The 118,945-nt window shown below is 38.1% G+C and overlaps 1 protein-coding gene, 1 long non-coding RNA gene and 1 pseudogene across 2 annotated transcripts; all 3 read left to right on the top strand.

The window, feature by feature from the left end:
• Nucleotides 1-24,958: 24,958 nt before the first annotated feature.
• On the top strand, nucleotides 24,959-80,362 carry LOC121972922 (phospholipase A1 EG1, chloroplastic/mitochondrial-like). Its single transcript, XM_042524535.1, has 4 exons — nucleotides 24,959-26,265; nucleotides 79,128-79,819; nucleotides 80,174-80,255; nucleotides 80,356-80,362. Exons 1-4 carry the CDS (start codon nucleotides 24,959-24,961, stop codon nucleotides 80,360-80,362), a joined length of 2,088 nt encoding a protein of 695 aa, XP_042380469.1.
• An 8,493-nt stretch (nucleotides 80,363-88,855) lies between these two features.
• LOC121973779 lies at nucleotides 88,856-89,718 on the top strand. Its single transcript, XR_006109759.1, has 3 exons — nucleotides 88,856-89,192; nucleotides 89,401-89,494; nucleotides 89,662-89,718. It is a non-coding gene; the product is annotated as an uncharacterized LOC121973779 (long non-coding RNA).
• A 7,342-nt stretch (nucleotides 89,719-97,060) lies between these two features.
• On the top strand, nucleotides 97,061-100,412 carry LOC121972921 (annotated as a pseudogene).
• Nucleotides 100,413-118,945: the final 18,533 nt, after the last annotated feature.

Below are 118,945 nucleotides of genomic sequence, written 5' to 3'. Positions count from 1 at the left end.
ATATTCAGGCTGTATAGTGAAGATAAATAGAATGATTGATAAGATAATTTGTAAAATAATTATTATTGTAAAAAAAATTGCAATGGAAAATGTGATAATTTTATAAATCATCACAAATTGTGTTGGCATTACGAGGATTATGTCATCATTGAGTAGTAAATATTTTTTTAAATACTAATGTAATAATCATTGGGATCGATGGCGTCGCTAGAGGAGATAAATAGCACTGTGCGTGTGAGTTAATGGTTAACTAAATGCACAAAACAAATACAAACTAGAAACAAACACAAACGGATTCCTTAACTTAGATTTCTACTCCACAATTTACCATGCTAGTAAAATCATCACTAGCTCACTTCTTGCCAGATACTTTACATGGTGGAAAATCTTCTTACAACACTTATTATTATATAGAACAACAGAAATAGAACAAAGATACAATACAAATGAATATAACAAAAATAACAAGTTTACCTAATGGAACTTAAACTCTTTTGGATGCTTTAGTTTGCCTCATAAGGACTAGAAAACAATTGCAATTTCCTCTAAAACACCCAATAATTGACTCTGAAAATCTTCTCAAAAATTTTCTTTTATAACCTTTACGTTGGAGCAGTCGACTGTTCATCACCATTAGTTTATTGTTCCACTGAATTTGACCGCTACAACTATATAACTGCTCTTACCAACTTTGGTTTGACCATAAACAATCAACTGTTACTCATCACCAATAAATTAATGCCCAAACAATTGAATGTCACAACCAACTCAAAAACCTCTACTGCAACAGTGACATCAAGCGATTGTTACTATATCAATCGACTGATGCCAATCAATTGAGTTGTTTTGCTGAGCTTCAAATATTCTATTTGCTACTACAGTGTCATCAGTCAATTGCTTAAACTTATCAATTGACTGGTGTACCAATTAATCCATTGATCAATCTCATCAATTGATTGATCATGCAACAACCCCTCTAAACCCTCTCAAACTCCAAATTTAGGGTTTATGATTTCATTAGTCGATTGTTACACCCTAGCAGTCGATTGATATTTCTATTTGAAATTTACCAAGGTTAAAGTTGCAACAATGACATCAATCAATTGTTACTATACCAATCGACTGACACCAATCAATTGAGTTGTTTAGCCGAGCTTTAAATATTCCATTTGCTACTACAGTATCATCAGTCAATTGCTTAAACTTATCAATCGACTAGTGTACCCATTAATTCATTGATCAACCTCATCAATTGTTTGATCATGCAACAACCCCTCTAAACCCTCTCAAACTCCAAATTTGGGGTTTATGACTTCATTAGTCGATTGCTACACCCTAGCAGTCGATTATATTGATATTTCTATTTGAACTTTACCAAGGTTGAATTCTCACATTGTCTAGTATTTGATTTACCTCAACCTATCATGACTTTCTTCACCCAACATTCGATCAATCTTGACTTGCAAAGACTTTTTGTTGCCTAACATTCAATCAACCTTAACAAGACTTCACCATTACCTAGGTCAACCTTGACCTATCAAGACTTCTTTTCTTAACATATTGTCAATCTTGACCTATCAATAATTCACCACTACCAAACATTAGTTCTCTTTAACTTGTTTAGATTTCCCTCTATTGAGATCGGTGCAAGCTAGAGGAGTGGTGGTGAATAACTTTGATCACTTTGATGATATTACGTAGAAAAAAACTTGAAGCGAAGCTAACAAAACAAAACACAACGCTAACACATTTAGTTTTACTTGGTTCACTGCCTCCCATGGCGACTACGTCTAAAGTCTAGTCCTAACGACTACCACTACTAACTTTCTCCTTCTCAAATACTTTCTAGAGGCGGAGAAGTCTCTCACAACCTTTTCACAACAATATAACAAGAAACAAGGATGCAAATAAAAATGAAAGTGAAAATAACTTTATAATGAAAATTTAGCTTTGGATGCTTTCTTGTTACTTAGAATTGTCTCTTGATGGAAGGACATACAACAACACTTCATCTCCAAACCCTTAGAATTGTCTCTTGATGGAAGGACATACAACAACACTTCATCTCCAAACCCTTAGAATTGTCTCTTGATGGAAGGACATACAACAACACTTCATCTCCAAACCCTCAAGAAATGACTCCTCAAATTCTCCTTGAAGCCCTCTTTTATATGGTTGCTTTGGGGCTATTTTTTTAACTATTAGTCGGTTGTTCATCACCATCAGTTAGTCGATTGATCAACACTTGCAAAATGTCTCTTACAACTCTATTTACCATTAATAGTCTACTATTATTGAGCATCAATTGATTGATGCCCAAACAGTCAAGTTTCGTAGCCAACTCAAAAATCTTCTATTACTACTATATTATTATCAGTCGACTAATCAAACTCATTAATTGATTATCGCTATAGCAAAATCATTGTTCACCATTAAAGTTGTTGGTGCAGCGGGCCCAACAAGGGGGTGGGAGAGGGGGGGGGGGGAGATGAATTGCCTACAAAATAAAAATAACCTTTCTTGTCCTTTTGATTTAGTTAGTAGCACAATTAAAATAACAATAATAAAACTGAACTAAATAACTTAAAAGAAATCAAGAAGCCAAAGTTTTACTTGGTTACAACCTAGGTGATTGTTGATCCAAGACAGTGAAAGGCAGTAGAAGATCTCCTTCGTTGCAGGCGGAGAAGTCTCTTACAATCGTTGAAAAAACTCAAGAAAATGCTAAGAAAGTATTACAAGAGTTGTCGTTCTAGTTGTTGTTAATTTTCTACGTCCAGGGGTCTTTTTATAGCCCTTGGAAAATGTTATCCGCATCTTGAAGACGCCTTTAAAGTGGTCCAAGGCGTCTTCCATCAGATAAACTTTATCCCTTCAAGGATAAAATATTATCCTCGGGTAACGTCAAGGATGGCATCTTCTATGGGCTGGAAGGCGCCTTCGCATCGAAGGTGCATTCCATGACTTGGAAGGTACCTTCCATAAGTTAGATCAGTTTCTTAGCTGATCTCTTTGCATGGGTGATGCTTCGGCCAAGTAGAGTTGAGCTCACTCGAACCCAACTCCGACCTTCTCCTCGAGCAGCCTTCCTCCCTAGCTTCTCGTCCCTCGAATGCCGCACACGTCCTATATCCACCGGTGTACTCTTCCGCAACATCTCGTCCCTCCGATGCATCGAGCCCGTCGACTCCTTTTCCATGTCATCCTTCTCGCTCGCTACGTCTTTCGCTTGACTTCTTGTGTTCCTAAGCTCCTGCACACTTAGACACAAAGATTAAATACACAGGACCTAACTTAACTTGATTAACTACATCAAAACTACCACGGGATATTTACAATCTCTCCCTTTTTGATGTGCATCAATCCAAATTAAAGTTAGGGTTAAAAAAGTAACCACATGAATATGTAAAGAAGTTGCACTTAGAATAATATATTGTAATACAATGAATTAAGCAAATAAAATTACAAAATTCGGACAAAGATAAAAATGTCCGTACTCCCCCTTAATTTGTATTTATTTCATCCCTTTTGATCATATCAGACAAAAATTAGGTAAAATAAAATAAACCATTAGACAAATTTAAAATATTTTTCTAAGGATACATGATAGAAATTATTAGTAAGCTAATATTTTTTAGAAATAATTTTTAAAAATATTCTATTTTTACTAATTAATCTTCTATTTAACATATATAATTTAAAATATTATTTTTGATTTTAAAAAATCTTGTAACTTTTTGTCAAATTTGAATAGAATAATTTATATGAGTAAAAAAAATTCACAGAAAAAAAATTAGTTTAACGAATAGAATTCGTTTATTTTATCATAACAATTGAATTTTCAAAGATAAATCTTAAAAATAATTTTTAACTAAAAATTCTTCTAAACTTTTCTAGATATGAAAAATAGATTGTTTAATACTAGAAAAATCAAAGTTCCTGAATTTATATTTTCCTGAATTTTCAATATTAAAAATTAAATTTTTAGAAAATAATTCAGATAAAATTCAAAAATATTAAAAAAATTTGTTCTGATATAAGACATCATGTTTTATCCTAAAAAATAAAATATTCAACAATAAGTATGAAAATTATTTAAATTTTTTAAAATACTATCTTTGTTAATAAATTCATATAAAATGATTTATCGATCAGAAAATTACAAAAATATTTTCTTTGACAAAGAATATTATTTTTTATCACAAAATAATAAAATTTAAAAAAAATAAATTTATGAAATAATTTTAAATTTCAAAATATAATTTTTTAAATAATTTTTATAGAAAATAAATCAACGGTCAAAAAAATTCCAAAAAAAGCTATTAATAGATCATATTTTTCACTTTTCATGAAAAAAAATTTTTGGCAAAAATTATGACTGGAAGATAAATGAAATAAATGATTTTATAAAAATGACTAAATTAAGTAAATTAATGTATAGATAAGATTATGAGTAAAGAAGATTACCTCAGAGAAAAATTACTCAAAAAGTTATTTTAACATAATTTTTTTTAAAAAATTAATCTAAAAAGGATTTTGAATCTAATATAGGTTCCTTCCTATTGAGTTTACTAAAAGTCTCGGTGGTATATAATTCCTAGGAATTTTCTTGATCTGTCCCTGATGATTTCTAATGTACCAATTAATTTTACCTTAATTTCTAAATTTTAATTTTTTAAAATTATTTGAATATGCATGGCCATTTTTCAATTTTTATATTTGTACTTTTAATTTTTCTTTTTTATTTTTAAATTATTAAATATATTTAATGGTCATGAATTTGCTAAGTTTAATTTTAACCTAGCATTATCTTTTTTTTAGTTGTACTATATTCTTAGATAATATTTTCATAAATTCAAAAGATTGCTTGAGAGATAGTGCATGTACCTCACTTATTTCGTGTTCTGATGCTTCCCCTTCATCGTAGCTTTCTTCTAATGATCTTCCCTCTTCATCGATGCTCATTTCTAAGCTATTTTCATCTTCTCCTTGGTGGTCTACCAATAAGGCTAGTCCGACATATTCTTTAATTTCTAACTTCAATGATGACTCATCCCATGTATATTTTAAATTGTTGTGCCTCGATTTGGTTAGCTCTTTCTTCTTCTCCTTCGTCTTTAACTTTGGGCAATCATCCTTGATGCCCTTCTTCGTTACAGTTGTAGCATCGGACCTTCCTTGTGCTCCGAAAGTATTTTTTCGTTTGCAACTTAAATTTATTAGATTTAATAAACTTATTAAATTTTCTTACCAATAATATCACTTCATCTTTGTCGTTGGATGCTTAGGAGTCTTGATTATCTATTCTTGCCTTAGGGGCAATGTTCTGACTGAGCTCCTTTTTCAATTTTGTACAACTAGATTCGTGAAGTTCTAAAGTACTTACCTCTAGATCTTTTGAAATATAATAAGTGTCTATATAGACGCCCAATCTTATGTCCTAGGGAAAACATTTAAGGCATACCTTAAATAATCTCTGTTTGTTGCATGCTCTTTGAGATTCGTAAGTTCGGTTATTAACTCCTTTAGCTTGGTGTACAGTTGTGCTAGTGACTCCTTTTACCGGAGGTTGGTCAGTTGGTTCTAAAGCAGATCCCGATTTGTGAGCTTGTCTTTGGACTTTCATTTGTGTAGCTCTAGGAACTTCTCCTAAAGTTCCTTTGTTGATTCGTAAGCATCAATTCTGCTGATTTCTTGCAAAAGTAGCACACTCAGCAGATGGAATTCAGCTCATACATTTGCTACGAAATCTATTTGTCCCTTCTTAGTCTATTGGTATTTCTCTTTTTCACCTCATTGTGGGTCCTTGGGAGATACAAAGTCATATTTAATTATTAAAAGTAATTCAAAGTCTGTTTTAAAAAATAAGTCCTTGTGTTTCTTCCATGTCATGAATTCTCCCTCGAATGGATAGATGCTTGGTCCAACCATCGTCTTGATACTTCAGTCGATGGTTAGTCCTTCTAAGGTGTTCTGGTTTTGATACTATTTGTTGGTGTAGCGAAGTCGACAAGAGGGAGATGAATTGCCTACAAAATAAAATTAAACTTTCTCGTTCTTTTGATTCGGTTAGTAGCGCAATTAAAATAACAATAATAAAACTGAACTAAACAACTTAAAAGAAATTAAGTGGTCAGAGTTTTACTTGGTTACAACCTAGGTGGTTGTTAATCCAAGGCAGTGAAAGGCACTAGAAGATCTTCTTCGTTGCAGGCAGAGAAGCCTCTTACAATCGTTGAAAAAGCTCAAGAAAATATTAGGAAAGTATTACAAGAGTTGTAGTTCTAGTTGTTGTTAATTTCCTAGGTTTAGGAGTCTTTTTATAGCCCCTGAAAAATATTATCCGCAGCTTAAAGGCGCCTTCAAAGTGGTTCAAGGCACCTTCCAATGGATAAACTTTATCTCCCCGAGGATAAAACATTATCCTTGGGTAACGGCTAGGGAATGCACTTTCTATGAGCTGGAAAGCACCTTCGCATTGAAGGTGCCTTCCATGGCTTGGAAGGCACCTTCCATAAGGCAAAACATCTTCTTAGCTGATTTCTTTATGTGGGTGATGCTCCGGCCAACCGTAATTGAGCTCACCGAACCCAACTCCAACCTTCTCCTCGAGCAGGTTTTCTCGTTAACTTCTCATCCCTCGAACGACATACACGCCCTTTTTATCCACCAGTGTACTCTTATGTAGCATCTTGTCCCTCAGATGTATCGAACCCATTAGCTCCTTTTTTTGTGTAATCCTTCTTGCTAGCTACGTCTTCCGCTCAACTTCTTGTATTCCTAAGCTCATGCATACTTAGACACAAGGATCAAATACACAGGATCTAACTTAACTTGGTTGACTACATCAAAACTATCATAAGGTATTTACAAAAGTCAATATTTACAGTCAACTAATACTATTCACAATCGACTGATGCACTGTTCACAGTGTTGAAACCCCCTAGAATCTTCATCAGTTGAGTGATACTCTTGATTTAGCCTTAACTAAGTTGAATTATAGCATTGTCTAGTATCCGATTGACCTCAACATACTAGGACTTCATTTGTCTGATATCTGGTCAACCTTGACCTGTTGATACTTCTCGTTGCCTAACATTCGATCAACCTTGACAAGTTAAGATTTTATGCCTCATGCTAATTACTTGTTGGACTTCTAATCACCTAACATTCGGTCAACCTTGACTTACGGACTTCACGCCTTATGTCAACTCCCTATTAGACTTTCGACTCCAAGTATCAGGTCAATCGTGATCCACTTAGAATTTTCTCTTGCCAATTCCATCGTCAAGTATTTGATCAATTTTGATCTTCTTGACTCTTACGTTCTAATCAACAAACATATTGATCAAATATTAAAACTCAACTCGAGTCAACTCAGGCTTGGTCAACCTTGATAGAGGTTAATTGCACCAACACCCTCATCTTTAAGTGTATAATCAACCTCAATCTATACCAATGGTTTACTTAGTTTCCAACCCCCAGGGTAATACGTCTAAAGCCTAAGTATAGGAGGTGTCCATCCACTAGATTTTCTCCTTTCTGAAACTTTATCGAAGGTGGAGAAACTACTTACAAATGATGTATACAATCACAAGTAGGACATCACAGGAGGTAGATGGTCAGCGCAAAGTGACGGACAATTATGGGTGTGAGAAGCCCGCATGAGTGGCAAATGAAAGTTGCAGCTTGGAACATAAGAGGATTGAAAAATAAACTGAGATCTCTTGATAAGAATCATTACCAACACATTTCAGAGCAAGTGGAAAAGGCGAAAGGAGAACTAGAAGAACCACAAAAATTTCTCTTGGCTGGCAATGGGGTTTCAAATGATTATGGGTCTTTGAGGAAGGTTACATTCCTTGTGAAGGGCAAAGAAGATGTTCTATCAACAAAGAGCCAAGAGTGAGTATTTAAAGAAAGTGACAAGTGTATCAAGCAAAGCCGACCATAGGGTGGTCAAGGTGGTTGCCGTCGCATAAGGCCCCACCTCTGGCCTAGCCCATTTTTTTAAAATATTTTTTAAAGTAAATGTTAGCAAAATATATTCATTCACCAAAAAAATAAATTAATTAAAAAGGTAGGACCCATTTTTTAATAATTATTTATATATTTTTAAGTAAATGCTCACAAAATAATGTTAGAAAAATATTAAAAATATATAATTATAAATTCTAAAATATTATGAATTTTTTTATAAAAATGTCAAAAAAAACATGCATGTAGTAGTCGAGCAAACATTTTCTTTCTCTTTAAAGCCTTTTCTTATTTCTATCTCTCTAAACCTTAAAATCCCTAAACATAAATTTAATTTCTGTGTTCTATTAATGAAATTATTTTTATAGTACCAATTTTATTACTTTTTATATGAATAAAAAGGGTTTTTTTTTTTTTTTTTACATCAGACCTTTTGAAATCTAGGATTGGCCCTAACGCAAGGAGACATCATACACCACACAACATAAACATATCATAACCAATGTAAATGCACGGCGTCTACAAATCGAAAAACAAAAATCTACTTGCTATATATAGGCTTGGTTCAAAAATCAAATCAATTTGGTTCATAATTAAACCAAACAAATTTTGATTCGTAACTAAATCATAGTGGATCCAACTCGCCTACAAGAGCAGTGACCCACTAACGCTTCTAGCTTAACAAATATTTTTCATATTTGTCCTTTGTCTGATCCTACTAGAGTTAATCTCTCTTAATCTAAGAATCCTATTTTTAAATTTATTTTATATCTTTTGGATATACTCGTAGTACGTGTAACTTAATATGTTTCCGATTATGTTGATCATTCATTCTTGACCATCAATTATGAACAAATCATGAGTGACATCTAACAGTACATCATGATCCTCAATTAACCAAAAAATTATAGTTGATCCTAGAATAAATTTTGAACATTTCAGTAGTTATAGTTATTAGTGTGTTTGTTCATTTCACGCATCTTATACTTACTTGATTCAAGACATGGTCTATGTGTTATTCCCCACTAGATTGACTACATTACACCTAGCTCAAGTAATAGTTCATTGTCCTATGGATTCTAGTTACTCAAAACATATGTCCAAAAATACCATTTTCTTACATTTACTTTGGTCAAAGATTTATGAGTAATAATTCTGATAAGAGATCATAGAGTATATGCCTCCTTATTATAAGGAGTGGTTAATCATTTGTAGGTTATTCAAATATTTTCAAACATATAACTTATACCCAATTATCCCAGACCTACACCTTTTAGGAGATATTTTGCTAAGATGTCAAAGTATAAGCCTTCATGATCAAGATGACTTGAATACCTCAAGTCTAAGGAAACTTGGACTTGAGCTGTAATGAGAATTTCATTAACATATAAAGAACCATAGGCAATCTCATAGCAAGTCATATCCGATGAACTAATTACCATAACTAGCATCCACATGTTAACTCTCAACATTCCAAAGTTTTCAGCCAGCGAGGATTGACTGCTTGGATAAACTAAAGAGTATAACATGTGCTAATCTCACATAATTAATAATATCCCGTCTCCTCAATTCATCGACTATAAAAGATTTTAATATGTACAAAATTATACACGATGAGATACCTACTAATTATGATTCAATCATAATTTTTCTCATATTATGCATTGTATTATAGACTTTACTAATTGAGTTTAAAACCAAATCACATACATATAAAATGTACACTCAAATAGTAAATTTTATTTATTAAATAAATAATACAATGTCTTAGGTAATTTCTTGTAAGATACCTCTCAAATATAACAGAAGACTAGTATAAAATGTTGGTGCAGGGAGCACCAGACGATCGAACCTGTATTTTGATAATGGCAAAGGGGTTCAAAGTTAAGCTGTCTTTTGATCTAACAAGTGTGACTAAGTGTGTAGGAAAGTCCTAAGTGATCTTAGGCAAAAGAAAGTCCTAGCTGCGGTTAGGTAGGTGGAAAGTCCTAACTGCGATTAGGCAAGTGGAAAGTCCTAGTTGTGGTTAAGCAACGAAGCCCTGGTCCGGGGGACTGGGCGAAGTCTTGACGGGTCAAGAATTTTTGGAGAAATCCTAGAGTCGAGAACTCTAGGTGAAAATCCTAGAGGTCAAGGACACTAGGTGGAAGATTGGACGGGTCATGGATCGGACGTTCAACATGAAGTGCTGAAGTCTCAGACTCTGAGCAAAAGTTCAGATGATCTGGAGGACCCATATAGCAAAAGGTAATTTCTCCTGAGCGAAGTAGGTGAGAATGTGTTCCCTGAAGAGGGAACAGTTGGTGTCGGCCCGACCTAGAGTTTCAATGAAACTTAAAGTTAGGACCGGACAGTCTGAAAGTTGTCAAAACTTGTCATTATTTAAATCTTATTTGCCTAGACTAACCTTGTTTTGTAGAAAATAAAAGTGCAGAAAATGGTGGTCTGGGCACCCAAAGTTGCACCAGGCGCCCAAACGACCAAAAATCAATATTCACAGCGAGTTGGAGCATGATGATTGGCGGGCCTACATCACGTTCTAGGCGCTCGGGGGTGGTCCAGGTGCCTGGAGGTGGATAACTTTTGCAGATCGAGTTTCAATGAGAGTACGCCACGTCAGCCCTTTGGGAGCGCTCGGGGAGGTTCCAAGTGCCTGAAGTGGGCTATAAAAGGAGAATTCGACCAATGATGTGCGTAGATTATATACACTTTTATGCATGCTTTGACGCACATCTACTTATATTTCATTAACATAATCTATATTTATTACACCCTATTTCATTGTAATGTCATACTTCCATTATATTTTGTTCGGAGATCTGCTCTTTGCTTGTTTTGATTTATAGGACGCTATTTGGAGGAAAAATGGAGCTAAAATGCACACGGGAGCAACTCCGGAAGAATTCATGCTTGGGTCGTGTATGCCACATGGCAGTGTGGCCATATCATGCCTTGGCCGTGCCAAATGGCACGGCTGTGCTCCAGCACCAGATGTAAAGAAGGCCACGGTCGTGTGTCCCACACGGACGTGCTAAGCTTCCCGTGGCCAAGCAACACACGGCCGTGCCAAATGGCACGACCGTGCCAAGTTTCCAGAGGAGATAAAGGTCACGGTTGTGTAAATCCACACGGCCGTGTGGCCTCTACATAGAAGAAAAGGGCCACGGCCGTGTGAGCCACACGGCCATGTGACTCAACTAGATAAGAAGCCGTGTGAGGCCGTGTGGATCCCACACGGCCGTGTGACGAAGAACACGAGCCGTGCCACGTCAAAACAGAGCTGTGCTGAATTCTGGGCAGACTGCAGACCGTTCGTAAAACAACCATAACTTTGCGATTGGTTGGAGTTTTTAGATGATCTTTACGCCTAAACGTAGCTGACTTCAAGATCTAAAACTTTGATTCAGGTCCAACAGATAGAGAGACTTGTCTTCCCGTGCTAAATGGCACGACCGTGCTAAATGGCACGGCCGTGCCTCCCAACCTTGGGTTCAACTGGACCTCCGCCCAAACTACAGACCAAACTTTGAACCGCCATAACTTTTGGCTCGGTTGGAGCCAGGGTTTGATCCAAGTATCAGATTGAAGATAATTTCAACAGCTACAACTTTAGTTCAGGGTGAATTATGAGAAAACATGGTCTAATGGGTGAAAAACCCAGTTTACCGGACCCCTTTATTCCTGATTTTCCTGGGCAGTTTGGAGGAGGTATAAAAGGGTCAAGATCCCCATTCTTTGGGGAGATCTGAGATCTTGGATCTGGGACTTCGTCCCTCTCCTTGGGGGAAGGGTTCTCCTCTTAGGGGGAAACCCTAGAGCTTCATTCTCCATCATCCATTGAAGATCCGTCCATCTCCGGAGCAAGGAGGCATCCCCAAGACATCGGAATCATCGACAAGCATCTATTCTCCCCCCTCTTCTTGAATCTAGGTTGTAAGTATGCTTTTCTTTATGTTTTGGGTCTGTTCTTCCTTTGCAATGGAGTAAATCTCTAGATCTAGGATGTAGGAGTATTTGTGATGTGATGAATGATGTAAAACTATGTAGATTTTTGCCATGATTCTATTCAATGACTTGTTGATGCATTGTTCTTGTTTGATGTAATATGATTGTATGCAAACTCTTGTGGATTTACCAATTTCCTATTTCTATGATTTTGTCCTTTTTGTATCTATTTGATCTAGTGTGGATTGTTGTGATTAGGACCTAATTACCATGCTTGATTGAATGTTTGGATATCTTGTGGATCTTGTAGAGGTAATTCCTCATCCGATTTTTCGAGGGATCTTCGTGACAGGAACATGCCCGTGTAAGGATGTTTGAGGGAGGATGTTGAAGGTGAAATAGGGTCATTCAAGGGGGTAGGATAGATTTATGCATTAATCTTTATACCTAGATGCGTTTGATGAGAGATGAATTCTTATGTTGATTATCCGAGGGACGCACATGACAGGCAAGCCCGTGTAAGGACAGCATAGGTTCATCCCTATTTGATCACATTTAGGTATAGATTTCAGTCCTAAGCCGGTTATCTATTGCAAGAGAGAACTGGCAACCTTCTACAAATGATGAACAATTGAGGAATAAAATTTGGTAGATCATTTACATTGAATAACATCAAAAAGAAACCGAAATCCTAGTATCTATTCCCCTCCATTCACTACGCTCATTCTCTCCCTCTTTACTCTCTTTCTTTTCTCTTCTATTTCTTATCCTAACATTTGTAAACCACTTTTCGATTGTCTAGATAATTCGTCGTGCGAAGTTAACTAATCAACAGTCCCTGTAGATACGATAATCTTTTATATTACTGACGACGTAACCGTATACTTGCGGTGACGTAACAACCAACACCTCAAAAATAACATTCTAAGCATCTTCCACTTTTGCGCACTACTCAGAAAATGCCTCCACAACACCATAACGCTACTTCGACAATCTAAGACTCACGACTTTAGATTTTTACAAGTTGTTGGTATAGTTTTGTTTACAATTTTATAATTGTAGTTCTTATACATAGTATTTGTAATCTTTCTTCAATCTACTAGTGGATTGTGTTGGATCGTGAAGTTTTGCTAGAGGGGGGGGGGGGTGAATAGCGATTATGAACGATTATAAAAATTTCGACAAGAGTAAGCGCAGCGGAAAAGACGAAATTAAAACAATGCTAACACAATAACTAATTTTACTTGGTTCGAAGCCTTTGGCGACTCCTACTCCAAGGTCCGCACATGAGGGTGCTTTCGTTGGGCAATTCACTAACAATTCGAATAATCATTTTACAATTGAAAGTACAGTTGCTAATGAAAAGTAAAGCAGTACCGATAGAGGAAGAAATCAAAAAGAAAAGAGCGCGTTGTCGGAGCTTTGCGGCGTCGTCGGAGCACAGAAGAGCAGATCGTCAATTCAGAGTTGTTGTTGAAGCTCTACCTCTGCCCCTTCTTTTAGATGAAGCTCAGGGTGCCCCAGATCCCTTCCGGGCGCCCTGGTGGGACGTGGCAGGTCCAACCAGTGAGCTCCACGTGGCGACGACGTGTTTGGATGAAATTTGCCTCCCGGGCGCCCGGACCTCCTTTCTCCAGAAGACTTCTTTTCCTGCAAGACAAGATTAGTCCGAGGCAAATATATAATTTATAACCTGCAAAACAGAGTGTTAGTTCAGTTTATAGTTTGACAGAAATAGTATGACTTAGATTCCGTCTTTCCTAGACCAGAATCTAGTCACGATCTCGACTTAGATATCTGAAATGGATCTAAGCCGGATGGACACCTAATGTTCCCTTCCCGGGAACGCGTCCTCACAGTCACTCCCTTCCAGTGACTTACCTTTACTCACCTGCCAGACGTCCAGTCAGCCCTTCGACCCATCTGGACTTCTCGCCAAGCGTCCGGTCAGCCCGTCGACCCGCTTGGACTTCTCGTCAGCTATCCTGTCAGTCCCTCGACCTAGCTGGACTTCTCGCCAAGCGTCCGGTCAGCCCGTCGACCCGCTTGGACTTCGTGCCAAACATCCGGTCAGTCCGTCAACCTGTCTGGGCTTATCCTGCACACTCGGTCAGAGTGTTAGATCACGACAAACCTAACTTAACTCGATTTGTCATTCATCAAAACATGAGTTAGACTGTTAGTGCTAACCGCACCAACAATCTCCTCCTTTTTGATGGAATGACAACCTGATTAAGTTAGTAAAAAATATGCAAGTAAAAAGTTTAAACATTTTGTTCTAGCATGAGGTTTAAGTTAGTTTTTAACTTTGACATTTTGTTTTTCTAACTTAACCACCTATCCCTCCCCCTTTGGCATTCATCAAACAAGGACATAATTTAAACATTTAAAAATATAGAATACATAAAAAATGTAAGGAATGATGTCTAGTTAACTTGGGGGAGTTTAAATTTTTGAAGACTTGTTTAAATTATTAGCTTTAGATTTTGGAAAATGGCTAAGTTTTATAAGAGTAGCCAATTTTTTAGGGATCATTTTTGCAAAATTAATTTAATTTTCGAAAATGACTTCTTTGCAAACTTAAAGAGAATTTTCTAATCAGAAATTTGAAAAGCTAATAAATGTATAAGTTTCAAATTTTAGGCTTAAGTTAAAATTTCAAAATATGTTTCAATTTTGAAGTATTTTTCAAACATAAATTTTGAAAATCAAAATTTTAAGGCTAAGTTTTCAAAACTAGATTTTTCAAACAACATTTTTCAAACTTGAAAAAGTTTTCAAAGCTGAGTTTTAAAAGATATTTACTTTGCAAAACTGATTGAAACTAAGTTTACAAAAAAATCTTAGTTTATAAAATCTAATTGAAGAATTTAGTTTTATAAAAGCTAGTTTTTTTTTTAAAATTATTTGAAACATACGATTTCAAAAACTAAGCTTGAAAACTTTTCTTTTCAAGACTGATTAAGTTTGTAAAATCTTTAAATTTGAAACCAAAATTCAATTTGAATAAAAAAAAATATTAGAAAAGATATTATGTTTAAGGTGGAGAAAATAATTTTGGTGTTAAGTGTTGATTTAATCCTCCCCCTACACTTGACATCTAAAATAGTTGTCTAACCAATTAGGTACTTACTGACTATCAGAAGATAACAGCTTTCACTTGGTTAGTCAAGTTAAGTTCATTGTAATCAGTTAGCGGTTGACTTAACTGAGTAACTTATAGCTTGATCAATGTATGTTTTGTATTTAACGCCCAGACTTATATCGATGCACTGACATAAGCATCTTAAGTCCAGGCAATTGGCCTATACATCTCACCCCTTTCTATATTTGTCAATCACAGGCAAGGTAATCCTAGGGTGTTGGTGAGATGCTCAAATACTAGTCCTGGGGGAACATGATTTCTAAAGGGATTTTTCTAGTCTAAGGCTAAAGTTGTTTTGAAATTCTAAAAGTAGGAAGGTTTTGAAAAAATAAAACAATTTTAACCTAGAATTTAAAACAGTTTTGAATTTTGAAAATCCTAGTCTATTAAATTAGAGTATAACCAATCAGATCTGAAAATGAAGATCAATAGAACAATATGTACTACAAAAGCTGTAATACTGTCATAACAGTGCTATGTAATAATCACGACTACTGAGACGACGACGGAGGTGGTCCGGAACCCAACGACCGAAGCAGTGCCAATATCTCAGTGTGATGAGTCCGGTCGTCCTCTCGTAGGTCTCGTCATAGGTCGGAGATCTCCTGCCGCACATCTCGCCATAAATCGGAGACCTCCTGCCGCACCTCTCGTCGGAGATCGGAGACCTCTCGTCGTATGTCTCGGTGAAACTCGGAGGACTCCTGCTGGAGGCTCTACATAGTGCTCTCTAGTCCGGATACTCGATCGGCTAGAGTGCGAGGAGCGGGACGTGGGGCTCGAGCTGGCGCTGGGGCAGGAGCGGCCTCATCAGGAAACAGTGCGAGAAAAAACTCATCTGCCTCCTCCTGCTGTGCATCCGAGTCAGGCTGGTGTTGTGCCCCCCTCTGCCAAGTCATGATACCCTCACCATCTATATGAATACTAGCTAGGGAAAAGTTCCTAGCTCCTATAATGTCAAACTCGGTCATATAGCGGATGTCACCTCTGGTGACATCAATGTCCAAATAGGACATATATGCTGTCAGAATGTGATAGTAGGGCATATGAACTCGCCCACTCGTCACGTATCCGGCCGAGTAAATAATGGTGGAAAAGATATGTAGGCTAATGTCAATATCTAGCCTATGACACAGGGCATAGAGGAGAAAAGAATGGAATGGGCGCATCATCGCGATGTTGCGAGTGCTCAGTGGTAGGATGCAAAAGACTAAGACCCTATAAAGGGAGTAGTCCTAGACTCGAAGGGTAACTGACCTAAACTGGGTCACTGTGGGTACTCGCTCGCCCCCAAAAAAATATGAATAAATCGTATCAAGAGTAATATGCGAGTAGGGATCTCCAAAGGGTAGCTCCCTGGGAGGATAGCACTGAAAGGGACAGGTAGACTCCCGTAACTCCAAAAAGTCACGGATGGTAGTAGGGGACAACGTGATATCAGTCCCAGCTGTCCTAATAGTATAGGTAAAGTCGTCTACTTTTACTAGGTTGTTATAAAATTCGGCACACAAACTTATGTTTATTGGGCTAGTACATTCAACAAGGTTCTGCAACCTATAGTGGTTTATAGCCTCTATAGTTGGAACGCAAGAGCGTAAAAAGAACGCTTTATCTATACATTTGGTCCTAATGGCCATGTAAATGGTCGGCTCAAACTTAATCCTAAGCTCATCAGTGGGAAACCTAGGGTCAACACTGGGGGTAGAGGGTCCAGCACCAGATTTAGAACGTTTCCTAAATTATAAAACAAAATTATACTAATTAAAGAAAACAAACATGCAACAAAAACTTTAGACAGAAGAAAAGAATTTTTACCGAGGAGTCATTGCTAAAATATTTTTAGAACTGACGACCTCGGTTGATTCGCGACAGCAACCATAGAACGAAAAAAAATTTACTTTTGAATGCTTTCGTAGTAAAGCTTGGAAGAAGCTTGAACGAAAGCTTGGAAGAGGAGGTGCAAGGGTAGGGGGCGCCCTTGCCCCCCTATATATAGGGGAGTTCGGGCGCCCGGACCTATCCCGGGCGCCCGGGGTCAAGTGGGGCGGGGCGCTCGGATCCCCTCCGGGCGCCCCGGGTCCGTATACCAAGGGCGCCCGCCCATGGTTTTTGACTCCGATATTGATTTTTTTTTAAATAGAAGTTTGAGAGTTAGAAAAAAAAAATGTAATTTTAATTTTTTAGGATAATTTTTAAGTAGAAAATTTAGTTTTAAAAAAAAACTTAAGTTTTAATTTTTCAAAATAATTTTTAAAGGAAAAGTTTTAAGATAAATTTTTAAGTTTCTTAAAAAAAATAAGTTTTAATAAATTTTTAAAATTAATTTTTTAAGTTAAAAAAAATACGTTTTATTTTTAAAATAATTTTTAAGAGAAAAAGTTTAAAATAAATTCTTAAGTTTTTTTTAAAATTTAAGTTTTAATAAATTTTAAAATGAATTTTTTAAGTTAGAAAAATTAAGTTTAATTTTCAAAATAATTTTTAAAGAAAAAGTTTTAAAATAAATTTTTAAGTTTTAAACAATTTAAGTTTTAATAAATTTTTAAGATGAATTTTTAAGTTAAAAAATTAAGTTTAATTTTTAAAATAATTTTTAAGAGAAAAAGTTTTAATAAATTTTTAAAATGAATTTTTAAGTTAAAAAATTAAGTTTAATTTTTAAAATAATTTTTAAGAGAAAAAGTTTTTTTAAATAAATTTTTAAGTTTTAATAAATTTTTAAAATGAATTTTTAAGTTAAAAAAATTAAGTTTAATTTTTAAAATAACCTTTTTTTTTAAAAAAAAATAAGTTTAAAAAAAATTAAAAAATTTATGATTAATTTTAATTTAAATTTAATTTAATATTAATTTTAATTTAACTTAATTTAATTTAATTTTAATTTTAATTTAATTTAATTTTAATTTTAGTTTAATTTAATTTTAATTTTAATTTTAATTTTAATGTCCTTAGTTATCTCACCCGATCTATATTTTCAATCAGGGAATCCTATAATTTTGTGAGATGACTTAGATTCAATGTTAGAATTTGTTTTTAACTTGTGTTAGATTCAGGTTTAGCTTTGGGTTCAACAAATAGGCGTTCTCTGGATAAACTTCTGGGCTATGGTAAGTCACTCGGACATCATTAAAGTAACCATGCCTTCGAGGTTTTCCAAGTAATCCTATCCACTGGACTTAGTACAAAACCTTGGTCTAACTGGTTAGGATCCATAAATGGTAGCTTCGGTCAGTTCCACTTAGCCAAATGCACTAGGTCGAAGACATATCTTCTTAGACATGCATAGACTAAGCTTCCCTAACGTACTATCATCCAAAATTTCACCAGTACCATTTTTCAAGTTAAACTTGAACCCTTTTTAACTAATCCTAATTACCCTGTCGGGTAGGTTGGTTAGGGTTACCCTGCCGGGTAGGTTAGTTTTGGAGATGCCAGCTATTCTGGAGCCTCCCCTGAATTAATGACCATTAATTTAATTTTTAGTTTTCGGTTTATGTCTATTTCTTTTATAATTATATTTTACTTGGTGATAGTTTACATTTTGTTAAGTTTTAATATGTTTAGATTTTAAATTTTTTTGTTCAAGTTTGTATTCTGGTTTTTTATTTGGTTTATTTAACTTTATGTAATATATTTTATCTTTAGGGATATAATATTGGTTGGGTCCTATTTGCGTGGTCAAACATGCTTTCGGAACCCAGGCCTTATTCGTTGATTTGTATTGTGTTATTAATGATTTAAATATTTTATTTGAGTTCGACTTATATCCGAGTCCGGTTTTATTATAACATGTTTTTTGATTGTTTAGTATTAAGTCTAAATTTTTTTATCTGGTAGTAAATTTTTCTAACATAATTTTTAAATTATTAGTTTCTAATTTTAACGATGAATTCTCCTCCTCAAGTGTTAGATTTTGAGTTGGTTTATTATTTACAACTTGTTCCTTGAGGATTTGATTTTTCTCGAGGAGCAATTTGTTTTCATTTTCTAATTTAACTAATTTATTATTTAAGCACGAAATAATTTTAAAAAAAATTCAATTTAAGTTTAGGAATACCTCTTCGGAACCTTCGGAAACGAGTACGGACTCGTGGCTCGATTCGGGTTCGGACCCGTCTTCCGATTCATCTTCTGACTCTGCTTCGCGGGCCATCATCGCGAGGTGGCTCTGGTGCTTCTGATCTTCTGCTTCCGATTCTTCTGAGGAGGAGTCGTCCCACGTCGCTTTGAGGGCCTTCTTCTTGGTCGGCTTCGGTTTGTCGATCTTCAATCTCGGGCACTCATTCTTGTAGTGACCCTTCTTGTTACATCCAAAGCACGTCACGCTCCTCGATTCGGTTGGAGAATTGATCTTTTGAAGGTCCTTCTTGCTGAAGCTTCTTTTCCTCCTGGTGAACATCTTCCTTACCAGGTTCACCAGGTGTTCTTCATCTTCAGAGTTCTGGTCAGAATCTTCTTCCGGTTCAGACTTGTTCTTCTTTTCTTTTGAGGAACCTGCAAATAAAGCTACACCTTTCTCGACCCCGGCGTTAGTTTGATCATACAGTTCTAATTCACAGAAAAGCTCATCTAATTTTAATTTAGATAAATTTTTTGAGATCTTGTAGGCATCTATGATAGATGCCCACAAGCTGTTGTGTGGAAAAGCGTTTAGGGCATACCTTATTAAGTCCCGGTTCTCCATTTGGTGCCCTATTGCGTGGAGTCCGTTGAGAATGTCTTTGATTCTTGCATGGAGTTGGCTGGCCGTTTCTCCTTCCTGCATTTTTATGTTAAAAATTCTATTTAAGAGCAAGTCTCGTTTTATTACCTTAGCGTTGCTCGTTCCTTCGTGCAGCTCAATCAGTTTGTCCCACAGCTCTTTAGCGTTCTTATATGGTCCGACCCGGTTCAGTTCTTCTCTAGTCAATCTGCACTGTAAGGTGTTGATTGTCTTGTTCTCTGTTGATGCCTTCTTCTTTAGATCTGTTGTCCAATCTTCTGGATCTAATAGGTTCCCGGAACTGTCTACTGGTATTTTGTAGGGTCTTGTGACGCTTAGCCACTGGTCGAAGTCTGTCTTGAGATACACTTCCATTCGCTTCTTCCAGTATGGGAAATCATCCCTGTTGAAGAGGGGAGGTCGCACTGTGCTGAAGCCCTTGATCTGCGTCATTTTTAATCTGCACACAAAAAAATTATAGAGAGGTTCCAAGACTTGGTCTTGGATTAGTAGTGCGGGAAGAATTAAATAAAAATAACTAAATTGGTGTTGCACCAATTTAGTTTTAATTATGACGGAAAAAAAAATTTCCAAAAGGGTGATACTACCATTTTGGATCTTTACGAAAAACTGAAATCCGAAAAAAATGAAAAGCAAATCGCCCCCTTGTCTGATTGGTGGTTGCACCAAATCAGAGCGGTACCTGCTCTGATACCACTTGTTGGATCGTGAAGTTTCGCTAGAGGGGGGTGAATAGCGATTATGAACGATTATAAAAATTTCGATAAGAGTAAGCGCAGCGGAAAAGACGAAATTAAAACAATGCTAACACAATAACCAATTTTACTTGGTTCGGAGCCTTTGGCGACTCCTACTCCAAGGCTCGCACACGAGGGTGCTTTCATTGGGCAATTCACTAGCAATTCGAATAATCATTTTACAATTGAAAGTACAGTCGCTAATGAAAAGTAAAGCAGTACCGACAGAGAAAGAAATCAAAAAGAAAAGAGTGCGTTGTCGGAGCTTTGCGGCTTCGTCGGAGCACAAAAGAGCAGATCGTCAATTCAGAGTTGTTGTTGAAGCTCTACCGCTGCTCCTTCTTTTATATGAAGCTCAGGGTGCCCCGGATCCCTTCCGGGCGCCCTGGTGGGACGTGGCAGGTCCAACTAGTGAGCTCCACGTGGCGACGACGTGTTTGGATGAAATTTGCCTCCCGGGCTCCCAGACCTCCTTTCTCCAGAAGACTTCTTCTCCTGCAAGACAAGATTAGTCCGAGGCAAATATATAATTTATAACCTGCAAAACAGAGTGTTAGTTCAGTTTATAGTTTGACAGAAATAGTATGACTTAGATTCTGTCTTTCCGAGACCGGAATCTAGTCACGATCTCGACTTAGATATCCGAAATGGATCTAAGCCGGATCGACGCCTAATGTTCCCTTCTCGGGAACGCGTTCTCACAGTCACTCCCTTCCAGTGACTTACCTTTACTCACCTGCCAGGCGTCCGGTCAGCCCTTCGACCCGTCTGGACTTCTCACCAAGCGTCCGGTCAGCCTGTCGACCCGCTTGGACTTCTTGCCAGCTATCCGATCAGCCCATCGACCTAGCTGGACTTCTCGCCAAGCGTCCGGTCAGCCCGTTGACCCGCTTGGACTTCGTGCCAAACATCCAGTCAGCCCGTCGACCTGTCTAGACTTATCCTGCACACTCGGTCAGAGTGTTAGATCACGACAAACCTAACTTAACCCAATTTATCATTCATCAAAACCTGAGTTATACCGTTAGTGTTAACCACACCAATAGATTGTCCATCGAAAGCATTCTCATGTGCGGGTCTTAGAGTAAGAGTCGTCACTGGCTTCAAACCAAGTATATCAAAGTGTTAGTGATTGCTTGTCTTTCTTTCTGTTTTTATTCCATTGCTTATCTCTTGAAAGTTTTTAAACGAACATGAAAGCCACGAGCGATATTCACTCCCCCCCCTGTCATAACGATCCTGCATAAAAGAATTGATTCTAAATGCTCTAGTCAAGGTTGCTCATAAAGACTTATTCTGGACACCTGGACTCAATCTCATCCGATCCAAATCAGTCATGGTTTATCCAAATCAATCATATTTTGGTCTAAGTGCTTGGAACCTTTCTAGGGCACTCGGACTTATCCGGGGTGCCCGAACCTATTTTGGGCACCCGAACTTGTCTAGGGCGCCTAACATTCGGGGCGCCTGGAACTGTCTAGGGCTTTAGGACCTTAGGGGTGCCCGGACCTCTGGGGCGTTTGGACCTATCTAGAGCACCTAGAGCAATCCAAGTTGCTTGGAATCAAGTCCAGTTCACTTTGGACTTGATATGGATGCATTAGGTTTGTGTTTGCATATCCCCTAGTTTTGCTTCCAACTCTAGGTTCCTATAAGATAAGCATACAAACAAGCAACATAGCATAATTATGTAAGTCTATCTAACCTAGTAGACTAACTTTTTGTTTGGAGTTCACTCCTTTAGGAATTTCCTTTGCCAAGTATCCGATCACCTGGATCTACTTAGACTTTTACCTAACATCTGGTTCTCACTAACCTTCTAGGTTTTTCCTTTGCTAATCATCTGGTCACCCTTGATTTGATTAGACTTTTGCATAACATCCTATTCTCACTAATCTACTAGGTCTTGCCCTTGTTAGTCATCCAATAACCCTTGACTTGATTAGACTTTTGTCTAACATTAGGTTCTTTTTAATCTACTAGGTCTTTCTTGCTAGTCATCCAATCAACCTTGACTTGACTAGACTTCTCTTTGCTAGTCACCTAATCAATCTTGCTGACTAGACTTCTTACTTTCAAACATCATGTCCTGTTTGGATAACCCTTGGTCAAATCTGACCAGACATTGGTATATTGTCAAATGTCAAAATCCTAGAGGCTAATTGTACGAACACAACCCACTTAGACTTCACGTTCCATGCTAAGTTTTCTGTTATGCATGATCCACTTGAACTTTTTTTTACCAAATATTTGATTTTTTATGACTCACTTGGACTTTGCTCTTGTTATTCTCTTTTGCTAAATGTCTAATCCTTCATCATCCACTTGGACTTTACTCTTGCCTATTCATTGTTGGACTTTGAACTATTAAGTATTCGATCAATCATGATCTATTTAAACTTCTTCACTGTCAAGTAGCAGGTCAACTTTAACCTGCTTGATTTTTCACTCAACCATCATTATCCAAGTCAATTAGTTAACTTGGTCACCTTGACCACCACCGATCTTCATTCTAACAAACTCTAATCAATAAATATATTAATCAAATATTAAAACTCAATTCCAGTCAACTTGAACTTGGTCAACCGAGCTTAGTCAACTTTGTTCAGAAGTTAATAGCACCAATAATAATTTTAACTAAAATTATTTGAATATGTATTAGTTATTTTTTAAGGTCAAATTATAAAATTTTAAATTTTATAGATAAAATGATAATTCAAATTCTCTTGGCACTAACTCCTTTTCATCACCACAAACTCTAAACCTTAAATTTCATTGCTTTCTACACCCAACATCTCTCAGGCAAGCGATTTCATTGTGATTGTCGTTTACCACCATCTTTATTGAATAGTCATTGTTTATTATAATTCATATATCTAGTTCTTCAAATCAATTAATTATGGAGGTACTTGACTTAGTCTTAAGAAAATTTTCCATTGATCATCAAAATAAATCAAAAAATACTTACAGAGACTCATCCAAGTGACTAACATTCTTAGAATTATTGTCCCACATTGTTGTTGCTCTATTATCATCTCCCATTAGCCATTAAAATCGATACTTGTGGTTATCATATATGCTCATCATTCAATAAAAATTCATACAATTTCTCATAAATAAATTTCAAGATTACCATTGTTGTCATGAGTTAGATGAAACACTAGCTCTCCAGTTCTTTTCGATAATATATAGACCATGAAACAAAAATTAGGAACACTTCAAAACTCATACTACCAAGACTAATTCATTGAAATTTAACTTAAAACTCAAACTCTCTTCTTCGACTAAACCACTTTGAGTTTACGAGGATATTAAAATGATTTATCCTATAAGATTATGTGGTAACAATAATATAATTTTTTTTTGGTGGAGTTTACAAGTTTTGGTTAAATTATATAAAAGTAATAAATCCAGTTAATTTAGTTGACTAGGACGTGACTAATCTGAGGCTATGGAAAAATAGACGGCTAAGAAATTTATCATTATGTGGTTAAATTATGTAAAAATGATAATCTCAGCACGATGAGCCCAGAAATTTAACATCTTTTAATTATGTCTTTCATTTAAGAGAAATTTTTTTACAAATATATAATAACAAGAATTTGATAGTAAATATTTAGGTGAAAATGTGAATGTCTTTTCGTGACACCGTGACCTTGAAGACGTGGTTAAATTATATAAGCACTATATGCTCATGGTGGTTAGATTATATTTTAAATGAAAAACTAATAAATAGAGAGAATACTTAATAAAAAGATTCGAAAGCACCGACTGACATGTGTCCTTTTCCACAATTCGAGAAATCAGCGAAAGCGACGCAAATGGCCGGAGAACTCGCTTACGACCGTCAAAATTCCACGTCCCACGTTTAACACCAAATCCTCCTTCCCTCCCTCCCTCCCTCCCTCCTTTCAAATAATTAATTAATCAATTAAATAATTAATTAAATCCAAGCCCTGCTCCGCGTTGAATTATCCACTCACAATTATAAACCAACCCAATATTCTCGTGTGGTGTAAAATAGGCCGAGCAGTCGTCGACCGTGAGCTAGTCCAATCCGTCTCGGTCTAGATCGTGCTCGCCACGATCCCCTAGCTATTTTGAAATTCAAATTGAGATGGTTCCCTAATTTAATTTGTAATATATATCTCAACTTAAACCTAGTGCTCGATGATCATCCGTAACAAATTTATATGAGTTTTGATCGTAAATATATATTACCATGACTCATGTGTCAACTAACTTGTATTCGCGTCGTTGTCATGGCTCATTTGCTGCCGCCGCAAATTAGACCACAACCTTCAAATGGGTCCATAACCGACCACTTAAATTAAGCACAGAATCCTAAACGATATTGCACTGCTGCCAAAACGTTCAAACTCTTTAGTTTTCAAGCCACGTGTCCGCTTCCCACACCGCCCATCGCTCTATATGTATTTCAAGCATTTTCTCCCCTCCACCCTCCACCTGGCCTCCCCTTCCCTCGCCGGCGACATGGCAGCCTCCCGCCTTGCGCCGCCCTCCTTCGCGCCGCCGCACCGCGCAGCCCTTCCTAGATCGTCAGTGACGTCGGCGACGGCGGTTAAGTCGAGGAGGACTCCGCTCATGGTGGCAGTTACCACGCCGCAGCCGCCGCACGTTGAGAAGCGCGGGGCAGGGGGGCTGGCGCTGTCGGACGTGTGGAGAGAGATCCAGGGGGAGAATGATTGGGCAGGGATGGTGGAGCCGTTGAGCCCGCTCCTCCGCGATGAGATCGTCCGGTACGGCGAGCTGGTGGCGGCGTGCTACAGAGGCTTCGACCTCGACCCGGCCTCCGGCCGCTACCTCAACTGCAAGTACGGAAAGCGGAGCCTGCTCCGCGAGGTGGGCCTGCCCGACTCCGGATATGTCGTCACCCGCTACGTGTACGCCACCCCGAACGCAACGGGCTGTAGCAGGTGGATTGGGTACGTGGCGGTCGCTTCGGACGAAACCGTCCGCAGGCTCGGCCGCCGCGACGTTCTCGTGTCCTTCCGTGGGACGGTTACTCAGGCGGAGTGGCTCGCCAACTTCATGAGCGCGCTGGAGCCGGCGCGGCTCGACCCGAGCGAACCCCGGGCGGAGGTGCGGGTCGAGTCGGGGTTCCTAAGCCTGTACACGTCGGATATGTCCTGCTGCCGGTTCAGCGAAGGGAGCTGCCGGGAGCAGTTGCTGGCCGAGGTGGCGCGGCTTCTGGGGGAGTACAAGGAGGAGGAGGAGGTGAGCGTGACGGTGGCGGGGCACAGCATGGGGAGCGCCTTGGCGATGCTTCTAGGCTATGACCTGGTGGAGCTGGGGCTGAACCGCGGCGGAGAGGTTCCGGTGACGGTCTATTCCTACGGCGGGCCGCGGGTAGGCAACGCCGGGTTCAGGCGGCGATGCGAGAAGCTGGGGCTGAAGGTGCTCCGGGTGGTCAACGTGAACGACCCGGTGACGAAGCTGCCGGGGATGTTCCTCAACGAGGCCTCTGCGCGTAGGCTGCCATGGGGCGCCGGCGCCGGAGCTTACTACACCCATTTCGGCGTGGAGGTAGCACTGGATTTCTTCGACGTGAGAAATTACCCGATGTGCGTGCATGACATAGAAGCCTACTTGTCGCTGCTCAAGTGCCCTCGAGTGAAGAAGAAGAATAAGCAGGTCGTAAGTAGTAATAACGATGCTGACGATGGAGTTGTGGAGGTGTGGATGAAAATGGCGAGGAGGTTTTTGGAAGAAGGAAGGTTGGATGTGATCTTGTGGAGATGGCTGGAAGCGGCAATGCAAGTCAGTAACGTGGTGCAATCTCTAAAAATATAATCAGGAATATATTTAATTTCCCTTATTTTAAAAGTTTACGTACATTAATATGTACCGTCGTAAACAAATTCACAAATTCTTACAAAAACATTAATTATAATTAATTAACATGAAGCAAATTCCCCAAATGCTTGATGATGTTGTCGTCTAGAATATGAGTCAGATGGAAATCAACAGGTGACTTTGACGGATTCTATGTATGTGCGTCGGAAAAACAAATCTTCACGTAGAATCCAAAGATTTGTAGTAGGGGAATTGGTAGTACTTAAACTTTGCACACACTCAGACAAATGCACAGAGCGTTAGACCAGAAACCAAAAAATCTCTAACGTAGATCTTCCGACGTTCAAGTCAGATCCTTTTTTCTCGAAAAAGTAATGTACGATGGAAGGAAAAAGAACCGTAAAAGAGGAGTACGGATGTGTGCGTATCTGGTCAAGGAAAAGGATCTCCTTTTTTATATGACGCTGCATACTTTTAGAGTCTACCGCTGTTAGAGAATGTCAGGTGTTAGAATCTGTCGGGTGAGAGAGGATGTATGACAGCCTCCTATTGGTAGACGGAAGGTTTCACTTTCAGAGAGTGGCAGACCACTGGAATATTTCCTGACATAGGACAACTATTCTCTGACAGAAAATTATGATTTTCTAATATTATTGTCGCATAATACTTTCCGTCCCGCCAAATTCAGCTACAGACAGCTCGTTGTTATCGCTTAATTAAGAGAACTTCATTGTTTTGCATATGAAGATAGCACTTCCCTCTTCTCGAGGACTAATGATTATCGACCTAACCTTCACTTTAATTTCCAAGATGTTAATTTGCAAGAAGAACAACTTGATTTGGGGTGAAGTGTGCTCATATGAATAATCAAGTATAATTCATCTTCTCTTAGTTGAGGTCCACGTAGCTTTAAGGAGGCATCATCAAGTTGAAGGGCATAACATGTTAGATCGAAGTCCACTTAGAGAACAAGTGTGGCTTCTTTAAATGAAAAAATTAGGGAACTAGACCTCGATCAAGGGGCCAGCAATGACCTAAAACCTAAAGTGAAAATGTAAACACCAGGAAAGCAAGGTCTCAAGAGGTGTCACATATATACAACCTCACACCTAAGAACTTAAACACTATGAAGTGTCTTGAAATGAAAAGGATATAATATCTCATGTTAGGGTCCCAAGAGGTGTCCTAAATGATCAAGTCATAAGACCTTAGATCTCACAGGAAAATTTAGACCCCAAAGGCAACCTAACATATATAAAAGGGTATAATAATTCGGGGCCTAATAAGTATTCTAAAATAATAATAATAATAATAATAATAATAATAATAATAAGTCGGGGTGGCAATTCGGTTCGGGTTCGGGTTGACAGGTTCGGGTTGGCAGGTTGGCGGGTTGGCAAATGACAACCTGAACCCGACCTGATTATTAATTCGGGTCAAAATATTCAACCTGAACCTGATCTGTTTATTTGCACTTGACCCGAACCCGACCCGTTTGACCCGTTTGACCCGTTTGACCCGTTTAACCCGTTTGACCCGTTTAACCCGTTTAACTCGTTCGACCCGTTTAACCTGTTTGACCCGTTTGACCCGAATATGACCTGAATTCATTAAATAAAATTTGTATATTTAATTAAAAATTAAAAATAACATTTATCTACACAAATTGAAAATTCATATCATAAATGATAAGTCATAGCAACATTGCAATCAATAGCATAACATATCTCTATGTTTAGGGTTTTTAACTTTTTTAAATTTGTAATTTTAGTTTAAATTTATAATTATTTATAAACAGGTTCGCGGGTTGTAATCGGGTCATTTCAGGTTGACCCGAACCTGACCTGTTTATTAATTGGGTCAAATGGGTCGACCCGATTTCGACCCGAACCCGAAACTACCCAACCCTAACCTGATTTTTTCGTGTTCGGTTCGGGTCGTGTTTTCGTGTCGGGTCAAAAATTGCCACCCCTAATAATAAGACCTCAAACTTGAGTTAAACATAAGCTAAATGAGATATTAATTATTAATTTTTTTAAATCAGTGGGTGTGCTTTTCTTCTAATGAGTGTCTTCATTTAGTTGTGATAGGTGTTTGTATTTTTCTAATAATAATAATAATAATAATAATAATAATAATAATAAATTATTATTATTTGAGCACATATGCATTTGTTTAGTTATATAAGTTTCTTCATTCAGTTGTAGTGGGAGATTTCGTTTTATTGAGCTATATTAGGTGATTTGCAATGGATTCATATCTAGTCAAAATTCATCAAATTTAAATTGACTCAAGTTGGTTTTGATATTTGATTAATATATTAGTTGGTTGTGACATAAAATAATTAAAAGTTAATCGGATATTTGATAGTCAGTCAATATGTTAGTTGTTTGAGAAAGAGTTAAGTAGGTCAATATTAATCAGATATTTGACCATGAAAAAGTTCAAGTGGATCATGGTTGACTAGATACTTGGCGGTCAGAAGTCTAACATAGAGTTGGCATGAGACGGCCGAAAGTCCAAGTGGATCATGGTTGACTGGACACTTGGCGATCGGAAGTCCAACATGAACTTGGCACGAGGCGAAAAGTCTAAGTTGTAGGAGCATTGTGTGTCAATAGAGGGGGTGAATATCAACCATCGATTTTTGTTGCATTTTTATCGTTAATTTTTTCTACAAAGTGTTAGTACACAGCGGAATAATAATAATAAAAAAGAAATAACATTCGCAGATTTACTTGACTCCCAACCCCCAGGGCGGCCAGTACATCCAAGACTTACACACTCAGCATGAGTCTACTAATGCTCTCCTTTCAAAAAAACTTTTCAAAGGTGGAGAAAATCGTCTTACAGCTTGATAATACAAGCATAAAATAAGATATGAAATGAAGTACAACTTATAATTAAAAACAAAGAAATAATAACGAGTCGATCCAGAAGTCCTGAGTGTAGTTCACCCCTCTTAGAGCTTCCTCAGTCGCAGAGTTTTGCAACGGATTTTCTTTGAGCACAGAGTAGAAGAGAAGTATGAAATTGTTGTTCTTGAACGTAGAGCTAGCCTTCAACTCCTTTTATAAAGTTGGATCATATCCTTATCTGGATCAACTCTTATCTGGATGAAGTCATATCTAGATCAAGCATTATCTTTATCCGCATCATTTGATTTATCTTTATTCTCATCCATATCATAAATTGAACCTGATATTTTTCCACATCAACTTCCATGTCAACTTCTTTGACAAGTCAACAATATGATCAACCTAACCCAGTTGGTCGACCGAATCGATTTTTTCAATCGACTGAACCAAGCCAAGTCACGTATCTCAGTCCAATCTTGAACCTGGTTAATCAAACCTGATCGTTCTATCGAATTGTTGGTTCAATTGAGCAAACTGGTTTGGGTCTGATAGAGCCGAGTCAAGTCCAGCTCACCCCAAACTTAGTCCAGTTGCATCCGATTGTATTTGTCTACTCTTTATTTTGTTTCCAACTGCAGGTTCTTGGAAAACAACTATACAAAATACAAGCAAGCAACCTAGCCTATGTTCGGACACTTTGGTAACTAGAGGGAGGGAGGATTAGCTTCAATCGCTTTGTTGATGATGATGTACAATGGATACTCGAACCAAAGACTCCATAATGCTAACACCTCCGATTTACTTAGTCTTCATCTTCTTGAGATGACTAATCCAAGGATCCATACGATCCACAATTCTCCACCATGAACACGCTCCTCAGAAATAATTCGGAGGCGGAGAAGTCTCGTACAAGCTCATAACAAGAAAATACAACAAGAAATACAAACTAGGTTACACAAGAAATCCAAAATGATTGCAACTATGAACCTTGTTTTACTTGCTCTTTTTTTGTTTTGATTTAGCATCTTGTAGACTCGGAAATGTTGGTGCAATATCCCTCAGGTCAAGGTTGACCTGGTTGACCAAGCTTGAGTCTTGATTTGAGTTTCGATGTTTGACAATACAAGACTTCGAGGATATGGACAAGTGCAGGTGCAGTTGTTCATTTGGGGAGATTGTTTGATGCAATTCCCCTCTGATCAGGGACTGATCAGGTTGGTTGAAGAAAAGTCAAGTAGGTCAAGGTTGACCAGATACTTGACTGGGAAGTCCTAAATGGGATGTTAGGCAGAAGGAAATCCTGGTGAGTGAAGCCAGGTGGAAGTCCTAGTGAGTGAAGCTAGGCAGAAGGAAGTCCTAGTGAGTGAAGGCAGGCAGATGAGAAGTCCTAGTGAGTGAAGCTAGGCAGAAGGAAATCCTGGTGAGTGAAGCCATGTGGAAGTCCTAGTGAGTGAAGCTAGGCAGAAGGAAGTCCTAGTGAGTGAAGCCAGGCAGATGAGAAGTCCCAGTGAGTGAAGCTAGGCAGAAGGAAATCCTGGTGAGTGAAGCCAGGTGGAAGTCTTAGTGAGTGAAGCTAGGCAGTTGGAAGTCTTGGTGAGTGAAGCCAGGCAGATGAGAAGTCCTGGTGAGTGAAGCCAGGCACGGGGAAAATCCAGATGGGTCAAGGTTGACCAGACATCTAGTGAAAGTCCAAGTAGGTCAAGGGATTGACCGGATACTTGGCACGAGGAGAAAAGTCCAAGTGGGTTAAATGGATTGACCAGACACTTGGTGAGGGAGTCCTAGCAGGTCAAGAGTGACCGGATGCTAGGTATGATGAACTAACGGGTCATGGATTGACCGGATGTTGGTTTGAGGGCTTGGGACTTGGTTTTGGTCAAAAACCAATGTTGAGATTGATCAGCCGATCGATTGGGAAGGTCCCCGCGACAAGCCTCGAGTGGGAAAGTCGCAGAGCGCACAGAACGTCTCTGGATCGATCGACCGATTGATCCAGAGACCCCAATCGATCAGTGGATCGATTTGGGTGGCGCGTTTTCACGCGATAAAGGCTGGATCGAACAACCGATCGATCCAGGCATTTCCTGTAAAGCACAGAGGTGCTCTGGATCGATCTACTGATCGATCCAAAGCCTCCTCGATCGATTGGGAGCAATCCAATCGATTGGGATCCGACCGTTGGCGTTGTACTTAGCTGCAGACGTTCGATTCCTACGGCATTGCTTCACCGATTCATCTCAGATCTTCACCAGCGATCACAGAGCTTCTCCACAGGGTTCTCACCGCTAGTTCTTGAAGCTCTTGGAGGTTTTTCCAAGTCAAGAGGCGGATCTACGGCAAGAGGAAGAAAGTTAGGGTTAGGGTTTTCTATATTCATTGCAAGCTTTTGCTTGTATTTGTATATCCTTTCCCTTTCTTCTTGTAGTGTGAACTTGTAGGGCTTCTCCGCCTTCGGTAGTTATCGAAAATGAGTGTTTATTAGTGGAGGTGTGTGTGATGTGTGAATCCTTGGACTAGTCACCTCCTTTGGAGGTGGATACCAAGTAAATCTACGTGTTAGCGTTGTGTGTGTTGTTTCTTGTATATTTCCGCTGCACATCTTTGAAGAAACAAGCAACGCCGACTACGAACACGCGACGAGCTATTCACCCCCTCTAGCTACATTTCAGTTCCAACAAGTGGTATCAGAGCGAGGCCGCTCTTCACCGGAATCATCGCCGGAAGGGGCAAAGCTAGAGGGTGAAGAAGTTGGAGCAAATTCATCAAAGTCAAAGAACTCAAGAAGCTCAACTTCAAGATGCAATTCCAAGATGGACTTGGATTTGACACAAGGGTGACTCCACCATACGCTTCAACAAGCTTCGATCTTTGGAAATCAAGGATCGAGAATTTCGTAATGGTGGAGATAGAGCAATGGTTTTCTCTCATAGAAGGTTTCGAAGCTCCAAAGAACTCCAAGGGAAAAGTCCTCAAGAAAAGCAAATGGAGCAAAGAGCAGATTCAAAGGAGCGAGACAAATGATAAAGTGACCAAACTTTTGGTCAACTTATTGCCTAGCCACATTTTGGCTCAAATTGGAAAATTCAAGGATGCCAAGGAGCTTTGGAGCAAGTTGGCAACTATTCATGAGATCCCCTCTACTGTACCAATCCAAGAAAAATCCAAAGAGGGTGACTCATTGGAGCAAGACCAAGAGGAGGAGAATTCCGAAGTTGAGAGATGCTCAACTTCCGTAGAAGAGGTCCAAAAATCCTCATCCTCAAAGGAGTGCAATCAAAAGAGCAAGAAAGGAGCATATTCCTTGTTTCATGCACAAGAGGATGAAGAAGAAGGTGAATCCTCCACCTCTAGGATTGAGGGGGAGCGACCTTCGGTGGCACCGGATCAAGAAGAAGGAGAAGCTTCTACATCCGGGTCAAATGGAGAAGAAGCTTTCACCTCCACAAGTCAAGCAAAATCAAATGGAGGAGTATCATCTTCGGATCAAGAGGAAGTCTCCACTTCCAAGTCAAATGGAGGAGCAAGTGCCACCCCTACACAAGAAGGTTTAAATAGTTTATTTAAAAATCAAAATCATATCATATGCTTTGAATGTAGGGAACATTGGCATTACAAGAGCAAATGCCCTAAATTGGCCAAGAAGAACGACCAAGTGACACAAAAGGACAAGGAGAAGCCCAAGGAGACCATCCCCAATACAAAGAAGAGCAAGGAGCACATTGTGTGTTTTTCTTGCAATCAAAAGGGGCATTACCGAAGTCAATGCCCTAAAGGGAAAAAGGCGGTCAAGGCTCAAGGAGGAAGCTCAACTCAAGGGGGAGCCTCCAAGGTAAAAAGGAAGGTATTGTTCATTGAGTCTATCCCCTTAAATAATGGTAAAAAGCATAATAGTACTAATTTATATCATTTCAATACTATTTACCATGAAAATAGGAGGCATGATAAAGTTAAGGAAAATCATATAACTTTTCATGCTAAAACCTCTCAACCTAGGTTTAGAAAGATAGATAGGAATTTAGGCAAGAACCCTAAGGATTCTAGGTATTTGCTTAAGAAAAAGAAAAATCATGATTTTAGTGAAAAATCTATGGTTGAGGGATTATGGAAGGAAAATCAAGTCTTAAGGTCAAGACTCGATAAATTAGAGAAGACCCTTAGAAAAATCAAAAATGAAACACAAGGGTCTAAGGGTAAAAATCTAGGGCTAGGAGTATCAAAGTCATCCAATGTCCATAGAGGTTTGGGATACAAACCAAAGGTCAAGAAGGATGTAATTTCCTATCATAGGGTTCCATATAGCTATGGAACTAACTCTAAGGCTAAGGGTCAAGTCAAGGATACAAGGAAAGTTATCCCTAGAAGTATCTTTGCAACAACAAATGTGACTAAGACTTCTAAGAAGTCTAACAAAGTCACTAGGAAGGTCACAAGGGAAGCAATCCCTAGAGTTGACCTAGAAAATGTGACCAAGGCTTCTAAGAAGCCAAACAAGGTCACTATGAAGGTATCTAGGGAAGTTATCCCTAGTGAATACCTAGAGCATCCAAGGAGCACCAATAGGTTTTGGGTTCCTAGGAGCATTTTCTCTACCCCATAGATGGGTTAGAGAGTGTCAACTCTAAGAAGAAGGGTAGTTAACCCAATTTTGAAGAAATTGACACTCAAGGAACATTTTCAAGGTTATTATTAACCTTTGAAAATGAAATAGATTTATGATTTACTCTTTAAAAGAGTAAAATGTGCCAAATTTGAGAAGTATTGATTTTATTTTAAAATGGCACATATTGGGAAAACATAAGGAAATACCAAGTTGGGATTTTGGTATTTTCTTAGTGTTACTCTTGTGGAAGAACGAAATATGCCAACATTTGAGGAATAAGCTTAATTTCAATTGGCATAAGTTAATCAAGAGAACTAGAAATGTCAATTTAGGTTTTGACATTTTCTTGGAGTGTTTAGAGGGCAATCTAGGTTTAATTTTTAACTTAGCTAAGGTTTAAGGATACTTAGATAGGTAATCTAGGTATTTTATTCATGCTAATTTACCATGCTTTGTTTGCCCATTATATGCCATGGCATCATGATTATTTTTGCATTCATACCTTATGATGAAAAACACAAAAATACCATATCATGGCATACATACATCATGTAGTTATAGGAAATTTTCTTTTAAAAATTATTTCTTTTTTATGTATGTCATAACATTATCATGCATTATGTTTATTTCCTTAAAATTAAGGACAAATGACATTTATCAATAAGTATCAACAAGTGACATCCTAGGTGGATGTTCAATATCCACAAAATACCTAGATAGATATGCATGATCCCTAGACTAGGGCAAAACCAAATTTTACATCTCACAAAGACTTATAAGATGACTTGTATGTGTTTTGTTCACAGTAGATACAAGTGAGATGTTAGGATGATGAACAAAACTCAACATGCTGATTTAGTGCATTTGCTTGAGTTTTAAGTTCATCAAAACACATAGTTATGTGTTTTCCAATCATTGGAAAAGCTAATGTACAAGTTATGTACATTGAGCCCAAGGAATATAGTTGGATATTAGTTTTGAAAATATTTTTAAAATGATTTTGAAAAACCTTGGTGAAGGCTATCTTTTGATAGTAATCACCATTGAATAGTTAGACACAAACTTGAAGAAAACACTAAAGCTTTTGCAAGTTTTCAAGTTTGTGTCAATCTTTGAAAATATGATGTATTTTCATATAAAACTATTTTTCCATGATAATATATGCCCTAAATAATGTCTAAAATGATTTTTGGAATTTTGTAGAATTTTCTAAGGGTTTCTGAAATTGGCTGAAATTGAATTTCAGCAATTTCAAGTCTCCAATCGATCACCCGATCGATTGGAGTGCCTCAATCGATCAGCCGATCAATTGAGAAGGCCATTCTCACGAGTAGAAGCTCGCTAGATCGATCAGTCGATCGATCCAGACTGGCTGAATCGATCAGTGGATCGATTCAAGGCAGTGCAATCGATTGGGACCCAACTCCAATCGATTGGGGAACCTGATTTCAGCTAGGAAAGCTGATTTTCAGTGGTTTGACCCTTGTTTAGTCTAGGAAACCATTCCTAACCCCTCAAAATACATTTGCATACATGAAAAGGTTGTTTTCAGGTTGAAAACGAGGATGGATTGGTTGAGGAAGACTAAATTGAAGTTTAGGTTGAGGTTTGATTTCAATATTGAATTTTTGAACCTCAAAACTTCTAAATTTAGGTTTCCTAAAGGTTTAGGGATTCCAAGTCATTATTGGTGCAATGACAGAAGGTACGACCATGTCTTTAAGGGGAGGTACTCTTTAAAGACATGAAAACTATTTTTCATGAACCTTGGAAGGTGGTTAACCTTCTTTTAAGAACATGCTCAAGGTTGAGCGTTTGAACTTTAATGGGGAGTGGATATACTCATTGTTCAAGTGATTCAAGTTGGTATATGCTCATGGATGAGCATTCGATACAAATGAAGGGTATGAGACCTTCATTTGGGTTATTAGACCTTGTTAATGCTCAAGGGCGAGCATTGATGATAATGAAGGGTATAGGACCTTCATTATCGTGTTGATCACAATGAGTGAAGTTGTGAACAACGAAGAGCAACTCTTCAGGAGGAGAGTCTCAAAGGGGAGAGTTTTCAACAAATGAATTTGTTGATGTGTGCCAATAGGGGGAGAATGTAGGGTTTAAGTTAGGCCTTCATTATCTAAGAGGGAGTTTGCCTTCTTAGTGGGAGAATATAGGGTTTAACTTACGCCTTCATTATCTAGTGGCATGAAGGAAGTTGAGGCTATGAGAATTAGCCTAACTTAAATGAGGTATTGTCAAACATCAAAAGGGGGAGATTGTTGGTGCAATATCCCTCAGGTCAAGGTTGACCTGGTTGACCAAGCTTAAGTCTTGGTTTGGGTTTCGATGTTTGACAATACAAGACTTTGAGGATATGGACAAGTGCAGGTGCAGTTGTTCATTTGGGGAGATTATTTGGTGTAATTCCCCTCTGATCAGGGACTAATCAGGTTGGTTGAAGAAGAGTCAAGTAGGTCAAGGTTGACCAGATACTTGACTGGGAAGTCCTAAATGGGATGTTAGGCAGAAGGAAATCCTGGTGAGTGAAGCCAGGTGGAAGTCCTAGTGAGTGAAGCTAGGCAGAAGGAAGTCCTGGTGAGTGAAGCCAGGCAGATGAGAAGTCCTAGTGAATGAAGCTAGGCAGAAGGAAATCCTGGTGAGTGAAGCCAGGTGGAAGTCCTAGTGAGTGAAGCTAGGCAGAAGGAAGTCCTGGTGAGTGAAGCCAGGCAGATGAGAAGTCCTAGTGAGTGAAGCTAGGCAGAAGGAAATCCTGGTGAGTGAAGCCAGGTGGAAGTCCTAGTGAGTGAAGCTAGGCAGTTGGAAGTCCTGGTGAGTGAAGCCAGGCAGATGAGAAGTCCTGGTGAGTGAAGCCAGGCACGGGGAAAATCCAGATGGGTCAAGGTTGACCAGACATCTGGTGAAAGTCCAAGTAGGTCAAGGGATTGACCGGATACTTGGCACGAGGAGAAAAGTCCAAGTGGGTCAAATGAATTGACCAGACACTTGGTGAGGGAGTCCTAGTAGGTCAAGGGTGACCGGATACTAGTATAATGAACCAACAGGTCATGGATTGACCGGATGTTGGTTTGGGGGCTTGAGACTTAGTTTTGGGCAAAAACCAATGTCTGGATCGATCAGCCGATCGATTGGCTGATGCCCAATCGATCGGCCGATCGATTGGGAAGGTCCCCGCGACAAGCCTCGAGTGGGCAAGTCGCAGAGTGCACAGAATGTCTCTGAATCGATCGACCGATCGATCCAGAGACCCCAATCGATCAGTGGATTGATTGGGGTGACGCATTTTCACACAATAAAGGCTGGATCGAACAGCCGATCGATCCAAGCATTTCCCGCAGAGCACAAAGGTGCTCTGGATCGATCGACTGATCGATCCAAAGCCTCCCCGATCAATTGGGAGCAATCCAATCGATCGGGATTCGACCGTTGGCGTCTTACTTAGCTGCAGGCGTTCGATTTCTGCGGCATTGCTTACCGATTCATCTCAGATCTTCACCAGTGATCACAGAGCTTCTCCACAGGGTTCTCACTGTTGGTGCAGCGGAGGCCGACAAGAGGGGGGTGAATTGCCTGCAAATAAAAGTTACCCTCCTCAAAGCTTTTCAACTAAAAAATAAAGCAATACTTAATAAAAGAAAGAGAAGTGAAGACAGAATTTTTAACCTGGTTATAACCAAGAGGGTTGTTAATCCAGGGCGATGGAAAGTGCAGTAAGAAACTCCTTCTTTGAAGGCGGAGAAGCCTTGAACACTTTGAGAGCACAGAAGTTGCTTAAACAGTAATTACAGAGTTGAATTTCGTATCTAATCGTTGTACCGAATAGCTACCCGAGACCCCCTTTATATAGGGGTTCTAGAGCTTACAAGTTAACCTGAACCTTCGGGATCAGGTTTGACTCGAGAGGGATCGGTCGACCGATCCCCAGGTTCGGTCGACTGAACCTGCTATACCTGCCCAGTCTTCCATCCAGGTGCAGTCTCTAAGGATGAGCTTTTGTTCGGTCGACCGATCCTTATGTTCGGTTGACCGATCGGCCAACGGTCTTCCAGCTGAGTTGGCCCGATCATCTTGCTCGACTAAGTCTCTGGATTAACTTCGATTCGGTCGACCGATCAGGAGGTTCGGTCGATCGATCAGGAGGTTCGGTCGACCGATCAGCTTCACCAACGGTCAGCTTCTGACGTGGCATTCGACGTGTCTGCTGCGGTTGGCTTCGGTTAAAGAAGGGTTTGGTTGACCGATCAATAGGTTCGGTCGACCGAACCGTTGACAAGTCAACTTTCAGTTGACTTGCTCCGATTCGGCTCCTTGGGTGATTGCGGCCATCCGGAATAGGGCTCACCCGAACCTAGTTCCCGGCCTTCTCCTCGAGCAGGCTTCCGTCCGGCTTCTCGTCCCTCGAACGCCGCGCACGTTCTTCTTGCTCCACCGGAGTACTCTTCCGTAGCTCTCTCGTCCTTCGGACGCACTGAGTCCGTCGGCTCTCTTCCCGTGCCGTCCTTCTTGCTAGCTGGGTCTTCCGCTCGACTTCCTGCGCTCCTAAGTTCCTGCACACTCAGACACAGGGTTCAGACAAAATGCAGGACCTAACTAACTTGGTTGATCACATCAAAACTACCACGGGGTCCAACAATCTCCCCCTTTTTGATGTGCATCAACCCAAGTTCAAGTTAGGGTAAAACAGACACAAAAAGTAAGTTTAAAGAAAAATTACTAAACTAGCATATTAAGCATAAGTTTTGCAAGAAATAAAATTGCAAAACTATTTAGAAAAATATTAAAAATTTAAACTTTTAATTTTCCTAACTCCCCCTAAACTTGTACTCTTCTCTCCCCCTTTGATCACAACAAAAACGGGGAAGCAAGTTCTTACGATAGGGAAAAAAAATTTTAAGCATTTTTTTTAAAAAAAATTAAGAACCATTATTTGATTAATTTTTCAAAGTATTATTCAAGTGTTATGAGAGTTTTAAAAAATATTTGTACTCTTTCAAAGCATTTTAATTCTACTTTTAATGATTTTTCAAAAAGTTAATTAAACATTTTTGTTTCAATATTTTAGCTTCCAGGTCGTGGCGAGGCACTAGGCCTTCTTAGTTATTGGAGCAACAACCACTTCCTTAGACAAAGCCTTCATAAAGAAAATGTTTAATTTTCTCTCTATAAAGCTTTTAATTTTAAGAGATTAGTTTAGCACAGATTTTGGAACCCAATAGAGGTTCCTTCCTACTGAATTAATCAAGAATTTAGGTGGTACATAGTTTCTTGGTATTTTCCTAATTTGACCCTGATGATGTTTAACATACCAGTTTAATTTTCCATATAACCTTATTTTTGATTTTGGAAAAATATTTACTTTTAAACATGCATCAGATTTCAGTTCTTGAATTTCATTTTTTAACTTTGCATTTTCTAATTTCAAATTTTCATTTTCCTTTTCAAATTTATCTAACTCTTTAGAAAGTGCTTTAATAAAACGAAAGGACTGAGTAGAGGTAAGATTGCGTACCTGACTTACCTAATTTGGAGAGACTTCCCCTTCACTGCAACTTTCCTCTTCTGATGTTCCTCCCCCTTCATCGATGCTCATCTCTGAGCTTGACTCTTCTTCTGGCTGATGGTTAGCTAGTAGAGCTAATCCTGCGAATTCTTCGACTTCTGACTCAGAGGATGAAGAGTCGTCCCATGTTGCCTTCAGATTTCTGTGCTTGGGTCAAGCTGGCTTCTTGCTTCTTTCCTTATCTTTCTGTTTGCTCTTCAACTTTGGGCAATCATCCTTGATGTGCCCTTCTTCGTTGCAATTGTAGCACCGGACTGTCCTTCCTTTTTGATGACGTTTACTTGACTGCGATCTAAACTTGTTAGATTTAAAAAACTTATTAAAACGTCTTACCATTAACGCAGCTTCGTTTTCGTCGATTGACGCTTCGGAGTCGGGATCGTCCTTTTCAGCTCGTAGGGCAATGTTGAGGTTGTTGATACAGTCTGACCTGACTGTTGTTTTGATATTGACACTGATTTAAGTTTGTATCAGATATTAATTAAACTCAGATTGATTACTGATCAAGGTTGATCAGATAGAAGGGAAAAGTCCAAGTATGGAAACTTGGCACGCGGAGTCGGAGAGGGCTCGGTAGCCCGTTCTCTGGACTAGGTCAGAGAGGGCTTGGTAGCTCGTTCTCTGGACCGGACGGAGTCAGAGAGGGCTCGGTAGCTCGTTCTCTGGACTAGGTCAGAGAGGGCTCGGTAGCTCGTTCTCTGGACCGGACGGAGTCGGAGAGGGCTCGGCAACTCGTTCTCCGGACTAGGTCAGAGAGGGCTTGGTAGCTCGTTCTTTGGACCGGATGGAGTAGGAGAGGGCTCGGTAGCTCGTTCTCTGGACCGGACGGAGTCGGAGAGGGCTCGACAGCTCGTTCTCTGGACTAGGTCAGAGAGGGCTCGGTAGCTCGTTCTCTGGACTGGACGTGGAAGTCGGAGAGAGCTCGGTAGTTCGTTCTCCGGACTAGGTCAGAGAGGGCTCGGTAGCTCGTTCTCTAGACCAGGAAGGCTTTAGGGTTTAGGGTTGGGAAGCTCTAAACCTACATAGGCATTGGATCGGTCTGTTGACCGATCCAGTGATACTATGGTTATCTGATCGGTCACCAGACCGATCAGTAACTAATCAGTAACTCTCTGTAAGAATTATTGATCGGTTTGGTGACCGATCAATAACCGATCAGTAACTCTCTGTGAGAATTACTGATCGATCTGGTGACCGATCAGGAGACAATGGATTTCGAGAGAAAGGATAGGGGATCGGTCTGTGAACCGATCCACCTATAGCCTGATCGGTCCACAGACCGATCAGAGCCTTCCTGGACCGATCATGCTATGGCCTGATTGGTCAGAAAGGTTGTGGATCGGTCTGCTGACCGATCCACGATAATGTCTGTAGTTTCTGCTGTTTCTCTGCAACTTCTGATTCGTCTGATTTAACCATCTGCTGTGAGCTTTTTAGTTTGCAGGTTGCAGGTATCATGCCAGTGCTTAAATTCAAATTAAACTCCATCAAGAGAATAAAACAAAGGTTTCTTTCTACTGTGTTTCCCAAAAATCGGTGCAATTGGAGCATCAACGTTCACTGGCTGCGATCTGGCTGCGATCAGTTGACAGTCAGCTTGACTCTTACTTATTGGTTCAAGCTCAGAGACACCTGTGAAGAACATGGGTTATATTGGTGTGAGTTCAGAGAATCAGATGAGGAGGAAGAGTGATTGGCGACGCCTTAGCTTGCAGCAGCGATTCGGTGCAGGTTGACAGTGATTCTGTACAGGTTGAACGCAGTGGAAAAACAGAGGCATAAGAAGAAGGAAGATAATAGAAGAATAGGAATTGATCAAGCAAAGTGAAAAGGGTTTTTCGAGCTCTTGGCTGAGAAGCTGTTGTTTTCCTTCTTGCGCTCTGTTGTCATCTTCGTGTGGCTGTGAGCGTATTCTTCATTCTTCCTAGCCACTGATTGCTGTAAGTCTTGTGCTTCATTTACATATCTCTGAAGACTTTGTGGAGAGGTTACTCCACCGAGAAGGAGGAAATCTTTAGCCGGAATCTATCCGGGGTGTGATCTACCGAAAGATCAAGGAATCGTCCACCTTACGGACAAGCCGAGGAGTAGGGGCAAGTTATCCCCGAACCTCGTACATACTGGTGTTAGTGGTGCTTGTCTTTCTTTTTCGTGTATTACATTTTTGTTTGCATATTTCCGCTGCGCTAACGATTTATAGGAAGAAATTCCTTAAGCGTTTAGAGGAGGCTATTCACACCCCCCCTCTCTAGCCATCCGAAGATCCTAACAAGTGGTATCAGAGCGAGGTTCTCTTCATCCGGATTAACACCCTAAAGAGCAAGAAGATGGCTATGAAGGAAGGGTTTAGCACCAATTGTCCACCCTATTTCGACGGAGCGGACTTTCAATATTGGAAGAGCTGCATGGAATATTATCTCAAGACCGACATCTCAATGTGGTTCTCCGTCAAGGAAGGGTTTACACCTCCGAAGGACGAAGAAGGTAAGGAACTAGACTCATCAAGGTGGTCCGCCGAGCAAACTAGCAAAGGACAAGCCGATGCCAAGGCAGTGGTCACTCTACAATGTGGGACAGCCAAGGACCAACTCGTCAAGGTAGGTCCATTCATGAGCGCAAAAGACTTGTGGAACAAGCTCATCGAACTCCAAGAAGGAACTCGAGACTCTCGGATCGCCAAGAGAGATTTGTTCTTAAATCAATTACAAAACCTCACCATGAAGGAGAACGAGACAGTAAGTGAACTACACGGAAGGTTCAAAGAAATTATCAATGGTCTTCATTCCGTAGATGAACGCGTAGAGAATCGCGATCTTGTAAGGTATATTCTCAAAGCCTTTCTGAGGAATACCTTGTGGTCATCTATGGTAGATGCCTACAAGGTCTCCAAGGACCTTTCAATTGTTAAATTAGATGAATTTTTTTGTGAAATGGAACTCCATGAATTTGCTAACAAGGGTCAAAAAGAGAAAGACATTGCCTTAGTTGCAGGAGAAAAGAGCAAAGATGGAAGAAGGAAGAAGGAAAAAGAGATTCCTTCATCCTCATCCTCCTCCGAGTCCGATGATGAAGGTGGATCATCATCAAGCGAGATGGCCAACTTTGTAAGGAGAATCATGAGGAGGAGCCGGAGATACAAAGGGAAAGGTAAATCTATTGATCAAAATGTTGATAAAACTAATGTCACTTGTTTTGAGTGTAGCAAGAAAGGATACTATCGGAGCGAGTGTCCAAAACTCAAGAAGAAGGAGGAAAAGGCCAAGAAGAAGAAAGCTCTCAAAGCTACTTGGGATGAATCCTCCTCAAGCTCATCGGAGGAAGAAAAGAAGGAGAAAAGCACACATCAATTAGCGTTCATGGCAAGGGAGGAACCGGATTCCGGGAGTGATGGTGACACGAGTGATACCTCAGCCGCGGGTTCATCATCTTCGGATGATGAAGAGGTAACTTCTCCTCATTTAGAAAAATGTTATAAAACCATTGCACATTTATCTACTTTGCTTAAGAAATCAAAAAATCAAATTAAATCATTAAAAGATGAAGTAGAGCTCTTGAGGGCCCTTAGGGAAGATGAGGTTGATGACCTACATCAAGAGGCCCTTGAGGATGAAAACAAAGCCTTAAAGGGTGAAGTTGAGAAACTCAAGAAAATGCTTGAAAAATTCTCAACTAGCTCTAAGACTTTAGATATGATTCTAAATTCCCAAAGGGCGGTCTACAACAAGGCTGGGTTAGGATATCAACCTAAGGAGTCTAGTTTCATTTCGCTTGTGTCTAGAACCCAATTTCATAGATCACATACTTCTAGGGTTCATGAGACTAGGAAGGTTGTGACCAAGGCATGAGTTCCTAGGTCTTTCATTGTAGATGCATTAGGTCCCAAGATTTGGGTACCTAAAACGTCTATCTTTCGTGTCTTGTAGGCATTGGTCAAGGGGGAGCATCTATCAACTTGGTTTGTTGATAGTGGATGCTCCAAGCACATGACCGGGGACAAGTCACTCTTTACTACCCTTCAAAACAAAAATAGAGGTAATGTGTCGTTTGGTAATAATGGTAGTCTTAAGGTTATAGGAGTTGGAGACATTCATATATCCGAATGTCTCCAAATCAAGAATGCCCTTCTAGTCAAGGGGATGACCTTTAATCTCCTAAGTGTCAGCCAATTGTGTGATACGGGTTACACAATTGAGTTTCATTCAAGTCAATGTCTGGTCAAACACATTGACACACTTGACACGGTACTAGTAGGCACAAGGGTAGATAACATTTATCAAGTATCTTTTAAAAGTGCTACTAATGCCTCTGCTAAGTGTTTCATGTCAAAAGAAGAAGAATCATGGCTTTGGCATAGGAGGTTGGCCCATGTGAACATGAAGAATATTCGAAAGCTAGCCAACAAAGGATTAGTGCGAGGCCTACCAAGCATCAAGTACCAAAAGACAAAATTATGTGATGCATGTCAAAAGGGTAAGCAAACAAAAGTGTCTCATAAAGGTAAAAGCGCTACTGCTTTAGATTTATTGCATATGGATTTATTTGATTGCAGCAATGTCATTTCATTGAATGGAAGTAGATACTGCTTAGTGATCATTGATGATTTTACTAGATATACATGGACTTTCTTTTTGAAAAATAAGGATCAAACCATAGATATTTTTGTTTCTTTTTGTAGAAGAACTAAAAATGAAAAATCAACAACAATTAAAATAATTAGAAGTGATCATGGTGGAGAATTTCAAAACCATAGATTTTTAGAATTTTGTCAAGAAAAAGGATATAGGCATGAGTTCTCTACTCCAAGGACCCCACAGTAAAATGGGGTTGTGGAGAGAAAGAACCGAGTCTTGCAAGAGGCTGCACGAAGCATGCTCAATGATTACTCACTAATGGGCTGAAGCTGTAAATACAGCTTGCTATGTGCAAAATCGAGTCTTGATACATAGGTTTTTAGGAAAGACTCCCTATGAACTTTGGTTTGGGAAACCCCCTACAATTAAACATCTTAAGGTGTTTGGTTGTAAGGTGTTTATCTTGAACACCAAGGATCATCTTGGAAAGTTCACGGCTAAGGCTGATGAAGGGATACTGGTCGGGTACTCTCTCACCAGCAAAGCCTATCGAGTCTACAACAATAGGACTAAATTGATTGAAGAGTCCTCGGATGTAGCATTTGAAGAAATCCCTAAATCAAATGATCAATCGAGGGATGTAGGAGAAATTCAATTTGAACTTAGAAGTCTAAGTTTGAATGATCAAAACATAGAAAGAGTCGAAGTTAACTCCGATGATGATGAACAAAGGCAACAAAGGGCTCAGGCTGATCCTTTGCCTGATACTGAGTCCTTGCCTGTGTCCAGTGAGACCACTCATGAGACACCGCCAACACCAAGGCAATCTAGGATAGCATCTAGTCATCCCCAAGACCAGATTGTTGGAGACATCCAACAAGGGGTTAGGACCAGATCATTCTTTAGAAATGAGTCTAATGAGGTCGCCTTGATCTCAGAAATCGAACCAAAATTAGTTGATGAGGCATTGCACGATCCTGACTAGATCATAGCTATGCAAGATGAGTTAGGTCAATTTGAAAGGAGCCAAGTGTGGGACTTAGTTCCTAGACCTAAGAAGACCACCATTATTGGAACCAAATGGGTCTTCAAAAATAAGTTAAACCAAAAGGGAGAAGTCGTAAGAAACAAGGCAAGACTTTTAGCCAAGGGCTATAGTCAAGTCGAAGGCCTCGATTATGATGAGACTTATGCTCCCGTGGCCCGATTAGAGTCCATTCGTTTAATGCTAGCTTTTGCTGCACATAGAGGCTTCAAGCTCTATCAAATGGACGTTAAATCGGCCTTCTTAAACGGTTTCATTAAAGAAGAGGTCTTTGTTGAACAACCACCGGGGTTTGTGAATACCGAAGCTCCAAACCACATGTACAAGCTCAAGAAAGCTCTTTATGGGTTTAAACATGCACCTCGAGCTTGGTACGAAAGGTTGTCAACTTACCTACTAGAGAAGGGCTTTGTAAGAGGTCAAATAGATCCACACTATTTCTGCGTAGAGATGGTGAAAATATATTTGTAGCCCAGGTGTATGTCGATGACATAATTTGTGGCTCAAATAACAAAGGCTATTTGAATGAATTTATCACTCACATGGAAAGTGAGTTTGAGATGAGTCTGGTGGGAGAATTGACATTCTTCCTTGGACTTGAAATCAAACAAACTCGAGATGGCATTTATGTCCATCAGACAAAATACACTCAAGAGATGCTCAAGAAATTCAAAATGAGTGACTCTAAGGAAGTATCCACTCCAATGGCGACAAACACTCGCCTTGACAATGATGAGAATGGAAAACCAGTTGATCTAACGTAATATAGAAGCATGATCGGTAGTCTTCTATATCTCACAGCTAGTCGACCGGACATACTTTTTGCTGTGGGCATGTGCGCTAGATATCAAGTCTGTGCCAAGGAATCTCATTTAATTGCAGTTAAGAGAACCTTGAGATACCTTAAGGGCACAATTAGAGTAGGTCTCTGGTACCCTCGTACTGAGTCTTTTGACTTGATAGGTTATACCGACTCCGATTATGCTGGGTGCAAATTGGATCGGAAAAGCACTAGTGGGGGTTGCCAATTTTTAGGTTCATCATTGGTTAGTTGGTCAAGTCGGAAGCAACATTGTGTTGCTCTCTCCACGACCGAGGCTGAATACATTGCCATGGGAGCGAGTGTATTACAATTGTTGTGGATGATCCACACCCTAGAAGATTATGGACTTTCGTATAAGGGAGTGCAAGTGTTGTGTGACAACATTAGCACAATAAACCTAACGAAAAATCCAGTCCATCATTCAAGGACCAAACACATTGAAGTGCGTTATCACTTCATTAGAGATCACGTAGCTAGGGGAGACATTGCGCTCACATATGTTGAGTCAAAGTCAAACCTAGTCGATATTTTCACCAAACCTCTTCCAGAAAATGAATTTAGTCATTTAAGAAGAGAATTGGGGATGTGTTTGGCTCAATAGGTCATTTGGACTTATCATGATCAATAAGGACAATTAGCACGACAAGAGAAATTGGGAAATTAATTTAGGCAACTTGGGGACATCTCACACAAACTATAAGGTTTAACAAATTATTTTTGTTTGCTAGAAATGGGGTGAGATGCTAGGATCAGTCAAATTATTCAAAATGTATCATGCATCCCTTGAATAATTAGGTTGAAGAGACATAAATTGAGTATGGGGAAGACCATTACATAATTCATGTGTAGTTGGTTCCTAGATCTTACTCATATATCCCAACCAAGCGAACTTGGTTGGACCTTTACCTAGAATTTATCTAACTTTGGTTAATGTGTTGATTGATATTTTTGATCGATACCTTTCATGATTTTGATTGAAAATAAGACAAGCTATTGAGGTAATGATAGCAATTTGGATATATTTTGACAAACTTGAAACTGATCATAGCAAGGATGTGTTTTGAACCAGGTAATAAAAAGCATGAGTTTTGATTAATACCTTGGTTCACTATAGATCATAGTTTCAGAAGTTTCTCTGGTTTTGAAACCTTAAGGTTCAAAACGTCTGAACTCTATGCGTTTGGAGTTGGTCTGAGTTTTTAAATGTTTGGAACTTTCCGGTTCTGAACAATTTCAGACCGTAAGAGCTCATCTTTCGGAAATATTTATGTTTGTAGATTTTTCAGGTTCTAGGTTCTGAATTTGGAAGTTTATGAACTTTTTCAGTTCTGAATCTTCAGAATTTTCGATAGAAAATTTCTACGAAATTCAGTTACTGAAATTTCAATTTGTCAGACACTGGTCGGTCCACAGCCCGATCAGGTTATTCTAGCACACAAGGAGGCTTCCTGATCGGTTCAGGGACCGATCAGGAGGTTCCCTGATCGATCCGCCGACCGATCAGGGTATTCCCTGACCGATTCCCTGATCGGTCAAGATCTCTTATGATCGGACGGCTGTCCGATCATGATCACCCATTCGTCTTAACTCTTCCCAATCCATTCTATTCCCATTACACGCCGAAGCCCTAGCCGACACCCTCCTACGACTCAACTCTTCTCTCCGTTCTTCGAAAGATACATAGATGGCACCAAGGTAACTTCATTCTCCCCAAGCTCTACTCATTTTGGCACTTCATTTTCATTTCTCACTAGATCTGTGTAATTTGGCTTGGTTCTCGGTTGTTGGTGGCTTCCGTGCTCACCTACTTGTTGGTTGCTACTCGGAAAACCTAGAGGCTCCACTGTACAAAAATTTTGTACAAAGGTCTGAACCTTTTCCTAGCTACCATGTGTTCTTTTAAATTAAATTTTGGATCGCCTGCGGAACTTAACACGTTTGATCCAAAACTTAATCTATTTGTTCTTTTAGGTTTTGACTTGGATCTCCTGCGGAACTTAACACGTTCGACCCAAATCACCTTAAGTTATTAATTTCATTAAATATTAATTTCCATAATTGGTTCCCAGTACTGACATGGCGAGGCACACGGCCTTCTTGGATATGGGAGCAACCACCACCGACTAGACAAAACCTTTTATAGAAAACTAATATTTAATTTCCTAAAATAACTTTAGGTTAACCGAAAAGAGCAATCAAATCATAAGGAAAAGAAAAAACAAAAGAACACAACATCGAAAAACATATTCGAAATTCTAGAATCGTAAGCCTCTTGTATTTGGTATTATTTCCATAAATAACTAGTATGATGCGGAAAGAAAAATTACTAGTTATACCTTGTAGAAAAACCTCTTGATCTTCTACCGTATTCCTCTTCTAACCTCGGACGTTGTGTGGGCAACGATCTTCCGAGATGAGAAACCACCAAGCACCTTCTTCTTCTCCTAGCTAGGTTCGGCCAACACAAAGAAGCTTCACCAAGGACGAAGAACAAAACACCAACCAAGCTCCAAGGGATACAAGCTTTCTCTCTTTCTTCTTCTTCTTCTCCAAGTAGTATCCGGCCACCACAAGAACTCCAAGCAAGAGATAAGTTTTGGCCACCACAAAAGAGGAAGAAAGGAAGAGGATGGCCGGCCACAATAATTTTCTTCAAGGATGAATAATTTCGGCCACCACCAATGCTCCAAGGGATGCTAGAGATGAGACTTGCTTTCTCTCCTTCTTCTCCTTCCTTGATCCGGCCACAAACAAAAGCTCCACCAAGAAGATAGGTTTCGGCCAACAAGAGGAGAAGAGAGAAAGGGAAGGGCCGGCCACCACACCAAAGAAAAGAGGGAGAAAAATAATAGAGGTTGTTCACCATGAAGGCACCCCTACCCCTTCTTTTATATTCCTTGGCTTTGGCAAATAAGGAAATTTATTTATAATAAAATTTTCTTAACTTTCCTTGACAATAATTAATTAAGAAAAAATTAAATAAATTTTCCTGATTAATTGTATGTGGCCGGCCACCTCATGTAGAGCAATTAGGATAATTTTAATCAACAATTAAAACTTCCTTTTTTGTCTTTGAAAATTTTAAAAAATAAAATTTCCTTTTTAAAATCCCTTCATGGTTGATAAAAAGAAATTTCTATAATTTTAATTTTCAACATGTGAATAATTTTTCAGAGAGAAAAAATAAAATATCTTTCCAATCTACAAATAAGGAAAGAGATCTAATCTCTTTCTTTTAATCTTTTTGTAGATCTTTTTAAAGAGAGATATTTTAATTTTAATTCTCTGTAATAAATTATATCTTCCACATAATAAAAATTAAAATTAAAATTTTTTTTAATTTAATGGGGGCCGGCCACCTAAGCTTGGGTTCAAGCTAGGGCCGGCCACCCATGAACCAAGGCTTGGCCGGCCCTAGCTTGAACCACAAGCTAGCTTGGCCGGCCCCTTTCTCATGGGTATGAAGGTGGGTATATGTGGGTATAGTACTCTATAAATAAGAGGCTACGATAGGGACCGAGAGGAGGAATTGGTTTTGGTCTCCCGATAAAATTAAGCATCCCGTGTTCGTCCCGAACACACAACTTAATTTTATCAATAATAATTCATTCTACTAGAGAACTATTATTGAACTACCGCACCAATCCCAAATTACATTTTTGGGCTCCTTCTTATTATGAGTGTGTTAGTCTCCCTATGTTTAAGATATCGAATGTCCACTAATTAAGTGAGTTACTGACAACTCATTTAATTAATATCTTAGTCCAAGAGTAGTACCACTCAACCTTATTATCATGTCGGACTAAGTCCACCTGCAGGGTTTAACATGATAATCCTTATGAGCTCCTCTTGAGGACATTATCAACCTAGTATCTCTAGGACACAGTTTCCTTTTATAATCAACAACACACACTATAAGTGATACCATTTCCCAACTTATCGGGCTTATTGATTTATCGAACTAAATCTCACCCATTGATAAATTAAAGAAATAAATATCAAATATATGTGCTTGTTATTATATTAGGATTAAGAGCACACACTTCCATAATAACCGAGGTCTTTGTTTCTTTATAAAGTCAGTATAAAAGAAACGACCTCAAATGGTCCTACTCAATACACTCTGAGTGTACTAGTGTAATTATACAGTCAAGATAAACTGATACCTAATTACACTACGACCTTCCAATGGTTTGTTCCTTTCCATTATGGTCGTGAGCTACTGTTTATAATTTATAAGATACTGATAACATGATCTTCTATGTGTGACACCACACACCATGTTATCTACAATATAAATTAATTGAACAACTACATTTATCATAAATGTAGACATTTGACCAATGTGATTCTTATTTCTAGATAAATGTTTATACCAAAAGCTAGTCTTTTAGTATACACTCTAACAATCTCCCACTTATACTAAAAGACTAAGCTGCTATATCTACTGCCATACATCTGATTCCTAACCCTTCAATATGTCCATCAAAAGCTCTTGCCTTAAGGACCTCGGTGGAAGGATCTATAGGTCATCACCTGATGCAATCTAGGCAGCAACAACTTCTCCTCGTTTATACGATTTCTCGTATTGGGTGGTACTTGCGCTCTATTGTGTTTACTTGCCTTTATAGACTTATGATTTCTTCGATTTTGCTACTGCACCAATATTATTACAATAATTTGTAATAATCTTTGAACAAACCAGAAATCATATCTAAGTCTATCTTGAGATTATTGAGTCATTCAGCTTTTATAGCTACCTCAGAAGCTTGCCATATACTAAGCTTCTATAGTGGAGTCTAGAAAAACATCTATGCTTATCACTCTTCCATAGTTATGACTTTACCTCCTAAAGTAAACACAAAACCCCGAGGTTGACTTATTATTGTCCCTATCCGATTGGAAGTCAAAATCCATGCAACCCACAAGTACCAAATTAACTGCCTTGTAAGCTAGCATATAATCTCTAGTGCCTCTGAGGTACTTCAATATATGCTTTACTGCAGTCCACTGTCCTTGTCCAGAGTTATTTTGATATCTGCCAACTATGCCCTTGGTAAAACAGATTTCTTATCTCGTGCATAGCATTCATTAGGCTTCCGACAGCCAAAGCATAAAGAACTGCCTTTATTTCCTTTATCTCCTTTGATGTCTACAGAGACATATCTTTAGATAAAGTTACTCCATCCTGAAAAGGTAAGAAACCTTTCTTGGAGTTTTGCATGCTTTAAAAAGAGCAAGGATTTTTCCGATGTATGAAGCTTGGGATAAGTAAAATATTCTTTTCTTGCGATCCCTTATTACTTTGATCTCAAGAATATATTCATTCTCCCAAGTCTTTTATATCGAATTGTTTGGACAACCATACCCTTACTTCTGACAACATTCTGATATTGTTTCCAACTATCAAAAATGTTATCTACGTATAGTACAAGAAATACCACCACGCTTCCATCACACCTTTTGTATACACAAGACTTACCCGGTTACTAAATCTATATGTCTGAATTACTTTGATAAACCGGATGTTCCAATACCTTGAAGCTTTGCCTCAATCCATAGACTGATTGAGCTTTACACAAGATGCTCTTAGCCCTTTGCAATGAACCCTTCTGGTTGCTTTATATGGATGCTTTCTTCAAGACTTCCATTAAGGAATGCTGTCTTGACATCCACTTGCTAAATAGATAAAAGAATCCGGATAGACTTAAGCATGACTACCAGTGAAAAAAGTTTCCTTTTTCATCAAACCTTGCTTTGAAGGTTTCTACCTCCCTGTCTATCCCTCTTTTTTCCTATTATAGACCTTTTACACCCAAAGGCTTTTACACCACTTGGTGGTTCTACAAGCTTCCAGATTTTATTAGAATACATATATTCTAATTCTATTATTTATTACTCTTTGCCAAGATGCTGCATATTTATCTTGGAGTGCTTCGTCATATGTCCGAAGATCAGGTTCATGTCCTTCAGGGATCGAGTTCAAAAACTCTCCCAAAACATGAATCTTTTAAGGTTGCTTAACAACCCTCCCACTACGACAAGACATTTTCTACAATTATGTATCATTTGTGATACGTGTTGCAGTTTTCTTGTGGTATCTCATCTTGTACAGTTGGTACTAGATTAGACATGTCTTTTATTATTTCCTTAAGAACAAATTTACTTATGAGCACGTGGTTCATTATATAGTCCTTATAAAATCAGTCATTGATGCTAACAATGACCTTCTGATTTTTAAGACTATAAACCTACTTTTGTTTATCTAGGATAACTTACAAACAAGTGAACTCCTATCCAACTTATTATTATCTCTCTTTAACATATGTGCTGGATTACCCGAATCCGAATATGCTTCAAAATAGGCTTACGGCTATTCAGCAATTCTATATGAGTAGAGAGTTCTAACTTGGAAGGTACTATGTTCACTTTCGTTTTCAGAGTTTTATCCTTAAAACAAATTTGGTAATTTTCTGAATAACTCATCATCTATCTAATTATTCCATAAGAGTCCTTTACCTTCTTTCTACTACACCATTCTGTTGGGGTGTACCAGATGCAGTTAGTTGGGATTGAAATCCAACTTCTGATAAGTGACTCCTAAAATCTCTCAAGAGGTACTTGCCACTACGATCTTCCATAGTGACTTTTTACTTTAACATTTCTCCGCATCAACCTTGTACTCTTTGAACTAATCAAAGTACTTAGTCTTGCGGTACATTAAGTAAATTTATTTGTATCTTGAATAGTTGTCTATAAAATAGACAAAATATTCAATACTACCTCTTGTCTGGATAGTCATAGGATCACACAAATCAGAATGAACCGATTTCAACATATCTTTGACTCCATACCCCTTGGACTTAAAAGCTTCTTGGTTATTTTCCTTCCAAGTAAGACTCACAGGTTGGAAATATTTCCACTACCAATGAACCCAAAAGTTCATTAGCTACCAATGAATCCTACTCAAGTATAACCTAGCTTTTAGATGCCAAAGATATAATTGGTTCAGTTGCTTTTTCTTAAAATTAGAAGATGTATTACTAATTTCCATTTGTTGCATCGTGGGAGTTATTGGATTATAAATTGTCAACCATCATACCAGAATAGATAACTTCCCTATTTTTCTTGATAACAACTTTGTTATCAAAATAGACACAATATCTATAATAGTTTAGAAACTGAAATCAGGTTCTTTCTAAACTTGGTACGTAAAGACAATTACTTAAAATCCATATTTTATTCTTATCAAATGATAAACATCTCCCACTGCAATAGCTACCACTTTTACAGTAGTGCCCATGTGGACGGTGATTTACCTTTCATTTAGTTGTCGGGTTTCCTGGAACCCTGCAATGAATTGCAGACATGATTAATGGCATCTTGTATCTACACTCCAGGTTCTGGTAGATAATACCACTAGACATGTTTCAACTAATGAATTAAATACACCTAAATTGTTCTTAGTTCTAAGAAGACAGTCTACCTTAATGTCCAAGTCCTATTTCCAATCATTACAATTGGGACTACTAAGTCTTTTTCTATAGTATGACTACTAGGGATTGACAAACATCCTAAGAATCACAAAAATATTTGGTCAAGATCAACTCCTTAAAATCTCCATAAATTTTGCGTATACAAAATCGAAGAGGAGATTTTAATCATTAATTTTATTATCTCGTCAACTTTACTTTATGACGAATAAAATTAATAGTTGATCTGTCTTTGATCAAATATTTGGTCAAAACTCTTTGAATTTAAAATAACATTGATTCCTCAAACAATATTATTTAAATTCACCAACACCTCAAACACCGTGAATTTTGCATGCCACGTTAGTGTGGACGTATACAAATTCATCATTTGTAAGAGGAGGGTTTTACCCATTGACTATCTTGTCAATATAACCTTTTGACAAATAAAATTACCACAAACACCATGAATCTTGTATGTCACGTTAGTGTGGACGTATACAAATTCAAATATTTGTAAGAGGGGTTTATTAATTTTATTATATTGCCAATCTAGTTTTATGGCAAATCAATAGTTGGTTTCCCTTTGGTCACACAAGTGATAGTAGTGACTCCGTTGGGGAGGATACTATTAAATGTGTCTAAGTGTATACCATTACTTGACACTAAGTCCATTAATAAGATTATGCCCCTTCCGTTGGGGAAGATCACACGCTCTTAATTAACTTCCTATAGTCATCCAAAAATGGAAGTCTGTTCTAGTGATCCACAAACAAGCTCATCCGTTATGGAGGAAGGCACTCAGAGCCAACGCGCAAGCTTGTTTGCATCACTTACAAACCAGTAATGGAGACCATGGGGTTTACTTAAAAATCCCTCTCCCACTTAGTTATTTATAAATGAGGAATTTTAACTATGCTAGCCTACTAAATATGTAGGCTAACATGCACACACAATATAAAAGCAATAAATAGAAAATCTAATTTTCAACTATTATGGCTTTTATCTCTAGTTATCCTCCGTGTGTTGTCATCCCAAGCTGCTGCCATATTTGGCCACCGCTAGCTGTTGCATCCATCTTGCTCCTAGTTCCGCTGCGCCTCTGGTCCTTAGAAGGTTCCACGCTTTGCAAGATTCGATCCGCGACATAAATAGAATTTTACATTTTTGATCCTATATTCCATAAAAGGAATGTACATGTATCTAGATCAAAAATAAAATCCTAATCAAACTAAATACAGCTCCTGCTGTATTTTATAATACAATGATGCACACACATATAAATGCCCTTGACATGTCCAAGGGTCCAATCACACACATAATAACTAAAAGCCATAATAGTTGGATCCTGCATCCACAAAGTTAGCACATCCTACTATTTATAACCTGCCTAAATTATGTATGACATGTGCATAATTAAACTAATATCAAATACACAGAGGCAAAACCCTAGCTCTGATACCAATTGTTGGTTGCTACTCGGAAAACCTAGAGGTTCCACTGTACAAAAATTTTGTACAAAGGTCTGAACCTTTTCCTAGTTACCATGTGTTCTTTTAAATTAAATTTTGGATCGCCTGCGGAACTTAACACGTTTGATCCAAAACTTAATCTATTTGTTCTTTTAGGTTTTGACTTGGATCTCCTGCGGAACTTAACACGTTCGACCCAAATCACCTTAAGTTATTAATTACATTAAATATTAATTTCCATAATTGGTTCCCAGTACTGATATGGCGAGACACACGGCCTTCTTGGATATGGGAGCAACCACCACCGACTAGACAAAACCTTTTATAGAAAGCTAATATTTAATTTCCTAAAATAACTTTAGGTTAACCGAAAAGAACAATCAAATCACAAGGAAAAGAAAAAATAAAAGAACACAACATCGAAAAACATATTCGAAATTCTAGAATCGTAAGCCTCTTGTATTTGGTATTATTTCCATAAATAACTAGTATGATGCGGAAAGAAAAATTACTAGTTATACCTTGTAGAAAAACCTCTTGATCTTCTTGTTGGTTGCTACTCGGAAAACCTAGAGGTTCCACTGTACAAAAATTTTGTACAAAGGTCTGAACCTTTTCCTAGCTACCATGTGTTCTTTTAAATTAAATTTTGGATCACCTGCGGAACTTAACACGTTTGATCCAAAACTTAATCTATTCGTTCTTTTTGGTTTTGACTTGGGTCTCCTGTGGAACTTAACACGTTCGACCCAAATCACCTTAAGTTATTAATTCCATTAAATATTAATTTCCATAATTGGTTCCCAGTACTGACGTGGTGAGGCACATGACCTTCTTAGATATGGGAGCAACCACCACCGACTAGACAAAACCTTTTATGGAAAGCTAATATTTAATTTCCTAAAATAACTTTAGGTTAACCGAAAAGAACAATCAAATCACAAGGGAAAGAAAAACAAAAGAACACTATATCGAAAACAAATTCGAAACTCTAGAATCGTATGCCTCTTGTATTTAGTATTATTTCCAAAAATAACTAGTATGATGCGGAAACAAAAATTACTAGTTATACCTTTTAGAAAGACCTCTTGATCTTCTACCGTATTCCTCTTCTAACCTCGGACGTTGTGTGGGCAACGATCTTCCGAGATGAGAACCACCAAGCACCTTCTTCTTCCTTACAAGTTTCGGCCATCAAAACTTCTCCTAGGATGAAGAGGTTCGGCCACCACCACCATGCTCCAAGGGATGCTAGAAAAGAGGCTTCTTTTCTCTCCTTCTTCTCCTTCTTAGATCCGGCCACCAAAGCTATCTCCACCATGAGAATGTTGAGGCCACACAAAGGAGAGGAGAGGAAAGAAAGGGCCAGCCACACCCAAGGAGAAAAGAGAGGAAAAATAGAATAGAGTTGTTAGCCTTGAAGCCTCCTCTACCCCCTCTTTTATAATCCTTGGTCTTGGCAAATAAGGAAAATTTAATAAAAACTTCCTTAATTCTTTTGCCATTGAAAAGGAAAATTTATTTAATTAAAATAATTTTCTCTTTTCAAATTATAATGGTCGGCCACTCTTCTCCCCAAAACAAGGAGAGTTTTAATTAAAACAAAAATTAAAACTTCCTAATTTGTTTCTAGAAATTTATAAAAATTTCTCCAATAATTTTAATCCCTTCATGATTGGTTAATAAAAAGAAATTTTATAAATTAAAATCTTTCTTTTAAACATGTGGATAATTTCCAAAAAGGAAAGTTATCTCTAAAAATTAAAATCTCCTTTCAATCTACAAATAAGGAAAGATATTAAATCTTTTCTTTATCTTTTGTAAAAACTAATAAAAGAGAATTTTTAATTTTTAAACTTTCTTTTAAATCATGAATATAATTAAAAGGAAAGTTTTTACCAAAATTAAAATCAACCTTTTAATCTACAAATAAGGAAAGAGATTTTAACTCTTCTCTTAATCTTTTGTAGAATCTTATAAAAGGAAGGATTTAAATTTTTAAACTCTCTTTTAAATTATATTATCCACATAAGAAAATTTTAAAATTAAAATTCCTTTTTATTTTAATAGGGACGACCACATGAATTCACCCATGAACATACCCATGGCCGGCCCTAGCTTGGTCTCCAAGCTAGCTTGGCCGACCCCTATAGGATGGGTAAGAAGGTGGGTATAGGTGGGTATAGTACTCTATAATTAAGAGGCTACGATAGGGACCGAGAGGAGGAATTGGTTTTGGTCTCCCGATAAAATTAAGCATCCCGTGCTCGCCCCGAACACACAACTTAATTTTATCAATAATAATTCATTCCACTAGAGAACTATTATTGAACTACCACACCAATCCCAAATTACATTTTGGACTCCTTCTTATTATGAGTGTGTTAGTCTCCCTGTATTTAAGATAACAAATGTCCACTAATTAAGTAAGTTACTGACAACTCACTTAATTAATATCTAGCTCCAAGAGTAGTACCACTCAACTTCATCGTCATGTCGGACTAAGTCCACCTGCAGGGTTTAACATGACAATCCTTATGAGCTCCTCTTGGGGACATTTTCAACCTAGATTACTAGGACACAGTTTCCTTCTATAATCAACAACACACACTATAAGTGATATCATTTCCCAACTTATCGAGCTTATTGATTCATCGAACTAAATCTCACCCATTGATAAATTAAAGAAATAAATATCAAATATATGTGCTTGTTATTATATTAGGATTAAGAGCACACACTTCCATAATAACCGAGGTCTTTGTTTCTTTATAAAGTCAGTATAAAAGAAACGACCTCAAATTTTCCTACTCAATACACTCTAAGTGTACTAGTGTAATTATATAGTTAAGATAAACTAACACCTAATTACACTACGACCTTCCAATGGTTTGTTCCTTTCTATCATGGTCGTGAGCCACTGTTTATAATTTATAAGGAACCGATAACATGATCTTCTGTGTGTGACACCACACACCATGTTATCTACAATATAAATTAATTGAGCAACTACATTTATCATAAATGTAGACATTTGACCAATGTGATTCTTATTTCTAGATAAATGTTCATACCAAAAGCTAGGCTTTTAGTATACACTCTAACAATCTCCCACTTATACTAAAAGACTAAGCTGCCATATCTGCTGCCATACATCTGATTCCCAAGCCTTTCAAAAAGCTCTTGCCTTAAGGACCTTAGGTTATCATCTGATGCAATCTAGGCGGCAACAACTTCTCCTCGTTATACAATTTCTTGTATTGGGTAGTACTTGCGCTCTATTGTGTTTTCTTGCCTTATAGACTCATGGTTTCTTCGAGTTTGTTACTGCACCATTATTATTACAATAAATTGTAATAATCTTTGGACAAACTAGAAATCATATCTAAGTCTATCTTGAGGTAATTAAGTCATTCAGCTTTTATGGCTACCTCAGAGGCTTGCCATATACTCAGCTTCTATGGTGGAGTCCAGAAAAACACCTATGCTTATCACTCTTCCATAGTTATGACTTTTCCTCCTAAAGTAAACACAAAACCCCGAGGTCGACTTATTATTGTCCCTATCCGATTGGAAGTCAAAATCCGTGTAACCCACAGGGACCAAATTAACTGCCTTGTAAGCTAGCATATAATCTCTAGCGCCTCTAAGGTACTTTAATATATGCTTTACTGCAGTCCAATGTCCTTGTCTAGGGTTACTTTGATATCTGCTAACTATGCCCTTGGTAAAACAGATTTCTGATCTCGTGCATAGCATACATTAGGCTTCCGATAGCCGAAGCATAAAGAACTGCCTTTATTTCCTTTATCTCCTTTGATGTCTACAGAGACATATCTTTAGATAAAGTTACTCCATCCTAAAAAGTAAGAAACCTTTCTTGGAGTTTTGCATGCTTAAAACGAGCAAGGATTTTTCCGATGTATGAAGCTTGGAATAAGTAAAATATTCTTTTCTTGCGATCCCTTATTACTTTGATCTCAAGAATATATACATTCTTCCAAGTCCTTTATATCGAATTGTTTGGACAACCATACCCTTACTTCTGACAACATTTTGATATTATTTCCAACTACCAAAAATGTTATCTACGTATAGTACAAGAAATACCACCACGCTTCCATCACACCTTTTGTATACACAAGACTTATCCGATTACTAAATGAATCCAAAGGTCTGGATTACTTTGATAAACCGGATGTTCCAAGACCTTGAAGCTTTGTATCAGTCCATAGACTGATTGAGCTTGACACAAGATGCTCTTAGCCCTTTGCAATGAACCCTTCGATTGCTTTATATGGATGTTTTCTTCAAGACTTCCATTAAGGAATCTTGTCTTGACATCCACTTACTAAATAGATAAAAGAATCCGGATAGACTTAAGCATGGCTACCGGTGAAAAAGTTTCCTTTTTCATCTAGCCTTGCTTTGAAAGTTTCTACCTTCCTGTCTATCCTCTTTTCCTATTATAGACCTTTTATACCCAAAGGCTTTTACACCATTTGGTGGTTCTACAAGCTTCCAGATTTTATTAGAATACATATATTCTAATTCTGTTATTCATTACTCTTTGCCAAGATATTGCATCTTTATCTTGGAGTGCTTCGTCATATGTCCGGAGATCAGGTTCATGTCCTCCAGGGATCGAGCCCAAAACTCTCCCAAAACATGAATCTTTTAGGTTGCCTAACAACCCTCCCACTACGACAAGGCACTTTCGCAATTATGTATCATTTGTGATACGTGTTGCAGTTTCCTTGTGGTATCTCATCTTGTACAATTGGTACTAGATTAGACATGTCTTTTATTATTTCCTTAAGAACAAATTTTCTTATGGGCACATGGTTTATTACATAGTCCTTTTCTAAAAATCGGTCATTGATGCTAACAATGACCTTCTGATTTTTAAGACTATAAACCTACTTTCATTTCTCTAGGATAACCCACAAACAAGTGAATTCCTGTCCAACTTATCATTGTCTCTCTTCAGCATATGTGCTGGACTACCCGAATCCGAATATGCTTAAGCATACACCTATTCAGCAATTCTATATGAGTAGAGAGTTCTGACTTTGGAAGGTACTATATTCACTCCCGTTTCCAGAGTATATCCTTAAAATGATTTTGATAATATTCTTAATAACTCATCAAGAGTCCTATACCTTCCTTTTCCTACACCATTCTGTTTGGGGTGTACCAGGTGCAGTTAGTTGGGATTGAATCCCTACTTCTGATAAATGACTCCTAAATTCTCCCAAGATGTACTTGCCACTACGATCTTACCGTAGTGTCTTGATACTTTTACTTTGTCGTTTCTCCACATCAGCCTCGTACTTTTTGAACTAATCAAAGCACTTAGACTTGCGGCACATCAAGTAAATATATCCGTATCTCAAATAGTTGTCTATAAAATAGATGAAATATTTGAAACAACCTCTTGCCTGGATGCTCATAGGATCATACAAATCAGAATGAACCAATTCCAATATATCTTTGACTTCATACCCCTTAGACTTAAAAGCTTCTTGGTTATTTTTCCTTCCAAGTAAGACTCGTAGGTTGGAAAGATTTCCACTACTAATGAACCCAAAAGTTCATCAGCTACCAATGAATCCTACTCAAGTTAATATAACCTAGCCTTAGAAGCCAAAGATATAATTGATTCATTTTCGAAGGTTACTTTCTCTTAAGTTTAGAAGATGTGTTACTAATTTCCATTTGTTGCATCGTGAGAGTTATTGGATTTATAAATTGCCAACCAACGTACCAGAACAGATAACTTCCCTCTTTTTCTTAATAACAACTTTGTTATTTAAAAGAGGCAGAATATCAAGTTCTTTGAATAGTTTAGAAACTGAAAACTAGTTCTTTCTAAACTTGGTGCGTAAAGACAATTACTCAAAAATCCATGTTTTATTCTTTTCAAAAGATAAACATCTCCCACTGCAACAGCTACCATTTTTACAGTAGTGCCCATGTAGACGGTGTTTTAATTTTCATTTAGTTGCCGAGTTTCCTGGAACCTTGCAATAAATTACGGACATGATTAATGGCATCTGTATCTATACTCCAGGTTCTGGTAGATAACACCACTAAACATGTTTCAACTAATGAATTAAATACACATATATTGTTCTTAGTTCTAAGAAGACAGTCTACCTTAATGTCCAAGTCCTATTTCCAATAATTACAATTGGGATTACTAAGTCTTTCTTATAGTATGACTACTAGGAGATTGACAAACATTTTAAATCCTAAGAATCACAAAAATATTTGGTCAAGATCAACTCCTTAAAAATCCCCATGAATTTTGTATGCAACGTTAGTGTGGACGTATACAAAATCGAAGAGGAGATTTTATTCATTAATTTTATTATCTCGTCAACTTTACTTTATGACGAATAAAATTAATAGTTGATCTGTCTTTGATCAAATATTTGGTCAAAACTCTTTGAATTTAAAATAACATTGATTCCTCAAACAATATTATTTAAATTCACCAACACCTCAAACACCGTGAATTTTGCATGTCACGTTAGTGTGGATGTATACAAATTCATCATTTGTAAGAGGAGGGTTTTACCCATTGACTATCTTGTCAATATAACTTTTTGAGAAATAAAATTACCTCAAAACACCATGAATCTTGTATGCCACGTTAGTGTGGACGTATACAAATTCAAACATTTGTAAGAGGGAGTTTATTAATTTTATTATATTGCCAATCTAGTTTTATGACAAATCAATAGTTGGTTTCCCTTTGGTCACACAAGTGATAGTAGTGACTCCGTTGGGGAGGATACTATTAAATGTGTCTAAGTGTATACTATTACTTGACACTAAGTCCATTAATAAGATTATGCCCCTTCCGTTGGGGAAGATCACACGCTCTTAATTAACTTCCTATAGTCATCCGAAAATGGAAGTATGTTCTAGTGATCCACAAACAAGCTCATCCATTATGGAGGAAGGCACTCAGAGCCAACGCGCAAGCTTGTTTGCATCACTTGCAAACCAGTAATGGAGACCATGAGATTTACTTAAAAATCCCTCTCCCACTTAGTTATTTATAAATGAGGAATTTTAACTATGCTATCCTACTAAATATGTAAACCAACATGCACACACAGCACAACATAAAAGCAATAAATAGAAAATCTAATTTTCAACTATTATGGCTTTTATCTCTAGTTGTCCTCTGTGTGTTGTCATCCCAAGCTGCTGCCATATTTGGCCACCGCCAGCAGTCACATCCATCTTGCTCCTAGTTCCGCTGCGCCTCTGGTCCTTAGAAGGTTCCACGCTTTGCAAGATTCGATCCATGACATAAATAGAATTTTACATTTTGATCCTATATTCCATAAAAGGAATGTACATGTATCTAGATCAAAATAAAATCCTAATAAAACTAAATACTGCTCCGTCTGTATGTTAGAAGACAAACATGCACACACTTATAAAATCCCTTGTCATGTCCAAGCTGCCAATCACACACATAATAACTAAAAGCCATAATAGTTGGATCCTGCATCCACAAAGTTAGCACATCCTACTATTATCCTGCCTAAATTATGTATGACATGTGCATAATTAAACTAATACCAAATACACAGAGGCAAAACCCTAGCTCTGATACCAATTGTTGGTTGCTACTCGGAAAACCTAGAGGTTCCACTGTACAAAAATTTTGTACAAAGGTCTGAACCTTTTCCTAGCTACCATGTGTTCTTTTAAATTAAATTTTGGATCGCCTGCGGAACTTAACACGTTTGATCCAAAACTTAATCTATTCGTTCTTTTAGGTTTTGGCTTGGGTCTCCTGCGGAACTTAACACGTTCGACCCAAATCACCTTAAGTTATTAATTCCATTAAATATTAATTTCCATAATTGGTTCCCAGTACTGACGTGGCGAGGCACATGACCTTCTTGGATATGGGAGCAACCACCACCGACTAGACAAAACCTTTTATGGAAAGCTAATATTTAATTTCCTAAAATAACTTTAGGTTAACCGAAAAGAACAATCAAATCACAAGGGAAAGAAAAACAAAAGAACACTATATCGAAAACAAATTCGAAACTCTAGAATCGTATGCCTCTTGTATTTAGTATTATTTCCAAAAATAACTAGTATGATGCGGAAACAAAAATTACTAGTTATACCTTTTAGAAAGACCTCTTGATCTTCTACCGTATTCCTCTTCTAACCTCGGACGTTGTGTGGGCAACGATCTTCCGAGATGAGAACCACCAAGCACCTTCTTCTTCCTTACAAGTTTCGGCCATCAAAACTTCTCCTAGGATGAAGAGGTTCGGCCACCACCACCATGCTCCAAGGGATGCTAGAAAAGAGGCTTCTTTTCTCTCCTTCTTCTCCTTCTTAGATCCGACCACCAAAGCTATCTCCACCATGAGAAGGTTTAGGCCACACAAAGGAGAGGAGAGGAAAGAAAGGGCCGGCCACACCCAAGGAGAAAAGAGAGGAAAAATAGAATAGAGTTGTTAGCCTTGAAGCCTCCTCTACCCCCTCTTTTATAATCCTTCGTCTTGGCAAATAAGGAAAATTTAATAAAAACTTCCTTGATTCTTTTGCCATTGAAAAGGAAAATTTATTTAATTAAAATAATTTTCTCTTTTCAAATTATAATGGTCGGCCACTCTTCTCCCCAAAACAAGGAGAGTTTTAATTAAAACAAAAATTAAAACTTCCTAATTTGTTTCTAGAAATTTATAAAAATTTCTCCAATAATTTTAATCCCTTCATGATTGGTTAATAAAAAGAAATTTTATAAATTAAAATCTTTCTTTTAAACATGTGGATAATTTCCAAAAAGGAAAGTTATCTCTAAAAATTAAAATCTCCTTTCAATCTACAAATAAGGAAAGATATTAAATCTTTTCTTTATCTTTTGTAAAAACTAATAAAAGAGAATTTTTAATTTTTAAACTTTCTTTTAAATCATGAAAATAATTAAAAGGAAAGTTTTTACCAAAATTAAAATCAACCTTTTAATCTACAAATAAGGAAAGAGATTTTAACTCTTCTCTTAATCTTTTGTAGAATCTTATAAAAGGAAGGATTTAAATTTTTAAACTCTCTTTTAAATTATATTATCCACATAAGAAAATTTTAAAATTAAAATTCCTTTTTATTTTAATAGGGACGGCCACATGAATTCACCCATGAACATACCCATGGCCGGCCCTAGCTTGGTCTCCAAGCTAGCTTGGCCGGCCCCTATAGGATGGGTAAGAAGGTGGGTATAGTACTCTATAATTAAGAGGCTACGATAGGGACCGAGAGGAGGAATTGGTTTTGGTCTCCCGATAAAATTAAGCATCCCGTGCTCGCCCCGAACACACAACTTAATTTTATCAATAATAATTCATTCCACTAGAGAACTATTATTGAACTACCGCACCAATCCCAAATTACATTTTGGGCTCCTTCTTATTATGAGTGTGTTAGTCTCCCTGTATTTAAGATAACAAATGTCCACTAATTAAGTAAGTTACTGACAACTCACTTAATTAATATCTAGCTCCAAGAGTAGTACCACTCAACTTCATCGTCATGTCGGACTAAGTCCACCTGCAGGGTTTAACATGACAATCCTTATGAGCTCCTCTTGGGGACATTTTCAACCTAGATTACTAGGACACAGTTTCCTTCTATAATCAACAACACACACTATAAGTGATATCATTTTCCAACTTATCGAGCTTATTGATTCATCGAACTAAATCTCACCCATTGATAAATTAAAGAAATAAATATCAAATATATGTGCTTGTTATTATATTAGGATTAAGAGCACACACTTCCATAATAACCGAGGCCTTTGTTTCTTTATAAAGTCAGTATAAAAGAAACGACCTCAAATGGTCCTACTCAATACACTCTAAGTGTACTAGTGTAATTATATAGTTAAGATAAACTAACACCTAATTACACTACGACCTTCCAATGGTTTGTTCCTTTCCATCATGGTCGTGAGCCACTGTTTATAATTTATAAGGAACCGACAACATGATCTTCTGTGTGTGACACCACACACCATGTTATCTACAATATAAATTAATTGAGCAACTACATTTATCATAAATGTAGACATTTGACCAATGTGATTCTTATTTCTAGATAAATGTTCATACCAAAAGCTAGGCTTTTAGTATACACTCTAACACTTCTACCGTATTCCTCTTCTAACCTCGGACGTTGTGTGGGCAACGATCTTCCGAGATGAGAAACCACCAAGCACCTTCTTCTTCTCCTAGCTAGGTTCGGCCAACACAAAGAAGCTTCACCAAGGACGAAGAACAAAACACCAACCAAGCTCCAAGGGATACAAGCTTTCTCTCTTTCTTCTTCTTCTTCTCCAAGTAGTATCCGGCCACCACAAGAACTCCAAGCAAGAGATAAGTTTCGGCCACCACAAAAGAGGAAGAAAGGAAGAGGATGGCCGGCCACAATAATTTTCTTCAAGAATGAATAATTTCGGCCACCACCAATGCTCCAAGGGATGCTAGAGATGAGACTTGCTTTCTCTCCTTCTTCTCCTTCCTTGATCCGGCCACAAACAAAAGCTCCACCAAGAAGATAGGTTTCGGCCAACAAGAGGAGAAGAGAGAAAGGGAAGGGCCGACCACCACACCAAAGAAAAGAGGGAGAAAAATAATAGAGGTTGTTCACCATGAAGGCACCCCTACCCCTTCTTTTATATTCCTTGGCTTTGGCAAATAAGGAAATTTATTTATAATAAAATTTCCTTAACTTTCCTTGACAACAATTAATTAAGAAAAAATTAAATAAATTTTCCTAATTAATTGTATGTGGCCGGCCACCTCATGTAGAGCAATTAGGATAATTTTAATCAACAATTAAAACTTCCTTTTTTGTCTTTGGAAATTTTAAAAAATAAAATTTCCTTTTTAAAATCCCTTCATGGTTGATAAAAAGAAATTTCTATAATTTTAATTTTCAACATGTGAATAATTTTTCAGAGAGAAAAAATAAAATATCTTTCCAATCTACAAATAAGGAAAGAGATCTAATCTCTTTCTTTTAATCTTTTTGTAGATCTTTTTAAAGAGAGATATTTTAATTTTAATTCTCTGTAATAAATTATATCTTCCACATAATAAAAATTAAAATTAAAATTCTTTTTAATTTAATGGGGGCCGGCCACCTAAGCTTGGGTTCAAGCTAGGGCCGACCCTAGCTTGAACCACAAGCTAGCTTGGCCGGCCCCTTTCTCATGGATATGAAGGTGGGTATAGGTGGGTATAGTACTCTATAAATAAGAGGCTACGATAGGGACCGAGAGGAGGAATTGGTTTTGGTCTCCCGATAAAATTAAGTATCCCGTGTTCGCCCCGAACACACAACTTAATTTTATCAATAATAATTCATTCCACTAGAGAACTATTATTGAACTACCGCACCAATCCCAAATTATATTTTTGGGCTCCTTCTTATTATGAGTGTGTTAGTCTCCCTATGTTTAAGATATCGAATGTCCACTAATTAAGTGAGTTACTGACAACTCATTTAATTAATATCTTAGTCCAAGAGTAGTACCACTCAACCTTATTATCATGTCGGACTAAGTCCACCTGCAGGGTTTAACATGACAATCCTTATGAGCTCCTCTTGAGGACATTATCAACCTAGTATCTCTAGGACACAGTTTCCTTTTATAATCAACAACACACTATAAGTGATACCATTTCCCAACTTATCGGGCTTATTGATTTATCGAACTAAATCTCACCCATTGATAAATTAAAGAAATAAATATCAAATATATGTGCTTGTTATTATATTAGGATTAAGAGCACACACTTCCATAATAACCGAGGTCTTTGTTTCTTTATAAAGTCAGTATAAAAGAAACGACCTCAAATGGTCCTACTCATTACACTCTGAGTGTACTAGTGTAATTATACAGTCAAGATAAACTGATACCTAATTACACTACGACCTTCCAATGGTTTGTTCCTTTCCATTATGGTCGTGAGCTACTGTTTATAATTTATAAGATACTGATAACATGATCCTCTGTGTGTGACACCACAGACCATGTTATCTACAATATAAATTAATTGAACAACTACATTTATCATAAATGTAGACATTTGACCAATGTGATTCTTATTTCTAGATAAATGTTTATACCAAAAGCTAGGCTTTTAGTATACACTCTAACACTACTTACCCCCATCCGTGTCCCATTTTTAACTTTTAGAAAGAAACAAGTTGGTGAGGGACCTTCTAAGTCATCAACTGAGAAATCTAAACCTAGGGCTCCCTCCCGACCTCAACCATCTGTTTCTGGAAGATTTCCAAACCATCACTTTGAACAAGCCTCTCAACAAAGAACCTTCAAACTGCTTCCGTGTAGGTCTGTGGATCAAAAATTCATGGATGAATTTTGTCCATCTGTGTCGGAAATACTTGCCTATTACAAACTTGATTCTCTAGTCTATTTAGAACGGGACATCAATTATGACTTAGTATCTGAGTTTTATAATAATTTTCATCAAACTAATGATGTTAATTATAAAACTAGAGTTGCTAAGAAGACTATTGATTTCAATTTCTCGACCTTCTTTGATTATCTAGCTTGCCGGAGGTGTTCAGGAAATGTCTTTTCCATATACCCTGATTTACCAGTCCCCTTACCTTCTCCTTTTGATGTCTCATCTGACTCCATTTATGAGTATTTCTTCGGCCATCCAAGACCAGGTGGACAAGATGAGTTAGATGTTGATTTTCCTACCTTTGCAGCCCTGAGATTATCTGCCCCAGATTACATTCTCTTTAAGGTTGTCGCAAATTGCCTTCTACCAATCACATCTAAACCCTTGTCAGAGATCCGACCATATCACTGCTTGATGCTTTATGGATTGCGTCTGCGTCTTGATTTTGACATCATGTCGAGCATTTATTCGTCTATCATCTCCTATAGTGAGCCTAACAACTTCACCGTTTATATGCCTTATGGGCATATAATTACGGATTGGCTCGAGACCCTACATATTGATGTCTCCAAGGGAAGGATAGTCAAGATGGTGAGGCAGGACTACAGACTTGGAAAACGTACATTTTCCAAGTCTGGCATCATAGGACAATATGGGGAGGTTCGTTGGAAGGACGGGAGAGCACTGGGTGAGTTACCACGGGCACCTCCACGACAGGTTGATGCTGCTCCTGTTGCTGCTCCTCCTCCTGCTGCTGTTGAGTATGGAGAGGCAGATCCTGATCTGCGGAGAGCCGCATCGATCAGCACGATGAGCTGCTGGCCGCTGAGCTCCATGGGCTGCGCGTTCGGATTGACCAGCGTTACGATGATCTACGCAGTCAGCAGTTGGCGACACAGCAGGTGCTTCTGGGATGGATGGCCAGCTACCCACCTCCGCAGTATTTCTCGTGCTATCCACCCTCGAGCAGCAGCTTGCCGCCTCAGGGACTCATTCCTCCAGTTGATGATGATGATGCTCCTCATATTGAGGATGTTGATTGATACACTTTGTTTTATGTTGGTCATTTTGATTTTCTATGTTTCGGATACTGTTTGATAGATACATGTGTCTGACCTGAATATTAGCTGTTTTCATATATTTATGCTACTCGTTTTTCTATTACTTGCTTCTCTTTATGTTTCAGTTCTTATTGGCTATTTATATACTTTTCATATGCCATATCTTGATTGTACACTTAGAAAGAATTCTATGTGGATTAAGAAAGAGACAGTATGGGTTAAGGGGGAGTCCTTTAAGTCCTATTACCTAATTTGCACCTTTTCGATGTTTGACAAAGGGGGAGAAGATAACTAAGTTTAGAGATGAATGAAGTTTTGATTTTAGGGGAGAGGATAACCTTGAAGATTATTGACTTCCTTACATAGTGTTGTATCCGTCTTAGAGGGAGGATCTTGATTCCCCTAAAATTATGGAAGATGAGCATTTCTGATCTAAACTTAAATCGTGTTGTCAAACAACAAAAAGGGGAAGATTGTTGATACAGTCTGACCTGTCTGTTGTTTTGATGTTGACACTGATTTAAGTTTGTATCAGATATTAATTAAACTCAGATTGATTACTGATCAAGGTTGATCAGATGGAAGGGAAAAGTCCAAGTATGGAAACTTGGCACGCGGAGTCGGAGAGGGCTCGGTAGCTCGTTCTCTGGACTAGGTCAGAGAGGGCTTGGTAGCTCGTTCTCTGGACCGAACGGAGTCGGAGAAGGCTCGGTAGCTCGTTCTCTGGACTAGGTCAGAGCGGGCTCGGTAGCTCGTTCTCTGGACCGGACGGAGTCGGAGAGGGCTCGACAACTCGTTCTCCGGACTAGGTCAGAGAGGGCTTGGTAGCTCGTTCTCTGGACCGGACGGAGTCGGAGAGGGCTCGGTAGCTCGTTCTCTGGACTAGGTCAGAGAGGGCTCGGTAGCTCGTTCTCTGGACCGGACGGAAGCGGAGAGGGCTCGGCAGCTCGTTCTCTGGACTAGGTCAGAGAGGGCTCGGTAGCTCGTTCTCTGGACTGGACGTGGAAGTTAGAGAGGGCTCGGTAGCTCGTTCTCCGGACTAGGTCAGAGAGGGCTCAGTAGCTCGTTCTCTAGACCAGGAAGACTTTAGGGTTTAGGGCTGGGAAGCTCTAAACCTACATAGGCATTGGATCGGTCTGTTGACCGATCCAGTGATACTATGGTTATCTTATCGATCATCAGACCGATCAGTAACCAATCAGTAACTCTCTGTGAGAATTATTGATCGGTCTGGTGACCGATCAGTAACTCTCTGTGAGAATTACTGATCGGTCTGGTGACCGATCAGGAGACAACGGATTTCGGGAGAAAGGATAGGGGATCGGTCTGTGGACCGATCCACCTATAGCCTGATCAGTCCACAGACCGATCAGAGCCTTCCTGGACCGATCAGGCTATGGCCTGATCGGTCAGAAAGGTTGTGGATCGGTCTGCTGACCGATCCACGATAATGTCTGTAGTTTCTGCTGTTTCTGTGCAACTTCTGATTTGTCTGATTTAATCATCTGCTGTGAGCTTTTTAGTTTACAGGTTGCAGGTATCATGCCAGTGCTTAAATTCAAATTAAACTCCATCAAGAGAATAAAACAAAGGTTTCTTTCTACTGTGTTTCGCTGCAAATGGTGCAATTGGAGCATCAACGTTCACTGGCTGCGATCTAGCTGCGATCAGTTGACAGTCAGCTTGACTCTTGCTTATTGGTTCGAGCTCAGAGACACCTGTGAAGAACATGTGTTCTATTGGTGTGAGTTCAGAGAATCAGATGAGGAGGAAGAGTGATTGGCGACGCCTTAGCTTGCAGCAGCGATTCGGTGCAGGTTGACAGTGATTCTGTACAGGTTGAATGCAGTGGAAAAACAGAGGCATAAGAAGAAGGAAGATAATAGAAGAATAGGAATCGATCAAGCAAAGTGAAAAGGGTTTTTCGAGCTCTTGGCTGAGAAGCTGTTGTTTTCCTTCTTGCGCTCTGCTGTCGTCTTCGTGTGGCTGTGAGCGTATTCTTCATTCTTCCTAGCCACTAATTGCTGTAAGTCTTGTGCTTCATTTACATATCTCTGAAGACTTTGTGGAGAGGTTACTCCACCGAGAAGGAGGAAATCTTTAGCCGGAATCTATCCGGGGTGTGATCTACCGAAAGATAAAGGAATCGTCCACCTTACGGACACGCCGAGGAGTAGGGGCAAGTTATCCCCGAACCTCGTACATACTGGTGTTAGTGGTGCTTGTTTTTCTTTTTCGTGTATTACATTTTTGTTTGCATATTTCCGCTGCGCTAACGATTTGTAGGAAGAAATTCCTTAAGCGTTTAGAGGAGGCTATTCACACCCCCCCTCTCTAGCCATCCGAAGATCCTAACAGAGGTTCGACTTCTCTACTGGTTTTTCTGCAAGTCGAGACTCGTGAAGTTCGAAAGTTGAAAACAAGTTTTCTAAACTACTTACCTCAAAGTCCTTAGAGATGTAGTAAGCATCTACTAAGGACGCCCATTCTAAAGTCCTCGGGAAGGCATTGAGCGCGTATCGGATGGAATCCCGGTTGGTTACTTCTTCTCCAAGGTTCGTTAGTTGCGTTATCAGCTCCTTGATTCTTGCTTGGAGTTGTGCTACATTCTCGTCGTTGTTCATCCGGAGGTTTGTTAGTTGTGTCCGGAGGATGTCGTGCTGTGCCAGCTTCGCTTCAGAGGTACCTTCGTAAAGCTCCAGAAATTTCTCCTAGAGATCTTTCACTAAATTGTAGCTTCCGATCCGGCTTACCTCTTGAGGTGGCAGAACGCTGAGGAGGTGGAATTCAGCTTTTCCGTTGACGCCGAAATCGGCTTGCTCCTTCTTGCTCCACGTGTTTTCTTCTTTGTCTTTAGGAGCTGCAAAACCATATTTCCTAGTAATTAAAATATCAAAATCTATTTTAAAGAATACCTCCATTTTTCGCTTCCATGTAGCGAAATCTCCGTCGAACTTCGAGGGATGAATGTTCGCGCCGGCCATTGTCTTGATCGTAGTGCTTCAGTTGGCGGTTAGTCCTTCTGAGGCGATCAGGCTCTGATACCACTTGTTGGTGCAACGGAGGCCGGCAAGAGGAGGGTGAATTGCCTGCAAATAAAAGTTACCCTCCTCAAAGCTTTTCAACTCAAAAATAAAGCAATACTTAATAAAAGAAAGAGAAGTGAAGACAGAATTTTTAACCTGGTTACAACCAAGAGGGTTGTTAATCCAGGGCGATGGAAAGCGCAGTAAGAAACCCCTTCTTTGAAGGCGGAGAAGCCTTGTACACTTTGAGAGCACAGAAGTTGCTTAAACAGTAATTACAGAGTTGAATTTCGTATCTAATCGTTGTACCGAATAGCTACCCGAGACCCCCTTTATATAGGGGTTCTAGAGCTTATCAGTTAGCCTGAACCTTCGGGATCAGGTTTGACTCGAGAGGGATCGGTCGACCGATCCCCAGGTTCGGTCGACCGAACCTGTTGTGCCTGCCCAGTCTTCCGTCCAGGTGCAGTCTCTGAGGATGAGCTTTTGTTCGGTCGACCGATCCTTATCTTCGGTCGACCGATCGGCCAACGGTCTTCCAGTTGAGTTGGCCCGATCATCTTGCTCGACTAAGTCTCTGGATTAACTTCGGTTCGGTCGACCGATCAGGAGGTTCGGTCGACCGATCAGCTTCACCAACGGTCAGCTTCTGACGTGGCATTCGACGTGTCTACTGCGGTTGGCTTCGGTTAAAGAAGGGTTTGGTCGACCGATCAATAGGTTCGGTCGACCGAACCGTTGACAAGTCAACTTTCAGTTGACTTGCTCTGATTAGGCTCCTTGGGTGATTGCGGCCATCCGGAATAAGGCTCACCCGAACCCAGTTCCTGGCCTTCTCCTCGAGCAGGCTTCCGTCCGGCTTCTCGTCCCTCGAACGCCGCGCACGTTCTTCTCGCTCCACCAGAGTACTCTTCCGCAGCTCTCTCGTCCTTCGGACGCACTGAGCCCGTCGACTCTTTTCCCGTGCCATCCTTCTCGCTAGCTGCGTCTTCCGCTCGACTTCCTGCGCTCCTAAGTTCCTGCACACTCAGACACACGATTCAGACAAAACGCAGGACCTAACTAACTTGGTTGATCACATCAAAACTACCACGGGGTCCAACACTCACCGCCAGTTCTTGAAGCTCTTGGAGGTTTTTCCAAGTCAAGAGGCAGATCTACAGCAAGAGAAAGAAAGCTAGGGTTAAGGTTTTCTATACTCATTGTAAGCTTTTGCTTGTATTTGTGTATCCTTTCCCTTTCTTCTTGTAGTGTGAACTTGTATGGCTTCTCCGCCTTCAGTAGTTATCGAAAAGGAGTATTTATTAGTGGAGGTGTGTGTGAGTGTGTGGATCCTTGGACTAGTCACCTCCTTTGGAGGTGGACACCAAGTAAATTTACGTGTTAGCGTTGTGTGTGTTGTTTCTTGTATATTTCCGCTGCACATCTTTGATGAAACAAGCAAAGCTGACTACGAGCACGCGACGAGCTATTCACCCCCCTCTAGCTACATTTCGGTCCCAACAGGAAATGCAGCAACACTTCACTCTGAATCATCCAAGAACCAGCGACAAAGAAATGTGTATGTGTTCCTTCGAAATGTCCATGAAAATCCTTTTCTAGGGTTCTTCGTCGCCTCCCAATAGATTCAACTTTTCCCTAATTGATTGTCACATCACCCGATCGTTCGAACACCTATAGAACAACTCTTTTTTTGAACCCTAATCGATTGGTGAGCCATCCCAATCAATTCAGAAGGTTTTAATTGATTCCCCAATCTTTTATTCTCTCGCGAAAATCCTTAATCAATTAGCCTAATTGATTAAGACTTCTTAATTGATCACATCAATTTATTCTTCCTCCTCTTGACAAAACACTACCTAATCGATTGATCCAAATCGATTAGCAGTGGTTAAATCGATTGGATCAATCAATTCAGCCTTGTTTTTGCTAATTCCTCTTCATGAAACTCCTGGCCCTAATCGATTAGGTTTAACCCAATCGATTGACATCGATTCGAACCCTTTCTGTGTTCTCGAAAGAACATCCTAATCAATTAACTTAGGGCCAATTGATTGCCCTAATTGATTTCTCAACCCTAACTTGCTTAATACAAGTCTAGGGTTATCTTGCCCAACATCCGGTCAATTGTGATTTGTTAAGAATTCTTCACCAAGTGTCCAGTCAACCTTTGACCCACTTGGACTTTTCATCTCGTGCCAACTTTCTGTTAGACTTTTGATCACTAAGTGTGGTCCTCCTTAATCCACTTGGACTTTCCTTTACCTAACCGTAGTTAGTACTTTCCTTGGCCAATGTGCAATTCTCCTTCATCCACTTGGACTTTCCTTTGCCTAACCATAGTTAGGACTTTCCTTTACCAATGTGCAATCCTCCTTGACCTATTTGGACTTTTTCTTTGCCTAACTGTCGAGTTAGGACTTTACCTTTCCTAACCTCCAGTTAGGATTTTACTCTTGTTTAACCCTTGAGTTAAGTTTTTATCTTGCCTAACCTTCAGTTAGGACTTTTCCAGTTAAGTATCTGATCCTTTATGACCTACTTGACTTTTCTCTCTCATATTGTCAAGTATCTAGTCAACCTTGACTTACTTGACTTTTTCTTCACATATTGTCCAAACATCGAAACTCATGCTCAAATCAACTTGGACTTAATCAAACTGATCAACCTTGATTCGAGGATGATTGCAACAACAATCTCCCAACATCCTAATCCTGTAAGTCTACTTGACCTACTAGGCTTACCTTTTACTTGTAGGTCTCTTGTTCAAGTCTGTCACCTAAGGGTCAATCCCTTAGGATCAAGTCGCACTCTTGTAAATCTATCTGACCTACTAGGTTTACCTTTTACTTAAAGGTCCCTCATCTAAGTATACCACCTAAGGGTCAATCCCTTAGGATCAAGACATATTCCTATAAGTCTATTCGACTTACTAGGCTTCATGCTTAGACTGCATCCAAGACTTTACCATCTAAGGCTTACTCCTTAGCATCTAACCACCTAGGGTTCACTCCCCTATGATTTTTCTTTATCAAGCATTCGGTCACCTTTGACCTGCTTGAACTTACCCTTGCCAAACATTCGGTCCTACAAATTTGCTTAGATTTTTCCTTGTCTAACCTCCAATTAAGACTTGTCCTTGTCAGTCATCTTGACTAGACTTCTCTTTTTCAAATATCAAGTCATATTTGGATCAACCCTAGTCAAACTGACTACACTTAGGTACATGATGTTGTCAAACATCGAAACTCTAAAGGTAGATTGCACCAACACAAGTGGATCACAGTTGACCAGACACTAGTTGATTGAAAGTTCAACATAGAGTTGACACAAGAAGAAAGTTCAACATGGAGTGGGTCATAGTTGACCAAACACTAGTTGATTGAAAGTTCAACATAGAGTTGACATAAGAAGAAAGTCCAAGTGAGTCATGGTTGATCAGACACTTAGCGGTCGGAAGTTCAATAGGAAGTTGACATAAGACGTGAAATTCTGACAAGTCAAAGTTGACCAAATGTTAGGCAATGATGAAGTTATGACAGATCAAGGTTGACCGGATGATAGACAATAAGAAAGTTTTGACAGGTCAAGGTTGATCGACTGCTAGGCAATGAGAAAGTTCTGGCAGATCAAGGTTGACCGGATGCTAAACAATGAGTTAGTCCCAACAAGTTAAAATTGATTATATGCTAGACAACTGAAAGTCTGGTAGATCAAGATTGACCAAATATCGGAAAAAAAATTCTAATAGATTGAGGTCAATTAAATATCAAACAAGAATTCGGTTTTGGCATAAAAGTATCACTTGAGTTGTATACAATTTAATCGATGAATCAGTTGGCTAATGGTGAAAATTAACTCATCTAAAATAAATATGGTTTGGTCTAATTGGAGTTAGGTCGAGGTAGGTTAGGAAAGATCAACTCGAGCACCTAGCTTAGCTTAGTTTAAGTGAGGATGTCTGTGTATAGCTTCCCTAGCTCTGTCTCTTTGCTAAAAGGCTACTAATTAAACTCACTCAAAACATTATGAAAAGTTGTAAGAAAGCCCTAAAGAAGTTTCTCAGAAGACTAAAATACATCTCAACTCCTAGTTAGGTTTGCTTTCGGAATAGCTTTCGTGTATATATATTATAACTTCTCGGGGATCATCTAGATTTTAACTCAAGTCACTATGTTCAAACCACCTATTAACTAAATCTAGCTTTAGTTAATCGAAGAGGAGCACTTTAACATGTAATTGCACAATATTCAACATATTTTAATAAAATTTACTTAGTCAAATTTATAAATTAAATCACAAGGTTTGTGGTCAGAGTAAGTTCTAAGTTCTTCAAGTATGGACGGTGGTCAAGAAAGAAAGCTGAGGGTTGATGACAAAGATAGTAATCATGAAGATCATGTTTAATTACATAATTAAATTACATGCTGATGGCTAATTAACTTAATTAATTTTCTATAGCATAAGACTCTTTTGTCCCCTTATTTTATTAACTATTAACTTAATCTAAGAACTGTCCTTTATTAAATTACTCAGTTGTTATTTAGACAATGGAATAGATATATACTTCATCTAGAAGTGGAATTATTGTGTTATATATAAAATAGATCAATATTAATAGGGAACTATTAACTATTGGCTTAAAAAATAACATTTAAACTCTCGATATACAACAATAATGGATGTGTGAATATGATGACTTTCAAAGCCTAATTATTTCTGCTCTAAAAATTGACAATGATAGTAAATAGAACAACAATCTACCAAACAACACATAAAAATGTGAGATTCTTAAAAAATAAACTTAACTTTCGAATTTTTTAAAGGATATATTTATTTTCTATTTTATCCCTCCCGTCAATTACTATAGTGTTACATACAAAAACTAACACTTGGCATTGTAAAAAACATCACTATAATAGTATTATATTTTGAAAATCAACAACACTTTAATATTAAAACTCTAAAAATAATACCATCGTGATACTAACTTTTAAAAATCACCACTACCATTGTTATTAAAATGTAGCACCACTAGTTCTTTAAAATTCAACACCCCGTGATGTTATTTAAATACAGTACGACAAGGATATAAGTGTGCCCTTTAAAAAATTTAAAAATCAAATATGCTTTTAGAAATTTTACAATTTTAAATGGATCTTTTGGTCAATTATCATGTATAAATAGAACGACAGTGAAGGCTCGCCTTCTTTTCTTTGGAAACTTCATAATTTATATGAAATTTATGCCTGTACCAATTCACAAAAGTAGAATTTATAATATATATATATAGATCATAAATACAATATTTTTTTAAAAAAAAAAACAAAGAAAAGTAGGAATGAGTCCAATATCTTTTAACTACGTATCCTATTTAAAGAAATTTTTTTTATAAATTTATCATAGTTAAAAATCGAAGTATAAATATTTATATGATAATTTAAATCAGCTACCATTATATCATAGCCCCATGCCAATGGAAAATTCGCTATATGTGGCAAATATACACATATAGCGAATTTTCCATTGGCTAACAAAATTCGCTATAGAAGTTTGCATGGGTAACAAAATGCTTTATATTTCTTTGGTATTTTGTTTTTAATTAGTTTATGAAGTGGAAATGTGTGGTCGGTGTTAAAGATGGGGTTGTGATTGGTTAGCCGAATTAATTGAAATTAAATAAAAACGTTCAATAAATTTGGTTTCTATTACTGTCACGAAATAGACGGATTCTGTTTCTATTTTTCTAACGAAAAATAGATCTGGGAATACTGATCTGAGGACAGTTTTAATTAAAATGGACGAAGAATTATTAAGGATCGTCATCTTAGTCATCTCTTTTTTCTTTGATTTATTATCTTTAATTGGACGACCCTAGAATAACCCAGTTCATCGGATCAAGGGGTCAATTCGTTATGAAGCGTAAAAAATCTCGTACCTCATCCCCTATCCACTTTCAGCTACCATAGCTACTTTTAAATAAGTCCTCATTATTCCTTCTGAAATCTCCCACTCTAGAGGTAAAGAACTCACTTCTCCTACAAATATTCATTCTGATTTTGCATTAACTGTGATGAGACCAGGACTTCTTATTCCTATGTCTCTTATTATTCATTCAGCTATTCTTTTACCTGAGAAGGTACCAACTGCTCCTATGGATCCATTGCTCATTCTTCCGACTTTACCTTCTTCTTCTACCAAGCCCCGTGCCAAGAGAACTCTTTACAGGAGATCAATTACCTCTGGACTTATTATAACACTTACTAAACAAGATCCTTCATTAGCAAGCCTCTTATCCCCTGACCTATCTTCACAGGCTTCTAAATTTCCTTCTTCTTCTTCTTCTTCACCATTTACAGCCTCTACCAGCTCCTTCATCCTCTTCAAACAAGCCCATGGACTACCTTCCTAGCTTGGTCAAACTTCTACCCTTGCCTCATATGGGCTACTTCAACTAAAGGGGTCACTAGGTGAATCATGGTTACAATCTCAGACACATATGAAAAGAAGCACCTTATCCGAACGTATCGACGACCACAGTCGTCAAGCTACTGCACTAAGTTGTTAATTTTAACTTCCTTATTTCGTAACTATCAAGTATAACTATGTTATTTTTTTATCTAGCTCTATGCTTCAAGCCTACATTTGGGTAAGGTGATTGTAGATTTGGAGAGAACTAACAAACTTTAAAAAACAAAGTGGAGGAATTGCAAGCTGTTTCCAATCTCTCTAACAACGAACTTATTCAGCTACGGGACAAGGTGAAGTCACAGACTGAGTTTACTACTAGTTTAGAAAAGACTTTACAGGACAACCGCCAACTGCTACAATCTTGAGAGGAAGAAAAGAAAAACTTAAAGCTACAATTACAAAGGCTTAATTCTATGCTTAATGTTGAAAAGGCCCTAAAAGATAAAACTCTCTTGGATGTTGCTCACAAAACTACTCTACTAAACCAGCTGCAACAATTACATGGTTCGGGGTCTCCTGAGTTATCCCCAGAGTTGGTTTCTAAAGACTTTGCCTTGTTTCAACAACAAGAAATATTGCGAGCCCAAGATTTGCAAATAAGCTCATTTTTAAAAGAACTAGCAGAAGCTAAAGCAGAGAAAGCTACTTTAAAGGGGAAAAGGATAACCTTCAATCTGAGCTTCAAGCATATAAGGCAGGCGAGGAAGAGCGCTGGCAAAGCAGGCGCAGATCTTATTTAGATTCTCCCGAGTTTAGTAAGGAGCATGCTAAGCGCATTGTAGGAACTCTCACCCACTCTGTTGAAGGAGTAATCCAACAACTAAGAGAAGGGGTTGCCTATATGAAGATCCTCCTCCCTTATTTATAGATCGCCAACGACTTAACCAGGAACTTCCAAAAGACCTCCTAAGTAAATTTGAGTAAATTTGGGATCTTGTATCTATAATTTTTCATAATTTCATAACCACCGTATACTACCTATTGTTTATAAAATGTTAATGAAAACTCGTAATTATCTGTCTTCTTGTGTGATTTCCCTGTCTTCAGAACCACCCAGATTTATATAAACGAACTTTTTCGATATACTCACCAGATATAGAGAAATTCCTTCAAGAAATTATACTTGAAGGAAGTATACCTCATAATCAATTTTTTTGAGTGATATAATGTTGAATGAACATTTTCTGATGATCTCTGGATATAAGTCAAATACCTTGCTTATATATTGATGCGGATGTGATTAAGGGGCAGAGGAGAAATTTGGAGGAAAGAGGAGGGTATTTTGGACATTTGGGATCAAATTAGGTTTTTGTTTTAAAAGGAGAGCACTGTTCACTTTGAAAGGGGGGTCGGGTTCGTGTTTGTCTCCGCCGCAACCCAGTACAGAGAGGGAGTTGGGGTTTCGCCACCGCCGTAGAGAGGAAGGAGGTGGAGCGTTCCTCTCTCGCCGCCACCTTCGCGAGGCCGCCGGCCAAGCATCTTGCCTATTCCTTCTCCTCTTCTTGAGGCCCTGTCTATCGTCGGTCCTTCTTCGCGTCGACGATGCTGACGCCCTCCCTCTCTTCCCGTGGACAGCACTGCCTCCGGCCCTCTCGACGGCCGCCGCCGCCAAAGGACCGGACCACCGCCCCTACTTCTCCTCCTCTCGCCGCAGCCACCACGAGCAGAGAGGAGGAAGCTCTCCTTCTCCTCACGCGGCCACAGGGGTCGACTTGCTGCTCACAGGGTCCAACAGTTGTCGCCGCTGCCTACAGGAGTTGTCGCCGCCCCTCCCAACGACTGTCATCGCCATCTACAACGACCACTGCCGCCACCGCCATTACAGCCACCTCCAGCGGCTGTCATCGCCGCCTCCAGCGACTGTCATCACCACCTACAGCGGCTGTTGCCGCCTCCACCGACTCCAGCATCCGATGCCACCTCCAGCCGCTGACGACACCTTCAGCGACTACTACAGTCGTACCGAGCGGGCGCCGTCGTCGCTCGCTGAGCCGTCGCTGTCCGAGGGTTCAGGTATCGTACTATGCCTATGTTCCGGCCTGCGACCCGAGAGTGTGTTCGGCCTTCGTGCCGCTATTGTATCCCGGCCTACGAGCCGATGGAGTGTTCGACCTTCGTGTCGCTGTTGCATGCTGGCCCGCGATCCAAGGTTGTAGTTGGACTGTCTGTCGCCTTGTGGATCCATATCGCGCCCAGCTTTGAGCCACCGGAGCTAGCTACTCATCTGCCGGGCATCTATCTGCTCTTCACGACCGCAGCGACTCGATCAACGTCGCAACCAGCTCATCCATCCATTCGAGGGCACCACCCGGGGCCAGGGTACGTCATAGTACCTTTCTTGTATTTATTTCACTATTCTGTCATCAGTGTTCGAGTACTTATACATTTGTGGGACCCGCCTCGAGCATCTGGTCGCCAGGGACCGGGGCAACCCGGTCATTGGATACAGGTACTGTTGATCCGGGGACTTCGGACGACTTGGTCAGTCAACACAGAAGAACCTTGGAATAACTCTTTTGTTATAATTCTATCTCATTCTTTACCAATAGGAAATAAGCCAGGTTGCCGCTTTGTCCCGTGCTTCCTCTATTAAGTCAAGTTCCATGGAGCGTCGATCTGTATTACTGTCATCATAAAGCCTTCTTCGATCAGATTCTACTCCGACTTCAATTGGAATCACCGCTTCACCCCATCTACTAGGTGAAAAGGAGTGATTTCTGTGGCTTCTCGAGGAGTAGTACGATAAGCCCACAATACACTAGGTAATTTATCTACCCATCTACCACTAACATTATCTAATTTGATTTTGAGTCCTCTGATAATTTCTCTATTGGTTACTTCGGCTTGTCCATTACTCTGTGGATATGTCATAGAGGTAAAAGCTTGTGTGATGCCATAATCAAAACACCATTTTTTATTTTTCATACCTTGAAATTGTCTTCCATTATCAGAAATTATTTTGTGTGAAATACCAAATCTACAAACAATATGCTGCCATAGAAATTTAATAACTGCATGTTCAGTAATTCTGGCCAATGGTTCTGTTTCTACCCATTTAGAAAAATAATCAACAACTACTAATAAAAACCTCCTCTGAGCAGGTGCAAGAGGAAAAGACCCAACTATACCCATGCCCCATTGATCAAAAGGACAAGATACTATAGAAGTTTTCAATAATTCAGTAGGATAATGAGGAATATTTTGATGTTTCTGACAAGATAAACAGGTTCTCACTAGTTGAGCCGCATCTGCTTGTAAAGTAGGCCAAAAATATCAAGCTAATAATATCTTTCTAGCAAGAGATCGACCCACTATATGGTTGCTACAAGAACATTGATGTACTTCTTGTAGGATATACTGTATGTCATTTGATCCAACACATTTGAGTAGAGGACTAGAGAAGACCCTTTTATATAAATGATCTCCAATCATAGTGTATTGACTTGCCCTCTTCTTGAATACCCTATCTTATTCTACATCAGTGGTTAGAATTCCTTGTCTTAAAAATAGAATAATAAGTATTCTCCAATCACTCTAAATTTCTAGATTAGCCTGTTGCTTAACACAAGATACTAATAATGTTTGCTCCACTGGTTTATCTAAATTCCAAGGTATAATAGTAGAAGCTAATTTAGCTAATTCATCTACTACTTGATTGTCTGTTGGGGGGATTTTTTTTTACACTTCATGAAATTCAGGTTTCAATTTGTCAAATGCCTCTACATATAGCTTGAGTCTTCCATTGCTAATTCCAAAGTTGTCTATCAATTGTTGTGCTATCAATTGAGAATGAGAATGAATTACCACACGAGCAACTCCTACATGCTTAGCAGCCTGCAAGCCTGCTATCAATGCTTCATATTCGGTCTCATTGTTGGTTGCTCTATAATTCAATCTAACAGATAATTGTATTCGATCTTCCCTAGGAGATATAAGAAGAATCCCAATTCCACCGCCTTGTCGAGTAAAGGATCCATCCACATAGATGATCCAGGTTTTCTCTATTTCTGGACTTGGTATTTCTGTTATGAAATCCGCCAAAGCTTGAGCTTTGATGACCGCCCGAGGATGATATTGTATATCATATTCACTAAGCTCGGTTGTCCACTTAATCAATCTCCTGGACGCTTCTAGGTTAACAAGTACCCGACCGAGAGTGCTATTAGTCAATACTACAATTGGGTGTGACAGAAAATAAGGATGTAATATCTGAGCTGCTAAGATCAATCCATAAGCTAACTTCTCGAGTGTTGTGTATCGACACTCTGCTCCTTTTAATAAATAACTCAAAAAATACACAAGTAACTGTTCTTTTTCTTCCTGCCTTACTAATACAGAGCCAACATCATGATCGTTGATTAATAAGTACACCCACAAAGTCTCTCCTACTACTGATTTAGTTAATACATGGAGAGTAGACAAATATTCCTTTAGCTCCTCAAACGCCTTGCTGCAATCCTCATCCCATTAGAACTTAGTTGCCCGTCGGAGTACCTTGAAGAAGGGAAGACTCTGATTGGCCGATCGAGAGATGAAACGAGACAAGGCGATTATCCTTCCTGTCAATCTTTGGGCCTCCTTTAAGTTCTTTGGGCTAGCCATATCTTGTCATGCTTTTACTTTGTTTGGGTTGACTTCTATTCCCCACTTGGTCACCATGTATCCAAGGAACTTTCCACTCTTGGCCCCAAATAAACACTTGTTGGGATTGAGCTTGAGTCCATACCTTCTCAGGGTCCTATAAGTTTTTTCAATATCAACACATAAACTAGAAGCCCGTATAGATTTAATAAGAATATCATTCACATAAACTTCCATGTTCCTTCCAATCTGCTTCTGAAAGACCTTGTTTATAAGCCGCTGATAAGTAGCTCTTGCATTCTTTAAACCAAAAGGCATAACATTGTAACAATAAATACCCTCAGCAGTTATAAAGCTAACCTACTTGATCTGCCTTAGTGAGTGGAATTTGGTGATACCCTTGATATGCGTCCAACATACTGATGAATTCATATCCAGCTATAAAATCTACCACTTGATCTATACAAGGCAGAGGATAATAATCTTTTAGACAAACCTTGTTGAGATCCCTGAAATCAATACATACTCGTCATTTATTACTGGGCTTAGAAACCAAGATCATATTAGCCAACCAGCTTCGAAATTGTACTTTCCGAATATATCCAACTTCTAGTAGTTTATCCACTTCTTCCTTGATAATTTTGTTTCGGTTGGCCGGTAACATGCTTAGAATCATATATAAGGTTAAGTGTCTTTATGCTCGAGCGGGCTTTGCCCGATTGAGTGTGTTATGAGAATAAGGATGCTCGCTCGGCTTGCGATCGACCGGTAATATGCTAAGAACCATATATAAGGCTAAGTGCCTTTATGCTCGAGCTGGTTTTGCCTGATCAGGTGTGTTATGAGCATAGGAATGCTCGCTCGACCTTCGGCCGGCCGATAATATGTTGAGAACTATATATAAGGCTAAGTACCTTTATGCTCAGACGAGCTTTGCCCAGCCGAGCATATATGAGCATGTGGATGCTCGCTCGGCCTTCGATCGACCGATAATATGCTAATAACCATATATAAGGCTAAGTGCCTTTATGCTCGGGCGGACTTTGTCGAGTCGAGCATATATAAGCACAGGGGCGCTTGATCGACGTTCGGTCTGCCGATAATATGTTGAAAATCACTAAGGCTAAATGCCTATATGCTCGAGTGGGCTTTGTCCGACCGAGCATATATGAGAACGTGGATGCTCGCTCGGCCTTCGGTTGGCCGGTAACATGCTTAGAATCATATATAAGGCTAAGTGTCTTTATGCTCGGGTGGGTTTTGCCCGACCGAGCATATATGAACACGTGGGTGCTAACTCGGCATTCGGTCGGTCGGTAATATACTAGAAGTCATACATAAGACTAAATGCTTTTATGCTCGGGCGAGCTTTGCCCGGTCGAGTATATATGAGTACGTGGATGCTCGTTCGGTATTCGGTCGGCTGGTAATATATTAAAAATCATATCTAAGACTAAATATCTTTATATTCGAACGGACTTTATCCGATCGAACATACATAAATACATGAGTACTCGCTCGACCCTCATTCGATCGACTATATATTTTTTCTATTTTTTTCGACCTACACCCTTCCTTCACTCTCCAAGCTAACCTATCATCATCCGTATAGGAACTATTAACTATTGGCTAAAAATTAACATTTAAACTCTCGATATACAACAATAATGGATGTGTGAATTGATGACTTTCAAAGCCTAATTATTGCTGCTCTAAAAATTAACAATGATAGTAAATAGAATCTACCAAACAGCACGTAAAGTAAAGCTGTGAAATTTTTAAAAAATAAACTTAACTTTCGAATTTTTTAAAGGACACATTTATTTTTTATTTTATCTGTCCCGTCCGATTAAAAACTAACACTTGGCATTGTAAAAATAACATTATTATAATATTATTATATTTTGAAAATCAACACCACTTTAATATGACATAAACTCTAAAAATAATACCATCATGATATTAATTTTTAAAAATCACCACTACTATTGTTATTAAAATGTAGCACCACTAGTTCTTTAAAATTCAACACCCCGTGATGTTATTTAAATACAGTACGACAAGGATATAAGTGTGCCCTTTAAAGAATTTAAAAATCAAATATGCTTTTAGAAAGTTTACAATTTTAAATGGATCTTTTGGTCAATTATCATGTATAAATAGAACGACAGTGAAGGCTCGCCTTCTTTTCTTTGGAAACTTCATAATTTATATGAAATTTATGCCTGTACCAATTCACAAAAGTAGAATTTATAATCTATATATATATAGATCATAAATACAATATTTAAAAAAAACAAAGAAAAGTAGGAATGAGTAATGGAAAATTTATTAAAAAAATATAATTCAATTAACCTCGTTAATTAACCCTAGATGATCAATTAAATTTTATTATTAGTCATCAAAATAAATCGAGAAATATTTGCATCAAATAGTTAAGAAGTCCAATATCCTTTAACTAAATATCCTATTTAAAATTTTTTTTTTTATAAATTTATTATAGTTAAAAATCGAAGTATAAATATTTAAATGATAATTTGAATCACCTACCATTATATCAGAGTCCCATGCCAATGGAAAATTCGCTATAGAAGTTTGCATGTGTAACAAAATGATTTATATTTCTTTGGTATTTTGTTTTTAATTAGTTTATGAAGTGGAAATGTGTGGTCGGTGTTAAAGACGGGTTTGTGATTGGTTAGCCGCATTAATTGAAATTAAATAAAAACGTTCAATAACTTAGGTTTCACGAAATAGACAGATTTTGATTCTATTTTTGTAACGAAAAATAGATCTGGGCCACCATGACGTGGATAGGAGATAAACATCTCTGGGACGGATTGACGGGTTACTATAAAGAGAAAAAGGACATCTCCAATAGCCCTAAATATTTTTTTTAAATTTTCCTACATTAAAAAAACATAAAAGTTTACTAATCTTTTTACAATAAAAAAAATTCTCCCTATAAAAATCATATCCTATTATTAATTAATTATTAATCCTAAATCTTAAATCCTAAAGTTTGATATTTTTTTTTTAAAAAATAACTTTAATTTTTACTACTATTCTTACATTAAAAATATCAAAGTCCATAATAATTTAAACTTTTTTATTCAACATTTTAATTTTATAAATCTTTTTAAAAAATTTGCATTAAAGATGCCCTAACCTTGAATACTAATTCACAATCTAGTCAAACTCATAAGAAAATCATTATATTCCCTGTTATTTTCCTATGAAGAAAAAACTTTGATAAAAACCTTCCAAAGTTAATATGCGATCAGGTGACACCTTATATGTAATATAATATGGGAACAGCACTGATGATATAATTTAGTATGGTTGGTTTATCTAATGTGATTAGGGTTAATAGTATATATATTTTTTATATTTGATAAACATTTTAAGGGTGTTACTTGAGGAGATTAAAAATAAACTTAATTAATGGATGATGTGCTGGAGACGGCAAGGACCACAGCCGAGTTGGTTTAATTTACGACCGAGCTCAAGTCAAACTAGTCTGACTCATGACCAAGCTCGACTCAAGTTAGCTTGACTTATGGTTGAGCTTGAATCGGGTCACCAGATCGAAAGATAGAGCCACACGACTATAGTTTGACTTGAGCTAAGCTCGATGGGAGACTCGGCCCAATGGGAGGATGAGTGGGAGACGTGGCACAAACACATTCTTAGTACGTAGCCGGATGTGCAAGACGTGGTGCTGACACGATCCAAAGATGTGGGCTGAGGCATGGGAAGTGCGTGGAGTGCTCGGTGAGAGTTATCCCTGCTCTCCTAAGACAATATAAAAAGTTACCCGTACTCACGGGTGTAGGCACATGCATAATACATTTTTTTCCTCTACTAGCTTCTTTTCATCTTCTTTTTCTTTTTTTTGATGGGCTTGACTTGAGCTTTTGTCTTTGGCTAAAGTGTCTTTGGCTCCCTTCTAATTCTTTTTGGTGTTTTAAGTTTTTCTAGAGCTTTTGTCGTCGCTGATAACCTTCGTCGGAGCTAAACATCTTCTCACCCTATGCTCTGAGATCTTTGCATTGCTGGACCTGATAAGAGATCGACCGGACAAGAGCCAACCTGATAGGAGCCGATCTAGCTCGCATCCGACCTGTCAGGAGTGCTCTGCTTTGAAGCCCTAAGGAATTAACACATTTCCTGATCTCAATAGGATCAAAAGACTTAATAGATCAATTGTGAAGTTGTGTGTGTACAAGCAACACAAAGATAAAGATGAAAATAAAATACAATATAAATAATAATTTACACAGGTGATCTTTGCTCGTTGTTTGATTGCTTTAGATTGCTTCCTGAAGATTTAGAATATTAGAATCACTTTCCCTTCAAAATTCCTAAGAATTAGAGTCTAAAATCCTCCACAATTCTCTTTTATAGGTTTCTAAGTCATGGCTAGAAACAACCTAAGAGTTGATTGCTATTTTTCATCAATCAATTGCTTTGGTCAAATCGAATGTTGCTTTATCCAACAGTTCCATCCAACTCAGCATCAAGAACAACATTTAACTAATTCTCTCTATCAATCGACTAATGACGATCAATCGAGTTGATCAGTTGAGTTTTAGACATTCAGTTTGCTCCAATAATATCATCAATTGACTGATGATTAATCAAGTTGATCGACCAAGTTTCAGATATTTTATTTACTCTAACAGTGTCATCAGTCGACTAATGAACCATAATAGTCGATTGATCACATCGAAAACCCCTCAAAACTTGAATTCATGATTTAGAGGTTCATTAGCCAATTGTTGTTCCATAATAGTCGACTGATATATCTGATTTAGAATTACCAAGGCTAAGTTCTTACTTTGCTTAGTATCTAGTTGACCTCAACTTATTAGGATTTTTATTGTCTAACATCTGATCAATCTTGACATATTAGGATTTTCTTTTGCCTAACATCCGGTCAATTTTGATCTGTTAGATTTTTTTACCTAACATCTAATCAACCTTGACCTACTAGGATATCACTATTATCTAACGTTCAATCAACCTTAACCGGCAGAAACTTCAGCATTTTCTAACATCCAATCAATCTTGACTTACAGGGGCTTCATCATTATCTAGTATCTAATCCATCTTGACCTATCGAAACTTCATCATGGTGTAGCATTCGACCACCCTTAACCTACTAGGATTTCTCATCTCATACCTAATATCTGGTCAATCTTGACATGTTATGACTTTACCACTGCCAAGTATTTAGTTAACCTAATCCACTTAGATTTCACATCTCATGTCAAACATTTGGTTCTCCATGACCCACTTGGATTTCGCTTCTTATGTTAGGTATTCGATCCTCTATAACTCACTTGTACTTCGCCCTTACTAATACTCTATTGGACTTTTAATTAACAAGTATCCAATCAACTATAACTCATATAGACTTCACCCTTTGACATGGAGTAGAATAGTGATTATCCTACAGGCTGATGAGAAGGGGGTTTGAGGAGAAGGCACGAAGAGATCGTTGTTCTCTAGATTTTTTTGAAAAAATAAAATTTTATTTAATAATCAAGGATAATTCTTCAAATAGCTAAACACATATTTATATAGACTCTAAACCCTAAGATGGAAAAAAAAATCCTAACATAGAGACCACAATTTCTAACTTATAAATAAAGGAAAGAAATCCTAACAGAAAGGAAAAAGACTCATTATTTTAAAATATCTAAATAGACTAAAAATCTAAAAATACAAAAAGAGAAATTACTAAAAATACCTAGAATACCAAAAACAAAATCCAAAAGAATAAATACTAAAAAAATAATAATAATTATCCAACGAATACTCCTGCATCACCCTTGCCAACTTCCTATTAGACTTCCAACCATCAAAGTCCAATAAACCATCACCCATTTAAACTCTCATATCAATTATCAGTCAATGTCGATGTACTTGACTTTTCGCTCAAACATTAACCATCAACACCCAAATCAATCTTGGTCAACTTTAACCCAAGGACATTTGCCCCAACAAACTCTCCTTTCACTTGGCATATTACTCTACCATTAAACTTATTGATTAAATATCGAAACTCAACTCAAGTCAACTTGAGTTTGGTTAATCTTGACTAGAGTTGATTACACCAACAAGTCTCACATCAAAAGTTTCGTAGTAACAGGATTGGTTTATATTGAATTACAAGAGTAGACATTGTCAATATGTGAGATGCTCTCTCTTATGCATGCGCCTAGAGGAAGTGTAAAATATCGGAAAAATGACGATTTTTAATAAGGGGATTTTCCGGAATTTTTGGACATTTTTCGGGAATTTTTCGGAGCTCGTACGGACGAGTTGACGGGGATAAGAACGGGGTCCGGAAAAGCCTGTTTAGGCTACCCAGTTTTAATAAGGAAAAGTTTTATTTTTTCTTTTCCTTTTTCCTTTTTCTTTTTCTTTTTTTAATTTCTTTAAAACCTTCGTTTCTTCCCCCTCCTCACACCCGAGCCCGACGCCGTCTCCCTTCTTCCTCCTTGCCCTAACCGCCGGCGGCGGTTACTTCTCCCGAGCCTCTTCTCTTCTTCTCCGGCCCTGCCCAAGCGCCGGCAAGAGCAAGCCATTGCCGGCGATCCATCCTCTGCCCTAGCCCTGGCTGACCCGCGGTTCCTTCTCTTCTTCGGTTTTCTCCGCACGGCAGAGCACCCCGACCAAGCACCATCTCATCTAATCAGAAACCGTGCCCTAATCTCCGACTTCTTCATCGGTTTCACACCTCAACGCCGCTGTCTCTGCCCAAACCTCCAGCTGTGTGCCCTAGTCGATCTTGGAGGTAAGTTGTTGGAGTTAGGTTTGTTTGGCAGTAGTCTTCACTCTGTTCTTGATCCTCTTGATGTGGATCAAGATCACGAGATTTGAGAGGAAGCAGTGAGTGGTATTCCTTCTTTGGAGTTCAACGATTCACTAATTTTAGATGATTGGTTGTCTGGTTAATCAGTGAATCTCCTCTCCTTGAATTCTGACAGTGAAGTTTCCAGCAGGGGGTCTTGTTGTGGAGTATTTTTAGTCCAGCAGCCATCCTGTGTCCTGCAGCCACGATCCTTGTTGTTGATCAACAAGAGGCAGTGAATTGAGGTGAGGTGTAGAAAATGGATTTCGTAATTAGTTGTACATGTGTAATAAAATTAGGTTTATATTATGTGTTATTTAGGGTTTGCCCTGTTTTTAGTGTTAAAGATTTTTATTTAGCTATTTCATTTGGATATTAGCTAAATAAAAATGTATATACATTGGTGATACAGGATTTTGACGCGAGACGAGTATCTCGGAGTCGGAATTGGACCACTTTATTGGAGGCGGGTACTTTGACTTATGTCTTTTGATATGCATAATAAAGTGTTTAACATATAGCAAGAATTGTGTTTTCCATTTTATTCGGTTGGTCACTACATGATCTGTTTCATGTTATTTGTTTATTTATTATACACTGCATGTTGTTATTTATCTGACCATACATGCTTCCGGTAGTGACCCAACCATGTGATACATCATGTTCTGGACCTAGGGTTTTATATGATACCCTATCTGTTTGTGTACCTTCCATTTGATACATTGACTTGTGGTAGACCTTGTATTTATGTATGGATCTTGCTATGCTATTCATGAGATTGCCATGCTTAGTGTCATGCATCATGTTTGCATGCTGTGCGATTGTTGGCTCCGCTATGGTTGAGCCCATCGCCAGTTACTACACACACCACCACCACCCATGGGTTAGTGGTATATCGACAGTGTGTGTTCTGCTGTCTGGCTCCGTTGGTCCGAGGACTCGGCGTGGTAGCCGTGATCGCCGCTTGTTTAGCTCACGGCATTTAGTGTAGCAGTAGTAGGCCGGCAGATGGTGGACTTTGTTTGGCTCCGTTGGTCGGATGATTAGCCGGCAGAGATATCCTCCCGTCATTGTCGGAGATGAGAGCATTGAGCTCCCCATTTATGATTTGGGGCCAGAGGACAGTACTCCCACTCCGTCACTGTCAAGAGCAGTGATGTCCGAGTGCACGGTCACCATATGCATTTATTGCATTTTATTGTTTGTGATTGTTGCACTTATATGCTGCATTTGTATGGATGCATTTGATTGACATGCATACAGGATTATGATTTTCTTCGGTCTGACGACCTGTTACCTTTGTACCTTGATTCCGGTTAGTACAGTTATCTCCTGATTTCATTTCAGTTGCATTTATTCCTTCTCGTATTCAGGATACTGTACCCATGATTAGTGTTATCTGTTATTTGTTTTATTATGCATATCAGTTGTACCTGCTGAGTGTTGGACTCACCCCGCCTCCATTGTTGATATTTTCAGGTTGAGGTTGGCTGGCCCCCCATATGCACGTAGAGCTAGTTCTCTACTAGTTCGTTATTTGTTTTATTTTGACCTTTTTCTATATCAGACTTTGTTTTAGTATTGTCTTTGGATTTTTCCTATGGATATTGTATGGAGTGACACCTTTTGATGGATTTTTGATATGATATTGGATTTCATTCTACTACGTGCCTGCCTGGACGGCAGAAGAGGTGAGTTCGTTGGATTTGAGCTTTACGAGTGTAGTGGAGTAGGGTGGATTTTGAGTCAGAGTCCTATTGTTATTGATTTGGTTGTGACAGCCAGAGGCTGAATATCTTTATTAACTGCGTGGTGTTTGTTTTTATTTTTGTTATTATTCCAGCCGCCTGTGGCTGATGTATATGTGATATGTAAAAAGTTTCATATTGTCCGCCGTACAGGGGAGATGCTGCCGAAATTTCTTCGGACAGAGACTCCTCTGGGGCGTGACAGGAAGTGCAAATCCAAGTCCTGGATTGCACTAAATCTAGTTGACTCATGTATGAGGGTGACTTGCATACACCGAATGTTGAACCGATCAAGACAAGAAATTGCCCAAGCAACCTAGCCAATATTTTTCTACACAGATCATTTCTCTGCCAGTGCTTTCATACTTGCCTTAAAGTATGTAACAAGTATTTTAATAGTCAACATGAAACAACCCAACCATTAATCGCTAGACACATTAATGACCGATTATTAATCACCAACTTTTGCCATTTTGAGCTAGCCAGAAGAGATGAATAATCGTCATTTATAACATACATAATTGAACATTCCAACACATCATATACACAATTTAACATTCCAACACATCATATTCAATATTCCAAACAAGTCATATTCATACAAGTCAAAACAAACATATCCAAAATGAAATCATACCAAAACAAATCAAAACAAACATATTCATAGAAGTCATATGCATACAAGTCATCATATCCAAAAAAAAAACATTCCAATCTAACATTATCCACGTTTAATAAGTCATCATATCCAAATGAACATATCCCATACCAAACGGTCTCAAAAGGATGGAAAGATACAAAAATAAATCATTGTCCTCTTCTACCTCGATGGATACTTCCTTTTCCTTCCATTCTTCTTTTTTTCCTACATCAGAAAATAAACAAACAAGAAAATATTATTTTTAATAAGAAAGAAAATCTTATAAACTATCATAAAACTTCATATGTAAAGACCTACTTCCTCCGGTATGAATTTTCAATTTCCACCACCTTCGTTGACCTCACCAACCTTTTTAGAAATAAATTAATCGTACTAATTAAAAATACAAAAATGAAGGGAGAACAAACTCAATCAGATAACAAATGTTCAAAAACATTAATTCTAAGGCAAATAACATTCATACACAACAAATTCATGAAGAATCATTGCCGACACCACCACTACCATCATTATCATCGTCACCATCATCACTAGAACTGGAAGGAATCTGACTTGGAGTGGAGTCTACATGAAGATATCACATTATGAAGTCCTATTGTTGGTGCAATTCCCTTTTTCCTAACACTACAAAAAAAAAAAAAACACATATTTATCAACAAATTTTAGCTAGAAAATAATTTGTCATAAATTAACAACAAATTTTATGACAAACAAAGTAATCGTGGCAAATTAGCAACAATATTTGTGACAAAAAAAAATTATCCCTAAATTAGCAACAAATATATTTCATCACAAAATTCGTTGCTAAAAAAAATTTGTCACTAAATTCGTCATCCATTGGCAACCAACGAATTATATAACCGTCACCAGATTGGTGATGAATTCTAGATTCATCACCAATTTTGCGACGAATATATAATTTGTTGCCAATTTGACAACGAATCTAGTCGCCAATGTATTCATCACCAAATACTATATTCATCACCAAATTGGCAACAAATTCTAGATTCGTCGTTAAATTTAAAGATGAAGCAAATTGGCACGGGGTCTCAAATTTGGCGATGAATCCATAATTTGTCAAAAATTCATCGCCAAATTGGCAACAAAGCTAGGATTTGTCGCCAAATTTGGCGATGAATCCTAGATTCGTCGCTAATTCGATTTTGCTAATCAATTAACCTAATCGATTATGAAGCATATTATCAGGAAAAGTCATAGGTTTGCCTTAATCAATTGTCCAATCGATTTCGGGTCATTCTATGATCTGGAATAAGGTCTACCAATCGATTTTGCTAATCAATTATATATGTCAATTGGTGATGAATCCTAAATTCATCACCAAATTTGAGATCCTGGGCATAGCGAAGATGTTTAAATTTGACGATAAATCCAAAATTCATCGCCAAATTAGTGATGAATTATTCAACGAATTTGCCAAAAACCCTAACTTTAAAACTTATCTTGATTCCCCCACCCCCCAAATATACCTAATCCCTCCCCCAAGTCCCCCGACGCCCCCCCCTCCCCCCCACCCAAAAAAAAATTCCCCTAATCCAACGACAACGACATTCGTGGGCTCAAAGAGGGGCGGCGACAAGCTTCCTCCCCTCTCCTCACCTACCTGATATGGCTATCACACCCTCAAGGTTGACTGCGTTGAGGCCAGCCACGCTAAGGCCAACCGTTGTGGCTGGCTGGCCGACCGCTGTGGCTGGCTGGCCGACCGCTGTGGCTGGCTGGCTGCCTGGCCGACCGTTGTGGTTAGCTGGCTACGTAGCCGGCCACTATGGCTGGCTAGTCAGTCGTTGTGGCTAGCTGGTTGGCCGATCACTCTGGCTAGCCGACCACTGAGCCATGGCCTTGAACTTCTTTGGTTAGTCAAGGCCTTAAATTTTTTTTTGTGATAAATAAGTGTTGGATTAATCTGTATTGCAATTTTGGACATCTATTTCTTGTGGTCGGATTTACATAGATTAATATCTTGTTTGTGCATCATTATATTTGATTGTTGACTGTGCAATGTTGGTTGTGCAGATCTCATTTTGGCGTGAGCTGAGTGTATTTAGAGACACTCATTTTTTGGGTATATCTATACTCGTTACTTTTTGTTCACATGTTGATTGGATGCACTCAAAACTTTTTACATACAGGAGACTATTAGGCAATTTAAATATTATAATTGATTTACCTTCATCTTTAGCCTGAATTTAGCAATGAATTTTTAATGATATATTTTTCTAGAATGTTTTGTATCCTCTTGCTTTACTAGTAGATAAATTTTTACCATATGGATTATGTGATAACAACAAAAAAAATATAGAAAAAATAGAGTTGGATGTATAAAAAGAACTTACTTGAACGTCGGGGTTTAACTGCTGAGTTTAAAGTTGGGTTGGAACAATTTTTATTATTTGCTTGCAGTAAAGTTGAGTTTATGGATCGAGATAAGATAAGATGCTTGAGCAAAAAGTGTCATAATGATAAATTTTTATAATATGATAAAGTTGAAGAATATTTTTTGTAGATTTGGTTTTACCTCGAATTGCTATTGTTATGTTGAACCATCATATCTAATGAGGATTATGGATGAAACATACAAGTCTCAATTAGTGTGGATCAGAGTTATTATAATCAATTAAATCCATATCAGAGGATGGTAATTGGTGTAGCGGGTCAGAATTTCATTCCCGAACTGAGTTGTGCAAGTTCTAGTTGTCCTCCAACTATTGAACAAATATTTATACATCACTGTAGGAGGAGGTCGAAGTACTAGGTATTGATGAAGTATATCTCTAATTTCAGGAAGTGTTGAGTGCTGCAGATGAACCTGTGTGGCATGGTTGTGACAGTCATACTAAATTATCTCTCGCTACAAGACTGTTGATTATCAAGACAGAGCATAATGTGTCGCAAGATTATTTTAATGATTTTATTCAAATTATTGGAGAGATATTGTCGCATGATCACATAATGCCCAATGATTGTGAAAGAATGAAGTCTTTTGGTGGAAAGAACTGATGTTTACAAATATAGTTGTTTATTATATTGGGAAGATGATGAAGATACAAATATTTGTAAATTTTGTAATCAATCTAGGTACAAGAGAACCATAAGGAGTCAACAGTGATGTAAATCACACGCTCAGTTATTTTATTTTCCTTTAACTTCTAGGTTACAAAGGCTTTATGCATCAAAGGCTACTGTTGAACACATGACTTGGCAAACAAATCATCAAATAAAAGAGGTACTAACATGCCATCCATTAGATGGAGAGATGTGGAAGAATTTTGAAAAAACATATTCTGAATTTGCGAAGGAGACTCAAAGCATTAGATTACGTCTCTGTGCTAATGGATTTGCTCTATTTGGCAAATCAGGAAGAAATTATTCTAGTTGGCCAGTTATCTTAACTATGTATAATCTTCCACCTAGAATATGCATGAAAACACCTTATATGTGTTTAACATTGGTTGTGTCTGGCCCGCAAAATATGAAGAAGTTAATAGATGTTTATATGCATCCACTAATTGCAGAGTTGAAACAACTATGGAATAAAGGTTTCCTACATATAATGTTCATACTAATTAGATGTTTGTATGAAGGATACTCTTCTTTGGACCATAAATGACTTTCTAGCTTATGGCATGCTATCGGGATGGAGTATCGTCGGGATCTTAGAATGCCCAATATATATAAAGAGACCAAAGTTAATCAGATTGAAACATGAGAAGAGTCGAGTTATTTTGATTGTCATAGATAATTTTTACCACCCCACATGGCACAACATATGAATATGGAAGTGCATATAAATAGACTAAATGGAGCATATTTTAGGATTTACCGTATTGGAAGAGTCATTTGATTCAGCATGATGTCGATGTAATGCACATTGAAAAGAATATTTTTGATAATCTGATAAATACAGTAATGGATATTGCTTGAAAAATAAAAGACAATATGAATGTAAGAAGAGATATATGACTCCTTTGTAAAAGACTCATTCTTGATATCAATTAAAGTTGTAGGGGACCAAAGTCAAAGGCAATTTATACATTGAATAAGGATCATAGATGTGTTGTTTGTGAATGGTTGAAATTATTGAGATTTTTAGATGATTATGTTTCTAATCTTAGGAGATGTGTCAATTTAAAGGAATACAAATTGATTGGTTTGAAAAGTCATAATTGTTATATATTCATGGAAAGGCTCATTCCTATTGCTTTTAAGAAACTCTTACCAAATTTTGTATAGGGCGTCATTACGGAGTTAAGTATTTTCTTACATGGTATTTGCTCAACAGTTTTGAATCATTCATCTTTAGAGACGTTAGATAGAGGCGTTTCAATCATTATGTGTAATTTAGAAAAGATCTTTCCACCCTTATATTTTTATTCTATAGAACATCTTTTGGTTCACTTGTTATATGAGGCCAAAGTTGGAGGTCCAGTCCATTTTCGATGAATGTATTCATTTGAAAGGTAAAATTTTCATCTTCTATATTTCATTATTCATGCATAAAAATTGACAAATTATATTATATATTAATATCTAATATATATATATTTTTCTTATGTCATAAATTATTTGTGTTATAATTTTTTTATGGTAGGATTTTCCAAAACTTATATTCTGAAATATTGACACAAGAGTTTGATTGCTTCTACCAAGAATTTGCACCATGGTTCAAATCATATGTAAGTAGACAATCTATTGGTTTACACATATGTAAACTTTTAAACATATTTATTTGACTTTATATTCATAATACTCAAACTCACTTTAAGCAAGAATTGTTATTCCATCTGTCATGGGTTCCAAAAGCATTGATATGCACTTAGCCAATATATTTCATAAATAGATTCAATTTTTATACTCAAGAATATGGAATAAAGAAGGATATAATGAATAGTGGGGTATGTATTCAGTCATCCAATGATAGAGGTGTAAAAAATAATTTTTATGGTTTGCTGGAAGAAATTATAGAGGTAAATACTCTATCCTAGAAATGTGAGTTATTTTATTATATGTCCCTGGTTTGACTCTGTTAGAGGGATGAAGGTGCACCCATGGTATAATTTAGTTGAAATAAATCATAAAAGATTGTATAAGAACTATGAATCATTTGTGTTGGCACAATAAGTGATTCAAGTATTCTTTCTTCATATCCTAACTTGAAACGTGATAAGATTGATTGGTAGGCTATTTGTAAAATGAAAGTACTGAAAAAAATTAAGGAACATTGAGAAGATAATACATATCAACAAGAGGAAGTTGCAAACATATTTCAGACCGTGGAATATATTATTTCAACGTTACGAGATCCCAACAAAGATAAACATGGATGCAAGTGAAATTCATGAGAATGATGATGATGATGATGACAACGACTTTGATTTATGATGATGGGTAAGTTTTATTATCTTAATATAACAAAAATATGATATTCTATTTTCATATATGATAATGTTTTATTTATGAGTAAATTTAATTTTAATCTATAAATTTACAAAACTCATAGCTCAATTAGTTATTTATATACTGATTCATTCTTAAATTTATATATTATATCTGTTAATGCACTATATTTTTTTCTATAGGTCATTAGAGGTGATATCTATGAAATTGTTTCACGCACTCTCTAATTTGTTCATAAATATAGTAAGTTTAATTACTTTATCCTAACAATTTTGGTTGACAGTCTCGACGTGGTGGGCATAGACGGAGTACTCTTAGCTAGTCTGCTTCATCACCTACACTGGACCTACACCCCCTTTCAAGTGCAGGGCCTTCCCATGCACCTTCACCAGCACCTTCTCATTCACTGTCGCTAGTATAGGAGCATGTTCCTTCTGCAAGAAATTTAGCCACTAAGATTACATACACTTGAGAGCTTATAGTCCTACTGGGATATTCATAAGTACTATGTTAATATTTTATTTTTTTCAACTATTTTAATTATTTAATAATATTTATTTTTAACTTTATGGTAGATTTACAAATTTTGTACAAGTTATTTACCATATTAATAGAATAGTGAATAACTATTGGGGAGGAACTTCAATGACATATACAAGCACTCTAGCACCTACCAGAGAACTTTGGTGGAATTACTTTAAGGTATACCCCCTTCAATTTATATATGAAGTTAAAGTGAATATATAATCAATTATTTTTTTTCCATTCTAGTGGGCATTCAATTGGGAACCAAGTGAAGAAATGGAAATAAAAAGAGTTTTTAAGAAAAAAATATGGGGATCACATCTGACATGTACTTAATCATGCAAAGACTAAGGGAAAAAAGTCACCTTGCATCACCGATGAAAATTGGACCAGGCTCTCCAATTTTTAGGCAACTGAGGAGAGAAAAAAAAGAGTCAACTGAATAGGTTAAATCAAGCTTATAATTCTGGAAACTCATCTATAACATATGCGGGGGAGGTCATATCAATAAAGTGATAAATGGAACTGCTATGAAACGACTTATTAGCAGGTTAATCAATCATTTCGGAATGGCATATACATCACATATCTTGGATCAAATAAAAACTTTGGGTTTCCAGCACGCCACTGCTACATCTATTTCATTAGGAATTGATGATCTTTTAACAATCCCTTAGAAGGGATGGTTAGTCCAAGACGCCGAACAACAAAGTTTTATTTTAGAGAAACACCATCATTATGGGAATGTACACGCGGTAGAAAAATTACGTCAATCCATTGAGATATGGTATGCTACAAGTGAATATTTGAGACAAGAAATGAATCCTAATTTTCGTATGACTGATCCTTCTAATCCAGTACATATAATGTCCTTTTCGGGAGCTAGAGGAAATGCATCTCAGATACATCAATTAGTGGGTATGAGAGGATTAATGTCGGATCCCCAAGGACAAATGATTGATTTACCCATTCAAAGCAATTTACGTGAAGGACTTTCTTTGACAGAATATATAATTTCCTTCTATGGAGCTCGCAAAGGAGTTGTAGATACTGCTGTACGAACATCAGATGCTGGATACCTCACACGTAGACTTGTTGAAGTAGTTCAACACATTATTATACGTAGAACAGATTGTGGTACTATCCGAGGTATTTCCGTGAGCCCTCAAAATGGTATGACAGAAAATTTTTTTGTCCAAACACTAATTGGTCGTGTATTAGCAGACGATATATATATTGGTTTGCGATGTCTTGCCACTCGAAATCAAGATATTGGGATTGGACTTATAAATCGATTCATAACCTTTCGAGCACAACCAATATATATTAGAACCCCCTTTACTTGCAGGAATACATCTTGGATCTGCTAATTATGTTATGGTCGGAGTCCTACTCATGGTGACCTGGTCGAATTGGGAGAAGCTGTAGGTATTATTGCAGGTCAATCAATTGGGGAACCAGGGACTCAACTGACATTAAGAACTTTTCATACTGGTGGAGTATTCACAGGTGGTACTGTCGAGTATGTACGAGCTCCTTCTAATGGAAAAATAAAATTGAATGAGAATTTGGTTCATCCCACACGTACCCGTCATGGGCATCCCACTTTTCTATGTTCTATGGACTTGTATGTAACTATTGAGAGTCGGGATATTCTACATAATGTAAATATTCCACTAAAGAGTTTGATTTTAGTTCAAAATAATCAATATGTAGAATCAGAACAAGTAATTGCTGAAATTCGTGCTGGAACGCCCACTTTTTATTTTAAAGAGAAGGTACGAAAACATATTTATTCTGAATTAGAGGGAGAAATGCACTGGAGTACTGATGTACACCATGCACCTAAATATACATATGGTAATGTTCATCTATTATTAAAAACAAGTCATTTATGGATATTAGCAGGAGGTTCGTGCAGATCTAGTATAGTGTCTTTTTCGCTCCACAAGGATCAAGATCAAATGAATCCTCATGCTTTTTCTGTCGAAGAAAGATATATTTCTGATCTATCAATGACTAACGGTCGAATAAGATATAAATTGTTAGATACTTCTGATAAAAAAGATAACAAAATTCTTGACTATTCAATAAGACCTGATCAAACCATATATAATGGTCATTGGAATATTATATATCCTTCTATTATCCAAGGGAATTCTTATTTCTTGGCGAAAAAATGAAGAAATAGATTCATCATCCCATTACAATATCATCAAAAACGAGAGAATGAACTAATACCTTGTTTTGATATTTCAATTGAAATACCAAAACAGGGTATTTTACGTAGAAATAGTATTCTTGCTTTTTTTGATGATTCACGATACAGAAGAAATAATTCGGGAATTACTAAATATGGGACCGTAGAGTTCAATTCAATTATCAAAAAAGAGGATTTGATTGAGTATAGAGGATCAAAAGAATTTATTCCGAAATACCAAATGAAAGTAGATCGTTTTTTTTTATTCTCAAGGAAGTGCATATTTTACCTGGATCTTCATTGATAATGGTCCAGAACAATAGTATCATTGGAGTAGATACACAACTCGCTTTAAATACAAGAAGTCGAGTAGGCGGATTAGTCCGCTTGGAGAGAAAAAAAAATATCGAACTAAAAATATTTTCCAGAGATATTTATTTTCCTGGAGAGGCGGATAAGATATCTAGGCATAGTGGCATTTTTATACCACCGAAAACAAAAAAAAATTCTAAGGAATAAAAAAAATTGAAAAATTGGATCTATGTCCAACGGATCACACCCACAAAGAAAAAGTATTTTGTTTTGGTTCGACCCGTAGTCACATATGAAATAACTGATGGCAAAAATTTAGCAACACTTTTTCCTCAAGATCTCTTGCGGGAAAAGGATAATGTCCAACTTAGAGTTGTCAATTATATCCTTTATGGAAATGGCAAGTCAATTCGAGGAATTTTTCACACAAGTATTCAATTAGTTCGCACTTATTTAATATTGAATTGGGATCTAGAACAAAATGGTTCTCCGAAAGAGATTCATGCTTCCTTTATTGAGGTAAAGGGAAATGATCTGATTCGAAATTTCATGAGAATTGAGTTAGTAAAGTCCAGCATTTCGTATATCGGAAAAAGATATGATAGGGCAAGTTCAGGATTGATTTCCGATAATGGATTAGATCGTACAAATATAAATCTTTTTTACTGCAAGGTTAGTATTCAATTACTTACACAACATCAAGGTACTATTGGTACATTGTTGAATCGAAATAAGGAATGCCAATCTTTGATAATTTTGTCATCATCCAATTGTTCTCGAATTGGTCCATTCAATGGTTCGAAATATAACATGATAAAAGAATCGGATCCCATAATCCCAATTAAGGATTTGTTGTGTCCTTTGGGGACTATTGTCCCTAAAATGGTAAATTTATATTCATTTTACCATTTAATAACTTATAATCAGATTTTGTTAAAGAAATATTTGCTACTTGATAATTTTCAACAGACTTTCCAAGTACTTGAAGTACTTAAATACTGTTTAATAGATGAAAATAGGAGGATTTATAATCCCGATCCATGCAGTAACATCATTTTGAATCCATTCCATTTGAATTGGCATTTTCTCCATCACGATTATTGGGAAGAGACATCTACAATAATTAGCCTTGGACAATTTTTTTGTGAAAATATATGTCTATTTAAATACAAATCGCACATAAAAAAATCTGGGCAAATTATAATTGTTGATGTTGACGCTTTAATTATAAGATCCGCTAAGCCCTATTTAGCCACTCCAGGAGCAACTATTCATGGCCATTATGGTAAAATATTTTACGAAGGAGATACATTAGTTACATTTATATATGAAAAATCAAGATCTGGTGACATAACACAAGGTCTTCCAAAAGTGGAACAAATCTTAGAAGTACGTTCAATTGATTCAATATCAATGAACCTTGAAAGGAGAGTTGAAGGTTGGAACAAAGGTATACCAAAAATTTTTGGAATCCCCTGGGGATTCTTGATTCAAGCCGAGCTAACCATAGCTCAAAGTCGTATCTCTTTGGTTAATAAAATCCAAAGGGTTTATCGATCTCAGGGGGTACAGATCCATAATAGACATATAGAGATTATTGTACGTCAAGTAACATCAAAGGTGTTGGTTTCAGAAGATGGAATGTCTAATGTTTTTTCACCTGGGGAATTAATTGGATTGTTGCGAGCGGAACGAGTGGGGCGCGCTTTGGACGAAGCGATCTCTTATCGCGCAATCCTATTGGGAATAACAAGGACATCTTTGAATACTCAAAGTTTCATATCCGAAGCAAGTTTTCAAGAAACCGCTCGAGTTTTAGCAAAAGCTGCTCTACGAGGTCGTATTGATTGGTTGAAAGGCCTGAAAGAGAATGTTGTTCTAGGTGGAATTATACCTGTTGGTACAGGATTCAAAAAATTAGTGCACCATTCAAGTAAGGACAAAAACTTTTATTTGGAAATCAAAAGAAAGAATCTATTTGACTTGGAAATAAAAGATCTTTTGTTACACCATAGAGAATTATTTTGTTCTTATACCAAACAATTTCCATGAGACATTAGAACAATCATTTACACGATTTCATGATTCCTAAGAGCGGATTCTTTTACTTTAACTATCTTTTAATTATCTGTTTTTTAATTATCTGGTCTGGCTTTTCTTTTAACTTAACTATCTTGTTCTTGTTTGAATATTGATAAAAAAACAAGTAATTAAAAGACATTAATGGTTTGTACTGTGTATTAAAGGTCAATTCCCGACAGAAGGTTCCATCGAAACAATTACTTATTTCAAAGTACCTCGTCTCTTTGTTAAAGTTAAAAAAAAACAAAAAGGAAGTGTGAGAAAAATGACAAGAAGATATTGGAACATTAATTTAGAAGAGATGATGGAGGCCGGAGTTCATTTTGGTCATGGTACTAAGAAATGAAATCCTAGTAGATTGGTAATTTTTTTTAACTCTTCCACTTATTTTTTAATCTATTTCAGACAATTTCATTATTTCTAACAGTATTTTTTAGACCAAGGAAATGAGGAATGAGCTAGCGTTTATAGACACTTTCACCCACACACTTAAAAAAAAAAGACAATACTTGGAGTGGGGAAGAGCTAAAGCAATTAAGGTTTGGATTAATCTTTGATCTTAATTTATAACTTAGATTCAATTAGTTATGTATATGCATTTTTAAAATATTGTTATTATAATTTTATTTTAATTTTTATTAACAATATAGGGGAAATATGATGAGCTAGAGCTATTCAAAGGAGTTCGCAAGCTAGTGATGATACGGACTGATTTGAACCCTCTGTTGGTAATTCTATAAGTTTATGCTTGGAGATGTATCGTAAGGAAAAATGATATTGGGAATGAGTTCTTTGAGTAAACCCTATAAAATTGTTGGTACATCTTCTTCCACTGCACCAATAGTGAGGGCACAAACAAATAACTTGACTAAACATGTTAGCAATTTGAAGGGGATAATATTGTAAAGGGATGAGAAAATGAGATAAGTGCACCGACAACATGACATCATAATGTGACATCTTTAGTTAAGCTCCACTCCATGTCAAATTTCTCCCAGTTCTGGTGATGATGGTGACGACAATGATGATGATGGTGGTGGTGGTGATGGTTCTTCATCATTTTGCTATGTATAAATGTTATTTGTATCTGAATTAGTGTTTTTGAACCTTTGTTATTTGATTATGAACCCTTCTTAATTTGTTTCAAATTGGGTTGGTTAGGCCACGGAACGTGGTGGAAATTGAAAATCCATGTCGGAGAAAATAATGGAGCGTTTGGTTTACATTTTTCACATCTGTTTTCTAAAAAAAAATATAGCTTTTTTGAAAAAGTAGAAAATGTCTAAAAGTCATTTTCTATTTTTTTTTTCCAAAAATGCTTGTTTTCCAGAAAATGAAAATGGAAACAAGCATAACCAAATGCTCTCTAAGTCTTTACATATTAAGATTTGTGTTAGTTTATAGGATTTTCTTTCTTGTTAGAAAATGATTTTTTTATTTGTTTATAGGAAAATAAGAATAATGGAAGGAAATGGAAGTCTCTGCCAAAGGAATAAGAGGACAATGATTTGATATGTTTGTGTATGAGACATTTTCATTGGGATATGATGACTTGTTGCAACAACTTGGAGAATGTTAGATATTTTTGGGATTGATGACTTGTATAAAATTTGTATGGATTTGATATGTTTGTTTTGACTTGTTGTATGGTTTCTTGTATGTTTGTTTTGTGGCTTGTATTTAGATTTGGTTTGGAATGTTAAATAGGATGTGTATGATAATGAAATTAGGATGTGTTAGTTATGTATGTTATAAATTAAACAGGTTTGGAAATGGATGTGTGTTGTGAATAGGATGCGTTGTATTATGTATACATGATAAAATGTAGAAATGTGCAGAATCTGAGTAAAACATTAGTGTTTGTGACAAATTTGGCGATGAAAAATTTGCATCATTAAATTATCTTAAATCACTATATATTGTAAATCAGTGATGAAAACGAGATTCGTTGCATATTTGCAATGAAATGAATTCATCCCAAATTTGGTGATGAATCTATTTTTGTTGCAAATCTGCAATGAAAATGGGATTCGTTGCAGATTTGCAATGAAATATATTCATTGCAAATTTGGTGATGAAACCATTTTCGTTGAAAATCTGAGACGAAAATGAGATTTGTCGCTAAATCTAGGGTGAAAATATGTTTAAATTGTAGATTTGTGTTTGTGAATTGTGCGATGAATTTTTTTCCATTGCAAAATTGCAACAAATTTTATGAAAAAAATAAATTTGTTGCAGAATTGGTGATGAATTTATATTTTTTTTCTTCGCAGAGTTTGGCGACAACTTATTCACGACAAAAATATTTTTATCGTAGAGTTCGTCACAATTTTTTAGCGTTATTTTTTTTAAAAAAATTATCACAAGATCTATCACAAATGGTCTTTTTTGTAGTATGATCCTTTTACAATATTATCCTCTTCAAATTGCTAACCTCTTCAGTCAAATTTTCTATTTGTGCACTTACTACTAGTGGGGTGAAAGATGTACCAGTAACACTATGTGTTCTGCTCAAAGAGCACATTCCCAATATCCTTCCCCCTTTAGGTCCCCTACTCACTTCTAGCCGTAAACTCATATTATTATTAATAGAGAGATCAAATCCATCAGTATCATCACTAGTATCCAAACTTCTCTATGGTAGCTCTAGTTCATCATATTTCTTTTGTATTGTCATGAGAAAAATTAAAATAAAATTACAATAATAATATTTTAGAAATGCATATAATATAAAGAGAGAGCAAGAACATAACTAATAAAATCTAAATTATAAATTAAGATCTAAGATTAATCCAAACCTTAATTGCTTTAGCTCATGCATCGCCTATGTTTATCCCACTATGCACTTAACACCTATGCTCCTGATGAACCTCCTTCTATCGATGTGGGGCCTTCGTGTAGGGGGTCGTTAATGTGGCAGCTCCACTTTTTTTCTTAATTGCTTTAGCTCTATCCCCACTTCAAGTCTTGTCCTTTTTTTTTTTCAAAATGTACGAGTGAAAGTGTTTATAAATAATGGCTCCCTCCCTAATTCCTTTGTATGAAAAACTATTGCTAGAAATAATGAAATAGTCTAAAATAGATTTAAAAATTAGTGAAATAGTTAAAAAAAAATACCAATCTAAGTGTATGCTCATTGATATTGGTAGAGTCTCCCACATATGTTGCAAATGAGTCTCTAAAATTACAAGTTTGATTTGTTTTGTTATGTTGACTCCATTGTTTTCTCTCCTCTGTTTCTCAAAAATTGAAGATCCTATTCCAATTTTATTTGGTGATGCAAGGTGTATTTTTTCCCTGAATCTTTCCATGATTTAGTACATGTCGGATGTGATTGTCATATTTTTTTCTTAAAAATTCTTTTTATTTCCAATTCTTCACTTAGGTCCCAATTGAATATCCATTTGAATTGAAAAAAAAAATTAATTATATATTCACTTTAATTTTATATATAAATTGAAGGGGATATATCTTAAATTCATTCTACTAGAGTTATTTTGTCGGTGCTGTAGTGCATGCATATGCCATTGAAGCCCCTCCCCAATGGTTATTCAGTATCTGATTAATCTCATGAATAACCTGTACAGAATTTATTAATCTATCATAAAGTTATAACAATAATGCTAAATAATTAAGATAGTTTAAAAAATAAATTAAAATTATAGTACTTACGAATATCTGTAAACAACTAAAACCCTCGAGTGTCTTGCATCTCAGCAACTGAGTGTTTGGTAGAAGGAACTTGCATGGATACTGACGAATGTACTAGCAAAGGTATATGGGAAGGTCCTGCCCGATCAGAGGGGTGTAGGTGCTAAAGCAGACGAGCCAAGAGTACTCTGTCTATGACCACCATGTCGAGACAACTATCAACCAAAATTGTTAAGCTAAAGTAAATAAAAGGATGATGCATAATGAAGAACATGGAAAAACTTACCATATTTGCTAACAAATCAATGAGTGCACAAAACAAAATACCAAGATATCACCTCTAATGACTTATAGGAAAAAATGTAGTACATTAATATATAAAATATATAAATTTAAAAATAAGACAGTATATAAACAACTAATTGAGATACAAGTCTTGTAAATTTGTTAATTAAAATTAAATTTACTTATAAAAAATATTACCATATATGAAAATAAACTATCATATTTTTATTATATTAAGATAACAAAATTTACTCATTATCAAAAATCAAAGTCCTTATTGTTATCCTCATCATCATCATCATCATCATCATCATTATTCTCATGAATTTCACTTGCATCCACATTTATCACTACTCTGCTAGAATCTCGTGACGTTGGAATAATATATTCCTTGGTCTGAAATATATTCTCAATTTTTTTTTCCTTTTCTTTCGTTATATAAATAGTCCACTAATCAATTTTTTCACATTTCAAACTAGGATATAAAGTATAGAATATTTACATCGCTTGTTATATAACATAAATGGTTTATATCTATTATATAATCTCTTATAATTTATTTCAACCAAATTATACTGTGGATGCACCTTCATCCCTCTGACACATAAAAGAGGATATGAAATAATTTGCATTTCTAGCCAGGGTATTCTACCTCTATAATTTTATCCAGCAAATCATAAAATTTATTGCTTCTACCTCCATTAGATGACAAAACACAAACCCACTATTCATTGTAGTCTTTCTCATTCCATATTCTTGAGTATGAAAATTATATCTGTTTATGAAATATACTGGCCAAGTACGTACCAATGCTTTTGGACACCATGACAGATGAAGAAACAATTTTTGATCAAGCTGAGCTTGATTATCATGAATCTAAAGTCAAATAAATATATTTAAGAGTTATTATATGTGTAAACCAAAATTAGATTATCTACTTACATATGATTTAAAACATGATGCAAATTATTATTCACAGACGTAATCAAACTCGTGTGCCCATATTTTAGAATTATAAGTTTAGGAAAATTCTATCATAAAAATAAACAATTTATAACATAAATAATTTACATCATACGAAATACAAAAAAATAGGAAATATATACTAACTCAAAATATGACTTGACTTCTAGATAATTCAGTACATATATGTCTGGGTTGCCTATCAATCTTGACCAGTTAAGTATCTCTAGTTACATGGTATACTTAGTCGATCAAGGTAGTTAAAAACTAAGAAAGAGTTTAAATTGGGATCAATAGGACCCTCATAATTTCTTCCCGCTCTTTGCCTTTTACTTTGAACATGAGGCTTAAATAAAATGATGCAAAAGTTATTATTATTGTTGGTACCCCAAGGTTGTTTTGAGGTGAACAAACAAGTTAAGTTAGGTCCTATTATGTTTAACCCTGTGTCTAAGTGTGCAGAATCTTAGAAGCACAGGAAGTCGAGCAAAAGATGTAGCTAGCGAGAAGGACGACACGGGAGAGGGCCAACGGGCTCGGTGTGTCTGAGGGACAAGGTGCTACGGAAGAATACACGGATGGACGAGAAGGAGGTGCGCGACATTTCCGAGGGACGAGAAGCCAGAGCGGAAGGTTGCTCGAGAAGGCCGGAAGTTGGGTTCGGGTGAGCCCTATTCCGGATGACCAAAATCACCCAAGCGAGCGGAGCCAGAGCGGAAGACCCGGACCGAGGCAAACAGAACCAGAGTAGAGGGACCAGACCAAAAAGTCAACTAGGTTGCCTTTATAGGTCCGAGCGCCCGGAATGGACTTTTATCAAGATCATGTTTGACCGCGATCCATTGCGAAGGAGATAAATTTTTATCCCCTTCCAGGCGTCTGAAACCCTTCTAGGCGCCTGGAACCCTTCCAGGTGCCTTGGCCAAGGCTATAAATACAGCCTTGGTCCAGAAGCTAAAATACAACAAGAAATTCTTGATACAACACTTGTGAGCTTTTCTATTTTGTTTAGCTTCTTCCTTTCTGAGCTTTCATTGTTGTAAAGAGACTTCTTCACTTGAAGGAGAAATTAATGCCCATCATTTCCTTGGATTAATAACATCCCCGGTTGTAACCAAGTAAAACTCTCTGAGTCTCTGTCTTTCAGTTTCTTTTATTTATCGTTTATACAAGTGTTCTTTTAAGTCTGAGAAGGGTTTGTTTTGATTTTGTGCAGGGCTATTCAATCCCCCGACCAACGGGACCCAACAAGTGGTATCAGAGCCAGGACACTTCAGGAGGACTAATCGCTGATTGAAGCACCAAATCAATGGTCGGACCGAGCATATACCCACCGAAGTTTGCTAGCTGGAAAAAGTGAATGCAAGTATTCTTTAAAATCGACTTTGAATTACTTTTAATAATGAAGTTCGGTTTTGTAGCACCCGAGGGTAAGGAGGAATACCAGTGGATGAAGAAGGAGTAGGCCGACTACGTGGCAAACGGTAAAGTAGAGTTCCATCTATTAAGCGTCCTTCTGCCACAAGAAGTCAACCGGATCGGCACCTACGACTCAGCAAAGGAGCTTTAGGAGAAGTTCCTTGAACTACACGAAGGGGCGTCCGAAGCCAAGCTCGCAAGACAGGACTTACTTCGCAACCAACTCACCAACCTACGATTTGAAGAAGACGAAACAATTGCACAACTTCACTCAAAGATTAAGGAACTTATCACCGGACTTTCGAATCTCGAAGAAAAGGTAAGCAACCAAGATTCGCTAAGGTACGCTCTTAATGCATTCCCTAGAAATACAAAATGAGCATCACTAGTAGATGCCTTCTATATCTCTAAGGACTTAGAATCTATTACCTTAGAAGAATTATTTTCAACTTTTGAAGTGCATGAATCGAGATGTGCAGGTATGAAGGAGCCGAAGCACAACGTCGCTTTCAAGGCAACGAGAGACGAACATGAGTCAGAATCCTCTCTCGATGACGATGAAATGGTAATGATGGTAAGACATTTTAAAAATTTATTTAAATCAAGAAAAACTAACAATCCGCATGGTAGAAAGAAAAGGACAATCAGATGCTACCACTGCAATGAAGAATGACACGTTAAGGACAACTGCTTTAAGTTAAGGAATAAGGACAAGGATAAAGGAAAGAAGCCTGTCCAAACAAACAAGTACTGTTAGAACCCCAAGGTTATTTTGATGTCATCAATTTAGGTCCCGTCGTATTTTTAACCTTGTGTCTAAGTGTGCAGGAGTTTAGGAGCACAGGGAGTCGAGCAAAAGACATAGCTAGCAAGAAGGAGGTGTGTCTGAGGTACGAGGCACTGCGGAAGAGTACGTGGGCGGATGAGAACGAGGCGCGCGATATTTCCGAGGGACGAGAAGCCGAAGCAGAAGGTTGCTCGAGAAGGCTGAAATTGGGTTCGGGTGAGCCTTGTTTTGGTTGGATGAAATCACCCAAGCAAGCGGAGCCGGAGCAAAAGACCCGGACCGAGGCAAGCAACACCGTAGCAGAGGGTCCGAACCAAAAGTCAACCTTATTGACTTTAGTGGTCCGGGCGCCCTGGATTCGATTTTGACTAGGATCGTGCCAAACGCGGTCCGTTACAAAGAGGATACAATTTTATCCCCTCCCAGGCGCCTGGACTCACTACAACAAAAACCCTCATAGACATCGGTGGAACAACAACAGTTTTAAGCAAAAACCGATGTCTTTGAGTATTTTACACCGATTTTTTCAAAAATCGGTGTCTATGAGTGCAGATTTTCGCTCATAGACATTGGTTTTTTAGGCGATGTCTATGAGCGCCCTTTTTTCGTTAATAGACATCGATTTTAACAGCGGTTTTTAAAACCCGGTGTTAATGAACCAAAATAAAATATTTTAATATTCCCACCAGCCAAAATTTGCAACACCGTGAAGTTCCCTCCAAACCTAAACCTATATCGCGCCCCTTCCTCTCCCGATTAGGATCAACACACGACGTCCTTGCTTCCTCTCTGTTACGCTCCGCAAGTGTACGGAAATGTCGCAAGTAATATAAAAGATTATCGTATCCACAGGGACTGGAATAAGCACTAGAAATGTCTCAATGCGAATTAGCTAAACAACTATCCAATTGTTTCAAATGCAAAATGAAGGTAAACAAATCTAATATTAAAGATCAACAAGCAAGAGTTTAGTGTTTTGGGTTATGATAAAGGGAGATTCTAGGAATTTCGGTTTCTTTGTAGGATTTCTCGAATGTAAATGGTTCACCAATTCTTATCCCTCAATTGCCAAACATGTAGAAAGTTGCCGGTTCTCTCTTGCAATAGACAATCGGCTAAGGACTGAGAAATGTATCTAAATAGGATTAATTAGACATGAACCTATGTTGTCCTTACATAGAAGTGCACCTATTACTATGCCTTCCTCGGATATCAACATAGAAGCCCACGACTTATTAATCTATCAAGATACAAGAAACTAATCACAAAATCCATCCTACTCTCTTGAATATTCCTATTTCCTCTTCAAGATTGTCTCTCAAACGTCCTTACACGGGCTTGCACCTGTCACGTGGATCCCTCGGATGATCGAGTGAGAGTTTATCTTTACAAAGTCCATAAGAAATCCAAACAATTAATCAAGAATGAGAATTAAGCACGAATCACCATTAATCATTCAAGATCTAATTGATACAAGCAAGATAATGTCATTGAAACAAGAAAATGGCAAATCCATAAGAGATTACATCAATCCATCATACAAATACTCCCTTCATCCTAGAATACAAGATCTACTCCATGAATCGAGGAAGAAAACCTGAAAAAATAAAGAATACAAGCATTTCTTAAATCCCCAATCCAAGAAACCAAGAAAAGGGGGAAAGAGAAAACTTATCTACGAAGAAGCCTCGTCTTCGGATCCAATCCTCGCTTCGGAGTCGAAATCGTCAAGAACTCCCCTTGAATCGCCCAGAAATCCTCCCAAGATTGGGAGGAAACCACCAAATCTTGCCTTCTCCCAAAGGGGGAGAGATCCCCTTTCAATTCATGAAGGAAGGTTTAAATAGAGGAGGGAATCGAGCGTCACACGACCTCTCGACACGGCCGTGTGAGATCCACATGGCCATGTCCAGTTCCTTCTCTGCCAATGCTGCACGACCGTGTGGTGCACACGGCCAAGGCCCTCCTGCTCTCTGGAAATGCTACACGGCTGTGTGGTGCACACGGCCGCCACCTGCTTGGTCTCTGGAAAATCCACACGGCCGTGTGGTGCACATGGCCACCATCTGCTTGGCCTCCGGAAACTCCACACGGTCATGTAGATCTACACGACCATGTAGGGCTTTTGCTCTGATTTCTTCAAATCAAGACACGGCCGTATGGGATTCACACGACCATGTCCTCTTCCCTTCCTGTTAGGACCACACGACCATGTATGGTACACGGCCCGATGCTCTTTCTCCCTTCAATTACTTCCAAGCTTGCTTAAGGACACTTAATCTTCACCAATTTCGACTCCTGTGTACAGAAAATGCACAAAAAGCAGATCTCCGAACCAAAAGAGTAAATATGCTAAAAGGAAAGCTGGAAGTATAAAAATGCATAGATCAGGCATGCTCAAAGTATGTAAATGTGCGTAAAAACATGCATAAAAGAGTATATAATCTACGCACATCACTCTCTCCGTCTTTGTGTCCGTCTCCGGTCGTCGGGCTACCCCTTCAATTTTGTCGTCTCCCCTCCAGATCCCCGTCAGCAGCGATCTAGTCTCGAGATCCAGTTCTTAAATTCTTGGTCAGAAGAAGCTTCTATAGATTCGGCTTCGGATTCGAGCCCTAGATCTGTTTTCCGGTGTGCACCCCCTCTTCCTCCATTTTGATTTGTGTTTGTCTGCTATGTTTTTGATCTGGCAGATATGCTGACCAAATTTGAGACGAAGAGCAACCGGGTGAAGAGTGTGAGCTTCCACAGCAAACGTCCTTGGGTCCTTGCCAGCCTTCACAGTGGCGGTGAGCTCAATCCCGAGGAAGAAGACTACTTCCAGGACAGCTTCGCCGAGCTCAACCCCAAGAAATCATTGGCCAAGAAGCTCAAGGAGGCCACTCTCAGCCTCAAAGTCAAAACTTCCAGATCTTATTTCAAATCCATGTTCCACAGATCTCGACCACAAATGACAAATTGGAAGGGCCAAAAACCTCGAGACGCCATCAAAATCCAAACATGGTGGAAGACGAGAGCTGAAGCAAGTCCTCCGCCGCTTCTTCCAAGTCGTCGTCCTTCTCCAGTGAGTTCAGCGACGGTAAGTCCATGCTGAGGCGGAGCAACAGCGCGAGATATGATGCAGAGACCTCGATCCAAGGGGCGATCACCTACTGCAAGAAGAGTAGTCAACGTGAGGTTGACTCCGGTCACTCCGCTGCCAGGAAGAGCGGAGTACTCACGGGATTCTACAATTTTTGTCTTCTTCTCGTCCTCCATCTCATGCCTCCCTCGACTCTCAAAGCACTCAATCCTCAGTTCCCCACGCAGCCACTCTTCTTCCACCTCTGTGCACATCTATGGAGGAAGGCAAAGACGTGGAGCACTCCAGAGCAACAGCCAGCTCCATAATGCCATTGCCTAAATCTCCATCCACACAGTATGAAGAGAATGGGAGAGAGGAGGAGGGCTTCCACAACGCTTTGCTGGTGTTACAACATCTCTATTTTTTTTTCCTGCTAAATTAATTGTTTCTGCTACTAATTTCTCGTTGCAGGAGCTGAAAGACCTGCGGTCTCAGCTTCACCATGCGGCAGAACATTGTGAGCGTGCATTTTCCTCAGCCCAGCAGAAGAAGATGTGAGCTGTTAATTTCTTCTTCCTTTCCTTTCTTTTCTTTTCTTTTCTTTTCCCTGCATCAACAAACAATTTCGGGAGGTTGATGTGCATTAGTGTAAAATTAGGATTTTGGAGGGGACAAAGAGCTACATATGTGAAGTAGTTGTGGCAATAGTCGACCATTTAGGAATTGTCTCATCCAAACTCGAGCAGAGTCTCCTTGCAAATGCTGTGGTTAAGCAGACTGAACAAAGAATTGGTTGCTTGAAGCAGGTGAAGAAGTTTCTTCAAAGGCAGACATTAATTTTAACGCAATAAACAATGATGGTGCTTGCCATTAACACAAATGATATAATATTCTCATAGCTTATTAAAAACTGGAATTTCAAACTTATACGCAGAGAATCCTTGCTTGCCAACAATATGCCATGTGTCTTGAGCTGTGTAACATGCAATTGGACATCAAATTCCCTCAACACCATCAACATTTCTGTATTGACAGGGCACAACCACTATGTGATGTGTGCCTCATTTTATCCATCGTCACTACTAAAGTCCTTCCTCATCTTCGATAGTTTCATCTTCTTGATCTCTTGATTGCAAGTATTAATTAATTGATGTATGCAATGTGTTTGATGAATTTCCTCAAACACTATCCTGAATTGATTTTATCATTTTTGTTTGCTAGATTGAGGAGTTGTTATTTCCTGTTGCGAAGTTGGTTTTATGTATTCCTTGAACTATCAAGTTTCTTTTATGTCTATGCTAATTCTTTTCACTGATATATCATGTTTTTTGGTTTATAAATTTACCTCTTTTTGTTGTTGTTTCTACAGGATTTGTGTGTTGGGCTTCTTAGACGCGCTACATATACAACTTAAAGGCTTTGATCATTAAGTGAGTATTTTCTTTTGACCTTCTTATTAAATCGATTCATGACCAAGTTAATTATGATTTTGTGAATTTTTGAATCCATCTAAATAGTTCCTAATACGGTTTAGGGTTTAGGTGATGATTCATGAATGACTCATAGTTTATTTATTGGTATAATGATGAAGTGCAAATTTTATTTGTCATACTAAGTTAATTGTTGTTGAAAGAGGAAAGTAGGAAACAACTCTCTGTCACAGGGTTAAAATATCCCAGTTATGCTTAGGACTCTTGGTCAGATGGCTATTGCTAATCCAATATTTACTCATGGTCAGCTACCTCCACGGGTAAGTCATTGAATATGTCTTACTTTTTTTTTGCCTTCCTACTTCAAGATTGCTTAAATGTACTGTGGAAGTTTTTATTTTTTATTTTCAAAATCTATTGATTGAATTAATGATTTGGAGCTAGCCATTCAAATGGTTGAGCATCCAGGGAGGCAATATGCTGCCATTGATCCGAGCCTGGACCTCTGCAGCTTCTACCTCCCCTCCTATGGTTGCCCTTCCTTGGTAGCACCTGCCTCATCAAACAAAATTATGAAAATGATCATGGTCCGACACAGTATATCTTCCTATTTTAATTCCATGAGTATTGTAAATAATAACAATGCAAAGTTCATATAGTTGAAGATGCATACCCAATATTCAAGGTATGGTCAGCATCAGCCAACAAAAAGGGTGGAGAGGAGGAACTTGTTTGGGCTTGTTCCCAGTGTGGCTGTTGGGTGAGAGCCTTGGCCTTCTGCTTCTCTAGGATCTTGTTTAAATTAAATAAGATTTAATCTCCATGGTGCTCATAATCTATTAATGTTGTTTACGGAGTAGATGAATTGCATTCACTTGGGCAAAAAGGGTCACAAACTCACTTGCTTCTCCAAACTCTTATTTTGCTCTTGTAGTGCCTTCTCCTGTAAATAAAAAAGAGATGGTTATGCACATGCATATAGTATTATTATTAACCTAAATTTAAACATTTTAGGCTCTTGAAGGATCATGACAATCTTCTATATATATATATATATATATATATTTTTTGATAAAAGAATTTTTTACCTATATAACTATATAGTCAGCATGCTAGAGATCTACATGGGTAGCCTGAGAGATCTACTTGTTCCGCGAAGCTCCAAACAAAGAAAACCACCGGCGTAGGAACACTGACCCAAATATATCTATCTATCTATATGCATTTCAAATTGTGTGAGTGACTATTGTCTACAGCCTTTCGATACAAATGAACTCAATTGGAGGTGTGGAGATAGAGAATCTAGTGTTTGTTGAGGTTCACAACTTTGAGCAAGTTAAAACACTGTACAATCTTGGGAAAAGGTCACGGTCGACGGGTGCTACCAAATCCAATTTAAACTCAAGTAGATCTCACTGGTAATTATTCTATGCACTGTTATTTAACTTATGGCTGCAAGTAGGATTGGAGCAAAAACTTGATTTCAATTTGTGCGCAGGATAGTCTTATCTGCATATCAATAACCTGTGCTGGTGCACCGGAGAGGCGACAAGGGGTGAATAAGATTTGGATGATTGATTTGGGTGGAAGTGAGAGGCTTTTGAAGACACAAGCAACGGGCAGAAGATTAGAAGAAGGAAAGGCCATTAATCTTTCCTTGTCAGCCCTTGGAGATGTCATCAGCGCACTGCAACACAAGAAGAGTCATGTGCCATACAGGCATGTTAATTATATATCTATCTCAATCTTTCCCTTAATTCAGACTTGAACAGACTTTTAAGATTGAGATTGAGATTGATTCTTTCACATCGCACAGGAACAGCAAGCTTACACAAGTTCTGAGAGATTCACTTGGTAAAATTAAATTTCTCATGACAAATATCTTGGAGTTTATGATTGTTTGTTCCACTTTGTAATCTAGTAGCTTCCCCGCTGGCAAATATCTTATTGTCGGAGTTGTTGATGGAAAGAACATTCGAGCAAATGATTTTGCATCCTCTCTCAGCACACTTGTGAGTCTCGAGGCCATTGTTGGAAAAGGTCGTATATATTGGTGTAATGCCTTTTCTTTCTTTCTAATTCTTGTTTTTCTTCAAAATGCAGCTGATATTATTTAATGTTTGTATGTAGATAAGCTTGTTGTCTCAACTTCGTGTACACGGCTGTCGACCTTGTCAACGAGACAAATTAAACTGGATACTGAGATCAAGGGCTTGCTTTTGTGTCTCCAAAAGTTGATGAAGTAAATGCATTGGCTAAAGTGTTGGCTGGTGAGAAGGATGAGGTAGTTTTCACTGCAAAAGTTATTCATGCTTCCAGGTTTCATAATGATAGCAAAAGCTTATGCTATTTGGAGGCTATTAGCTTTTGATGTTGTAAAAAGAATATTTGTGTATTTTATGGATATTGTTGTAAGAAGAATATTTATGTAATTTGTGAATATTTGTGTATTTTATGGATACTGTTGGAAGAAAAATATTTGTGTAATTTGTGAATATTTGTGTATTTTCTTGGATATTGTTGATTTTTCACTGTTTCGGAAATTGAATTTGTGTCGTTAAACAATACTGATATTACATCGGTTTTCCACCGCTGCAAAACCGATGTCATTAACTAATATTACATCGGTCGTATACCGCTGCCAAAACTGGTGTTATTAACATATAATATTACTGTTAGGATCTCTTCGTACGGCTAGAGAGGGGGGGTGTGAATAGCCGACCCCAATTGCTCGCGTTTCTTTCTACAAACTAGGGTTAGCGCAGCGAAAACTAAATGCAGAAAGAAAACAGGAGAAGAAATCAAACCTCTACGCAAGGATGTAACGAGGTTTGGAGATGAAACTCCTACTCCTCGGCGTGTCCGTAAGGTGGACGAAGCCTATCAATCCGTCGGTGGATGAGTCCCCGGAAAACCGGCTAAATCAAACTTCTTGTGGGTGGAGAAACCTCGCCACAATCACTTGCAACAGCAAGCTAAGAGTACAAGAGAATAGCAAGAACAAAATACAACAGGAATGTAAACACAGTAGCTTTTCTCGTCGACTGGGGTCCCGGATGAAGTAGCAACTTCACGGACAGATGCAACAAGCAACTCAGCAGCAGCTGATCCAGTCGTGGAATGAAGCTCACGCGAAGCTTCGACAAGGAGGAGCTCAACAAAGCTCAAGCACAACAGCGCAGCAGGAAGGAAGAAGAAGAAGTAGTCGTGCGGCAGCGACCCCTTTATACCGCGAAGAAGACAGCGAAGAAACTAGCCGCGTTGCGTCATTAGAACTCGATCGGTCCGCCGTCAGCCTAAGCGCATGAAACTTACATTTGTCACTGATCGGTCCCCGGACCGATCGGTGGTTCATCGAATCACGATGGCACGTACACAGGGCTTATCTGATCGGTCTTGCCGGCCGATCGAGCCATGGGTGGATCGGTCGGCCGATCCACTTCTTCTCGCGAGGTTGCGTTGCCTCGATCGGTCTCGGACCGATCAGATTATCGATGGAGCCGCGATCGATTACGATCGATCACGGGCCGTCGGGCAACGATATCACTGGATCGGTCACGGGCCGATCCAAACTTCGACCCTAGACCTAAGGCTTCCACACCAACATTCGGTCAACCTTGACCTGTTGGTACATCATTCTAGCATCCGGTCACTCCCTTGACTGCTAGCACTTCCCCGCTTGTCCGGTCAATCCTTTTGACCCACTTAGACTTCTCCACACCGATGTCCGATCACCTTGATCCATCTGGATTTTTCCTGCCGGCTTCACTCACGGGACTTTCCACCTTGCCTAACATCGATTAGGACTTTCTCCTTCTGGATTCACTCACGGGACTTTCCAACCGCCTAACATCCCAGTTAGGACTTTCCCATTACCTAACATCCAGTTAGGACTTTTCCAGCTTCACTCACCGGACTTTCCCTTGCCTAACATCCCGTTAGGACTTTCCCTCGTGCCAAGCTCCTGCTTGGACTTCTCGTGCCAAGTCTCCATACTTGGACTTTTCCCAAGTCTCCATACTTGGACTTTTCCGATCCAAGTCTCCATACTTGGACTTTTCCTGCCAAGTCTCCATACTTGGACTTTTAAGCTCCTGCTTGGACTTTTCCAGTGCCAAGTCTCCATACTTGGACTTTTCCAGTGCCAAGCTCCCTGCTTGGACTTTTCCGTTGCCAAGTCTCCATACTTGGACTTTTTCCCGAATCAGGTCAACCAGGTCAACCTTGACCTACGATTGCACCAATAATCTCCCAAACATCTATTCTTGTCCCATATCAAGAATACAACTCTTCCACGAGTGTCAAACATCAAAATACAACTCAACTAGGTCAACCTTGACCTAAGGTTGCACCAACAATCTTCCTAAGTCAAACATCAAAATACAACTCGAGTCAGGTCAACCAGGTCAACCTTGACCTAAGGTTGCACCAACAATTACATCGGTTTTACACCCGATGTCATTAAGTGACACTACACCGGTTTTAACCCGATGTCTAAAATGACAGACCTTTTACATCGCCTTCATAGACATCGGTTGAAAATGTAATAGACAGCGGTGGAAAACCGATGTCTATGAGGGTTTTTGTTGTAGTGACTCCTTCCAGGCGCCCCGACCAAGGTTATAAATACAGCTTTGGTTCAAAAGCTTCAAATCATCTCAAGCAATTAGTATTCCAACACTTGTACGCTTTCATTTGTAGTTGAGCTTCTATTTTTCTGTACGTCATTGTTGTAAGAGGTTTCTCTGTTTGAAGGAGATATTAGTATGACACTTTCCTTGGATTAACAACCTCCCCAGTTGTAACCAAGTAAACATCTTGTGCCTCTTCTTTTCTGTTTTAATTTATTGCTTTTATAATTTATGCAAGTGTTCTGTTGAAAGTTTGAGAAGGGTTTCTTTTTATTATTTGCAGGCTATTCAACCCCCCTTCTAGTCGGCCAATGCGATCCTAACAAGTACAAGACTTTAAAGGTGACGTGGGATGAAACGTCGTCCAAATCGGAAGTTGAGGCTTTCTCAGGGCTTGCGTTGATGGCAAGTCATCAAGACGAACACGAAGAAAGCTCTTCCGAAATGAGCATCGAGAGTATCGATGAAGGGGGAGCGACATCAGAAGAAAACAGCAGTTCAGGGGGAGCCACAGACAATGAGA

The sequence above is a fragment of the Zingiber officinale genome, chromosome 4A, assembly GCF_018446385.1.
Source record: "Zingiber officinale cultivar Zhangliang chromosome 4A, Zo_v1.1, whole genome shotgun sequence".
NCBI lineage: Eukaryota > Viridiplantae > Streptophyta > Magnoliopsida > Zingiberales > Zingiberaceae > Zingiber > Zingiber officinale.
The sequence above is the reverse complement of the archived record's forward strand: the minus strand, read 5'-3'. Positions and strand labels throughout refer to the sequence as shown.

What these genes read in the sequence shown, in the direction of transcription:
- LOC121972922 (XM_042524535.1), top strand. Translation starts at nt 24,959, where the DNA reads ATGTATTTCAAGCATTTTCTCCCCTCCACCCTCCACCTGGCCTCCCCT. An exon ending in AGGTTTTTGGAAGAAGGAAG is followed by an intron (nt 26,266 to 79,127) that starts GTTGGATGTGAT and finishes TTGTTTTAAAAG; the next exon opens with GAGAGCACTGTTCACTTTGA. An exon ending in GTCGCTGTCCGAGGGTTCAG is followed by an intron (nt 79,820 to 80,173) that starts GTATCGTACTAT and finishes TTCTGTCATCAG; the next exon opens with TGTTCGAGTACTTATACATT.